The following is a 124,274-nucleotide window of genomic DNA, read 5'->3' on the forward strand; positions in this document are numbered from 1 at the left end:
ACCGGGTATAATGATTATGCACTGAAAGCGTCAGAAACTGGTCGAAAATCATCACCCGGCATGGTGATTTTTACCCTTTATAATACCACCCGACCGGGTGATTTTTACCCTTTATAATACCACCCTGCCGGGTATTCTTTTGCGTTGGCGTATTCTTTTGCCAAAAATACGATTTTTTATGGGGGTTCAAGGGAAAAACACCCAGGGTTCACATATTCTACACCTACCGCGCCAACACTCACACACCCCCAAGAACACCTTTGAGAGAGAGAATTGAAGATTGAAGATTTCCATTCAGAAGATTAAAGTTGCCTCCATAGATTCATTCTCACAGGAGTATCTTAATCTTTTCTCCATGTATTTCATAGAATCTTTTGTTTCGAACATGGTTTTTATGAAGAACATGAGTAGCTAAACACTTTTTGTAGAATTCTTGGTGATGATGCACTAATTTAATAGTTTTTATCCAATTAATTTTGTACTTACCTCACTCTTGCAGTTATTTGATTATTCTTGGTTTTATTCCTTTCAATTGCTTGATCAGCACTTGATTGTGTAGGATTAATTGGATTAATCGGGAGATGAAATAATTAATTTGGAAATAAGAATAAATACCTTAATACTCCCTCCGTCCACGAATAGGAGTCTCGTTTTTCCATTTTGGTCCGTCCGCGAATAGGAGTCCCGGTTCATAATTACTATAAATAGTAAAAAGGTCTCACATTCCACCAACTCATTTCACTCACATATCATTTAAAACTAATATAAATAAGTGGGACCCATATTCCACTAACTTTCTTCCACCCACTTTTCTTAACATTTCTTAAAACCCGTGCCGGAAAGAAGTGGGACTTCTATTAGCGGACGGAGGGAGTACAATAGAACTCGGGAGAGTAGAGGTTTTGAGTGAGGTCTCTGATCTTATCGAGCTTTTGGGAGTTAAGGGTTTAGGATTAAAAGGGGACTTCAATCCTAGCACCTAATCTACAGGTTTCTCACCTCGGGAGGGGGTTTAATCTATAATTTTGGTCGACTTAATAACTCTAGAGAAATCAAAAGGTAAGACAATTTGATTGGATAAGAGCTCGGAATTATGCATCGGATCCTTGAGTTCTACAATTTTCTCCATGTTATCTTTTCCCTTCGTGTTTACTTGTTTTCATTTGTTTATTTGCTTTTTATATGTTTTCAGTAATGTTAGAACAAACCAAACTTTTCCCGATTATTTAGATAGTAGTTAACATTTGTTCGTGGTAGTTAAGTTGGTACAAATTTGTCTTTGTGGGATATAATACTCTTGCTTGCTAATTGCTACACTAGCCATGTACACTTGCGGGTATCACTTGTGTTAAAATAAGTCGAGTCAATAAGGATACATTCATTGTTGATTTAGCCATTGTTTTCTAGCTGTTCTCGACAAAGAGAAGGTTTAGCAAACTGAGTTGGTTTGGGAGAAGATGAAATTGAGTAATTGATTTTGTGTAGTTGCAGTGATCGTTGCTTTTATTGATTGGTAGGTAAAAAGGAGTGAATTCTTTATATTATTGCCATCGAAATCATTAATGTTGAGCCCAAATTGTATTGATTTATTCAATTTTAATACTATCCTTCAAGTCATTTATTATATTGATCAAATGGTATTAATAAAGGATTTCATCAAAATGCTATTGTTTGTACATTATTGTGTATCAGATTTTTTTGTTTTGTTATATGTTACTTCGTAATTTTAAAGTTCTTATCATGTTATCGATCATCTTTTAATTATTAATAAATACTATAATTTCTATATTTGAATATATATTATTTTTTTACATATATGATCAATTTAATATTATGTATTCTATATATCATATGAATGTCATTTGAACATAATTTTATTGTTTTGATTAGTACGGTTCATGACGTGGTTGGTAGCACTGCAGAGGATTTGAGTTCGAAAATACAATAAAATATTTATTAATTTTATTCACATATTCAACTTTCAATGTAATACTCTAGCTTACATTCCCATTAATAAACCCAATATAAGTTTATACTCCCTCCGTCCCGCTTTAGCAGTCCCATTGACTTTTCTGCACTCGTTTTGTAAAAATGATAATAAATAGTTAAAGTGGAGAAATAATAAAGTAAAAAAGAGAATACTGTAGAGAAATAATACTTTGCACATTAGTTATTCTTATAATTTTATATTTTTTCTTTATTTATCTTATTTTTCCTCTTTCGTTGATTATTACTCCCTCCGTCCCTGAAAATTTGTCACTTATTTCCTTTTCCGTCCGTCCCTAAAAATTTGTCACCTTTCACTTTTACCATTTTTGGTAGTGGACCTCATATTCCACTAACTCATTCTCACTCACATTTTATTATAAAACTAATATATAAAAGTATGACCCACATGCCACCAACTTTTTCAACTCACTTTCTATTGCATTTCTTAAAACTCGTGCCGGGTCAAATGGTGACAAATTATGGGGGACGGAGGGAGTATATTTTATCCATTTACTCAGTAAATATCTATTCTTAAACATTGTACTCCCTGTGTCCCAACTATGTTGGTACAAAATTTTTGGACATGGAGTACATGTGATAATCTTCTTTACTCACGTCTTGCACGAAGTATAGGATTACGTAGACATTTGTTAACTACGAATGTCGTCAGTTGTACTAGTGAAACTAATAACGCAGCATTCGGTATCGTAGAAATATCCCATGTTTTGATATTATGAAATTTAATTTTGCATTGAATTTTTTTCCTTCAATTTTTGTTAGCCGATAATGCCCCTTGTTCAGGATTCTTCTCCCTCTCTGAAACATAACATAGCAACTAAAAATCAAAAAAAATATTCCAACAAGAATAGTCCAATGGCGGAGTGTTCTAGAGCAGATATAACCTATTAAGCTTAAAATTTTTAGTATTTTTTGTTAATTTGAGAGTTGTGCAACTAGTTTTGGTGCTGGAGGCAGCGCCGCTGGTCGTGGTAGCGGTGGGACCGGAGCAAAAAATACGGCGGCGGTAACTGTGTGTGGGCAACAAGTGGAGCCGAGGTGGCGTTTGTTTCTTTGAATTTGGTAAGGAGGAGTTAGAGAGAAGAGCGGAGAGAGTGGCGGTGGCTGGTGGCTCCTGCTGCTCGCCGGAAGCTTGAGATTTTTCAGATTTGAGATTCATGTGTCCCCTAACCCAAGGGCGGAACAAAATCTGCACTCATAGACTTTTCCTCCTCAGCGCCAAAATGCATGGGTAAACAAGGAATTCCACACTCAATTCTTGACTCAAAGACAGTTAGCATAGCACCCATTTTGCAAGAATTGAAAAATGGCTATTTCTTCTAGGAACAGTGAACACACCATCCTTGGTTAGAAATAAGCCTAAAATAAATCAGGTGGACAAGGAGAGATTGCAAACCCCCAACAACATCGTTTTGACTAAGAACATTGCACAGGTCTTTTGTAAGAAAGCTCACCATGCATCGTAATTATTCGGCTTAGAAGCACAGTAACAGTAACAGGGTGCCTACCTGTTTATACATGGCTAATTATCCTCACTTTTCTCCATATAACATAAGTAATTAAACCTTAAGGTCCTATCTATTATTAGGCGATTATATAAGATAATTACACATTGTCAAGTGGATGCATCAAGCAAAACAATGATTTTTAAGGCATATGGAATTATGGATTGATATAAAACATCTTTTAGTGAGAAATTATTTCCAATCAAAGAATACCAACCTTACCTTATCATCAACCATTATAATGCAGATACCCCTCTCATATTTACCACGGCGTCCAGCTCTACCATCATAGATACATACGAGTATATATGTTAAAAGAGCGGTGTGATAAAATTTCCGTTCCCTTATCATCTGCGATCAACAACATAGATTTTAGAAAATAATAAAGAATACAAGAATCACAAAATAAGAAAAGCTGTAAACAGACAAAAAAAATCAGATACTGAGATTGAGTCCAAGCTAAACATAGCAACCTGTGAAGCCACTAAAATTCACATGAATTTTATATTTGTGGAATTTGCTCTCTTGCTCCCATCAACAGGATTTGGCTCGAGTTTGAAAAAGTTGCCTTGTTTAAACTGCTCATTCTCATCAATTACAAGATATAAACCAGAACCACCAACAGGAAACTACATGACAAGGCTTTTGTGTATATTACATATCCATTCAGCACATAGTAGCTGAAACAAAAAACATGTATCTCAACTCTCTGCTACTTTTGATTACTCAAAGCTCCTAGAGGAGAAGTATATATGAATCAATGTTTCTCTCCATTATAAAATTATCAGTTTGATAAAATGCCAAAACACAAACATAGATTAGTAAGAGACATAAACATGGAGAAACCAAGACAGAAAAAGATAGAAACCTATGAACAAGATCAATAGCAAAATATAAATGGGAATAGAAGGCAAAAAATCCCATAAGCAAAATAAAATGATCATCCAACTAAGAATGCTTCATCATAGCTGCCAAAACAAGCTTGATCTGAGCTACTTTTAACTCCAAATGCTTAAGGTAATTCTGCACTTCCTCAACTCTAAGCTTCTTCCACTCCTTTTCCCCCTTAAGGCCTTGCCCTGATTCAAACAAGTCTTCACCATTCATCAACATCTTCTCCTCCATGGTCATCGCCCCACGGTAATTTGAGTTCACCCTCATCCTCTTCTTCGGCACCACCTCTTCACTCTCCTTCTTGTTGGCCGATCTCCTCACCGCACCACTAATCACCACAATCGGCTTCTCTTTATTCCCCCAAATTGTTTTCGACAGATCATAAACAGTCTGCTCGTGGGGCTTGGAGAAGGTGATCTCTTTGCCATTCTTGATTTTCTTATCGAACTTGTTCCTCATCCTTCTGATTTTATCAATTAACTGTGTTCGGCTACAATCAGCCTGCAGATCTTCCTTGATAAAAGAATGAAACATGTTTATATCTTTAGTTGGATCTGTTTTAAACTTAGCTAAGTAGTTGATCATCCCGTTCAAGATGACAATCTCGTCGTCCTCGCTCCAGATTCTCTGGAATGGGTTAGACTTCCTATCCGATGTCTCAGGCTCGGCGGACTTCCTAGGAGTATTTTTAACCTCAGCAGCAACGACATCGGCAGCAGCATCAAGAGTATTTTTAACATCGACGACATCAGCAGCAGCGACATCAGCAGAATTGGTGGCCTTGTTGATTCTCACCAGCGTAAAACGAAGCTTACTATCATCCACCGGCTTCACTTGAGTCTCTACCACTGGCTTCGCTGCTAGTGGCCTTTGCATCAAATCGGCATCAGAATCCAACTCAGTTTCAGATTCTTCTTCCTCTGATGAAGAAGATGGCAACAGTGGCCTCGCCATTGCAGATTGAGTCTGTTGGAGTTCCAATCCAGAGTCGGACTCTTCCTCGGGGGCTACTTCATCGTCTTCTTCGCTAGAATCCGACATAGTCTCACAATTTCTTGACATTTATTTTTCAAAGGAAGAGTTTATAGGGTTTGTGTGTTGAGATAACCATAGGCTGTATATAGACCTATTAGAGCGTCGTTTCTGCTTCTGCGGAAGATGATGCATCGACCTTCAAAATTTCGTTTGCCGCTTTCTTCTTCCCTTATTTAATTTGGATTCTATTTTCACATATGAAAATGATTATTTACCATAATTTGGATTGTAATTTCATATTATAACTTTTTATTTTTATTTAAGTATCCTTTTATAGGGAAGTGTTCTTGCTGAGCAACAAATATGAGCGCCTCATTTGCGCGACACACACGTGTCAGCAACATCAGCATTTTTTTATTTAATTTATTCTATTCATTTATGCTTCACTTCATCTTCTTCATAAATTTAAAAACCCATATACTGAAAAATTAAGTATACAGAGTTACAAATTCTTTCAATTCTCTTCGAAGTACTCCTATGTAACTTCCCTAGTTTTCATTGTCTCAAAAATCTTTTAATTTGTCTTCATTTTTTTCTAGTTTTGAAAATCTTGTTTCTATTGGTTCGTCTCTCATTTGCAAGTCTGCAACTTCAGTTTTAAGCATAACATATGCAGTAAAAAGAAACAATTCAATAAGTTCAAAAGATAATCGATTTTAAATTTAACCCGTGAATTCCAAAAGGCCAAAAGAATTAAAACAAATGCATTGCAACTCTAATGATCTAAAAAATTGTAAATGTCAAGCTTTCGCCGCTATTCTTTTGAAACACCACAAAAAATTGCTTCATTAAAGTGATTTCTCTCACTATAAATTGCTCACAAAAATATATGAAAAGAAGGTGTGTTACACTGATCCACCTATTTGATCTGTCCAATTTAGGATCGAATTTGGGTAGTGCGCCCACAACTCAAATTCTTCCTTATTTCTTCTTCTAATTTATGATAATTTATTTCCACCATAAATCTTTCCCAGAAAAACTCAGAACAATACAGCCCTAATTGATACTCACCCAAAATGAGCGAATCGGACAAATTGTTTTATAGATCCTAACAAGCAAAAATATTTACAGAGTTGGGTTTCTCTTTCCAACTGAAAAGAATGAAAGATACATGTAGAGAGGGAAATAGCTTTGGCAAGAAGAAGAGGATAATAATAAAAATATAAAAAATTGGTGACGTCATTGACACGTGTGTGTCGCGCAAATAAGGCGCTCATACTCCCTCTGTCCCATTAAAAATGAAACGTTTTCCTTTTTTGGCTGTCCCATTAAAAATGAAACGTTTCCTAAAATGGAAACAATTCTATCTCTACTTTTTCATCTCTCTTACTTTACTCTCTCTTCTTTCACTCACAAAACAACACTACATAAAATCCCGTGCCGATTTCCAAATGTTGCATTTTAAGTGGGACGGAGGGAGTATTTGTTACTCAGCATAACACTTCTCTCCTTGAGATTATATCTCACTATTTGAAGTTAAAGATTGCAGGAAGATTTTATTTTTAATTTGGAAAACCAAAACCAATCTAATTCGTAATTACTTCAATAACTCATATTGTAATTATGGAAATTATTTAATTAGGAGTATTATGGTATTACACTATTACTTAAGATTTAAACAGTTATGCTATTTTTTTTTTAACACTGAATGGTTATTTGTTAATTAAGATTGAAAGAGTTACTACTACTTTCTGGCCAATACTTTTTTTCATTTAATAAATTAGTCAAATAAATTCAAACACTTATTACAAAACTAATATTCCATGTTCCATTAAAGTGGAAACATTTATTTATTTTCAGGACGTTCTTAAATTAGAAACAACACTCTCTCTGCTTTTTCCAGTCTTTTACTTAATTCTCTATCATTAACTCACAATACAATATTAAATAAAATCTTATACCGAAAAACATATATTTCATATTAATAAGACTCATGGAGTAGTATAAGTCACTCACTTTATTTATTAGGAGAAAACACCTTCATGACGTGAATAATAGTACTCCCTCCGTCCTGTATAATTTGTCACCATTTGACCCGACACGGATTTTAAGAAATGTAATAGAAATTGAGTTGAAAAAGTTAGTGGCATGTGGGTCCTACTTTTATATATTAGTTTTATAATAAAATGTGGGTGAGAATGAGTTAGTGGAATATGGGGTCCACTACCAAAAATGGTAAAAGTGAAAGGTGACAAATTTTTAGAGACGGGCGTAAAAGAAAATAGGTGACAAATTTTCAGGGACGGAGATAGTAGAAAATATTCCATTCATAAAATATGATATTTTCCATGTTTGTGTGGATATATCTAAGTAGGGGCGGAGCTACACTGGGGCATTTGGGCTCTTGGGCCCCCAACCATTGGAGATTTTACTATAATATATATATTCAGAGAGAGAAATAATGTAACTCAAACTTAGTAAATCATTTCTTGTCAAATAAATAGCAATATATATTTATCCAGTAACTTTTACTACAATTCATTTTTTAGAGATGTGTTTAATTTATTTTAAAGGATATAGTTTAAAAGGATATCATTTGTTCAATAACTTGTAAATATTGTATTATAGATTTTTAAACTACTTTTTTTTATTAATATTTTAATATAATTAATAGTTTTACCAAAAACTTTTAATATGTACATTTAAACAATTACTTTTACTTATGAAAAATTTAATTTTATTAGTAGATAAAATTCTTTTAAGATCATCACAAAGTTCTTATATCAATTATTCTTGATTAGATTACATTTAAGATCTTCTGATTTTAAATGATGGAAAAAGGCAAAACATAAAAGGGTCTTCCTACTACTAATTTCGATGACAATATCATCGAGAGATACTTACATTTATTAACAGTGAGTGCTAAAATTCTTGGACCCCCACTGCAAAATTCCTGGCTCCGCCACTGTATCTAAGTACTCCATCCATTCCGCAATAGGAGTCTTATTGGGTAATGATACGCATTTTAAGAAATGTAAAGAAAAGTGATTTGGAAAAATGAGTGGAATATGAGTCTAACTTGTATATATATTAGTTTTATAATAAAAAGTGAGTGAAATAAATTGATCGAATATGAGGCCTACTTACCATTTATGGTAAAAGTGAAATAAGATTCTTATTGTGGGACGGACCGAAATGGTAAGATACGTCTCTTATTGTTGGACAGAGAAAGTAATTTTGTTTACAGAATTATTCTCAAAAGACTACAATAAGATATTGTTCAGAATTATGTGCAATTCTGCACCACGAATAATAACGACTAGTCGACTACACTTAAAAAATGAATCACTTGCTAAAAAAAAGCTACATAGTGTAATATTTTACACATACATTACTCCCACTAGAAAGAAATTACTCCCTTCGTCCCATATTAGGAGTCACACTTCCGTTTTTGCACTCGTTTTATAAAAATGATAATAAATAGTTAAAGTGGAGAAATGGTAAAGTAACAGAGAGAATAATGTACAGAAGTTTCTCCATTTGTCATCTATCATGTTATCTTCCTCTATTAGTAATAAAGTGAATATCATGTAGAAGGTTTCCAACTTTTAAGTAAACAATATTCATATAATCACTTCATATTACATTTGGCGATGAACTGAGTGTAGGAACTATTTGAATAACTGAATTAGAAGATTCCTCAAAACATTCTATCTCTTGTGGATATTCCAATAGAATCTGGACATCGTCCTTATTGGATATTCCTCTGTCATCAATATAAACCAAGACTAGCCTTACTACTTTCAAGAAAGTAGTTTGACCTTCTCCGTCAAAGAACTTGTCGAGTACATGCATAAAATGCATTCTCAAACTTTCTTTGTAGAATTTTATCAAGGAAATAGAGGACATGAATTGGTGAATACAAACTTTAAGTTTTCAGCAATGAGAATCTTATCCATTTAACATTTCCAGTCTACATAATTTTGGCATTCGAGTTTGATTTATTTAAGTGTTGCAGACATTATTAAGAATTTGGCTGAGAAGAAATAAACTATTTATCACATTCTATGCTTGACACATGATAAGGCTAATTTCATGCATCGGTAATGTGCGAAAAATGTTATAATTTGCTGGGTCTAACACGTTTCCTAAGCCAGGTGTGTGAAGAAAATCGCTAGATCAAGGAAGTACTGAAGGAGATGGTCTAGCGAAGGAAAGGAACGAAGTGAGCAGGATTTACAAGGAAAATTGGCGTGACAGAGGAGTCTACAGCTGAGGGCAACAAAGTCTTATCTATACCTCGCTGGGCCCACTCAAACGCCTATATATATAGAAGAGCATGCAACGCAAAAGGGGGATAGTTTTTTTTCACTCTTCTTAGCTCACACACTTTACACACACTTGGGAATGGATCTGGGGTGGTCGTGATCGGAAGGGTACTTTCTAGAAAATCTCGTGTTTGGCAACACCGTCCGAGTGAGGGCGAAGATACAATTACCTTTAATTTCAGTTGTTTTGCTTGTTTTCACCGTCGAACTTCACTTTTGGGAGTCGACCTTGATGTTGATGATGCTTAATTGTTTTACCGTTCGAGGATCTGCGTTTAGCGGTTAAATTTCAAGTCATTTTGCATAGATCTCTCTGTTGTTAGCTTATTTCTTCAATTGTTATGTCGATCTCTGTTTATTTTGATGTTGAGGTGTTTGATGTGGAATTTGGTGACAGATCTGTGGTTGTTTGAGTATTCGGAGTTCTTTTTTTTTTTTAAAATCTGACGTGATGGAGAGTTTCTGCTGTTTGGAGTTCATGTCGGACGCTTGGATCCGGAGTGGATTTAGCGTCTGAGGTTGGATTCGACGTGTGGAAAGATAGTAGTTCGATAGATCTTGTTTTTTTTTCTTCTTGGTTTCTATTTTACTTCGTCTAGGGTATGCAGATCTGTTAAGTTCTTCGTTTATTATGCATAAATTTGATTTCAAGTCAGTAGCTCTGTTTTTATTTTGCTCATGCTGCTTTTCTTAAGAAGTTTTACGCAATTTTGGTTGTAGAAGACGATGTCACTATCAGTCGGTACGAGAGTTAGTTATTCTGCCAACTTTTCAGCCGTACCTTGTTTTTTTTCAGACATGGTCCTCACAGTAGGTTTATTTCCTAGGTCTAGCTGTTAGTTTAAGAATTTTTAAAAGTTCCCAAGTCAAGTTAATTTTGATTTTCCTCAACCCAAGAAAATGCGTGGCAGCAGCCAACACCAAAAAAAAAAACATTCCCAAATCCTTGAACATGAGTATTACGCATCCTTCTCTGTGGGATCGATCCCTACTTCTCTATACTAGGTTTAGTAAAGTGGTTGAGGGTTTTTTGAAAGAAAAAGTGCTCTGTGTGTCCGACGACCAGGATTCCTCGCGACCCACGAGTTCCTAGACCGAGTGATCTGGTGGACTTGCTGGATCTAGGGAACCTGCTATTTCCTATTTGAACACGCGTAGACCAGAGAACCTTTCAAGTGGCGCCGTTGCCGGGGATGGATGGCGTTTGTTGTTATTTCAAGTGAACCCGCTCACGCTATAGTCTCGAACCCACGCCGGAGGTCAATCGATATCAAAACAAATGTGCTCGGAGTTCTACCCACGTTCTCTGGACGGAGGAACGAATGCCCTTATGAGTTTTTAAATGAATTCAGCAAATTGTGTAGCATTCAGAAGCGACCTAATGAGGCGACGAAGGAGGACTACCGTCTGCGTGCAATACCGTTTGCCCTCAAAGGGGAGGCGAACACTTGGCTACTAAGGCTTCCGCCGGACTCAATCAATACGTGGAAGGATTTCAAACTAGAATTTTTGGACTATTTTTTCCCATCCAATAAGACGAACGCTCTGAAAAAAGAGATCCAGGAGTGCAAGCAGGAGTATGATGAGTCCCTTAGTTCTTACCGGTCTCGGTTCAAGGGATTGCTGGATGCTTGTCCTAATCATCGGATGATCGAGGCGGAAACTTATTATCTGTTTTATGAAGGTGCAAACCCCGAATCAAAGGACCTGATGAATTCTTCAAGCGGGGGGAATTTTACTAAGAACAAAGCAAGTGAAGCCAGGGAAACGCTGGGGAGATTAATTGAGGCAAAGAAGGCTTATGATAACCCGAGGAGCATCTTGAGAAGGGGATCGGTCAACGCAGCAACGGAGCAAACTGATAAGAAGGTGGAAGATAGGATAGACCAATTGGAGAAAGCACTGTTGAATGCGATTGAAAAATACAACCCCCACGTTCCATCAAGGAGTGAGAAATCTCCGGGTCCGGAGGAAAGACAGATTCAGCCTTATTATGGTCAACCTAGCGAAGAGGAGTGCCATGCCCAGGCGAATTCGATGGGAAGTTGGAATCCAGATGGAAGTTGGAACCAAGGAAGACAGAAGGACGCACCGTGGAGGACTCATCCCAATTTTCGATGGAGTGAAAATGACCAGAATCAATCGCCCTCGCAGCAAATCACGAATTACACACCCCCCCCCCCCCCCCCCCCAGAGAGACAACATAACTGGTCAGGAAGGAATCAAGAAGGCCAGCTGCAAGCGGGATATAAGAATCAAGACAACACAAATTGGGGAAATAGGAATCAGAATAACCAAAACAATTCGGGAAACTCCTATGTGCCACCTCACCAAATGAATAACCAAGGCAACTTTCAGAATTCCCAACAGAACCACCAAGGAAATCAAGGGTCTGGTGGCCAGTACAATAATCAAGGGTCGAATAACCAATACAACAATCATCAAGGCAATTATCGACAGAACCAAGGTCAAGGACAAAATTTTGGTCAATTCAACTTCAGACCACAACGGAGTTTGGATGACATGGTCCATGATCTAGTAAATTCACAGCAGTTCATGCAAGGTAACCTACATTCCAACAATGACATGGTGCACAAGTTGCAAGATGCTCAGTCTGAACAAAAAGCCGCCATGGACATGATGGCTAAACAACTTTCCCAGATCGCAGTTTCCTTGAATGAGGTGCGAGGGAATGAAGGCAAACTTCCTACTACCGTCAAACAGCCAGACCGAGCAAACATTAGTCAAATCACCTTGAGATCTGAGCGGGGTTATGAAGGGCCGACGTTGGAAAATGAAGAGGAAGGCACTAGACCAAGGGAGATCCTTATTCAGGACGACCTCCAGAAGGGAGACTTAGGGGGATCCCTACCTCGATCAAGGGACCCGTTCTTCCTAGACCCCGAACCTGAGGAAGGAAACAAAGCAGTTGATGAAACCCAGGCTGGGACTTCCACAAATGTAGTAAAACGAGAAAAACCATTTCCATATCGAGGGGAGGCGAAGAAGAAAAAAGATGATACAGAGGATCTCATGGAGATTTTCAGCAAGTTGGAAATCAACTTGTCATTCTTGCAAGCCTTGAAAATGCCCGCTTTCAATAAGTTCATCAAGGAGTTTATTGCAGGGAAAACCAAGCTGGATGGGAAGATTGTGATTGGAGAAACTGTGTCTGCTGTGATACAGAAAAGAAGGATGCCCTTGAAATGCACCGACCCAGGTATGTTCACATTACCCATCTCTTTAGGGGATATCAAAGTTGAGCATGCCATGTGTGATCTAGGGGCATCAATAAATGTTTTGCCACTTTCGATCTATAAGAAGTTAACTGGGGTAAGAATGGTTGCTACCAAGGTAGTGATCCAGCTAGCAGATAGAACTTGCATTTGCCCTGAAGGACTGTTGGAAAATATTATAGTCAAAGTGCATGAATTTCTATATCCTGCTGATTTTTACGTGATCAAGATGAATGATAATGAGTCTGCTGAGTCTAGTGGGGTACTTTTAGGGAGGCCATTTTTGCGTACGGCTAAGACCATTATCGATGTGTTTGATGGAACAATTTGTTTGGACTATAATGGGGAAAAATATACCTTTAGCATAGATGAGGGGATGAAAAGACCTTTAGATGTTGAGAATCTCTACGCTATTGATGTTATTAACCCTTTAGTCCAAGAATATCTTGAGACAGAATTGATACAGGAACAAATCGACAACTCGGAGTTGAGCCATTCGATTGACAAAGAAGTTGTGGGATGGTGTGCAGCAGTGAACACAGAAGAATTGACAGATGAAGAGCTCACAGAGGCCATTATGGAATTCTGCAGAAGCCCGGAATCAGCTAGGTCCAAAGGATCAGCTTATGTGGCCAGCTTGGAAAAATCTCCTGGGTCGGGGAAAGAGACTTTACCGGAAATTTCAGACAAAAATCCCTTGCCCCAGGAGACGAATGGAACGAAAAAAGAGCTGAAAACACTTCCACCAGGCCTTAAGTACGCTTACTTGGAGGAGGACGAGACATTTCCAGTAATAGTCAACAGCAACTTGACTAAGGAACAAGAGAAGGAGTTGTTGGAGGTCATCAAAAGGAACAAAAAGGCAATAGGATGGACTCTCTCAGATTTGGTGGGAATAAGTCCGGATCTTTGCATGCACCACATCCGTTTAGAAGAAAGTGCAAAGGCTCATCCAGATGCGCAACGGAAGCTGAACCCGAACATGCGAGAAGAGGTCCTAAAGGAGGTATTGAAGTTGCTTGCTTTAGGAATCATTTACTCCATTCCTGACAGTGAGTGGGTCAGCCCTGTCCATATGGTGCCAAAGAAGTCTGGGATACAAGTTGTCAAAAATGAGAAGAATGAATTGGTACCCACAAGATTAGTGACGGGATGGAGGATGTGCATCGACTACAGGAAGTTGAACGAAGCCACAAAGAAGGATCATTTTCCTTTACCTTTCATTGATCAGATGCTGGAGAGATTGGCAGGCAAACAGTATTTTTGTTTCCTTGATGGATACAGCGGCTATTTCCAAATCTACGTTAATCCAGAGGATCAAGAGAAGACCACATTCACGTGCCCTTTTGGTACATATGCATACCGAAGAATGCCATTTGGATTGTGTAATGCACCGGGGACTTTTCAACGATATATGAGGAGCTTTTTTTCGGATTTGTTGGAAGTATGCATTGAGATATTCATTGACGATTTCACCGTTTAAGGGAACTCATTTGATACTTGTGTAGCCAGCCTTGATCTAGTGTTGCAGAGATGCCAGGAAAAACATTTAGTGTTGAACTTCGAGAAGTGCCACTTCATGGTGACTGAAGGCATTGTCGTGGGTCACGTGGTTTCTGAGAGGGGTATCCAGGTAGACAAGGCAAAGGTGGATGTGATATCAAAATTACCATACCCCACGAACCAAAAAGAGGTAAGAGGATTCCTAGGCCATGCAGGGTTCTATAGGAGGTTCATAAAGGATTTTGCAAAAATCGCTCAACCACTCACTCGGTTGTTACAAAATGATGTGGAATTCGTCTTTGACGAAGGATGCGAGAGGGCGTTCCAGCTGCTTAAGGATAGGTTAGTATCAGCACCAATAATTAGGGTACCAGACTGGAACCATCCTTTCGAGATAATGTGTGATGCAAGCGATTTCGCTGTGGGAGCCGTCTTAGGACAAAAAATTGATGGAAAAAGCTATGTGATTTTCTATGCTTCCAAAACACTAAATCAAGCTCAGAATAATTATGACACCACGGAGAAGGAAATGTTAGTCATCGTGTATTCCTTTGAAAAATTCCGACCCTACCTTCTTGGGTCAAGGGTTATAGTCTTCACAGATCACGCAGCGATAAAGTACTTACTGGCTAAGAAGGAGTCGAAGCCAAGGTTAATCCGTTGGGTGTTACTTTTACAGGAGTTTGATTGGGAAGTACGAGATAAAAGAGGAACGGAGAATAGGGTAGCAGATCAATTGAGCAGAATCTTCCAAGGAGAAACAGAAGAGGCCATACTCGATGCCTTTCCCGAGGAACATTTGTACCTTTTGGAGAAATTTCCTAGACCACCTGACTGGGAAGCAGTTTTGGCCTTGACCGGTCTAGGGGAATCGGATAAGGGGAAGCGCACGCTGAATGCAGAACCGTGGTTTGCTGATCTAGCCAACTACTTGGTCACGGGAGAGATGCCAATTTCAGAAGAAGTTTCCCGGGCCCAGAGGATGAAGATTAGAAGCGAATCCAAATTTTATTTTTGGGATGATCCTTACCTGTGGAAAATGTGCTCAGATCAAGTGATTAGGCGCTGCATTCCCGAATGGGAACAAAGAGATGTGTTAAATCATTGCCACACGTTAGCATGTGGAGGCCACTTTGGGCCAAGGAAAACAGCGAGGAAGGTTCTCGACAGCGGATTTTATTGTCCAACATTGAATAAGGATGCTTTTGAGTTCTGCCAGTGTTGTGAGAGATGCCAACAGACGGGGGGGATTTCAAGGAGAGATGAGATGCTTCAGATCCCAGTGATCGTGTGCGAAATTTTCGATGTGTGGGGAATGGACTTTATGGGACCGTTTCCGTCATCCTGTGGGAATACTTACATATTGGTTGCAGTGGATTATGTATCTAAGTGGATAGAAGCTAAGGCCACCACAACTTGCGAATCGAAGGAGGTGGCGAAATTTCTCAAGGATAATATTTTCAATAGATACGGAGTTCCTAGAGCCATCATCTCAAACCAAGGAACACATTTCTGTAATCGCACCATCGAGGCTTTGATGAAGAAATATGATGTATACCATCGAGTGTCAACTCCTTACCATCCTCAGTCTAATGGCCAGGTAGAGATTTCTAATCGCGAGATCAAGGCGATATTGGATAAAACAGTTAATCCGTCAAGGAAGGACTGGAGCAAAAGACTCAGGGACGCATTGTGGGCCTACAGAACTGCTTTTAAAACGCCTATTGGAATGTCACCTTACAGACTTGTGTTTTGTAAGATGTGTCACTTACCTGTGGGTATTGAACACAAGGCGTACTGGGCAGTGAAAGAAATGAACATGAAGCCGATAGCTTGCGAAGAAGAGAGGAAGTTACAATTGCAAGAGTTGGAGGAACTTCGGCTGGAGTCGTTTGAGTATGCCATGTGGTACAAAGAAAGAACGAAGTTATGGCATGATAAAAACCTCCGGGTCAAGGAACTTCATGTGGGACAGAAGGTGCTCCTTTTTCAGTCTCGGCTTAAGCTAATGCCAGGGAAACTGAAGTCTAAATGGATCGGCCCATACACCATCGTTGGCATCCGAGCAAATGGAGCAGTGGAGATCCAGGGAAGTACTCCAAACTCTGTTCCATTCCTTGTAAACGGTCATAGAGTAAAAGTCTATAGGGATAATTCTGAGTTGTGTGTTGTGGACGAGATTCCACTACACACACTCCCTATTATTGCCTAAAAGGACGGGGGTAATTTCCGATGAATTCCTGGGTCAGGGAGTAAGTTAATAATTTTCAAAATTCAAAACTGAACCAGGGAATCTCGGAAATACAACACGGATGTAAATAGTTTAATTGTTTTCTTTTAAAAAATCAAAAAAAAAAAAAAATTCGAAGCACCAGACTCCAAGGGGAACCGATATTTTATGCCCTAACCTCGACCTAGGGGTCTGGAACCTTCATTTTCTTTATTTTGTAGGGCATGGTCGAGGGAATTAGCCTGGAGGAGAATCTGAAGGAAGGAGTCAAGGAGGGAAAAGATATTTCGAATTTCAAATTCTGGCCGATAACTATGGGAGACGTACGGTTGCTTACATCACGCCTGCAACCGCACCATCTTTTCACCAGAAAAGCAACTGTCGTCCTTCTCTCTCCAGTCATTCCTAATTAGACGAAATTTTTGTTTGCTCTTCATTCTCTCTTAATTCATTTTCTCTCTCTAAAAACGGACGAAACCCTAACCAAAAATTGCCCAGTTCTTTTCATTTTTTTTCTCAGATCTACACCGATGGACTCTACCAAGGGCACTGAGTATGACCCAACCTTGTTGGCCGAGTTGACGCAGAAGGTGTGAAGTTTAGAGAAAGCAAAGGAGGTGTATGCCCTATTCGCCGCCAGTCTAATGCCGTCTGCGCCAACTGCACCGTCACTGACAATTCCGGCAGATTCGGCTGCGAAATCGGCGAATCTCTCTGAAGAAGGATCGCGAGTCGCTACACCACCGCATGCAGAAACCGCTTCGCAAGAGGCGGAGGAAGAGGAGGCATTACACAAACAGTCGGAGGATGGTGAACCGACTCATGACGAGACCTTGGTGGAGACAGAAGGGAAAGAAACTGAGAGCCCTAATCTTGAGGGTAGGGAAATGTGTGAGGGGGAAACCCTTATTTCTGTTGAAATTCGTGAGGGAGAAATCCCTGTGTTAGATGAAGTTGCGGAGGGGGTAACCCCTATGGTGGAGAGAGTGGCTGAGGGGGAAACCCCTGTGTTTGAAATGACTACTGAGGGGGAAACCCCTACTTTAGAAGATGTCAGGGGGGAGAACCCCATTTATATCGAGGGGGCAAACCCTATGTTGGCTAGGGAGGGGAAAACCCCAGAGAAGCTTTCTGCAGAGTCAGATCTACATTCATCGAAAGTACCGGAGCCCGAGGAAGGGCTGAAACTGATTGTGGACCTGGTTGAAGACCAGGAAGAAAGTGAGCCCAAGGTTGATGAGAGGGCAGAACGGAGGCGCACCAGGAGGAGCCTCCTTGATGAGGTCGATGACTTAGTGCCTGACGCAACAAAGGCAGAGGAGCGCCGCTTGGCCAAGGAAAGGGCTAGGAAGGGAAAGGCGGCGGCGACTTCATCCACCCGGTCCAGGAAAGCTCCCTCCGTCCAGGAGGTCGAGGAGACCCTTTCCCCTGTACCCGAGGAACCCTCTGTCGAGGAACATGACGAGCCCACCCCTGACCCCGATAGTGAGTCTGAGGAAATGGAAGAAGAGCCTGTTCCCGGACGTCCGGTAGTTTGGCTAACTAAAGACTTGTTGGAGGAGATGAGGCAGTTTGACGACCAGAAGAGGATCGCAGTGTATAAGGAACGATGTAGCGCCGGGAAGATGGCCAAGTCAGGAAAACAGTACAGCAAGAGGGAGCTCAAGACGATTGCATGTGGTAAAGAACTCCGCGCCTATATCCGAGCAATAGGATTTGAGTGGCTGTTGCAGCACAGCCAAGAGAGGGTACCAGTGGATTTAGCAAGGGAGTTTTTCTACACTTTTCGTTTGAAGAATACCACTGACCTGGACGCGGATTCTATCACATTCAGGCTTTTCAATCAGGAGTACGAATTGAGCATTAGGGAGTGGTCCCTACGGATGGGGTTGTTTACCCAGGAAGAAGATGAAGAGGGGGCATGGAACGACAGGATGGTCGGGATGCCAAAGAACACACCCGGATTCAAGGTCCAAACAGCATGGGAACTGGTTACGCACCCTAAGTCAGGGGCGTTTAAATCCAGCTACACCAAAGCTTCCCACATCGACAACCGGGTCCTCCGTTTTGCTCAAACATTTGTCAGCTATAATTTGATGGGCAGTGCAAACTCAGCTCTCACCACTACCGACCTCTACTTCACATGGTGCATGGCGAAGGGTGTTAAGGTACACCGCGGATACTGGTTGGCGCAGGCGTGCCACCAAATGACGAGCAACCCGGGGCGTCATATGTACACCTGCCACCTCATCGGCGCTTACCTCCAGAGAAATATAGACATGAGAATTGCCAAGGCCGCTCCGCTAGTAGTCATGTGCGAACCCCCAGAGGTGTTTAGTGTTGATTATTTCTTCAACAAGGGGTTGCTGCAGACTCAAGGCACCAGGACTCTCTTCTATTCGTTGGGAGACAAGGTGAAGGCAGAGCCGGAGGAAGCCGAGGAAGCCATGCCGAGTGAAGAGGTTGAAGAGCTGCGCAAGGAAGTCCAGGACGGGAAAAAGGAGATGCAGATGATGAGGAGAGAAATGATAAAGGAGCTCGGTGGGATAAGGAAGGAATTGATGGGAAATCGGGAGGAAGTACAGACCCTGAGGGGAAATATTGCTGATTTGGCGGTGAAGTGTGCCAAACAGAATGATAGGATGACGGAAGCGGTGGAGCTTTCAATGAAAATGTTGAAGTGGATGCAGCAGACGCAGCCCACTCAGAGCAGTCCCTCCGTCAAGCGACCACAGCAGTCGCTCCAGTTGATCTCCCCGACCATTCCCGTGCAAGTTCCAGCCCCACCAAAATCAAAGTCTATCGTGAGAAAGCCAGTACCTAAACAAACAACACAGGAGGAAGAAGAGCTGGAGCAGCCAGCCAAGAAGAAAGTGAAAGTGACCCGACCCGGAATCCCACCCCAGTCTGGCTCTCGAGGGAGCCAGCCCCAGAAGTGACCAATTATCTCTTGACCAAGTAACTTTTATTTGCCGTTCTTTTCGTTTTTTTTTTCATTTACCTGTTATATATGTGTTTAATATTTGTTATATCTTCTCCCACTTAGCCCACTGCGTGGTCTAAGTCTGAGAAGTTTTTGTTTTCTGTTGTTATGTTTGTTTTCCTTTGTTATCTGTGTTTCTTCTCCCACTTAGCCCATTGCTTGGTCTAAGTGTGAGAAGTTTTATTATTTTGTTTTATTATTTTGCATTGATCTCTCTGTTCCCCCCTTCACGACGATGGCTTAGGGACAAGCTTGAGTGAAGTGGAAGGAGGAGAGGAGTCAATGCATTACCCGTGTTGCATATTAAGAGTCTGTTAGTCTTAAGTGTTGTCACATGAGCCAGTGGATATAATACGGCATGATCCCCTTAGTGAAAGTAATTGAAGATAGGAGGCATTTCAACTTAAAAGCTTTTTCCTTAAATAAGCCTAGTTAATTTGAGTGAAGCAAGAACGACGGAGAATGCCTCTACTTACTTAGTTGTGAAGCCCTACTATATAGTGAGTTATAAACCTCAGATAACTTTGAGCTAACACATGTTTAAGGGCCACCACTGAATGCTTAGGGAGAAGAGCTATGAAGGAGAAAAATTGGGAATTGGGTTATGAAGGTATAAGCTGGACGAATTCCAGGGAAAGACGTTATAAGCTGGACGAAGTCCAGAAGAAAGGAGAAATGGAGGAATAAGCTGGACAAAGTCCAGAGGAAAATTTATAAAAAAAAAAAAAAAAAAAAGAGAGAGAAGAAGGTGAAAAGAAAAAAATAATAATAATAGAAAAGATGAGGAATAAGCTGGACGAAGTCCAGGGGGGGGGGGAAATGGTCTAAAAACAGGAATGATAATAGCCTGACCCAGGAAGGAGAAACTCTCATAACCCAACGCTTCAGTGGTGTAGCATTAACTTAAGAGAGAATCGATCCTAACATCCCTGGTGAGGAATGAGTGATCGAGTGAACCCAACAATTGGGTAAGTAGAAAGCTATCTTGACAAGCAGACAGATTGGCTAGGTAAAGGAAGGGAAAGGGCCTATTTGGAGGAGTGCAAACTATTGGATTGACCTTAATCTTGTGGGGACAGATGCCTAAAATTGAAACTAGCTCATGTATATGTGTTTTACGTGTTTGTATGATTTTCATATATTTTCTTAGTTTTTTTTTGTGTCTAGGTCTAGGAGTCGGTCAAGAGATAACCTTGCTTGAAATTTGCCTTATTCTTTTTCTTTTCTTGTCTTTATACTTGAGGACAAGTATGGTTTAAGTGTGAGCAGTTTGATAAGGCTAATTTCATGCATCGGTAATGTGCGAAAAATGTTATAATTTGCTGGGTCTAACACGTTTCCTAAGCCAGGTGTGTGAAGAAAATCGCTAGATCAAAGAAGTACTGAAGGAGATGGTCTAGCGAAGGAAAGGAACGAAGTGAGCAGGATTTACAAGGAAAATTGGCGTGACAGAGGAGTCCTACAGCTGAGGGCAACAAAGTCTTATCTATACCTCGCTGGGCCCACTCAAACGCCTATATATATAGAAGAGCATGCAACGCAAAAGGGGGATAGTTTTTTTTCACTCTTCTTAGCTCACACACTTTATACACACTTGGGAATGGATCTGGGGTGGTCGTGATCGGAAGGGTACTTTCTAGAAAATCTCGTGTTTGGCAACACCGTCCGAGTGAGGGCGAAGATACAATTACCTTTAATTTCAGTTGTTTTGCTTGTTTTCACCGTCGAACTTCACTTTTGGGAGTCGACCTTGATGTTGATGATGCTTAATTGTTTTACCGTTCGAGGATCTGCGTTTAGCGGTTAAATTTCAAGTCATTTTGCATAGATCTCTCTGCTGTTAGCTTATTTCTTCAATTGTTATGTCGATCTCTGTTTATTTTGATGTTGAGGTGTTTGATGTGGAATTTGGTGACAGATCTGTGGTTGTTTGAGTATTCGGAGTTCTTTTTTTTTTTTTAAATCTGACGCGATGGAGAGTTTCTGCTGTTTGGAGTTCATGTCGGACGCTTGGATCCGGAGTGGATTTAGCGTCTGAGGTTGGATTCGACGTGTGGAAAGATAGTAGTTCGATAGATCTTGTTTTTTTTTCTTCTTGGTTTCTATTTTACTTCGTCTAGGGTATGCAGATCTGTTAAGTTCTTCGTTTATTATGCATAAATTTGATTTCAAGTCAGTAGCTCTGTTTTTATTTTGCTCATGCTGCTTTTCTTAAGAAGTTTTACGCAATTTTGGTTGTAGAAGACGATGTCACTATCAGTCGGTACGAGAGTTAGTTATTCTGCCAACTTTTCAGCCGTACTTTGTTTTTTTTCAGACATGGTCCCCACAGTAGGTTTATTTCCTAGGTCTAGCTATTAGTTTAAGAATTTTTAAAAGTTCCCAAGTCAAGTTAATTTTGATTTTCCTCAACCCAAGAAAATGCGTGGCAGCAGCCAACACCAAAAAAAAACACTCCCAAATCCTTGAACATGAGTATTACGCATCCTTCTCTGTGGATCGATCCCTACTTCCCTATACTAGGTTTAGTAAAGTGGTTGAGGGTTTTTTGAAAGAAAAAGTGCTTTGTGTGTCCGACGACCGGGATTCCTCGCGACCCACGAGTTCCTAGACCAAGTGATCTGGTGGACTTGCTGGATCTAGGGAACCTGTTATTTCCTATTTGAACACGCGTAGACCAGAGAACCTTTCAACACATAATCGCAAACAACCACAAAACAATTTATGTATCTCGCAACTGCCAAAACCAAAATAAGTACGCCTCTAGGGAGGTCATACAAATTCGGATTCCAACATTTTCCCGGTCACAATACCGACGAATAGTCCAGAGACCATTAAGGTGGCATGGTCGCCAAATATTGCCTAAGCTTTTACCATAAATATTTACATCTAGGAATTTAATTTTTGTTTTGATTCTAGGAAAGGAGTTACGCCACTAACAAAATTCCACTAAGAAAGCCCGAATATAAAAGTTCAAAATGTGGGCTACCTCACAACCCATACTTAGCCTGACTAACGACACCAAATTATGTTACCTAAACCTCGTATCAGCTTTTGAATCCAACGATATAGTACATAAATATAACCCTAAATCGTCCAAGTCCCATGCCACTAATTTTGGATTTTTTGTCAACAACTGGTGGGCTTTTCTCTATAGAAATTACTCCCTCCGTCCGCGAACAGGAGTCCCGTTTTTCCATTTTAGTCCGTCCGCGAATAGGAGTTTCGGTTCACTTTTACCATAAATGGTAATAGGGTTCCACCTTCACCTACTCATTCCACTCACATTTCATTTAAAACTAATATATACAAGTGAGACCCCTATTCCACTAACTTTTTTCCACCCACTTTTCTTAACATTTCTTAAAACTCGTGCCATCAAGAAATGAGACTCCTAATTACGGACAGATGGAGTATATATTTGTACTGTTAGCTGAACTAAATTTCATGAACTTTTACTAAATTAATTATAAAAAAAATCTTTAAATGACAGAAGCGACAACTCCAAAATAATACTCCCTCCGTCCCGCTTAAGATGATACGTTTTCCTTTTTAGTTTGTCCCAACTAAGATGACACATTTCTTTTTTTGGTAACTTTCTCTCTCCAATTAATACACTCAACCACTTTTTTCCACTCCTATTAAATATTCATCTTTCTTTATCTTTCTACTTTAATACTTACACCCACCTTCTCTCTCTCCAATTAAACACTTTAACCAATAACTCCTAAAACCCCGTGCCGGCTAAGTAATGTGTCATCTTAGCCGGGACGGAGGGAGTACTATTCATTTCCTCTTTTCAGAAATGCCACATGTATATAGTAATACCTTTTTGCGTTCTCCGTGATTTCAATATTTTAATAGTAATATTTTGGCTTCCTTTCAAATTGGTACTATTAAATTTTCAATTCTTGAACACACAGATATGAAAAACACATTCGATTTATAAGGATTAAGTTATGAAAAAATTGATAAACGTTAGTTCAGAAAGTGATACTCAATTAATTTTGAAGTGAATGTTGACGGAGATAAACCTTCATTTGACAATAAGTCTATGCAACCAAATTTTGTACAATTAAAAATTAATTTATTTGAGAAAAAAAGTAATTTATTAAGTACAAAATAATTAAAAAGTATATACATATATATTAATAGGGAACGTGCATAATGCCTTCAGTTAATATAAATAAATCTGTAAAAGAATTTCAAACCAACTCAAATACCTTCAATCTAATTGTTTACTAATTCAAAGGTGACACTGATTACTACCCTTATTACAAATAAGATGTGTTGATATGACCCCATAAAACAAATGATTAAGAAATGACAAAAATGTTCAACAAACCACCCAGAAAAGATGGATTAAAGCAATATATTTGAAAGGGATTTACAATTGGAACAGAGACGCAAGAAACCTCTGCAAATCCTACTCTTTTAATTTGCAACTGAACAAAGGTGCAATAATTAGACTTGTATCATTAGTTTTGCTGCTCCTCTCTCTCCTCTTCTCTATAGAACTAGGAACCTAGCTAGCTAGTCCTCCAAAAAAAAATATATAAATAAATTCTTCTCAAGTGGCCCCCACTCCAAGAAAATCAATGAATCTCATTTGCAATTCCCCACAAGCAGAGAGAGAGAGATTGTTGGCTACTGATTCAGATGCAGAATCTTGAGAATTTGAAGAGGTTTGATTGAGGTCTGCAAAGGAAAGATGAAATCTTAGAAGATGGAGTAATTTAGTAGTAGTAGTTTATTAGTAGTGGAAAAAGTAATGCAGAAAGAAACATACGATTTGGAATGTGTTGAAGGGGTTTAAGAGAGGAGAGATGTGAATTAGGGATTTGTAGATTGATTTGGTCCACCCTGTGTTTGTGTTTCCTGGCCATGATGACATGCCAATGGTTCTTCACTGCGTTGTCTGTTCTGCCTGGAAATAACCTGGCAATCATGGCCCATTTGTTGCCATAAACTGTGTGTGCTTCCATCAACCTCTCTTCTTCCTCCTTGCTGAATGCCCCTCGGTTTATTCGAGGATCCAACTGGTTGAACCATCTCAATCTGCAGCTTTTTCCTATCCATTTACGGAGTATAATTTAATTTAATTTAATTTAATTTAATAATCTGAAATTGATTTTTTACCTGATCTAGCCTCCAGTTTGTGAGCGATGAGATTCCAGTTTTGGGGGCCGAATTGGGCGACCAACTCTTTGAGCCTTGCATCTTCGTGTGGCCTCCAATGCCCTCTCTTTCTACTACCGCCGCAACTGTTTATTGGATTCATTTTAGAGAAACACACACAGGGAGAGAGTCAGAGAGGTTATATAGAAGATGAAAGGCCAGTATCATCTATACCTAAAAATTAAAAACACAACCCCTTCTCTCACTCTCTCTATATATATATATACATGCAAATCGAGAACCGCTCGTGTGGGTGGTGACTGGTAAATGGTAATAGTGGGAAACCCCATTCAACACACACTGTTGGACTCGGGGTTTGTAACTGCTCTTTTTTCCAAGTTTTTTTTATTAATTTCTATCTCGATCTCGGTTTTGGAGAAGAAAAAACCGAATCTGTTTGTCGCTTTTTATAAAAGATTTCTTCTTTCCAAATTCCAAATTTGTTTTAGCTTTTTAAGCACATCATGTAAAAAATCGCCTTCGGTTTCAAAATACATGGAGTACTATAAATTCATAAGAATGTAAGCCATCAGCGCACTTGAAGAAATATTATTATAGTTTTAAGGTAACATTAGAATTTACTAGAAATCGCATTTAGTAGAATTAACTTATCAGTAATATCTTGTATTCTTTCCATTCTATAAAAATATAAATATTTAGAATGTCAGGAGAATTAATGCATAATTATAGAGAAGTAGAGAAATAATTATAGGGAAGTAGAAAGAAAAAAATAATTATTTTATTATTCGTTGAAAGTGAAATCCTTATAAAAAAATATTTATAGAATATCACAAAATTTACTTATTTTTATAGGACGAATGTGACTAATCTCACTTTCTTTAAGCAAACTTTTTAGCGAAATGTGTGCACAATCTCATACTTTACTCCAACCAAAGGTTTAAATTTTTAAGTTACTGTCCTGCACACTATTTAAAAGTTATTTTCTCCGTATTATTAGAAGTGTTAATTTTTTAGTACTAATATTTTAGAAAATGATACTTGCTAAATTAATTTAAAAATTAATAAATAGTAGTACAAAAAAATAAAGAAGAAATGTGAATTTTTTAAGTATGACGCCAAAAAAAAAGAATATAAGTCCGTTTTGATGGAAATGATGGAAAATATTTAAAAAGATAAATCATTTTGATTCACGTTTTAAAATACAAATGATTAATTATGAAATTAAATTCTTATTAGCTTATTTAAACAAACTTGGGAACGTTAAAGTTGAATTGACAAAAATAAAACATGGAGGCAATCATCAAGCTAGTAGCGATGCGTTCTATTTTAATTGAGTCATTTTTTTATTTTGGGAATGTTCAATATAATTGAATCATTACTCTTTTTGCAAAAGTATCCCCTCTCTTATTTTAATCTCTTTTTTTATTTTATTTTCTTTTAAATTATTCGTCATTCACTTAACATATTATTCTTAATCTTCGTACCGAAAAAAAGTGTCTCAATTAACAAGGAAAAATAGAAGTATATAAGTTAGAGAGATATAACGAATAGAGATGGAGTGAAAAGAGGAATTTATTTCATTTTAGAGCATCCGCAATGGTCGGCTAGCGACCGGCTAGCCGATTCTTCGCGCTGGCCGGTCGGCTAGCCGAACCATTGTAGGCGGCGAGCGGTATACCGGCCAGCCGATCGGCCAGCGCCGATTTTTGTATTTTTTTTTTTTTTACAAACCTATATAAACACGATTTTCGTTTCATTTTCATTTGCACCACTTGTTTTAACGAGTTTTCTCTCTCTCTAACTTTCTGTACAAGAGCATCATCGCGCGATGAGTAACGCGGGTGGTAGTGGTGGGGATGTTGAGGAGTACGAACGGAGGATGAACGAGGCTATGAATGCCTACATGAACCGCGAGATGGAGCGGTACATGCGTAGGGTGGAACAGCAGGCGATACCTCGCCCTCCACGAGTTGTCCACCGCCGAGCAGTGATTGATCGGGATCACGTAGCTGCACATCAGCGGCTGTACGACGACTACTTTTCAGAGAACCCGCGGTTTCCCGCCAACATGTTCCGGCGGCGTTTTAGAATGCGCAGGGAGTTGTTTATGCGCATCGTTGGGGCATTAGAGCGTCAATATCTGTGTTTCCACATCGGTGAGTCGACAGCCCTGAAATGTCTGAAGGAGTTCTGTGGGGGCGTGATAAGCGTTTTCGGTGAGCAGTACCTTCGAAGCCCTACTCCCGAAGATTGTCAGAATTTGATGCAGATGCACGGGGAGAAGCATGGGTTCCCCGGGATGTTAGGCAGCATAGATTGTATGCATTGGGAGTGGAAGAACTGTCCGACTGCCTGGAAGGGGGCCTACACGACCGGCTACAAGTCAAAGAATCCCACGATAATCCTCAAGGCCGTAGCTGATTACCGGCTGTGGATCTGGCATGCGTATTTTGGGGTAGCCGGGTCGAACAATGACCTCAACGTCCTGAACTCGTCTCCCCTCTTTAACGAGAAGTGCTAGGGCGTCGGTCCAGCCGTCTCATTTGTGGCCAACGGCAACTAGCATGATATGGGCTACTACTTGGCGGATGGGATATACCCTCGGTGGCCGGTCTTTGTGAAGACGATCAGACAAACAAGTGATGAAAAGAATGCCTACTTTGCGGAACGACAGGAGTCGGCGCGCAAGGACGTGGAGCGCGCATTTGGTGTGCTCTAGTCTCGATGGGCGGCAATTAAAGGTCCAACGCGTTTGTGGGATGTCGGATGCGTTTCCCAGATAATGTACGCCTGCATTATCCTGCACAACATGATCGTCGAAGACGAAGGCGTACAACTGACTAGTTGGGTCAATGACGATGAAGCCGGTCCAAGCCACGGAACGGCCACCCCTAGTGTACGACGTGGGGTACCTCTCGATGAAGCCGGCCGCCTCAAGGAATTTGCCAACATGCGCCAAGTGGATGCTCATATGCAACTCCAAAAGGATATAATTGAAGAGTTGTGGGCACGGAGGATTGCACGGCAATAGTTTTTTTTCTTTATTATGTACCTTCTTAAATGTAATTTTTTTTATCTATGTACCTTTTTTAAATGCAATTAATGAATTTTCCCGTATATGTCTCGTAAACTTAATTCCGTAATTTAATCGTAATTTTAATTCCGTAAATGTAGTATATTTTGAATTATTTTTATTGCGGCTGGCCTATGGCTGGCCTAAATCTGATGTGGCAGGTGGATTTTTTAGTGTTGCTGACGTGGCAGGGGAGAGAATGGCTGGCCTATTGCTGCTCTATTGCTGGCCTAAGCACTATTGCGGATGCTCTTAACTTTTACTCTTTTAATATTTTAAGTTTTAAAATAATGTTAGTTATTTTTTTATGTCGTCACATTGTATATGTTTTGTGCCACTTTTTATCCGCGTTATCAAAATTTTATACTTGTGCATCACCTCCGAGTCATACTTGCTTGTAGGCCTGTCAAAATGGATATCGGGTATCCAATACCCGATATCCAAACCCGAAAAAGTCGGATAATTGGATACCCGAAATCCGATTTTTCGAGTATCGGATCGGGATCGAGTAGTGAGAAATTTGGATTATCGGATATCGGGTTATCCGATATCCGATCGGGTATACCCGAATTATCCGATTTATTTTCTAAAATTAATAAATTATATTTTCATAATAACTAAATGTAATTTTACTTCTTAACTATAATTTAATTAATACTTAATAGTTAGCATATAAGATATGTAATTTAATTTTTGAATTAAATTTTAATTTCAATGACTTGTGATATTTATAATTTTGAATTTTTTGATGATATTATTGTTAGATCTTGATTCTTATGAATTATTGAATTGTGATATTTATAAAGGATGAATGTTTGAACTTATGAATTTTGATGGTTATTCACTTATTGTGGATGGATAAAAAAATTTAATATGTATAACTTATGAATTTTGTATCTTTCAAAGTTTGTAGTTATTTTCTCTTAAATTCGAACTACTACAAGAATTTTGTATTCCTAAAAGTTTGTAGTTATTTTCTCTTAAATTCGAGCTACTATAAGAATTTTGTATTTCTAAAAGTTTGTAGTTACTTTTACTTGAATATTAGTACTTCAACTTCGTATTAAATTTGAATTAAATAATATTAAATAAATTCTTAAAGTTTGTAGTTAATTTTAAAAAAAATCAAAATCACAATTGGGACTGGATACCCGATTTTTCGGGACTGGATACCCGAAATCAAATTCAGGTCGGGTATCGGGTATTGAGTTTTGGGAATTTCGGGATCGGGTACCCGAAAATTTCGGATCGAGTATCCGCGGGTATCCAATTTGACAGGCCTACTTGCTTGTAAAAAATAGCCATGAGAAATTTTCGAATTTTCAAAATATTGTGAATAACATATTGATATAACTTCTCAATAGTTTTTATGTGACTTGTCAAGTTAGGCATGCAGTTCTAAGCTTAAGCTACTAAAGCAATAAAAGTACATGTCGTTAATCGTTACAAATATTGATTCATTTCACAAAAAATGAATCTATTAATTATACTCATGAATTGAACTTGTTTTCAATTTGATGCTTAAAATAATAAATTTACTTGTCCCGTTTATTAAGTTTTGGAGAATATATAAACTTAATTGTTTAATTAACATACGTCTATATTTTACTTTAAATTAAAAAAGTAATATTTCAATTGAAACTTTGATTTTATTTTTATCAAATTTGAGTTTTATGTATCTGTTTACATCATCTAATATTATACATAAAATTTGAACTATAAAAATTAAATATTTTGGAGACTATAGGAAATAATTTCCAAAAATGTTTAAAGACTATTTTCACCGTAAAACACATGCTAAGAAACAGAAATGAGAATAAAATAAAGGTGATTAAATTGGCAGATTCAAAGGGGTGAAATGAGAAATAATTAAATAGTCCCAAAAAGTGAAAAAAAAAATTAAATAGTTAGTTTAGAAACCTTTATTGCAATTTATTTTCATAAATATGCATGCTATAATAACAAGGTAAGAGTACCAAATTTGCTGCCACTCATCGAATTAAAATGAAGACATAATTACACACACGTAAATGGGTTTGTTGAGAGGAAATAAATGTAGTAGGATAATAAGGAAAAGTATGACGCAGTAAATAAAAACTGTTATGGAAGATGATATCAAAACTAAAATAGATGGTCACGAGGAAGACATTTGCGTATCTCTTTGCGTGACTGAATCAACAACTCATTACTTCTTTGACTCTTTTCTAAATTATCGTCATTTCCAATTCCCAGTTATGTAATAATACCAACAATCCTCTTACTTAAATCTTTTAAATTTTCTTGCTTGGAATAAAAATTAATTGTAGACTTAAACGCATACACACACTTTCAAGAGGATATAGTCACATTTGAAGCAACTAAGTATCTATTTAATGTTGAATTTTGCAACGGGAAAGAGATGTGATGATTTGTGCGTGTACAGTTTTGTTTTTTGGGGATAAAAGTTGGTGCCTTCTCTTTTAAACAAAAAATAAAAAGAGTTAGAAGATTTTTGTTTTGGTTAGGTGAGAGTGGTGCAGCAAATACTGGAAAGTGTTCATTGGCTTTGGCACTTTCTTTTGTTTTCGTCAATCTTTGCGAACTGTTTTACACTCACCAAAACATAATGCACGCATCACACACGTGGATGCCTTTTGCGTCGGAATATACACGTTTTATGACATTGAGAAATAAGTATATATACTACTCCATTTCATCTTTCCCAAAGAAAATTACTCTTTCCTTGATCTGCACGGGATTTATGTAATCTAGTTTTCTGTGTTGAGTGGAATGAATAAAGTAATAGAGAATAAATAGAGATAAATATGTTTTTATATTTAGAAATGAGTCATCTTGATTAAGAAAAATTAAAAAGGAAAATAAATCATCTTTGATGGGACAGAAAGAATAGTTTAATGGAGTATTAGTAATTTAGTATACCTTTTAATATTCAAATTATTGAGCTTTATACAATCCTCTTTATTTTTTAGGAGATAAAAATAAATAAATATCCAGAATTTCATCTTTTAACTATTCTTGAAGTTCGTTTTTTGGTGACGAAATTCCCGTGGGCACGCGTTAAAAGCTGAGTTGCATTTGCAATCACTTGGCATTTCGTTTTGCTTCTTTAACAAAAAAATAATAAGTAATATTTTTGATTAAAAAGTGCAAAATTATGAGATAAATTTTTAAAAAGGTCAAATTCTATATATTCATTCATATTTTTAAAAAAATGAAATTGTCAACTACTTCAAATTAGGTCTTTAGATAACTGGGTTCTATCACCATATTGAATTTTAATATTATGGGCAGTCCATGAATATCAAAGGTAATCTCATTGCACTACTTTTGTACATTTTTTTCATCATAGCATTTTTGAACTTAGGATCAAATTAAACATTGATTATATCCACTAATATGTGCAATTGAAATGATATTCCTCTAGTCCCTTAAAAATAAATCACATTTGACATTTTAGGATGTACTCTAAATATACCATTTTGAAGAGTCGTAATAGAGGTGCAGTGCAGTGTATGGTAAATCTCTCAATCTAACAGGTCCAGAGGATTCGACTAGGTCACAAAGGTCTAGAAGATCATGAAACTATTAGACAGAGGTCGTTGGATGCACTCTATTTCATCAAAAACCTCAACCCACTATACTACAACTAGCACAGAAAAGTAACGAATCGATCCCATGAGGACGGACGTGTTACAAAACTGCATTTGGGATGTTTTGGAAAAGGGAGTTGGTTACTGCCACGCAATTTTTGGGGTCGAGAACTTAAAACTACTGGGTCTGGGAGATTTAAAATTACTTTACTCTACCTACTGGGTCTAGGAAATGAGAACGTACGGAACGAAATATTTGAAAGTTTTAAGACAACTAGAGTTAACAGACTAGACAGACTTTCCTAATTTAGACAAACAAAAGTAAAGCAAATAGTGGGGACCAATTTCCTTAAACGACCAGGGTCTGGAAAAACATGCAGAAAAGCAAAAAGATATGCAGAAAGTACTGACAGGGTCTGGGAAAACATGCATAAAAGCAAAAGGACATGCAGAAAGTACTGACAAAAGCAGATCTGATTCTAACTACCAACAAACTTCATCTTCTTCGTGAAGCAAACGAGAATAGCAGATAAAACAGAGCATTGAACACCATGAAAACAGAGCAAACTTCAGATCTAAACTTAAAACGAGAAATTAAAGCCGAAACTTAACAGATCTACGCTACCGGACCTAGCAGATAAAGAAACAGAAAGTAAATAGCCATAATCATGCAGAATGTAAACATCAAACACCAAATCTACGAAACTCCAACTCAAATACACCATGATTCAATATATCTAAATATCTCCATACGTAAATCCACAACCTCCAACAACAAATCAACAGATCTCAGCTCCAAACATCCAACAATCAACACTAACGAAAGCGAAAAGCAAGAAATAAACACCAACTCAGCGAGATCCCACAAAAACCAACATAAACTTCCATAATAACGAGAAATAGGTTCGAATCCAGTAGATCAAAGTCAGAAACTAGAGTTACGAAACTAAAAAACTGCAAGTACTTGAAACGAAAAGCAAACTAAACAAAGCAAGGTAAATATTGTTTCTTCGCCTTCACAAGGCGGTGTTACACGACAGCTAAATGATGAGAACCACGACGGCGGCCAGAATTCACCCCATCTCCAAGTACGCAGCAAGTGAAACGAGAATTTTGAAGTGTGAAAAACAGGAACCGAACAAGGAGCCTCCAAAGTGAGCTAAGAGAGTGGGTCGAAAATCTTCTTCCTCCTTAAGGTTGAGCACTTTATATAGGTGAGGCTCTGATCCCTAGGGCATCCTTTTGGTGATTTGATGCTTGTGCCCTTGAATAAGATGCTCTAAATATCTGCTCTTTGCTCCTTTATGCTCCTGTCGCCAACTTCTGATCCTCCAGGTCTGGGCGACGACATCTGAATTTCACCTCAAACTCATCTCTTTTGCATCTGCCAGCTCAGGTAACAACAACTTCTAGGTCCGGCAGATTTATTACGCACCTGAACTCAGAAATAGAGATTAGCGCCCCAAATGCACAGAATTTTCACCCAAAACCAATGCATCAAACGAGCCTTATCACATTTCTATTTGAGGAAACTTTCTCTCTCTAATGAGGTGGGTATATTCTCCACTAATAATACTCTAATCACTTTTTCTTTTTATCTCTCTCATACTTATCCAATTGTGCATTAAAACTTGTGTCGTTTCAAATGTTGTCTATTTTAAAGGGAAGAGGGAGTATTAAGAGCATCCACAACCCCGTCCCGCATCCAGGCCCCAAGTCCCCTCCACGTAATCATTCCACTAATTTTCTGCGCCAGGCCACAACTCCTACAACCCAGCATGCCCCAACTATTGAATTGCACTAATCACAACTACAAGCTATTTAACTTGTAAAATAGAAAACGTTGAACAATTAAAATACGAAAAATTCATTATTCAGTTGAAAATTAAAAATTATAAACCCTAGAAATTAAAAATTACAAATACAAGAAATAAAAAATTACAAGTCCTAAAAAATATTACGATTCGTAAAAAAGAAATTAAAGAAAAAAACTATTTTTTCTTCTTCATTTGTGCGCGAATGAAGACGATTATCTTTGTGCAACTCGATTTCAAACTCCGACATTATCAATGTATCCCTCGTTACCAAGTCCTTTAGATGGCCCATCTGCAATGTAATACTCATATCCGACATAGAGTCGGACATCTTATCTCGTAGTGGCTCTCTTCGCTTTCCACTTCGCCGTTTTATTCCCCATTGGACGGCTCTGACTCCTGGGGGATGATCCGAAGACGTCGATGTCTGCCACGTTGAGGTCGATTGTCGGACCTTCATCGCTTGTAGAGTAGCTCCTAGAGGATCTTCGCCACGAAGTCCATCTCGATGTGACCGCTCGGCCACATTTGAACCACGTTAGCCCATTTGTCATTCCACTTCAAAATATCCTTCTGAACCCGGCCCCAGTGCTTCTGAAGGTTCACGTAGCCTGGCTCGAACGTCCCTCTTGGTCGACCAGCGTTAAACTTCTCGGTGACCCGCTACCAGAACACTTTTTACTCTGTTGGTTGCCGAAGATAGGATCCTCGAAGACATCGATGAAGTTCTTGGCCAGAAACAAGGTCTCCTCCGAGCTGAACTTCTTTGGCCTGCTCTCATCATCAGCTGCCGCAGCCTTGCCTGCACGTTGGGCGACAAACTCCATATCACTGATGTCATACTCATTAGCGCTAGCAGGCGACGGTAAGTCCATCGCGGCGATGGCGGATCTCATTCCCGGACTAGGAACAACATTATACTAGTGCGATGCCGGTAGGTACCAATTGTTGGACGCGATGAATTTTTCCATCTGTCGTTGGTCATAATTAAACCACTTCATACGAGATGAAATAATATGAATAATAGAGAGGATAGAGAGTGAAATCGTTATAAACATGTTGAAGAAATGATATATAAATAGGGAAAATTTTTAATTTAAAAAAAAATTGAATTGTGGTTAGGGTCCGGCCCAAAGATCGCAACCTGAGCCGCATCTCCCTCCCCGGTCTTGCACCAGACGTCGGCCATGCTATAACTCAAAGCTACGTTAGAATTCTCTTCATTTTTTTGCGCTAGAACACAACTACCCACAGTGGGGCACCTTTCTCCGCATCCCTCTTCATGCCTTTCACAATTCACATTAAATTACAATATTAATTATTAGTTGTAAAATTGAAAAATGATAAACATATATACATAACCCGTCGTCGTGGATAGTAGTTGATGAAATCCATTTAAATTCAAAAGAAGAAGAATATGTGAAGTACTCCCTCCGTCCCCGATTAAAAGTCACACTTTTTCATTTCGATTTGTCCCCAATTAAGAGTCACACTTCATTTTTACCATAAATACTATTGTAGTAAGTAGGTCTCACATTCCACTAACTCAATTCACTCGCATTTTATTATAAAACCAATATAAAAAAAATGAGTTCCACATTCCACTAACTTTTTCAACTAACTTTTCTTTATATTTCTTAAAACTCGTGCCCGGTCAAAGTGTGACTCGTGGACGGAGGAGGTAGTTGTGAAGACTATGTAGTATTTATATATGTTTAGGAATTTAAAAAAAAAATTGAAAATTGCTTATGTGCCGCACCGGCGACGCTCGCCGCCTATCCATCCCCCCTTTCCCTCGCCCGCTTGCGCCTCCCACCAACTACGCACGTTGTCTCGTGCCGTGACCCCGGTAGTGCGGTGGGCCGTGGATGCTCTAATAATTAAATACAACGATCAAGAAACCGAAAAATTAGAAGTCAGACCGAACCAGAACATATTCTGTTAGGTAATGTGCATAGTTCAGTGGTTAACTTTTGATATTTATGCTGCTAATTTTAATACTAATAATATATAACTTTTCAGATTTAGGAAAAGGTCATAATTGGTATATTTGTCGAAAAAGAACGAAGAGAAAGAGATGAAATAAACTTAAAAATTGTACTACTGATTTCAGAAACTTTTAACCTTTCATTACTATTTAAAACTTTTTGCGTGTCTATTTTACAACAAGAAATGAAGATCATTAATTATCTCAAGATGGGGAAAGGTAAAAAGAATACTCGAGTAGGTATTAGGCATGAGTGTTTAATTCTTGAATGCTTGTAAGAATTTAATTTGTTTCTTTGTTGTAAATCTCGGATTAAACAAAAACAAATATGTCAGTCTTTGTTCTTCTTGTTCTCATCAGATCCCTAATTGTATTTCCAATAACTGAAAATGACCAATAATTTAATCAAAGCTATAAGCTTTTAATTTTTATACCACATATGTCCAAAATTAGGTTTTGAAATCATAACAAAGGTGACATGCATTTTCCTAAATCCAAACACGAGGCTTAACTGTGATTATCCACGCAACTTGACATTAATTAGAAAATACTTAATTACATTTCTTACTAATTTTTGGTCGTTACGGAACTAATACCCTTGTCTTATGGTGTAACGACATTATAATAACCTCGAACATCAATAATGCTGCCTAATTATTCCATCGCCGTAACCTTATATACTAATATTTCATGATATAAACTAGTTTTTACTATGCCTAAACTGTTGTCATTATCATGTTAGTTATTCCAAGTTGGGAATAAATTATTATTGTTTAAATTCCCTAGATGTGGAAAATAAGTGCTTGTCACATACCGACTAGTTTTTTCGTGCATATATATGTACAAAAAGATAATGTGTATACCTAACATTATTTTAGTTGAAAGTGACTCATTGAGATTTTTGACAAAATTACATGTCACGATATAATTATTTGTCGACAGAATATCATTGTCGGTGAAAATCATGTACTATAAATGTTAATTTCTGCATATGGCAAAAGAAAACCCTCATTGCATGTGCTTTAAGAAAAAGTAAAATATTGTATTCTCTATCCAAGTTGGTCTTTTTCTTCATTTTTTGTTTGTAAATCCAAAAGCAAAATAAAAATTAAGGATGTAAACAAAAAAGCAAAATAAAAATGAAGGATGTAAAATACGTGTCATGAAAGAAGAATAGAAATTATCGAATAACTTGGGATACCTTTTCAAAGCTATTATAATGATATAAGTATATTGGGACATAGTATTATTTTAATTGTGTACGTGTGTGAACACACCAATATCAATGCTTTCGTTTTCTTTTAAGTTTCCATACAAGTTCCAATGACCTTTGACACGACTTGGAATTGGCTCGAGCGTCTTCTCCCATTTCAAATACGGAGTAACCGAGTAATAAATAATTAAATCTGATACTACCTGGAATTTAGGATCTTTAATTCAATATACTAGGATGTCATCACACTAAAATTAGTTATGAAGGAAATATTCTACTGAAATTTTGAATATTAGTATTACTGTTTTGTACTCTCTCCGTCCGTCGAATCACACGATCGTACGAGGTCACAATTCACCCAACACGATCATCCGGGGTGAACAAGAATTGGGGATCGGATGCGGTGAAATTCCCGTCAATGGCTGAGATTTTACTTTTTTTTCTTTAATTTTTTATAAATGGACTACACTTTTCACTAACTCGTTGCACTCACATTTTACTATTAAACTAATACATGAACGTGAGATCTAATTTCACTAACTTTTTCCACCCACTTTTCTTCACATTTCTTAAAACTCGTATCAAATAAAACATGTAGACAACATTTTGCGGATGAAGGGAGTACCTTATTACATATATGCCCGATTGCATAAAAATTTACCGGGGTAGAGAGGGACGCTTAGATTTTATTATCAAATATGATCTCCTTGACTAGCGTCTAAACCAAGTATCAATTTGTAAGAGAAATTGTATAAATTAAGTCAAATAAAATCATATATCTGTACACAAAATTGGCCGCAATTGTTTTATCACATGATCAATAACTTTAATAAGAATTGACATAAAACAGAAATGTGGTCCGTAATTTTGAATTTTGTGACAAATTTCGGTGGTGAAAGTTTAAGGATTGCGCAGCAATGTTTGAAATCTGAGAAAGATACCCAGCAAGCAATCTCCACTAATTATTATTACTCTGTTATTTTCTCCCTAAATTGGAGGTATATTGGAAACTATGATCATGCATTAACCAAAAGAAAAAGAATATATCTGTCCACGATTTTAGCCTAATCGGTGGAGTGACGATCACAAATATACCATCAATACAATACTTCAAATAATGACACCTTGATACTAAACACTTGAATCCAGTTGAAACACCTTGATACTTGTACATTTGAGATAGTAAAATTAGACTCCCTCCGTCCCATTAAATATGAAACTTTAAAAAGTGGTACGAGATTTTATATAGTGTTGTTTTATGAGTTAATGAAAAGAGAGTAAAGTAAGAGTAATGAAAAAATTATCATAGAGTTGTTTCCATTTTAGGAAACATTTCATTTTTAATGAGATATCGAAAAAGGAAAACTTTTCATTTCCAATGGGACAACGAGTACTATGATAAAACCTTCTCAACAATAGTCACATGAAAACTATATCACATTTTTATATGAATTATTTGTATGTAAATACATGAGCTTTCAATAATTTTTTGGTTTTTTTTTCTTGAATTTTTATTTTGGAATCTAAAAACATCAACTTTGACTTTTTCTAATTTTTTTCAAAATTAAATTTTCTTTAAATTGAAGCTGACACTTCGCCTGAAGTGTCAATGTGGCAAAAAGCGATGAGTATTAAAACGACGTCGTTTGGAATAAAAATAGGGTAATTTATCTTAAAATACATCAACTTATAAGATTTTCTAGAGAATCCCTCGAACTTTTAGAATTTCTTTTATTTTTTTTCCCTAACTATATATTTTCTCCAAATTATTTAATGTCCAACACCTTTTAAATTTAGACATGCATATTAATTTATATTTATTAAAATACATGAATAGTGAACTTTTAAAAATAATAATTTATTAAATTTTTTAAAATGTACTCCTTCCGTTCCACCAAAAATGACTCATTTCCCTTTTTTGTTTGTCCCAACCAAGACGACTCATTACTAAAATGAAAACACTTATATCTCTACTTTATTCAATCTCTCTTACTTTATTCTTTCCACTTAACATAAAAAATAATGTTGCATAAAATCTCATACCGCTTAAGGAAGGGGTCATCTTCCATGAATGGAGGGAGTATCATTTAAATAAAGAAAATTATATAATCAAAATAAAATTTATATGATTTGTACGGACTCATGTTAAATCACAAAAATTAAACATTGATATATAAAAATGAAAATAATCACCATTCTTACCAAATGCAATTTAATCACAAATATTTCAATTCACATCATCTTTTAAAATTTGTTAATTTTTCGAAACATTAGACATAGTTCAATATAATATAAAAAATATTTATTATCTAAAATAATAGAGTACAAGTTTAGAAAAAGGATAAAACCTGAGAAATTCACAAAATAATTTTACTATGATTAAAATTGTTTATTGGAAAAAAATAAAAATTCTCATAGTTTATGTATTTAAATTGGTGTAACAGCTAGACTTATGTTACTACTTTTTAGTTGAGCTCAAAACGAGAGCGTTTAATATTTTCCCAGCCAAATCTTTTTCCGTTTAATCTTTGTTTCTTTTCGAAACTAAAGAGTATTGGATGCCCATAGTCGACCAAGTGGAATTTGTTTTATATTTGGACTTATCAATTTTTTGGGCTTACAATTATTATATTTTCTCCAGTCCAATTCTTTACTTGAGAAGCCCAATTCACCAAATAAATTCTTTTTGAGCCCAATCCAACTCGATGATTAACAAACCTCCAACCTACCAATTCTTTCTCCAGCCCAATTCTATTGCTCCATAGAGAAAAGAGAAGGATCAGAGAGTTTACCAAATGCATCTCTCTGTCTTGTAAGCGATGGCAGAGGGAGACGGCACCGAGAAGACAGAGTGTTTCAATTTGGGACTTCTAATTGAGTATAGACAGACAGAAAGAGGGAGAAGGTGAAATAAGAAGAAGAGAGGGTGGATCGATTGGAGAGACATGGAAGAGATGAGGTGACGGATTGAGATATTGGGAAATTTTGGCCACGCGGCATGTTATTCAAAAAATAGACTAGTTTTATCATTTTGGATCGTCCCCTAAAATTAGACAAAATATATGGAGTACAGTGTTTGATTTAGTATATACTGTAAATCTAGTATAGTTTAAGATCAATAACGAGATATTAAACACGCGGAATAATTTTACAATGGCTACAACATACTCATCATATACTATTTGGAAAAATGTGATTTTAATTGGTTTTAACTAAAATTAAAGTAAAAAGCATGTAAACAATTAAAAGTAAGAGTGAATTACATTTTTAGGCTCTATACTTTCCGCGACGAATATTTGCGGTCCCTATACTTGCAAAATATCATTTGCGGTCCTCATACTATACCACTTGCTCGTTTCAGGTGCTTTTTCACTTTTTGACCATATCTTTAGACAAAATGCCCCCAAAAGCCTAAAGGACATTTTTGCACTTACTCTCCAAAAATAGGTATGTATTTTGATATTTATATTAGTTTGGGTACTTTAACTATAATATTTGTTTTCTTCGAATAATTTTTGTTTGAATTGGTTAGTGTGCACAGGGCGGAAACTAGTAAAAAGAAGGATGTGGCTTAAACCCCTACACAATTTTTTTTCTACTTTTTCTTTAATTTTTACATATTATGTTTATCCCTTACAAAAATTCTACTGCAAAAAAGTAAATAGTTACTGTTGAATGAATGAAAAAGTTTGAATCTGCAAGTGTATAAACTTACAAAGATTAAAAATAATTTTCGAAAGCTTCAAGAAGAAACAACTTACTTGACAATAAAATAGAATAATAACAATATAATATTATTTTTAATCGCTATCACTATACTTTTTAAATATTAAAATATTAAAGTAATTGTGCTTAAAAGCCACGACATTTTAAAAAATTTTAAAGACTTTTAAAATATGAAAACCCCTCCTTTTTTTTATAAATCACCATTTTATTTGAGTCATCTTACTTTCAGGAAATAGAATATGTGCTTTTTAGTAAATCGATTTTTATTAAGTTAAAACCCAAGATTAAAACTATGCATAATTTTTATACTATAACAAATCCATATAAAAATTATTCGAATAAAATATAAATTACAGTTAAATACCCTAAATGAACATAAATATCAAAATAAGTACCTACTTTTGAAGAGTGAGTGTACAAAAATGCCCTTTAGACTTTTAGGGGCATTTTTGTTCGAAGATGTGGTCAAAAAGTGAAAAAGCACCTGAAACGAGCAATTGGTGTAGAATGGGGACCGCGTATAATATTTTGCAAGTATAGGGACCGCAAATGTTCGTCCCTACAAGTATAGAGCCTAAATATGTAATTCACTCTAAAAGTAAACAAAAGCAATTATAGAGAGTTTGAGAAAACTGTGGAGACAATAAAATTCCAGAAACATGATTTCATACTTTAGTCTATTTAAACATACAGTTATGATTTCCGCACGACGACTTTGTGTTACGTAAATAATGTCGTTATCTAAACAACAGCAATTCCTAACATTAAAGTTGTTAAATTTATTAAATAATTCCCAATAGATTAATTAGATTCTTAAAATCAATACGACTCAGTTACATATTGATTGACTGAGGGAGTTTAAAGACCGATCTAAAAGGTTATTGCATCAGCTGCTTTTTGTGCTTGCTGGCTAGGCTAGGGATTGTGTGATATCCTAGTTTGTTTATTATTGTATATCTTTTAAAACTATTTATTTAATAATTAGTAAAATAGCTGAATTTTTTTTTGTCTCTTTAGAACACTTTTTTATTATTTTAAAGGAATTTTGGTCCTAAAATCATCAACTTTTCCAAAATTTTGCTATTTTCAATGAACTATAAATAGGAATAATGATTTACTAGAATCAGTAAGTATTTTAATTACAAATAGGTTATCTATTTTTATAGTTGAATTATATTGTAGTTTTAGTGTCTAAAAAAAATTAAAGATGTTCTTAAATGTTAAACAAAAAAGATTAATTGTAATTTATAGTTTGAACTTTAAGTTATTAAGCATAGCCTAAATTTTTAAAAATGATAAAAGTCAAAATGTTCGCAAAACCCATTCCACGTCTCCCTTAAATATAAAAATTTTCGAAGGAGCTCGGATTAGAATGCACAAATAATAAAGTAAGAGAGGGATAGAAAATAATGATTGAATTATTGTTATTAGCGGCGAATACTATCCATCTCATCAAAGAGAAATTTTAATGAGAATTATGTTTTCTAAATATATTTATAATTTTAAGGGTCTAGTTAAAATGAAAATAGTTTTTATTTTTTAAGTGACGAAAAGAGTATATGAATGTACTAAAATGCAATTAACTTTCATGAAACTTGTAAATATAGTCATAACTTTAGAGAAAAAAAATCTCTATGAGCTAATTGGACCCAAAGCAAGCTTGAGTGGTGGTTATTGATTCCACTAAAGTTAGAATGGTCATCACTCATCTGGAAATGCGAATCTTCGAATATATCATGTTTTGACAAAATTGCGCTTTATGTTGGTTGGGTTCCATGGAACACGATTTAATTTTATGCCCTCATATCATATATGTTTGGTACTGTTCACCATTTTCTTACATGTTTGGGATAATTTTTTTTTTTTTTTTTTAAATCGAACAATTTTAACCCAAGGCCATTTTGTATATTTTTGAAAGAGTGGGTCATTTTAGTGAATGGCTCGTCATAAACTACAATTATTAAAAGAATGAGCTCGTTTCTCAATGAGATGTAAATGTAGTTGGAAATTTAATTCATGGAAAAATGATAGAAAAAAGAATTTTAATACTTCCTTCATTCGCAATATGTCACAAGTGGACGAGACACAAATTTTAAGAAATATAAGACAAAATGGAAGGAAAAAATTAATAAAATATATGTGCGTCATATTTTTATATATTAATTTTATAATAACAAAGTGAGTGATCACATAAAGGTAGTGGAATGTAAAGTATATTACCAAATTAGGTGTGACAAGTGTTGGCGTAGAGACAAAACAGAAAACTAGTGACAGGTAATGGCAAACGGATAGAGTAAATTTTTATCTCCTATATGTTTGAAAATAGTATTATTGGTTACATCAATGCAACTTTCTAAGCGATGCAATCATGCAAGAGTTAAATGTAATTAACATACATATGTACTCCTATTAAACAGCAGTGATGGAATCACTGCTCTTATATCTAATACCATGTAGTAATAAACTCCAAAAAATAAAGCTTTCCCTGGTTCTTTGATTAAAATCATTATATATGCATAAAACTTCACAAAAAAATGTACTCCTATTAATGAAAGTGAATTAGACGCGTAGTATTGATAGAGTGTCACATAATGGAACAGGCATGGACGTTGTCGTCGCTAAAACGGTATGTAATATGATCATCAATGGTGGAGTAGGGAAGTTGAGGGAAGTAGCCATGCGTGGGCTCGTTGTAGCCATGCATGAAGTAGTTATAGGAAGAGGTGAAGTTGGATTCATCGAAATAGGTAGCGGCGTAGGGGTGATATTCAGAGTCATAAGGAAATGCCCAAAACTCAGCTTTTCTCCCAACTCTCCTCACCACTTTCAATACCTTCCTTTTCTCTACATATCCTCTCACTGTCACTTTCTGCTTCTCCATGTCTATATCCATGCTATCCACACCATGCAGCTTGGAGATTGCCTTTCTTATCCTTTTTTCGCATCCTTCGCAGTCCATGTGAACCCGAAGCTCAACCACCTATACATTCATTCATTCATATTTTCAAAAAAATATAAATATGGATGTATGAATTGATTATTGATACTCACGGACATAGCATCTGATACAGGCGCATGCAGCTTGAAACACCCACCTAACATTTTTCTCTCACAAAATTAAAATATATGAGGTTACGTTGTCTCATATATTTGTACACTTGATAAAGAGGGAATGCAAATCCAAAGAATCAGAATAGTTGTTCCATCGGATTTTGATTCCTTCGAAACGTGTTAAGTGGGAATTATACATCTCAATCAGCTGCTGCAAATATATAAAACAACTTGGCATGGAATCCAACAAGTATACCATTTGCTTATGTATGTATTCCTACCTATGTCCTTACTGTTAATTAGTACTCCCTTCGTCCCAAAAAAATATGGGCAATTGAAATGACATGAAAATTAATGCACAATTGGTCAAGTAAGAGAGACGAGGTGAATAGTAATTAAAGTAGTGCTAGTGGATAGTGGGACACACATTATTATTAGTGTTTAATGATTTCTAATGATGTGTCATCGTGGTATAAATTGTAAATAAATTCATGAATATTAGTAGTAATGAGTTAGAAACAACTTTGCATAAATGGAAATGCCCATAGTTATAGCAGACGAACGAAAATGAAAAGTACATAGTATATTTTTACGGGACAGAGGTAGTATTATATATTTATATGCATGTCCCTTCTATTGGATAAATGGCAGCGTATGTGTAGATTTGGTTGATGTAATGTAGAACTAATTTTAAATGCAGAATGCATAAACAAAAAACGAAAGGTTATTATTAATTTATTTTTAGTTTATTAACATTTTTCATGCAATATGTTTGACACTCACGGGAATATATACTTTCAATAAAGAATTGGAGGATAAGTTTTGAAGTATATATACTGGTGGTGTAACATCTAGTCATACTAGTAGTAGCATGGCATATTTATTTTGTTTAATGTCACCATGCTGAGATAGGGTAGACTACAATTGTCACAATCTTAGTCATAGATGTTTTAGGTAAATAGATGCGAAAAGATATTTCCACCGATTTTGTGTTGGAATTGAAATGTACTCTCTTAGTCCACCAATACGAGTCCCATTTTTTGACTGTCCAGATTTTAAAATATTAAGAAAAGTGACGGGAAAAAAGTTAGTGGAATATAAGTCTCACTTGTAATATTAGTTTTAAATGAAATGTGAGTGGCCTGAGTAGTAGAATATGAGACTCTATTACCATTTATAGTAAAAATAAACTAGAACTCCTTTTCGTAGATGAACCAAAATGGAAAAACGGAACTCCGGGGGTGTAACTTGAAATTGAAACATTCTTATGTGATTATTGGATGATGATCAAGTTGTGGCATATGCCAAAATAATTTGTGTCGTCCTTCCCTACTGATAACAACAATGATGATCCTACATACAATAACACCACAACAGAATTTATACTACGCACAAATATGAAAGCAACTGCAGCTTCATCTGAAGCCTTCCTCCTCATAAAGAAAAAGAAAAAGTCAAAAACAAACAGAAAAAAAAACTAACTTTGACTTTTATATCCTTGTAGTAGTTAAAAAGTTATAACAAACCGAAATAAAGAGTGAATTTCATGTGTATTTGTTTTATTTTGAGTTCCATAAAACTGGTTAGCAGAAAAAACCCGGTCTATTTGTAATTTTCGGTTCAGCTGTAATTACTTTGACTTTTATATCCTTGTAGTTGTTGGTCAATTGCACATAAGATTTTACTCATTCAATTACAATCCAAAGTTTAATTAAGCCTGAAATCAGTTGAATTGTTCACTTTAAATTATTTTAAATTCTCAAATATTTCGTTTAATTTTATAACAATCGAAGTTCTAAATTAATTCATAATTTCTCAATAAAATAAAATATCAATTCGAATAACCAACTTCTAACTCAAGACAAAGTTCATCAATTAAATCTTATGAGATTGATTACATTCCCCCCGATCCCCGTGAATCTAAAACAGATTCTTTATTTTAGTAGGTGTAAATTTATAGTAAAACTCATTTATCACATATGAGAAGTTGTGAATATTATTTTTATTTTCTATTGTTTTAGTTTATCATTTTCATTATGAACGATTTTTTTTATTCGGATTTGTTAATATATCATTGTACCATAATTAAGCTTTAAAATTATATATTTTGAGTTAGAATTAAATTTCTTAATTCTATAATTTAATTTCATTGTAGTACAAAAATTTAGGAAAAAATACTGTCAAAAAATGATATTGTGCATAGTCATGCTATTGTACACGAGAGTTACTTTCATGGAACATATTTCATTAAAAATAATATGATAGATTCAGACTATATAATAAAATAACATTACTCGATTCGATTGGGCATTTAAAAAGAAATCCATTAATTAGTGTCTGCTTTGATTCAAATTCCAATTAGAGGCTATTAAATAGGAATTAAGTAGTTATTAATGTAACTTTATTTCAAAATTTTAAATATACAAATTCCCTTTTCGTTCTGAAAAATTGAGATGAGAACTACTAACCAAAAATAAAGCAAAGGATAGAAATTTTTAAGTCATCCACTGACTATAACTAATACTTTATTTATTAATGATTTAGTCTTATGTTCAGTTAGCATTAACTATCTGAGTTATACTTTCAACTGAGTAGTTGATTTTTAAGCCGATATAATTATGTGTACTTGATTTTTAGATTCTTTCTAGCCAAAATTCTTATTAATTTTGCAGTGAACAAAGAAGGATATAATTTTAATGTGGAGCTTCAATTTTATAAGAATGGCGGAGAGAGATTATGAAGATGATTTCTCAGTTGAAAAAACAAATAAAGGATACATGCAAGAGAGTTGATAATATATAAATAAATAAAAAGAAGTGCTTACATCGAGGAAAAGCGTTGCACAAAATTAGTTATCTAGCATATCAAATCTCTACTCATATTGCAATTTGCATGTAATCAAACCAATCAAACATAAAAAAACAATAAATTGAACTTATGCGACTGAATGGAAAGAGAAATACTAAATCTGTCTCAAGTTTTGATTTTAAGGATAATTTGTGATTTTAGGAATCATTATCCTTTTATAAACTACTCCTAGTTTGGATAGTATTTGAATAAATAGATGGAAAGGGTGAATTGATTGAAATTTGAATTATAATAAAATACTCGTATATCTAAAACGAAAACAAACACAAAATTCAACAAAAAAAATTAGTACGGATAAGTTGATTCTTTTGGAATGATGAATAGTAAAGTGTGTTTAAATGATGCCGAATATCTGGAATCTATTGGAATATTGAATTTGTGTCGTGAGAGGGGCTTAAAAGAGAAATAAAGAAAGTAGCGGGTAGAAAAGGAAAAACTGGAAAAGTGGTTCAGTGGCAGTGTAGATATGCCACCTTGCCGAATCCCATGAGGATTCACGTTGTGAATCTTCAAGTCCTTTCACAATCAAAACCTAATATATATCATCATTCATCGCCGCCGTGCTATCAATACACAGATCGATTATATCAATTTGAATTTGAATTTTCACGTATGCATCTTTTTTTTTTTTTTTAATTTTTGGGGATTTTATGAGAGACTAATAATGCAAGCAAATGTAGATATAGGAATGGGGTCGTTCCTCTGCAGCACTCACCACTTGTTCTCCGTGACGCTGGGCTTCGTTAGTGTGGTCAGCTGGTGTGTGGCTGAGATACCTCAGATCATCACCAATTACAGGAACAAATCAGCTGAGGGCCTCTCCATTCTCTTTCTCATCACATGGATTGTGGGGTATTATACTACTCTCTAATACTTCTATTTCATTCTTTTTTTGTTTTTTTATATGAGATTGTGGGATTGGTTTATGCTGTTATGTAATTTTTGATGAACCGACTGATATTCCTACAATATTGTTGATTCCTGTTTCAAGTTTCAGTCTTTATATATTCATGATTGATTATCATATCTAGTATTTGCTTATCATTTACTTTATAATTGCTTTGGCAGAGATTCTTTCAACCTTTTTGGCTGCATACTAGAACCAGAGACTGTAAGTTTTTGCTTTGCTCTAGCTATATGTATCCTACTTTTAAATGGTTAATCTTCTAGCAATCTGTTACTTTGCCTCTATCTCAAATATGTTGTGGTAGAATGTTTAACTAATGCTTTTCATGTGCAGCTTCCAACTCAATATTATACAGCAGTGGTATGATTTTTTCTTCAGGCATCATTTTTTTAATGCACTCTGATCAGATTGGATAAACAGCATTCTTGTGATTGATTGCAGTTATATGCAGTAACTACTATTATTCTTACATTACAAGCGGTTTATTATGTCCACATTTATCCACGACTCAAGTCCAACAACAGGAGGCAGGAGGTTTGTCCTTGCAAGAACAGATATATAAATGCTCTTTCCTTTCCATTTCATTTCATGTAAAACTGCAGTTCCTAGGAAGCCATACCCCATACTGCAGATGATATGCTATATGAAACTTGTAACTCAACTGAGATCGATAGATTTAAGGAAAGTGACGGCATGCAATGAGAATTTACAAATATCCCACTTTTAAATTACTATATTCTCTCTTCTTCGACATTTTCACATACATAATGGATCAGTCATCCCAAACCCTACTTCTGGATCCGTTAATGGATACTTTATGTGTCAAAGTCTGATAGTTATATTCTGGCAATATGTATCACCAGGCTGTGCAAACTGAAGCTGCAGAGAGAAGAGAGCACAATAATGATTCTGATAATGAAAATGGCAGTTTCGTACAGAGATGGGGAGTTCCTCCAAGTTCAACTATTCATGCCGTATCCAGCTCACCCAGTAGCTATGATGAGCTATATTTCATGTCAGCAATCCCTCTTTTTGAAGAATTAACATTTAATAACATTTGGTTTCTTCTAGATCTCTGACTATGTCAATGGGATTTCAGGTCAGCAAGATCACTTTCAGTAAGTCGTACACCTCCTGCAGGGTCCTTCCTCGGTCCGAGAAGTCCTCTTTTGGACATCGAGCAACGTTGGTTCAGAGAACCATTGTTAGGTGAAGGCAGGTCACCAAAATCTGGTACTCCAAAAATCAAAACCATGCTGTGTGTGGTGAGCTTCTTACGGCATCCATGAAATGTTGGATTACCAATTTAATGCTTTCCTTTGACCTGGTTTTTCTCTTTGCTTTACTGCAGGTTTCCTTGATGACATTCTTAGTGGGCAGTCACAACCACCTACGATCAGAAAGACTTGTAAACAATTCAGTTATCAAAAATCCAACAGGGGGCATTGTGTTGCAAGTTGGAAGAAAACTTTTGGAGGTACTTTTTATGAACTTTCGTACATCTTATTCTTTAATGGTTTGTGATCCTTAAAGTTTCTTTGTAAAGACAAGTATTTGATGAGCAAGACAAGCCATTTATAGCCTAGGACTTTGCTTTATATTCTGTAGTAATTGAATTTGCAGGCTATGGGAAGTTCAGCACACAATAATTTGGCTGCAGGTTTCAGTGGGATAGGGTCCGTCCTTGGTTGGGGAATGGCAGCTATCTACATGGGTGGACGTCTACCTCAGATTTACCTAAATGTAATTTGTTGAATCTGCACTTTTATTATCAGTGTTTCTAGTCACATAAGCAGAGTCAGTGCAGATTGTTATCTCAAGGTATTCATTTTATTTTTTTTCTTTTGCAGATTAAAAGGGGGCATACAGAGGTAACATTTGTGCTCTTATTTTTGCTATCAAGCAAAAGACTATCATAAAAATTGTGACCTTAGACTCTGTATCTAATAATTGATCAGTTAATTCTGAAATATTTTACCAATGTGTTGTATCAGGGGCTTAACCCATTGATGTTTGTCTTTGCTGTTATTGGCAATACCACATATGTGGCAAGGTAAACAGTTTAGCTATATGTCCATACTATAATTACTAAGTATTATACCTTGGAACCTAACAGTACTTGTGCAAAACTGGTTCTCATATTAATCTCTATTATCTGTCTTCTTTTCAGCATCCTGGTTAACAGCTTAAACTGGTTAAAAGTAAAACCTAATCTTCCTTGGCTGGTGGACGCTGGAGGATGCGTGATTCTTGATGCTTTTGTATCCTTTACTTGGTTGGAAATGATTGATAGAAAACCTAGATTAATGTTGTTACGTGGTTATCCTTAATGGAGCTGTTCAGATACTCATTCAGTTTGCCTACTTCCGTTATCGACGGAGGAATGAAGTTGAGAAGTATGTCTCATGAATGACCTCTAAAGATCATGAATAAACAGCGCCTCAGGTAATCAATTTTAGTTATTGAAGAGTAAAATATAGTATAATTTGCTTCATAACTGTTCCTAAGCTTGGATCAATTTTGCAGGAACTGGAGACTCAACAATTGTGGAGACAAACGCTTCTCTGACTGCATTAGATCGATCTCCTTACCATTGTAACTCAGCAGCACTACCATATTCTTTTTCTTTGTTATGTTAAACGATTTGAACGCCTAGAACTAGTCTATCACTACAATTTATGCCCATTTGCCAACTGTGCTTCAAATTTTGTGACAAGTTATCTTGTAAATTTTGTGATTTATAGACAATGGGTTTTTTTTCCCTGATTTGGGGTTTCTTGATTAACAGTTTTATAGTTTGCACCAATTTCTTTAGCTTGTTCCATTTCTAATCTTGAGTTGGGAAAAAATTTCATGTGATTCAGCTAACTGTCACGATCTAATTGAGATATTTCTATTTTGATATTTAGTTAATTAAATTATTAATAATAAAAAAAAGAAGAGAGAATACAGTAAGAAAAGAAAAGAGAAAATAAAGTAAGATTGAGAATAAAATAAGAAAAAAAAGAGAGGATAAAGTTAGAGAGATAAGATGATAAAGTAGGAGAGAAGAGGGAATTAATTACTCCCTCCGTTCCCGATTAGTAGTCACATTTTGACCGGGCACGAGTTTTAAGAAATATAAAGAAAAGTTGGTGGAATGTGGACCCATTTTTTTATATTGGTTTTATAATAATGTGAGTGAATTGAGTTAGTGGAATGTGAGACCTACTTACTATTTATGGTAAAAATGAAGTGTGACTCTTAATTGGGGACGAATCGAAATGGAAAAGTGTGACTATTAATCGGGGACGGAGGGAGTATTAATTATGAGTCCCAGTCATTTTTGCACACTCGTTTTATAAAAAATAGTTAAAATGAAGAAATGGTAAAGTAAGAGAGAGAATAATGATGAGAAGAGTCTTCTTAACATTATTCTCTCTCTTACTTTACTAGTATTTTCTCCACTTTAACTATTTATTATCATTTTTATAAAATGAGTGCACAAAAGTGCCCGGGACTCCTAATGGCGGACGGAGAGAGTACCAAAAAATGAAACTGTCTCATTTTAGACGTACCAAAAAGGAAAACGTCTTACTTAAGCTGAGACGAAGGGAGTACCAATTATTTTGACAGTAGCCACTTGATCCTAAACATGTTGTATCTTCATAACTGATGACAATATTTTTCCATGCTGAAAATTATGATTCAATATAAACGCACTCTTTCTGTCCTCTGTTAAGTGATTCATATTCCTTTCTATAGGTCTGTCAAAACGGGTAACGGGTAATGGGTAATTTCTGATCCGACCCGATACCCACCGTGTATTAGATATCCGCTACTTGGGGTAGGAATACGGGTATCCGTGGATACCCGACCCGAAACCGGGTACCCAAACCCGAAAATAATCTAAATGTCTATCCAAAACCCGACCCGATATATTTTCAGGTATTCCAATACCCGCCTCGGGTATCCGTATCGGGTACCCAAATACCCGACTCTTTACATGCGTTAATAACTAATAAAAAAAATCAAATTTTATATATTAATATAAATACAAAAATATTTAAATTGACTAATATTTTTAATGTTGCATTTATAAAACTAAAAAAAATGGTCACTTTTATTTTAAAGTATACGATTATATTTATGAGAATTGGTTATGCAATATGTAAGTAAAAATAATAAAAGTTACACATTTAATTAAACTGTAGAAGCAACAAATAATATAATTCAAAAGTCAAAATAATTATTCCAAAGGATGAATGCGAGGTGAGAGTTTGGAGAAACCGTGACCTAGAGTAAGAGAGATTGACTTATTTATATAAATTTAGAGAAAGTTAACTCAGTAAGTTGGAATTAATAAATAAATTAGCCCAACTCTTGAAGCTCAAAATGGCTAAACCTAATTTTAAAAAAAATTTAAATAATAAATTGGATATTCGGGTAATACCCAATACCCATTCGGGTTACCCAATACCCGATTTATCTTAAATTTCAATATCCAATCCCATACCCAATCCCATAAAATTGGATATTGGGTATCCAATACCCGGCGGGTATCGGGTTGGGTACGGGTAAACCCAATACCCGATATCCGTATTCCCACCCCTATCCGCTACTCGCAAAAGTAGGTTCAGGTGTGGGTATTAAAACTAAAAGTAGCTAAAAATCAGGTGTACCCGTTATTCGATCGAGTATACCCGATTAAACAAATTACTCGACTAAGACTTGATTAGGAAAGAAATTTATCCTATATTAACATCACACAAGTCATACCATCTTCTAGTCCAATTGATTTATCCTATAATATGAGTAATGCTAGTCCAATTGACATCTCTAATTAACGGTAGATCAACAATTTGTACCACATTAACGAAAGCCCAATCATCATTTCCAGTTTTTGATTCTTTTCAGTTTTCAAATTGTTTTCTTTCCTTCTCATTTTGAATTCTTGAAACTAATCAGAACAAGAAAATTTTGTAACAAAAATTATTGACGTGATGCATATTATTATATTAGCAATAACAACTGACTATGAGTGCGTGTGTGCTTGTACATTGTGTGTTATGGATACATTGACGTGATGCATATTATATTAGCACTAATAACTGAGTACAAGTGTGTCTACGCGTATTGCATGTTGTTTATGAATATATATTGAAGATATCTAATTTTATAACCATTTGGAACTCCAGTTATCTACTCCTACTTAATATGAAATTCAAAATTGTGGAATCGAGAGAGTTTAATTCTAATTCTATTGGATATGGAATTAAAAGTTCTAATTCCAACAACACCCCAAATTTCATGCTTCCAAACGGAGTCCGGAGGAAAATCATCCGAAATTCTTAAAAAATGATAGACTAGTTGGAGCTTCTTTTCTCGACGACTGTCGCGCTGGAGAATCATTGAAGCATAGATTTTCAGAGAAATGAGGTGTCATTTCTAGGAGAGAATGCAACATTTAATTAATAAACGAGGATATTGAAAACATGTTATAGTCAACATTCGATTAAACCGTAGCCATGCCTTCTATTAATCTCCCTCAAGAATGAAAATTTTTCGAATCTCAAATTAACGAAAATGGTAGAATCATGAGAATAGGGGAAAAGGGAAGGAGCGTGATTTTGGAATGCAAGATGGGCACATTATATACACAAAAGTGTATAGTAGTGCATCTCTCTTTCTAACCTGGTTGAATTTTCTTGTGGGTAAATAAACCCGCTATTTTGTATGGTTATTTTAACAATGCAAAATACAAAAATGCAGATGAGCTTTACTAGGAGAGACACAAACCAAATTATAAAATTAACACAAGAATCAAATGGCAAAAAAATTAGGTTAAACAATTTTATGTTATTATTGAAGTTTATATTATTTGATCTGTATTTGTCTTTTTCATTTTATCCTAATTTAATGATGAATAATATAGGGTTCTTATTCTCACTTGGATATGTTTTACTTAAATTTTGATTATGATAAACTTCTAAATTACCATCTTGTAAAAAGAATTTGTTTATAAATGAAATGAACAAAACAAATGAAATCTTTCGCGCGCGTCCAATATTAATTCTTGTTGGGATTCATTAATTTAGTGATTCTAGTTGACTTTAAAGGAGAAATTCAGATACGAGAAATAATTAAAATTTAAGAAAATGGAGTATATATCAATTGATCATAAATCATAGTCTCTTTGTTCCATTGTAAGTGATCAATTTTTTATTTTGAATTGTCTCGTCTCAATGCGAATAATTGATTTTCTTTTTTTTAGCAAAATAACAACATATTTTCTTCTTTTTTTTTATTTTATTCTACATTTCTCACTTTAATTTCTCTTTATTGTTTTCTTAAATTATGTGACAATCACTTGTGGTAGAGTAGGGGAAATAGTGAGTGACATTTATGGCCTTCAATAAGTTTTTATTTTGTTGGGATTAAAGATAAAGGAAACCAATGAAATAAAGATATTGTTTGGTGTTCGTACGGTTTTTATAACTAATTATTATATAATAATACATCTAGGATTAGACCATCTTCATCATACATCAAAAATGAGTTTTAATATAGAAAACTTCCTAAATCATATACTCAACTCAAACTTACTTTTTCATTTTATATAGACCAATACTAAACATTGTGTTATTGCAAAAATTTATGAGATATATACTCAGAAGTTAGAAATTGTGTCATATTTGAATTTAATGTAAATAGTTGAAGTAAAACTATTTTTTGGTGTGACATATATTCAAAAATATATTTGAGTTTGATATGAATGATTGGTGATAGTGTTAAGATGTGAGATTATTCTAGTTAAACGTTATAATTATAACTAATTATTATATAATTATCCAGAAAAATAAATAAATTAAAATTCAATTCTATGAATATATGCATTATATATTCGATCACTGTTTATAATCTTCCATATTGAACAACAAATAGTAAGGGAGTGTTCAGTTGCCAAGATTAAATCTCATGATTAAAGATGTATCATGTTTGGTTCATAAGATTAAACTCTACAACTTAATTTCAGATGGATTGTCTCATGATAATTAGTTATAGCCTCCTCCCTTCAACTAAAATAATTCTACAACTTAATCGTAAATGGATAGTCTAATGATACTTAGTCATGAACGCAACTTGAGTGGATAAATGAGAAATAAAATAAAAACATAAACCTATAATTTCTTCCCCAAACTTTCACACGTCTCGGTCTCTCACCACCGCCTGCGTTGCCCCTCTCTGCCGCCGCCAACACCGCGCCGTTGTCTATCTGTTCACTCTCCCCTACCTTCTTCCTCAGCCTCCATATTTAGAGTTTCAATCTTGAAGATACAAGCTTTTCCAGTTTCGGTCCATGCAAACTTAGGTAACAATATCACCTTCTTATGGTTAATTCATTTCATAGATTTTATATCGGTTGCTAAATTCTAGGAACTACAAGTATAGTAAGTCCTCTTCTTGAAGGACTTGAAGAAATCTTTTTGTCTTTTCAACTTGGTTATGAAATTACCGGAATTAATCACGAACTGTAAAATAAAAATTCAATGTTGAAATGGAATTGGGATAAACCGAAAATTTTGGTATTAAGTTAGGGGTTTTGCTGCATGAGTGAAATAAATACGTTAGATTCTGTATCCGCACCGATTGTTTAGTGAGTACGTTTTAATTTGGGGATTTTGTTTCATGATTTCTAAAAATTAATTTGGGTAGTTAGTTTCATGAGCTCTAAAAATCATTCTCTCAGTCTCATTCCTTCCATGGATCAGGTAATTTGATGATTGAGCTGATGATGTTGTTCATGTAAACTGTTCTATCGTCTTAGAGTCTGCATCGATTACTTTCTAGTTTAAATTGTTTTTAATTTGTTTTATTCAGTTTGATGGGTTTCAAAAAGCAGCAGTGCAGATGGAAATTTATGAGCTTTTTTTCAGAATTTGAGAAGCAGTTGTGTGAATGTTTTTAGAATTCTGGAGAGAAAAACAGCTGCAAACTCATTCACCTATGTGATACATGCCATTACGTTATTGAGTGAAAATTTGGGTAGAAAAGTGGCAGTCTTGTATAGATAGATATAAATTAAGGATCTGGAAGTTGCTCCAATGGCGAAGAAACGAAAAACTCCATCGTCTCTGCATACGAATGAACATAAACAGGCAGTAGTTCGTGAAGAAGCAAAAGTCTTAGAAAAAGAAGAAGAAGAAGAAGAGTCCTCTAATGAGGAAGAAATCGGAGAGTCTTCCTCATCAGAAGAGGAGTTGGAATCAGAATCCGAGGATGGAGAAGAAGAAGAATCTTCTTCAGCTGAAGAAGAAGAAGAAGGAGAGGATGAGGCATCAAAGCAAGAAGCTCTCCGGGAATTATTGGAACCTTTTGGAAAATCCCAAATCATAGACCTTCTCAAAGAAGCGGCAGTGAAGGACCCTAAACTCCTCCCTAAAATTGTGCAGAAGGCAGATTCTGACCCCGCCCACCGCAAAATATTTGTTTTTGGGCTCGGTTGGGATGCCACCGCCGAACAGCTCGTCCAGGCATTCAAGTCCTTTGGTGAAATCGAAGAGAGCAAGTTAATCACCGATAAGAACACTGGGCGTGCTAAAGGATACGCCTTCGTGATGTTCAAGACGCGAGCCGCAGCAAAGAAGGCTCTCAAAGTTCCCCAGAAGAGGATCGGGAACAGGACCGTCACGTGCCAGCTGGCAGCGATTGGTGCCTCTTCTGGAACAGTGGTAGCCGAGGGAGGAAATAATAGGAAAATGTATGTGGCAAATGTAGCGCCCCATGTAAGCTTCGAGAAGCTCAAAGCGTTTTTTGGGAGGTTTGGAGAGATCGAGGAAGGACCATTAGGGGTGGATCCTGTTACAAATAAGTTCAAAGGATTCGCCATTATAACTTACAAGTCAACGGAAGGTTACAAGAAAGCGATGGAGGAGCCAATTAAGGTGGTTGAGAATTGTCAATTGCATTGCAAGAAATTTGTTGAGAATTTTGCCAACAATTCGTCTGGGCAGACTAGTAACAGTAGTGTGAACCCTGCGGCTACTGATGTTAACTACAGTAATTTGGGGATGAACACAGGTATGTTGGGAGCAAATTTGAATGCGGGCGGGTTTTTGATGGCGCAGAATCCAGGGATTGGATTGGCAGGGAATGCTTTATTAGCAGCAGGGTATGATCAAGCAGGTTTAGCTGCTTCAATATTTGGTGCATCATTGAGTGGTAACTATGGGATCAATAGCATAAGTCCTACAGTGATGGGCCGCTACGGGGCGCAAGAAGCTTACAATGGATTAGGAATGTACCAGAATTCGCAGACAGGGTTATCATCTATAGGCACAATGGGAACAACAACCACAGCTACCGCAGTAACAAAGGTTCCTACAAGTGGTGGATCAGCATCAACAACGTTTCCATAGTATTTCAACCGTTAGGTAAGATATGTGAAATATTACATGTCAATTCGTTTATAGCTTAAGTGTTGCTACTTGCTCTGTTTATGTGCTCGGTTTTTGCTTGATCTGCTTATTTAATGCTTATGGCACTCTTGTGTAGGTACTTGGTATAAATTGCCATATTAGTCATAAAATGTATGGGCTGTTGGTGTGGCATGCTCTGCATCAGTTTCAAGCTTTGAAAAGCCCCCTATTGTGATAGTTATTTATGTCACTTTTAGACGCCTTGCCAATTTCTGTGAACAAGCTGTGTATTGTTTCATAGCATCTTAGGCATTTAGCATGTTTTCTGGAACTGACTAAATGGCTTTCTATTTCTTCCGTTACAAAACATGGTTTGAGCAAGATTTTCCTAAAGAATATTATACCTTTAAATCCCAAAAGAATGGTGGCTTCAAAAACTTATACGGATTATTTGATTTTGTCATTAAAAGGACATTGGACTGAGTGAACTGGTACAAATTGGCGATTCATGTGGGGGTCTAAAATTACAATCCTAAAAATTTTACAGTACAATTCTCGCTTGGGAGTGATAGCAAACGAAGACTTGTGAATAGGGTAACATGCATGTAATAGTCTTCTTAGTTCTTAGCAGTGTATGTATGGTACTATGGTGCTGAAACGAAAACCTAAAACTAATATTCACCATTTCAGTCGCATCGTCAATTTTGTAGTACCAGGTTTTTTGTTTTTTGTTAGATTTATCCCTACATTCACTTTGCTATAGTTTTAGGTTCTCAAACAAATCACCGTGCGTATGTTCATGCTCATTTGGCCGTCTATGGTTACGAAGACACACTTTGAGTTATTCATGAAGTGAAATGAAAGATTATTACTTGTCTTGTCTGTTGGTGTTTGATTAACTTGAGGTGCTTATTATTCTCTTTATCAAGTGTTTGTATTATTGACTGTAATTCTTTCCCACAGGTTCATGTTGCTTCTCAACAAAGCTGCATTTCTGATTTATATAGCTTTTCCAAGTGTCAATTTTTCAATAAATCGCCCTTGCTATCACCGTTACAGACATTAACACACCTTCTGTTCTTTGTTTGCTCATGCTGGCTTGCTATTAACTTTCTTTTAGAAGATTGATTGATTTTATTTCTTTTCCTTATAATTTTCTTATAGGCAGGGATTTCTGTTAATACTTCTATTCTATTAATGAGTTTTTTCAATGAAAAGGATGACTACTTGTATTGTTGAAAGTTCAGTTTCAATATTTTGATGGAAAACCCGCAATATATGCCCAACTCCTCGTCTTATTGTTGATGTTACCATTTGTAATTTTGTATTATACTTTCTTTGTCCCATTAAAAGAAATGTATTTTGTTTGAGCACGAGATCTAAAAAAAATGTACTCTTAAGTTACGGGGAGAAAATAAAAGGGAAAACTGTCGTTTAAATTATAAGTAATTTTTAGTTGATTTGTAGTTAACGCAAGTAGGTAACTAAATCGCAATATTTATAAATTTTTAATTTATCCATTCTTCTAAAATTTTGATGAAATTTGTTGTTGCTTTCATACTTTTTGTCATTATATTTTAATTGGCCCAAATATATGAGTAAATTTTAAATTTCATCAAAATTTTAATTGTATGGACAATTGATACAAAAATTGTTATTTAATTAGTTACTTTTATAAGTTAAGAGATTGACTAAAGTCAATTAAAAGTCGTAGAGAGAGAAAATTTTTATTTTTGGAATGAAACTATTTTTTAAGGATATCCAAAATAATAAAATGAGATTATTTTTCATTGATGAATGAAGTATTTTTGTAATAAAAAAAAAAGGTACGCTGAGATAATAGAGAAAGGAATATGAGTCCATTTCAGTAGGGATAGGAGAAATCTTTTAAGAATTTAAAAAATGCATTAAATAAATTTAATTTACATGCAAAGTGGTAAAATGAATGTAAGTCATCTACTCAAATCTTTGAGTTCCAACTAAGTTGAATTAAAATTTTTAGATACGGATATTAAGAAATTGTGTTGAAAAATGAAAAAAATAAAGTAGTAAGAAATATAAAGAGAATAAAGTAAAGGAAAAGTGATTGGATATTTTGTTTTTTATAAAAAAATGAAATAACTAAATTTAGTTGAGATGGAGAGAGTATCTAAGTGGAAAATTATAAAACTAAAACAAAATTTCCAATATGTATTTAAGATTTGATGAAAGATGTTATTTGTCACGCTGGACCATAACAAAACGAGGTCCAATTAGAGATAACAGTGAGGATGGGCCAAAGGAGTAAACCCTAAGCCCATTAGATATAGGTTTTATATAGTGTGCTAGGGTTTGAGCACACCCAAATTCACATTTCTCCCTCAATCTACACCTAAAAATTCATGGCCGACAGAGGCGGAGACAGGGGCGGGTTCGGGCGCGGATTCGGCGGTCGCGGCCGCGGTGGAGATAGGGGAGGGCGTGGACGTGGACGGCGCCCTCGGCGCGAGGCAGAGGAGGAGAAGTGGGTGCCGTGCACGAAGCTCGGGCGATTGGTGAGGGACGGAAAGATCAAATCACTTGAGCAGATCTACCTGCATTCCCTCCCAATCAAGGAATACCAAATCATAGACCTCCTGGTGGGGCCATCCCTCAAGGACGAGGTCATGAAAATCATGCCTGTCCAGAAGCAGACGCGTGCTGGGCAGAGGACAAGGTTCAAGGCGTTCGTGGTCGTCGGAGATAGCAACGGCCACGTCGGACTGGGGGTAAAGTGCTCCAAGGAGGTGGCCACCGCAATCCGCGGCGCAATTATATTGGCGAAGCTGTCTGTGATTCCAGTGAGGAGAGGGTACTGGGGAAACAAGATCGGAAAGGTCCACACCGTGCCTTGCAAGGTCACCGGCAAGTGTGGCTCTGTCACTGTGCGGATGGTGCCTGCTCCCCGTGGATCCGGTATTGTCGCTGCTCGCGTGCCCAAGAAGGTCCTCCAATTTGCCGGAATTGATGATGTCTTTACTTCCTCCCGTGGATCTACAAAGACTCTTGGAAACTTTGTCAAGGTTTCTTCTCCTCTAATTCTCTCTAATTTCAATTTTATTTAAGTGTGTTCTCAATTAAACCAGTTTGTATAACATATCTTTTTTTATTATTATTATATATATGTATTTTGTTGTTTTTTCCCCTGTATTCTACCGTTATTTCTTTGGTTGATTGATGAAATTGAGCTAATTCTCAAGTTTAGACACTCTAATTGTTTGTCATTGTGTTTTGATTTTTATTGATGCGTTATTAAATCATATCTGTTGCTGTGGCTTATTTTATGCTTTGATCAAATCATGCTAGTATTGTATTTATGGTTTGTGATAATATTTATGTTACGCTGATCAAATGGTCAATGAAAACTATTTTGAATGCTTGTTCATGTATACTCCTTATATTACTGATAAAGATTGTTATTTGCAGGCAACTTTTGACTGTTTGTTGAAGACCTATGGGTTCTTAACTCCAGATTTCTGGAGGGAGACTAGATTCACAAAATCCCCATTCCAAGAGTATACCGACCTGTTGGCTAAGCCCACAGCCAAGATTGTCCATGTTGTTGACGATGTTGATGCTTGATCCTCTAGTCTTTTATATAGACTATTACTTCAAATTTTGTCTTTTTTGGTTTGTTTGTTAAATCAACTGTGTTGAACTCTGCTTAAAATGCTTGTTTCTCTTGTTAATCAAATGACTTTTCTACTCTAAATCGTTCCTCTTGTGAATGTCGAGTGTTTTGCATGATTGAATTATTGGTTGATTTAGCTATAAGATGAAAGGTTTAGAAGAGTATTTTTGAACACAGGTCTTCCTTCTTTATCTTTACTATATAGTCCTCGTACTTATTTGGCCATGGGCTTTTGTGATTGTACTTATTTGGTCCTGTCTAGTTATCTTACTTATCTTGCCCCACTGATATTGGTCATTTTTTTAGGGCATAGAAAAAGTCTTATAATTCATTTATGGCAATCATTTTCTCATTTTTTATTTTATCATTTATGAGCACATTATCCATAACATAGTTTCAACTATTTTTTCACTCTTATTTTAAAATAAAAACATGTCAGTTCCAAATGGCTTATTTTATGGAACACAGTTTGTTGTTATGTCATGTTTGGTAGACTATTAATCTTAATAGATTATTCATGATTTTGCTTGTTAGGATAATAAATTTAATATGTATTCCCAACAAATATAATTCACCTTTTAGTGGTTAGGCTATACTCCCTTTATCCGTAAATAGGAGTTTCATTTATTTCTAGCGAGTAAGAAATGTTAAGAAAAGTTGTGAAAAGTAATTAATGGTATATATGTCTCACTTGTACTTTTAAAATTTAAATAAAATGTGAGTGGAAAATGTAGGGCTTATTATAACCGGAACTACTATATGCGGACGGACTAAATTAGAAAAATATGACTCCTATTTGCGGATAGAGTAGGTATTAAAAAATATTTATATTCAAATTTACCTAATTGTCATTATTTTGAGAGAATTCAAATACAAGGAAGAATTTTTAAAAAGTACTAATACTCACTCCGTCTCATTCTAAGTGGAATATTTTTATTTTGTTATGAGATTTTATGAAGTGATGTTTTGTGAGTTAGGTGAAGAGAATAAAATAAGAGAGCGGGAAAAAGTAGAGATAGTGATGTATCTATTTTTAGAAATATGTCATTTAGAGTTAGAAATTTCAAAAATGAAAATGGTTCACTTGGAGTGGGACAAAGGGAGTATAAAATTTAGAATATATAATTTAAATGTTAAGATTAGAAGAGAAATAATACTGCATCCGTCTCATTAAATACAAAATATATTCTTTTCGGCACATGATTTTATATAGTGTTGTTTTGTGAGTTAATAAAGAGAGTAAAATAAAAGAGAGAACAAAGTAGAGATGAGTTATTTTCTTTTTAGGAAACGTTTCATGTTTAATAAGATAGTTCAAAAGAGAAAACCATTTACTATTAATAAGACGATGAGAGGATATGATTTGTAATTCTAGGTCTTATTTGGTTCTGGGTTGGTCCTAGTAGGCCCAGTTAGACTTTTTGATGATTATGAGCCCGAGTTTGAAAAATGAAACACTTTAACATATGACCTCCCCTAGGTCGGCCCATACTAGGCCTAGGTCATGCTGGACTGCGAAGTCAGACCCAGTTGTCATTCATGATTCGTGCCAATATCTTAATCTCTTCCCTGAAAAATTTGAAATATTTCCTTTTTAATTTGTTTCTAAAAAGTATGAACTTTCTAATTTTGGAAACTCATTTGTCTCTAATGAGGTGAGATTCATTCTTTATTGACAATACTTTAAAAACTTTTTCTTTCTATCTCTCTTACTTTTCTAATTATGCATTAAAATTCGTGTCGAACCAAATGTTCATACTCTTTCGGGTCGAAGAGAGTATTTATTATTTATTTTCTCATTCTCATATTTTAATAAAGTTAATACTACTAAGAGTTCGTTTGGTACATAAAATTGTACTCCCCATTTCATTGGAGATATCCCAATTTTCTTTTTAGTTTATTTTGTTCCCTCCCTAAGATGACATATCTCTACTTTATTTTCTTTTTTTATTTTATATTTTCTATTTAATACACAAAATAAAATTACATAAAATTGAATATTTTCTTTTTAGTTTATTTCTCGTGTCATTCAAAGGATGAGCCATCTTTTCTTGGAATAGATGGAGTAATTGAATTGGAATTAGAGATAGAATTATGTGCAATTGAACAATGGAGATTGAATTAGATTCCGTACTTAAAAATAAGTCAAAATCAATATTTTTGGTGAGAATAAGTTAGGTTGAATGATTGATGTCTTGATGATGGCCCTGCAAAGAGGAATCTTGAAATTGATTCAATACAAAAAAAATGAAAAATGAAAAATGAAAAATGAAAAGTACGGATAAAATAAAGTAATACGCGGAAGAGAGCTAAAATTGAATGAGCAAAGAAGAAATCCACAGCAGCAGCCGCCTGCATCGCCTCGCTTCTCATTTGCTTGCGCCCATGGCTTCGGAAAAAGAGGCTGCTCTTGCTGCTACACCCTCTGATTCTCCCACTATGTCTGCCTCTCTCTCTCTCTCTCTCTCACGTCCCTGTATTCGAACTTATTTTTCTTGATTGTTTACAAAAACGTGCAGATTCGACAAGATCATCAACAAGCAAATACCGGCCAACATCGTCTATGAGGATGAACAGGTTTCACTGTTTTACCTTTTCCTCTCTCTGGGACAATAAAGATCGATTCTTTTTTTTGGGAGTCTAAATTTGAAGTCTAATTGAAATTCCAATTTATCATTTCTTGATTGTTTAGGGGAATTTTATTATTTTGCTGTCACTTATCAAATTTTCTAACTAAATATTGGTCCTTATCAAATTTATCATGCCAAAATCTCAATGTATTAGTGAGCTTTCTGCTTCTGTGATGGTTAATTAGCTGCACACATTTTAAGATTCATAATGAATTGTGTTGCTTTTATCATAAACTGGTCTTTTGTAGTGTATCTCAGTTATATGAATGTTTATTTTGTTTTATGTTTTTCACCATCTAGTTCTAGTTGTTTGAACTCGAAAACTTGTGGCAAACTGTTCGAACTCTAGGTTTACCTTTGCAGGTTCTAGCTTTCAGGGACATAGCTCCCCAAGCACCTACTCACATCCTCATTATCCCTAAAGTTAGGGATGGACTGATTGGGATTTCGACGGTAGTTTCTTCTGCATTTACATACTCCACTCCTCATTTGCTCCCTTTCTCTCCTCTTGATTTTCCAGTTCATGATCTTAACAGTCTCTTAAATTTTTCCCAATCTAAATTCTGATATATTACGGGGCATTATCTGATTGCTGAATTGTTTGAAGCATGAAGTTTGTTGAATACGGAATTGATATGTTGCAAAGCTTTTATGCAAGTTTTTAAGGGAAAACGAAAATTCTTATAGTCTTAAACTGTGTGGTGTGGACATATTGCAACTCGTCACAAGCTATAATGATCATGTCTTGAGCTTATAGTAAATACAAGTCGACCAGCATATCTTGTCAGACTGCTTTTCCTAATCGTTATGACTTATGAGTATCGAATCTCTCCTCAACATCTGCCGTCAACGAAAGATGAGGGAGGTGGTGTAATCTAGGGCTTGCTGTTTAGGGCCTTTTGAAAACTATGCAATTCTTGAAACCATCATAGGAAACGTGCATACTTAAACATTGATGTATGGTTTGGTTTATTCATGTAGGCGGAGGAGAGGCACTGTGAGATTCTTGGCCGTCTGCTATACACAGCAAAGCTTGTGGCGAAACAGGAAGGCCTTAAGGATGGCTTCAGAATCGTGATTAACGATGGACCAAATGGATGTTAGTAGCATCCTCTTTCTACCTCTTGCATTTGAATCATCTTTCAATTCCTTTATAGTAATGTTTAGTTTGGGCGATAAAACTTAGATTCTTAAAAAACTAATATAGGCTAAACTTTGATGGGGGTGAATGATTTTGAGCTTGTTTGGTCATATATAATCCTTCGGTTAGTCTGTCATATAAGGTCAATCACCCAAATTAAATGCTCCATTAGTTGATCTTCGAATCGATACTAATGTACAGGTCAATCGGTCTACCACCTGCACATTCATCTTCTTGGCGGACGTCAAATGAATTGGCCGCCGGGCTAAAAACAGAGGCACGATCAACTACTCAACTTTGTTTGAACTTTGGGAATATGAATAAATGTATTAAGATAGCTGCTTTATACACTGAATGAAGTTGATTGAACCTTGTAGTTTTCCTAGAGATATTTGTTACAATCTGTTGCCAATTGTGCCTAATAATGCGTATGATATTTATAATGGTCATATATATAGAAGCCATTCCATTTACTTGCATAAAATGATAAAATGTTTTAAAGTAATATTTTCAAGCTAATTAATTTCAGTCAACAGTTTGGACAAAGATTTGTTACTACTAACTACATCACTCTTTCTATATATATACCATTTGATCCTATAGAAGCTTTGAGACTGATTTCCTTTCACTTTCCGGTTTTCTTTCTTCTTCCTCTTTTGTTTGCTTTTCATGTACTCCATGAAACTGGTTGCTATTGCTCAGCATTTAGGTAGGATTTGTGTCCGTCAAAATTGATTGCAATTGCAGTTGAGGTCAGGATTTGTGACTGTCAAAATTTTGGTAGGGAGGAATGTTGCAATATTGTGGGCTCGACAAACCATCAATATTGGAGTTTAGTTCCTAGGCTTCCATGAAAGAGTTATGCTTGAAAAGTGATGCATAAGAAATGAAATCTTTGTAATTTTATACTCCCTCGGTCCTATAGAAATAGGCCATTTATGGATGTGAGTATTAAATATTCACCATATATGAAAAACATGTATAATGGATTCTATAAATAAAAAAAGTTAAAGAGAAGGAACAAAATATTTACCATAAATAGATATGGACTATTTTTATAAGAAAGTCTTATGGAACAATGGTGGAAGAGAATGGGGATTGCACCAAAACTTGTATCAAGATGCGCAGAAGTGTAAAAACAAGATACTTGTATCCAAAAGTGTCATTTTTATTTCAATCCGAAAAAGTATTCCTGCATATAAATCACATACATTATCGATCATCCAAAAAAAGTAAATAATTCAAATAAATATAAAAGCTAAAGTCCATTTTTGGTAAACATATGATCATTTTACAATTTTGGTCCATAACATTAACTTTTAGATTTTTGAATTCCGAACAAATGAAAATGGCCCGAAAATGGTCATTTTCATGGCTCTGACTAAAACCGACGAGCGACATCAATTAATTCACGTTTGACTTTTTCATTTATTTATCCGTAATTACTTAGCAACTTTTAAAACAAAAACTAATTTTTTTCCTAAATATTTCAAAACAGAACTTAGATTAATTTCAATATCAATTCACAAAATAGCCCAATTTACGCATCAATTTGCAATTTACAGCCCTAATTCAGTCCAATTTCTTCTTCAATTTGACCGTTCCGTCATCCTAACATCAATTTACGACTGTTGCATATTCACGTCTTGCACCTGAAATTCCCAGATTGACCGCTCCGTTCCGTAGTATAGAAATGTGAGAGACGAGAGAGAAGAAGAGTTTTGTTTTGTTTTTTTGAATTCTCCATTTTATTTTATTTAGTAATCTAATTTCTGTTTTAAAATATGTATGGAAAAAATTAGCTATTGTTTAGGTTGCTAATTAATCAATGAATTAGTAAAGTAATCAAGTTTAAAGTGACTTAATTGGTATTCTTTTAGACGGAACCGTATCATTTCCAAACTATTTCCATTTGTTCTAAAATCATAAAAAGGACTATAGGTTGCGATGAATCAATGTCTAGACTTGACAACTTGCAAAGGCCAATTCATGAGAAGGAGAAGTGGCTATGTCTTCAATGTGGTGGGTGGGGGCAAATTGTATCGTTGGTTTGTATTTTTGTGTATTTTCTTGAAATTTTAGGTATTATTTGTTATATTTCTATATGTTTTGATATTTTTTTTAATATTGAACTATTTAAAATTATAAATAAATTTGAATTAAAATTACACATCGGTTCCGATTCTAAGATTTATGAGAATTTAAAACCGGTCAACCGGTCAACCAGTCCGGTTAGAATCGGAAGCGGCCGAATAAGCAGGCCTAAGTGTGATCATAGGTTTTGGCGTGCTTTCGTTCGATTATTAGGAATTTCCTGCACAGGTTTTTGGGCAATGGACTTCAAAGGAGATAAGATGTGATGTAGTACTTGATAAATCAAATTTTATTTGCTTAAGTCCAATAAGTGATGAACTACAATTGAGGATATTGTAACATCATGTTGAATTAGTCACTAATTTGTGCTGATTATAATCTTATCCATGTTTGTTTCCCATTATCTGTTAATTGGATTAGACTGTTAGTGAATGAATTCAATTTTGTAGTTTATTTGTTCAAAAATTGAAGGTACATCAATAGTTGGCGTATAAATGGATGGTCTTCTTTATATTCACATAAGAAATTGCTGCAAGTTGATCTAGCTTCTAGTTTTACTTTTAACCCTCGAGAAATTAGAGGTCTAATACCAATTACTGCTGAAAGAAATGTGGCAGGCATGTTTTCCAGAGTTAACTCTTCTCCATTATCACATCAGCTGGAGATGATAATGCTGGGAAGTAATGGGTCTATGTGCCTGTGCATCAGTCATCCAACATTTAGGCCTTTATAGTTTATATAATTATGATTCCTTCTATGCTAATGTAGAGAGTTCTGACTTGGACTGTTGAAAACAAAGCTGAGATACCAACTAACCGAGTGGCTATCATCACTCTTTAGGTTCCTGAGTATAGTAGTGTTTCCTATGAATCTTATGTGTAGTTTCATATAGCAGTGTTTCTTATAACTGTTTATGTTTAGTTTCATATAGTAGTGTTTCCTTCTTGATAGTTGCAAGATTATACTAAGTCCCCTTTGAATGAGATGGAAGATAAGTTTCAACTTACCCTGAGGCGGTTTTATGATCAATGAACAAGTATCACAATTTGTATGTATGAAAATGATCTCATGTTTGTTAGAGTATATTACAATGGGGGGACTCTGTCAATGAAAATTCTCTTATGTTTGTTACATCATCACAATGGGGGGACTCTATCAATCCATATACCACGGAACCATAACTAGCATTCAGAAGCATTCTTGAATGGTTCAGGTCGTTGAAGCCATAGCTGTAGAAACAAAGGCAATGAGATGCTTGTCTGTTTGTAAGCTTCATGTCCTTGATATGGTAGTTGTGCAATCATGTCCTTGAATTATACTCCATAAAAAATAGTCTTATTTATGGACGACATGAGTTTTAATACGCATTTGGCAATGTATGAGAGAGAAAGAGAAAACGTGGGTAAAGTAGGGGAAAAGTGATGATAAAGTTTCTATATATAGAAATGAGAAATGAGACTATTTTTCGTGAATGGAGAAATTATAACTTTGCTATATCAACCTCCTCAATTGGACCATCTTCATTGCAGAAAACTAATAATGTTTCAATGTGAAGCATCTCTAATCCCTCAGCATGAGACTTCCACGCAGCCCCGGTTAAACTTGCCGTCTTTCTGTGTTCAAATGTTATAAAAGTGCAGATACTCCTCCACGCATTTCAATGCCTGTTCTAGTTCCTAAGGCAAACTTCAAATAGTAATAGCCTCAGTATTGATTTTCTTTTGTTCCCTTCAATAGCTAAAGTTTTTATAGCAGGTAATATTGTAACTATTAATTTTGTAAGAAAAAGTTATTCAAGTATTGATGTAGAAAACGAAGCTCACTTCATCAAAGAGAGAAACTTTCTAAAATTAAAAGTGATATCAGTATTTATGGACAATCCAAAATCGAACATGACTATTGGTTGTGGACGGAGGGAATATATTAGATCAACAGTACATAAAAATTGCCCAGAAGTGGCAAAGTAGAAACACTGAAACTAGGAAAATTCGAAGAGGTCCATCTCTGCCTCAGGACTAGACACCGATCCACTCTATCCTCAAGGGGAGCAACCAGTGGCGGACACAAGATTTTAATATTGGGGGGTCCAAATTACTAGTACTTCTTTTTTCTATAAAAAAAATTCATCTTTCAATTTTCGTCCGTCCACGAGAATTAGTCTCACAATTTATCTCTCTCTCATAATTTACCTATTACGAATTAAAAATTGCGTCGTCCACAAATTATAATATTTTTCACAAATGGGCGAGAGTATTAACAATTGTGAAATATTTTTAGTGTCAACGACGTCATTATCAACCCAACAAGATCAGTTTGGATCTACGAGATAAAGATGGCTAATGAAAGATAAATAATTTAAGAATTAGCAATATAAATTAAAGTTACATTACTTTATATCTACAATAGCTAAATATACATAAATTAAAAAAAATAGTAGTGTGAGAAAAATAAAAATGTGTAAATAAATTAATTAGTAGCTAATAAACTAAGTATGGAAAATTGGGAATCATAAAAATAAATTGCTTAATAGACAAATGAATTAGTATAAGAAAACTTGAAAAAAATATAGCACAACTCACGATGGACAAATGAATAGTATAAGAAAACTTAAAAAAATAAAGCACAACTCACGAAAGCGCAGGCTAGAGGGAATTGATCCTGCATTCATGTAAATTAAAGACAGCATCACAAACCAACTAAGCTACTGAGTGAATAGATATAGTAATAGCTTAAATAGGTGGGGGTTCCAACTTCCAAGGACCCCCCACCCGCCAACGTAGGTCCGCCTCTGGGAGCACCCAAGGTCCTAGTAGAATTAAAATAGATGATCATCAAAGTCTGGGCTGATCAGGTATAAAGCGCACTGACTACTGAGGTGTGACAATGTAGGCTGTACCAAAATTTTGGGACCCCTTGTTGCTCTAATCTCGTGATGGCTTTGATCATTGGAGAGGCTGAGTCCTGATCACAAATAATCAGTCCAGAATCTTGACATCTTCTTTGCAATTCCATTGCAGAATCGTGTGTTGTGTTTCACGGGTGTCGCAGTGTCTGATCCAGGAATATCCTTCAGCATCAATAGGCATAAGTACGATTCGAGTCGTTTCTTTAGTAAATTATTTCAAATTTACAAGGATGATAAATGATGAAGGATATTTAAATGATAAAAGATTTTACATGAGAATTTGTGTTATGCTTATCATACTTATGGTTCCTGTTTCTCAGAGTTATTTAAATGAGAATGTGCCTCTCACAATGTCTAGCGTTCACCTTACTTTTCGAATTGCAGGTTGGAACAGTTTTAGATGGACGGGAGTCGAGATGCTAAAGAAGCAATGGATCTTGGAAATTTCGAGTCCTGCAATTGTGAAGGTGTCATTAAAATTTGGATCATTCATTAGTTGGGAAACAATATTAGAACATTAGGGATCGCAAATTTACAAAAAGAAAAACATACTAATAATCTGCCATAAAATTATTCAGATTAATTAAATTATAAGTGTTTTAAATGCTACAGTTTAGCTGGTTTTGTTTAGAACTCATGAATAGCAATGGATGAAAAAATATACAGAATCATTTCTGTGATCATGCAGATATTAATGTGCACGAACTGATGGTGCCAACATCATTAAGGTGAGCCCTTTTTTGGATGCTTTGTGTACTTCAGAGATGCATATGCTGAGTTTGATCTTGATTTTTCACCAAATTCTTCAAGCTCAACTATATTTGTTATAGTAATAAATTTGTTAATAAGGGAGAACATATTATTCTGAAATTTGAATAGCGATCACGTTTATATTTTGGTGTATCCTGTCTATGCATTCGGTGGAGTATAGTACTCCCTCCGTTCCACTCAAGATGTCCACATTCTTGAATTGCACGAGATTTTAGGAGGAGATAAAAAAGTAATACTCCGTATATTTTAATGAGGAGAGAGGAGAGAGGAGAGAAAGATTTATTTCCAAATATAGGAAGTGAACATCTTAAATGAGACAAACAAAAATGAAAAGGTGAACATCTTGTGTGTGACATAGAGAGTATTTGTTATGGTGCATTTGTGGAATTGTAAAGGCTTCAGTTCTTGAAATCCATCTCTGCTTGGAAGCAACATAGAAATCATATCCAAAAATTCTATTCCGTGTTACATGTACATAGAATGTGACATTTGGACATATTTTATGATAAAGGAGACATTATGTCCATATGAATACAATGATTTGATTATATAATGGAATTGTAAACACCACTAGCCGAAGGCATAAAACCATTTAGGTAAAATACAATATGTTAAGTATCTTCGTCGCATTGTTTATTGTGAAGGTGACAAAAACAAGAAAGCCTAAAAGTCTATATAAATCCCCAAGAACTATAGTAACTGAATATTCCATACTAAGTGAATTGGCAGATGATGTCTAGTAAGTCGAAGATTGCGCCAATGATGCTGGCCATGTTCATGGGGTTTGCACTATGGTGCTACTTCACCACCAACCCCGAATCCATTTCAGCGATGGATCATTCGACTCACCCTGCCATGCACACGGAGGCATCTGTCGGGTGGTGGTGGCCGGACGTTGATGGTATGGTAGCGAAGCGACATAGGAGGCTTCAGTCGTGCTCGGTAGGATGTCGATGCGGCTGCTGCGGTGGGATATGCGGTGCTTGCTGCGAGGCCCTCAACCAAAATGGGACCGTTTGATTGTGCTTTGTGTTTGATAATAAAAGTGTATCCATCTTAAATTATCTCAGCTCATTGAATGGATGATCACCATTCTAAATGTCTACATACCTACTTGTATGATCTGACTTTATGTCACGTTATTTATGTTCTATCTTTTTCCTTCAATTTCAAATCATCAAATTCGTGATGCGGGGCTACCTCTGTCTTAAAAAAAATCTTTTGAAACTGCGTGAATTTTATTACACGATTAAAGTGAGAGAAAAACTGAAAAAGTAAGGAAAGAAGACTGAGAAAAAATGAAAAAATGGTAAAGTAAGTAACATGAACGGAAAAATAGGAAAACTATTATTAGTGAATGGTGAAATTCACTTTTTAACATAAAAAGTTTAGAAAATTTATATTTTTAAGGGATTGTTTAAAATAAGAAAAGTTTACGAAAAAAGTTTTTAATTTTAAAGGATGTTGATAGTATAGGCAACGATGGGATGATCATATCCGAATGTAACAATTAAAATATACCCAACTGAACTTAAGGGGTGTGGCCGAATAGCTTGAGACTCGTTCATTCTTAAGGGTTGTCTCACTCATTAAGGTGCCTACAAATCAGCATGATCACTACAAAAAAAAGTCTATTTACTAGCGGAAAATTTTGTTGCTAATAGTCATAATTCCGCTGCTAAAACTGGTTAGCAGTGGATTAACAACAGATCTACACCGCTACTAAATTGTTTGCTGCTAAATTTTAGCAACGACTAAATTGTGCTACTATTATTTTAGTAACGAACTAGCAACATAATGACTTCGTTGATAATTGTTGGAATAAAAAACGGATCAAAAACTTTAGCAACAAACTCAGTTCATTACTAACTATTAGCGACGGATTAGCAACGTCCTAAATCTGCCGCTAAACTTTTGGCATCAAAAAGAGATCGTAAACTTTAATAGCGGACCTAGTCTGTTACTAATTGTTAGTAGCGGATTAGCAATGCACCAAATCCGCTTGTAAAATGTTGGCATCAAAAAGGGATCGAACACTTTAGCAACAAACTTAGTCCGTTATAAATTTTTACCAACGGATTAACAACACACTTAATCCGCCCTAAAATTGTCGGTACTAAAACCATGGAAAACTTTAGTAACATACTCAGTTCGTTACTAACTATTAGCAACAAATTAGCAGCAACCTCAATTTGCCCCTAATGTAAGTATTTTTTTAAAAAATCATCAATTGGTATTTCGCTACTAAGTTTAAGTTACACATTATTGATCCAATTATAACAAATTGCTTACAATAAACCAACAAATTATCAAATAAATAAACATCAATCTATAGACAAAAAGAAGGGTAACTGTTAAACTACAAATGTATTTTTCCAAAAAAATATGAAGTCTAAAACCGTTTTGAGTTTAAATTATAAATCTATAAATAAAAAAATTGATGTCAATCTCCAAATTCTGCAAAATCATCCCGACCAGATTGAGCAGTAGAGTTACTCAAGTGCTAGGACTGCTGGGGCATGTATTAGTCGATCCTCTCTTTTATAATCTTCACTTCATATGTTATGCCGTGAACGATTCATACACAGTCACTGATAGGAACACCTTTTCCGCCGCCGATATATCAAGTGCGGCATTCATATCTTGTTCAGTTTTTCTACAAATCACGCACAAGAGGATTCGGTAGTATGAGTGTGATCACCACGACAACTCTAAATATATAATACACATGCATATATTAGTGCAATACACAAATATAAGTTGAGCAAATATAGTAGAAAATGCTAATTCTCCTCAACTTTACATGACGGAAAAATATTTTTTTTAATACTTGATACAATCTCCAACTTATTAATGTTAATATTGATCCACAAAGTTAAAATCACAAACTAGGACTGAGGCTACTGATCCCCAAACAAAAATTAAAATTATAGTTTCATCATTTTATGTTTTTAAAATAATATGAGTAAACTAGCAATGACCAACTCAAAGTCAAACTATAAACTCTAACAATAACGTCTAAAACTCAAATTAATTGGAAAATTCACAAGTATGATATTCATATAAAGCAATCAAAATTAAAAAAAAAAAAAATGTATGTATAACGCTTTAGCAAAATTAGAAGAAAGATTAAAGAGAGGAAACCGTGAGAGGAGGAGCAGGTCGATGGAAACTGGTGAGGGGCGGCGGCAGCAACGGCAGCAGAGAGGAAGTGGTGGCGGCGGCGGGATTGAGTCGAATTCTGTATAGTGAAGAATTATGTGCTATTCGACTTGATCTATTGTGGGATATTGACCTAACTAAATAAGATTTTCGAATAGAGGAAGAAGAAATAACTGATTTATGGAGAAGGAAGAACTTGTTTGTTGAAGAACATGACCCAGAATTCAGAAACGCTATGTGAAGAAGTGCCACGGCCGCTTTTTTAAGGTTTTTATTTGTAGGTGTCAAATGGGCTTTGGGCTGATAATTTTAGTAAATAAAGTAAAGCCATATGAATTAATTTGATTGGAGATTCGCATATTTATTTTGGAGATTGGCGTAATTTAAACTTTTTTATACTACTATTTAACTAATAATATGGGCAGTGGGCGCATACTTTTTTTAAGTTTAGGCACATATTTCTAATATTTTAAATTCATTTTACAATAAGTCTTAAATAAATTATTAGTAGTATTAATTATTTTTTTAATAATATGTGATTAAATATAACATGATTTAATACTATAAGTAAATAAATTAAATAAATTATTGATAAATATTGTGGGATTATTGTGAATATGAAATATTCTTTTCGATTTTGTGAAAATGGTTGGAATAAAATTATTGTTTAATGTGATATATATTGAAAAATAGGTTTGAGTTTGGTGTAAATGTTTGGAGTAATATAAATAAAAAAATCTTTAGATTTACAATTTATACTATTGATCACTATGAATTATGATAATAGGGTCTCATATCCTACTAACTCATTTCACTCACATTTCATTTATGACTAATAGTATATACAAGCGGAACTAATATTCAACTAATTTTTTTCTACCCACTTTTCTTAACATTACTTAAAATTCGTACCGCCAATAAATGAGACTCTCAATAACGGAAGAAGAGAATAATTAGATTTCATAATATAAAATTCAATAGCGACAGTAGCAATGTCCCGGTACTAAATTTGCGTTTCACTCATATTGAATTGTTTATCAAACTTTTCATTTCATAATAGGTATAACAAATTGCTCGATATTAGTTTTTCTTGATGTGATTGATTATACATAATATGCTTTTGTTCCTATTTGTCATACTTCTTAGTTCTTTCGTTTTGTTATAAATAATTGATTTCTTTTGTAGATTAGATTTTAGAGTTATTATTAATTATTAATATTTTGCAATTTTTTGTTATGATTATTATCAACATCTGGCTCCAAATTTGAGTTTGGATTTGTACGTACCTTTTTATTTCTTCATGAAAGAGAAAATATCACAAACGAAATTTTTTCGTTGTTGATTTCCCACAGACCATTCTCTGCTAGTACTTTTGGCAACCAAGATCCACTACAATTCCGTTGGTAATTTATTGCCAGCGGTATTTGTCCGTTGATAATTACATGTGGACCATTTTCCGTTGCTAATTCGTTAGTAATTTATTACTAGCAACATCATTTATGTTGTTATTTAGTATCAAACCATACATCGTTGCTAATCTGTTGGTAATATATTACCAACGACATTTATTCATTGCTACTTACCAGTGAAAATTAGTTCACTGTAATTTCGTTGGTAATTTATTACCAGCGACATTTTTCCGTTGTTGATTAATCGCAAACCCTTTGTCGTTGCTAATCTGTTGCTAATTTATTGCCAACGACATTTGTCTGTTGCTACTTACCAGTAAACATTAGTCCGCTACAATTCTGATGGTAATTTATTGCCAACGACATTTGTTTGTTGCTACTTATAAGTGAATATCATTCCGCTACAATATTGTTGGTAATTTTTTACCAGCGACATTTGTTTGTTGCTACTTATAAGTGAATATCATTCCGCTACAATATTGTTGGTAATTTTTTACCAGCGACATTTGTTTGTTGCTATTTACCAGTGACCATCAATCCGTTGCTATATACACTGCTAATTATGACACGTGATCGAGGCATCAAAATCCATCATAAATTTGCTGCTAATTCCGCTTGTAAAATTACTAGTGGAGATTCCGTCGCCAATCCGCTACTAATAGCAACATACTAAATCTGCTACTAATTTTCGCTGGTAAATCAACAGTTTTTTGTAGTGTGATGACTAGTTAATAGGCTCGCCGGTGGATACCCTTGATATTTACCAAAAAAAAGAAGAAGAGGGATATCTTTTTTTTCCACGAACTTTGTCAAAGTATCATTTTTAGGTTTGTGAACTTTGAAAAATATCATTTGAGGCCGTCAACTATGAGTTAATATCAATCGAAGTATTCCCTCCGTCCCACTTAAGATGACCACATTCTTGAGTGGCACGGGATTTTAAGAAGTGTTGTTAGGTGGAATAAAGTAGAGAGGAAAAAGGTAGTTGAATATTTTAATGGGGAGAGAGGAGAGAGGAGGTTGTTTCCAAAATTGGAAAGTGGTCGTCTTGATTGGGGCAAACAAAAAAAGAAAGATGAACATCTTGAATGAGACAGAGGGAGTACTTTTTTATTATTTCCAAGTTTTTATGGATAAAAATACCCTCAATACATTGAAGGGTACATATTTATAATTAACTTATCACATACTCATATCTTTTTATAAATATCTTTACCATGTACTATTTCTGACGGAGTTTCTAAGTATAATTTGGCTAACCGAATGGATGAACACCATATCATCCTCGGCCATTTTGCCGAATCTGGCTCCTGCACGGCCGGAATTGTACTTCTTCACTCTCGAGATCCCCCGCCGAGAGCGTCATCACAGCCGCCGCCGCCGTTTTGTCACATCAGGGCAGCACTAGGGGGGAGATCTCCCCGATCAATCTCCCCTCCTCGTCCACCACCGCCACCGACGTCTGCTCCACTAATGACCGCGAAATCGCTCCGATTGCGGAGGCGGCGACGTGATTGTACTCGACGGAGAGGAAATTGGGGGTGATTACGCCTAGAGTTTTGATTGGGAGCGGCGCGATGGGGGAGAAGAGGCCGATTGAGCTTAGGAGGAACATTATCCATTCTGCCCTTTCATAATTAATAAATCTAAAAATATTTTTCATTTGGCAAATTCTGGACCACTTATTTATAAAAATGAGTGGCTGAATACTAACTAAGTTACAGTAATAACCAATAACTAATATCAATTTTGTATGTTAAAAACATCAACACAAAGACATAAATTTATCAATCTGCTTGTGTTGATAAACTTTTGTCTTTGTGTTGATATTTAAATTTTACATGTTGTATTGATATAATTATGTCTTTTAGTTGATAATTTTAATACACAAAATTGAAAGTTATTACTCCCTCCGTTCCATAGTAATGGAGACATTTCTTTTGGGCACAGAGATTAAGAAAAATTGTGTTAGGTGAGGTAAGTAAATGGAGAGTAAAGTAGAAAATGAAAAATGTAGAGAGATGAAGAGAGAAAAAAGTAAGAGATAGTAAAGTAGGTGTGAAAAAATGTATTGACTTTTACTAAAAAGGGAAATGACTCTATTACTATGTAACATACCAAAATGACAAAATGACTATATTACTATGGAACGGAGAGAGTAGTTATTACTGTAAATTAGTTAGCACACTAACACAATACATAAAATAAATCTATTAAAAGTATTAAGAATTAAGAATATAGGACATAAATGAGTTCTACCGGGCCTGGGCTTGGGTCGGGCTTTGAATGGGCCTGGGCCTGGCCCGGTCCGGTCCTGGGTTTGTAAAGAGGCCCAATTGGAGCCCAATTAACATATTTAGCCCAGTCCAAGCCCGCTCCATTTCATTAGTGGGCCGGCCCACACTGGGCCGGGCCTGGACTGGATGGGCCCGACCCATTTGACATCTCTACTACTCTATACTACCTAAAAAATTGTGCAAAAAAATGTGTCAATAATGGAGCGGAAGGATATATGGAAGGATATATTAAATGAGAGTGTGATATATTTATTGGAAAACTGAAATGAACATTTGTTGTGCGAGAGAGTTAGATATATGAAATTTGACTATTTGAAGTGAACTGAAAAAATCATGATACCCGAAAAATTCCAAATAATTGGACCATCCTAAAATACAAAATAAAATAATTATATTTGGTTACATATATTTAAATTAAATATTATTAAAAAATTTAATTAAAAATATAACTATATATATATATTGTTGTAGTTTGGATTTTCTGATTTATATTAAAAAACAATAAGAATGGAACTGAATTTTGATGAAAAATAAGTTACAATATGAAATCTAAACCAAAATTAGCACCCCCTTCGTCCCTCCATAAGCGAATCACTTTCCTTTTCGGATGTCTCATCATAAGTGAATCATTTCATTTTAAGCAAAAAATCATCTCTCTTACTTAATTTTCTCACCTAATTTATTCTTTTCCTCTTCTACTTTTCCCTCTCTCATACTAAATCTTGTGTCAAAAGAATAGACTCGCGTATGGTGGAACGGAGAGAGTACTATTTAGGTTTGGTGTGATTTAGAGTGTTCGGATACACATAGTTTGCTCACCCAAAAAAGAGAGGGGTTAAGTTAGTTGGAGACGAATTGATAATAATTTAGATTTGAAGTGAAGATCAAATTGCCATATTATTTTACCCAACTTGCAATTTGGGTGAGTTGAAAAGTTTACGTTTACGTGACAAACGAGAATTGAGCTAATGTTGATGTATTTAGAGGCAATCAATTCATGTTACGTTGTACACGTTATTTGCTAATATGGGAAATCTAGATTTTACACATTTTTCATATGAAAACCATGAAACTTTCAAGTTACAACTGAAAAAGCATACACAACAAACTCTGATTTTCAGAATCAAATTATTCCAAGTTCCATCTCTTTAGACGTGTTGAAGTCTTCAACACCTGTTCATGGAAAAGAAAACAAAATTATGATAATATCGATTATTGGAATAAAGAATTTGTTGGTATTATTAGTGACCTCTTTATCCCAATTTGTTTTCCAAACCAAGTAGATCATGGCACAAGTCTCAGTTAGAACTCCAAAGGCAAGCCCTAACCATATCCCCTCTACTTGAAGATGAAGCACGTATCCAAGCACAACTCCTACCGGCAGTCCAATTCCATAGAAACAAACCAAATTTATGACCGCCACCTTCGTTTGCAGACCCGATCCTATAGCCACACCTAGCAAGACAACACAAACACACACAAAATGGGATCTCAACATTTACAACAAAATCTGTATTTGGGAGTTAAAACTGACCAGAGAGGACCGGGTAAATGCTAGCAAACAAGGCTGAAAATGCTAGAAGAAGTGAGAGACGAGAGGCTGTGTGGATGACTGCCTCATCATCGGTGAAGAAATATGTGATGTTGGTGCTGAATAGGAAGCAGATGATCCAAAACAAGAGCCCTATTGAAGTAGAGGTGCCCATTAGCACTTTGATTGAGAATCTCACCGCTCCCGCGTCCCCTCTCCCTAGCTCATTTCCAACCCGAACACTGAGTGAAACACTTTTTCAGTCATATCACAAAGAGGAGATAATATATAGGAGATGAGAGGAAGGATTAAATCTTGTACCATGCAGCACCCATAATTCCCATGATTAACATCAACAGCCAAGTAACTATATTGAGGCTGCAATTAAATAAAATACTCAGTAAATGATAGTAAAAATAAAAAAAACATGAATTAGTAGAGTGTTTACATACCTAATGGAAAATGCATTTATAGCAACTTGTGCATTTTCCATGTATCCAGCCAGCAACACCAGAATTGCATAGTACCACAGCTCCAGACTGCAACAGAGGGAGGATGTCATATCAAACAATAAGGAATGGAATTAGAGAAATTTATGAGTTTTACCATATCATTACACCAGATGACAGTGAGAGCTTCACAACTGGCCATATATCCTTGAAGACAGCTGTACTAAAACCTCTCCATGTCTCCGGACACCAACCTCCGAAAATGTACACAAATTCCCCCAAAACAAGAAGCCAAGAAGAGACGCATAGCGCAGCCATAGCGCCATCCAATCCAAAATCCAAAACATACACAAGAAGATAAGAAAACGCAACGTGGATCACAAACTGGAAACCCGATAGCCAGGCAACGATCATGTTCTTCTGCTGCGCTTGCAAGTACATCTGTATGGTCAAATTAAAGATGAGTGCGTATACGTATGGAATGAAGCAGAGAGATATATAGCCAGCAGATTCCGCTATCTCTTTCTGTTGGCCAACGAGTTTGAAGATCTGCGCCCCAAAGACGAAAACAGGGAGCAAAAGAGTGAGAGTGATGAGATCAATGAGCCATGAGCGCTGCAGGTAGATTCCCATCATCTCATACTGCTTCGCCCCGAATGCCTGCCCACATAGAGTCTCGGTTGCACTCGACATCCCAATCTGTTTACATTTCATAAATCATAACCAATACTTGTACTACTTAAACATTTGAAATGAAAAAAGATATATACCAATATGCCGTTGACGAAACGGACGCTTAGAGTTTGGACGAGAGCATAGCCGGCAAGATCGACGGCGCTGATGTGGCCGATAAAAGATTGTGTAACGACGATGGTGCCGAAAGAGCTCACTCTTGCGATCACGCTTGGCGTCGCAATCCTCCATATTTTCTTTGATTCTTCACATATTCTTGCTTTCAAATCACCACCTTCTTTTCCATCCAAAAGCCTCTCTTCAATGCTGTTAATGTTATCATCGTCCATGCTTGCTGTGAGCTCGAACTCTATCCCCTCTGCTGCCCTTTTATTTTAATAATAATAATAATAGCAGTTGAATATTTATTGGAGAGGGCTCCATGTGATAGCTCAGTGTAGAATTATGTTTTAGTAGTAGAATTATGTTTCACTTTTTCGGTTTTGCAATTACAAAATAGCATTCTTGTTTTGCTTGTAATGGACAATCAATCATTTCATTCTTCAAACTTTTTTTTGAAGACTAAAATTTAAAATGCAACTTATTTTAGAAAAAAAGAGAGTAAAATTTAAAAGTAGGTCCCACCGAGACTTGAACTCGGGTTACTGGATTCAGAGTCCAATGTCCTAACCACTAGACCATGGGACCAGTTGATGCTATCATTTACCCGTATTTAATACTGTACAGAAACAACTAACTACTGGGAAATATTTAATGTCATTCCTTTCTTTAAATTGTACCAAACCGCAATCCTTGTATGGACCACCGACATACAAAAATAAGGTAGTGGGGTGTGTAACAACTAACAAATTACATTATTCAAATGCTTGAAATAAGTTAAAACAAAGATACATATATAGTTGCTGTATTATAACTTAGCAAGCAATGTGCTTATCATTATCCGATGTTGATTCCAAATACCATTTCTTGAGACGTGCTGATGTTTTGGATACCTGCCACAATCCAAATATTAGTATATTGTACTCCTCAAATAAAAACATGAAAGATTGATTTCACTCACCTCTTCATCCCAGTTTGTTCTCCATATCAAGGTGCTCAATGAACATGTCTGAGTCAAAACTCCTCCAGTCAGCCCAACCCATATGCCCTGTAGTGTCCACCATTCACCAATACAATTTACAAAGTGTTGATTTACCAAGGACTAAATGTTGATTTAAACTTACCTGAACACCAAGATTAAACCAGTATCCTAGAACAATTCCAACAGGTAACCCAATCCCATAGAAGCAGATCAGGTTGATCACAGCCACCTTACTTTGTAGCCCTGATCCCACAGCCACACCTGTCGTAATGGCAATGAGATTTGATTCTAAACAAGGAGGAGGAAGGTTTTCAAGACCAACGTACCCGAGAGCACCGGGAAGATGCTGCCAAGCAACACAGTGAATGCTAGCAGAACTGAGAGGCCTGAGATTGTCTCCGCCACTTCCGCCTCGCTGGTGAACAAGTATCCGATGCTCTTTCCAAAAGCCAAGCAGAGGATCCAGAACAAAATCCCCATTGTAAGTGAGGTGGCCATTATCACCTTGATTGAGAATCTCACCGCTTCCGCATTTCCACTGCCAAGCTCATTTGCAACACGAACGCTGTTTTGCGATGCAAAAACAGTCATTGATGGTGATGGGATTTTCAATTTCTTTTTGCAAGAAAACTTTCATACCATGCAGCTCCCATGATGCCGAGGATGATCATCACAATCCAAGCATTGATGTTGAGGCTGAAAACTCCCACTACTTTAATCACAACTACAAAGTTTGAATGTGTGTAGAGAAACATGAAAAGTGATTGGGTACCAAATGGAGAAGGCAGAGATGGAGACTTGAGCATCTGTTGTGTAGCCTGCCAGCAACACCAGAATGGCGTAGTACCAAAGTTCAAGGCTGCAAGTGCAAGACAATGTGCAACGCTTCAATAAGAAGACGAAGACATGAAATAACACAATAAATGGCGATGATCATATATACCATATCATGGCACCAGATGAGACAGAGAGCTTGACAACCGGCCACAAGTCCTTAGCTGCAGCAATGGAGAAGCCCTTCCAGGTGTCGGGGCACCACCCACCAAAGATGTAGACGAACTCCCCCACAACCAGAAACCAGGAAGATATGCAGAGGGCAGCCATGGCACCAGGAAGTCCGAGGTCAAGAACAAAGACAAAGAGCCAGGAACAGAGAAGGTGGATGGCAAACTGCAGAGCTGAGAGCCAGGCGATGATGAGGTTCTTCTGCTGAGCCTGCAGGTACATCTGCACGGTGAGGCTGAAGATGAGGCTGATGACGAATGGGATGAACCAGAGAGAGATGTATCCAGCAGATTTGGCGATGGCTTCATCCTGGCCGAGGAGGTTGAAGATTTGAGTGCCGAAGAGGAAGACAGGAAGCAGGATGAGGAGTGTGATGAGATCAATTATCCATGATCTTTGGAGATAGATTCCCATCATGTGATACTGCTTCGCCCCGTATGCCTGTCCGCACAGAGTCTCTGTTGCGCTCGACATCCCAATCTGCCAATATATGTACTCCATTAATTATTCATTCCAACAGCAACTCAACATGGAGTATAAGTATATGTTATAGTTTAGTTACCAGTATTCCATTCACAAAGCGGACGCTGAGGGTTTGAACGAGCGCGTAACCAGCAAGATCCACCGCGCTTATGTGCCCAACGAAAGACTGCGTCACCACTATAGTTCCAAATGAACTCACTCTTGAGATCACACCGGGAGTTGCAATCCTCCATATTTTCTTCGATTCCCTACAGATTCTGCCCTTCAAATTGCCACCTTCTTCTTCTTGCTCCGCCTTGAAACTCAGCAGCCTCTCTTGAATGTTGTTATCTTCATCCATGGCAATACAAAAGTAGTGGAAAATCACCTCAATATATATATGTATATATAAAGGCAAAGGACCTTCTATTGTAGATTTGTAGTCAATAGGAAAAGTGCTTGCTATCCAAGTAATGATTCTATTCTTACTTTATGCCATTTTCTACACTAGATGGGGCCTTGCTCAAGTAAGAACAATATTGAAAATGAGGGGTTTCAGCAAGAAAGGAAGGAAATCCCATCATGAACAAGGTAAATGTGATTGGTTTTGTATGATGATAATTTAAAGAAAGGAAAAGCAAAATTGAATGACTACTGCAATCAAATGAAGACGACTCCAACAACTCCTCATTGTCAATCGACGCAAACTATTTAATTCAAACATCAATGGTGCCACTTATTTCTTCCTATTTCCCACTTTAGATTTTGGGACAGTGACAAGAAAATTTAGTCATTCCAAACAAATTCCCCATATGTAATAACATAACCTTGATGATTTTTTAATGTGATGGTGCCTACACATGGCATAGCCTCCTAGATTTGTTGAACAATAAATACTAATATTGGAAAGGTAGCTCTGTGTTTGGTAATGGAGATTTTCTAGTTTATGTTGATTTTACTATTATTATGAAACCAAATGCCAATCAACTTTATATAAAATCATAGATATCAATTGAAATAAAAAATAGGATACGGGAACTTGTGTTTTTTTATATGTATTTTTGTTGTATTATACTACCATTCTGCATTATTGATTGAGAAATCCAATAAATAGTATTCTGCAATTTTATATTATTGGAAAGATGTAGTTTGACGACATTCACACAGAATTTGTCCACAAACAGCTTTTATGATTATCCTTCAAGGACAATATAATTTGATATTCTCCGAAAAGGCTGCTCCCTTTGTATTATATAAGATTTCGCTTTCAAATGATAGTAGACCGTAGACGTAAACAATTTGAATATCTACAAGTTGCATTTCTCGTGTCCACGCACCATGAAAGGATAAAGTTGCTATTAATTTACGACTACTTTAGTTGAATTTAGTTTCTAAACAAAATAAATGTTCCATATAAATATCAGAGACCGGCTGGTTGAGCATGTAGTATACTGTATACGTCGTTTTAAAACTTCCATCCCCAAATAAGCTATATTTTCTTTTTCGTTCGTCCTATAATAATAGTTCATATTCATTTATAGTAATCTTTTTTTCATTCTCTTTTACTTTATTATTTATGGGCCCACCATACACTACACAATTTTAACTACATTTTCTCATTCTCTATTACTTTACCAATTATATATTAAAACTCGTACCAACCCCAAATAACTTATTTCTATGGGTTCGGAGAGAGTATGTTTTTTTCCGTATAGTAACATGGCTAATTGATAAATCTGCTCATCTTCATTTTGTACTATACGTTGTCTGTTGAAGTATAAGAGCATTCACAATAATGAAATATATTTTGCTTTATAAATCAGCTCATCTCCATTTACTTCCAGTCATATCAGTATTTTATCATCCAGTCCAAACACTTGAATAATTCCCTATATAAATGCGTCCATCCCATTTTCCACCTCACCACTATTTTTAATTATTTTAATTTTTGTGTTTATCAATTAAAGTAAATATCAAAACACAAATAAATTGAAGGCAAGAACAAAACATACTTAATTTAAATAAAACGTCGACAACAAAAAAAAATCGAAAATAAAAATACGTAAACAACACTAACAATGAAGGCAGTGTTGTCTCTTTCAAGCATCAGGATCCATTCTCAACCTTCTCTTAGTCTGCCTGAGGAGTTGAGTGAGTTGGGATTTGGAGCTCTCGTCCTCTGCTAAAGTGAGCATGTTGATGGTGTCGAACAACGTTTTTGTGCAACGACGTCGTAGCAGCAATATTAAGGCCCCCGTCGTCGGGCCAAGCCGCCAAGGTGAATCGTCTTGTGACCTGGTCGGAGTACGAGGGAACGCCGGTGTACGGGCGACTTCAATCTGGATTCATTGTTTATTATAGAGAGAGAAATATGATATAAAGAGAATAGAGATGAGTGAATAAAATGTGGTAAAAATGGGGTATATATAGAGGTTGAAAAGTAAAAGTAAAAACAAAATGAAAATGGAAAAAGCGTTCCAGAACGAAACTGGTATTTCTCCTCCTGCGTTAGTGGCCAGTCTCTTTCTCGCATTAGAACTAGGGGTGGGTCGATACAATATACCGTATCGAAAACGTTGTATCGTGTTTCGTATCGAAAATATCGATATGAAAGAATTTCGTATCGTTATCGTATCGAAAGTTTCGATATATCGAACTTTCGATATGGATAATATCAATATCGTTATTGTATCGATATTTCGATATATCGTAAGATCGATACGATATATCGAAATATCGTTATCGTAGGTATACCTGTATATCGAAAAATATAATTTCAAAACTGAAAAATAACACAAAAATTAATTAAAACTTCAACACAATAAAATAAATAGTGTTCTTATTAGGGTTTCATATATATTTTTTCTAAATATATGAATGAATTAAATGGATTTGTATATATTTATAATTTTAAACTTCAATATGTATTGAATTTCAATATGTTTCGATATATATCGATATAAAACGATATATCGCGATATAAGGAAATTTATATCGTTATCGTATCGAAAACTTACGATACGATACAATATCGTATCGAAAATTACGATATACCGAAATTTCGATAATTTTTCGATATTTTTCAATACGATACGGACGATATATCATTTTTTCGGTATTTTTCCCCAGCCCTAATTAGAACCTATGGGTCAATCTCAAGTCAACACAACAAAAAAAAGAAATCTTGGAGAATTCATGTCACAATGGGCATGAGGCGCCTTTGATCGGGTTGTGCTGCAATGGGGTCGATCAAACAGCAATGAGATCGTCCCCCATTGTGAGCACTCTAATAGATATCAGAAAATTCTTTCAATCAGTACCATTCTCATGTGTTCTGTCTAGTTCATATCAAAATGACAAAATATATTTGAATACAATCATATCTGCATGCTGCTTACTATTATAATATATTTAGCCTAAGGTAAATAAAAATTAGTGGTACAATTACAAACTAGACAAAAGTAGAAAGTCAAAAATAGTAACAGAGGCGGAGCTTTATGTTGGTGGACCCAAATTAACGTTTTAACTTATGGAGTATTATCGATATCTTTATTGCTAGAAACAAAATACTCCCTCCGTCCACTAAAATTTGTCAAATTTTTCCATTTCCGTTCATCTCCTAAAATTTGTCCCATTTCACTTTTATTATTTTTAGTAGTGGACCATATATTCTACTAACTCATTCCTATTCACATTTTATTATAAAACTAATATATAAAAGTAGGATCCACAATCCACTAACTTTTTCAACCCACTTTCTATTACATTTCTTAAAATCCGTGCCCGGTCAAACCGGGACGAATTTTCGTGGACGGAGGGAGTATTATATAAGCAATGAGGGGTTCCGAGAGAGTTGAATAATGAAATAAATTATTATAATATTATCAATAGAAAGTAGACATACCTATAATGGCTATAATTGAAACAATTTCAATCTAAAAAAAACGATAATGTTAGGAAAGAGGCATTGATGTTGTCACAATTATTAATAACATTTTTAATTAACATCTAAGCATTGTACATAAATTATATATTTTGTCCTACTAAAAATTTTGATAAAAAATTGAATTATAAAATACTACTGTATATTTTTTTATTAAAAAACATTGACTTTATAGAATTTCTTAATAGTATATTATGTTACATTTATATGTAGCCGGAGAAATTAAATGAAATTAAATCTAAATAATAGATGAACAAATTAAAGAATATAATTTTTTAAAATAGAGGAAAGCTTTATTAAATATTATAAAATGTATCTAAACATTTATTGAGAATAAATGAAAATAAATTACAAGGGGTTGTAATGCGTCCATGGAAGGATTTGAATACTAGTAGTACATGTCATCTTCAGGAGGGTGCTATAGAAACCACCTGCGCTATTCATTCAATTTCACAATATGTATGTTATGTATAGTATAAAAGTAATAAAATTTGTGGGGGGTTCATGCCCTCCTAACCTAACGTTGCTTCGCCCGATAATTAACCATTTAACTTTATATATACGGACAACAAGAAAAATAATAGCTAAGGATATTTTTTATTATATTAGAGACGCTAATTTTTTATCCCAAAATATATCACCCTATTATTGGTAAGCCAAATAAAAATAAGGAAGCAAATAGTAAGAAACTTCATTGAATTAAGTTTAGTACAACAAATGAAATTTGGAGACACTAAAAAACACTATGTTTGATATGATGGAATGGAATGAGGGTGGAATGGAATAGAAGTTGGAATGGAATGAAGATAGGAATGAAATGTCAATTTCCTTGGATTTCCTTTGCATTTTCATCTATTCACTCATTCATTCCATCACACCAAGCAAATAAATAGAATGAAAGTAGGAATCACATTCTATTCTACCATTATATTCCATCGTACCAAGAAGCCCTAAGTGCAAATTAAAGATACTATTAAAAAATGTATCTAAATGCAATGTAGATACATTATTAGTAAGCATCTCTTAATGCAAATTAGAGACACGCTAAAAAGCGTATCAAATACGAATTAAAATTACCTAAAAATATCTCTAAATGCGACTTAGAGTTAGGGACACATTAAGGTGTATCCAACTATAGAATGATATCCATTACATCTATTAAATTCACATTAGAATTCAAACAAATACATACTCCCAATATGGAAGAATCATATCAACGGGAATTACAAAAAATTACCAATATTCACCTAAATAAAAGCAGAATACTATACATACACACTTTACTTAATTGAAATTATCAATATTCTCCTTTCTCATTATTAAAATATTCAACTACTCCCTCTGTTCCTTCATAGTTGAGTCATTTTTCTATTTTGGGAAGTTCCCTCATAGTTGAGTCATTTCCATTTATAGTAATTTTTTCCTCTCTCTTACTTTACTCTCTCTTACTTTATTCTCTCTACTTTATTCACTTTTTACTTTATTCTCTCTACCTTTTTCTCTTTCTTACTTTTTTATCTATTTATTTAACACACTCAACATTCATTTCTTAAACTCCGTGCTGAAAAGTTCCGCCTCAACTATGAGGGAACGAAGGGAGTATTTTTTTTTCTCTACTTACTCTACCTAACAACTCCTTCCAAAATCTTGTGTCACTCAAGAATATGGACATCTTGAGTTACAAAAAGGGAGTACAAAATAGTAGTGGTACATAAGTAATTTAATATGTAGAAATATAATTGCCTCACACAATCAAAATATTGAACATAATACTTATCGGTGGTGTTCGGTTTCATAGATAAATTAGTAGCAAAAATGTGATTTATACGTACCAAAAATAATATAAAATAAAGATCAGGTACTCCCTTCGTTCCATGTTAATAGAATCATTTTTTAATTTTGGAAAGTTCCAAGTTAATTGAGTAATTTCTATTTTTAGCAAAAAGTAATTCTTACCGTTACTTTATTCTCTCTTTATTTCTCTTACTTTTCCCACCATTCATTTAACACACTATTCTTAAACTCCGTGCGGAAAAGAAATGCTTCTATTAACAAGGAACGAAGGGAGGAAGTACCATTTATGTGCGAAAGTGAAAGATCATGTATCATTTATGTAGCTCACTCTTAATTAAAAGTGTTAATTATCCCACATTGGTGGAGAGAACCTTACTAAACATGTATTTAATAAGATGAATTATTATGTGTAATAATTAATGTGCACTGAGATGAGCGGTATAGCCCACACGTGCACGCTTCCTCGTCGCGAGCCGGGCTCCGTGTACCATGTCCTATGACCCGTGCTCAGTGCATCGTGTCCCGTGACCCGTGCCAGCACCCCATGTGCCATGTGCCATGTGCCAAAAGGTCCACGATGGACCCGACGCATAGCGGGTGCCAAAAGGTTCACGATGGACCCAGATACACAACGAGTGCTAAAAGGTCCACGACGGACCCCGACACTAGCGGGTCCCAAAAGATCCACGACGGACCCCGACGCATAGGAGGTGAAAAAAGGTCAAGATGCATCATATCACTCCATGCATTGCTCACCATATTGGAAACCAAGCATATCATTTGCATAACTTTCTCCCTCTCTCTAGTCGCCATCATCCAGTTCGCCGGAGTTTGTTCTATTTGCAGTGCTGCAACTAGGGATGTCAATTGGGCTAACCCGCTCGGGTTCGGGCCAATCCACTTGGGTTGTCGGGCTATTTGGGTGCGGGTTATTCGGACTGTGAATTTTTCGGGTTATTAATTTTCGGACATAACCCTAAATCTTCGGGTTTCGAGCAAACCCACGGGCTATTCGGGTCAATAGTAATCTTATATGTTACTTTCTATCCAATCCAATATTCTAAATTATTAAAAAGCAGATTGTCGCAAATAGTAAAGTATTATCAAAGTGATAAGAGAAAGAAAATAATAGCAATTAAAAATTGAAACAAAATAGATAAACATATCATTTAATTAATAGCACACATGAATCTGACTACAATTAAATGGAAATCATACATTTCATATAACTCTTAGGGCATGCTTGGTATGATGTAATGGAATGAGGGTGCAATGAAATGGAGATTGGAATTGAATGAAGATAGGAATGAAATGTCAATTTCCATGGATTTCCTTTGCATTTTCATCCATTCACTCATTCATTCCATCACACCAAGCAAATGAATAGAATGGAAGTAGGAATCACATTCCATTCCATCATACCAAGAAGCCCCTAACTTTCAATTTGAGAGAGAAGACATAATTATCATATATTCTTCATATCAATGTTATATTTAATATTGATATTACCAAATATACTTCGTATAAGTATATAATCCAAAATTTTAATTACTCCATCCGTCCCACTTTAGGAGTCCCGGCTGAGTTCTGCACGGGTTTTAAGAAATATAAAGGAAAGTTGGTGAAAAAAGATAGAAGAATGTGAGTCCTATTTTTTTATATTAGTTTTATAATAAAATGTGAGTGGAAAAAAGTCAGTGGAATGTGGGGCCTAATACCATTTATGGAATATTCCAACCGGGACGCCTAAAGTGGACACCCAAAAATGGTAAACCGGGACTCCTAAAGTGGGACGGAGAAAGTATATTTTTATATTAAATGCTCAACCCGTGGGCTAACCTGCAACCCACTCGGGCCAGCCCGCATAATCCGCCAACCCGAACGGGTTAGCCCGTGTAGCCCGCTTCTGAATATGGGTTGCGATTTTTCAGCCCTAACCCTATGATTTTACCGGATAATTCGGGTTTGACCCGTGGGTTTTGGGCTAGATTGACATCCCTAGCTGCAACGAATAAGACGAAGCCGTTTTATGTTTGAGAACGACACGCCAATCCAAGAGCACTATTGGGGCGTATCTCATCTTGCGGAAAGAAGACTTCTCGACCTGTCTACGGTTTATAGTCTCTTTTTTGTATTTTCGTTTCAGTTTATTTCCTTTTAATTTCTCCATTCTTCATTGGGGTGTAGTACGCCCGACAAGTGTTTATCGTATTACAGTAATTTCAACCAATAGAAAAGCGCACTTAAAGATGGTACTGAGGGAGTATAAATAAGAAGATGGGTTGAACCGCTCAGGGCGCGAACCACCATTGTCCATATATAGATGTCCAGGTTTGGCTTGGCTGTACACATTTAATTACTTGGAGAAACGGTAAAGTAGTTACAGTGTACAATTAGTATTTAGAAGAAATTTTAGTTTCAAATCAGTCAAATAGCGTGAAACTCGTAGCATTTAATTTATTTACGAAATTGAGACATAAACATGCATTTAAACTCTCTAATTAACACAATTAATCTCGGAATAATGTAAAAATAGTCTCCAAAGACCAAAACATGTTTTAGATTCGATTATGTGTAAATGGCTGTATTAAAGTAAGTACTACAAATAGATATCCCCTTTAAAATATTGCATAGTAATTTGTAAAAGGCCCGACGAGTGATCCAGAAATAAAATTACTACCAAAGCAAGATTACTCTAATTACGTCCGAAACGGTATAGAAAACGTAAATGACAGAAAACAAAAACATGATGATGATGATGATCTTTTGATCCCTAATGAAACACAAAAATGATAGACGTAACTTTCATGTCTAACAATCTTCAACAGCCACTGCATCTTTTGCAGAAAACTTCAAGCTAGCCCAGGTTCTGAATTATTACCTTCCTTTGGAGATTTGAGGTACCACTTTCTCAGGCGAGCCGAAGCTTTTAGTACCTCTTCGTCCCAGTTCGTCCTCCACATCATGAACGACAGCGCGATTGTCTCCGTGATGACACCGCACAGCATTCCAATCCACAGGCCCTGCGTCAACAGAAGTCGATTTATTTTCTCTCCCAAGAAAGCAATTTCTCCTTCACTTTTGAACAAACAAGTTTGATGGTGATTACCTTTACTTGGAGACTAGTGACATATCCAAGCACCAGCCCAACTGGTAATCCAATTATATAGAAGCACACCACATTGATGATTGCTACCGTCGACTGCATGCCTGCTCCAACTGCGACGCCTGATGCACATACATACATAACAACTGGTGTTCACTACGCAAGAAAAGACTAACTGCAATGGTATGGAAGACGAAATCAACAAAATTGGAAACACAAAAAGAACCTGAGAACACAGGATATATGCTGTTGAACAACACGGAGAAAGCAAGGAGAACCGCAAGATCCGATACAGCCTCAGCAACCGCAACTTCTTGGGTGAATAGGTACCCAAGTTGACTGCCAAAGACTAAGCACAGGATCCATACAACTACACCTATGACAACTGAGGTACCGAGAAGGACTTTGATTGCAAATCTTACGGCATTAGCATCTCCTCTTCCCAGCTCATTAGCAACCCTCACACTGCACATAAAATATAACCAGGGAACAAGTTTTCAGACAGGGGAGTGGCGTGATAAAAAGACTTCGCACTGAACCATAAGTTAACGCGTACCATGCAGCGCCAAGAATGCCCAAGCATATCATGAACTCCCATCCGTTGATGTTGAGGCTGCAAATCTCTGGTTTTAGTTTCCATCGTTGTAATATAGTCCAAAACAAGACATTTACTGAATCGAACACTCACCAAATAGAGAAGGCAGAAATGGCAACTTCAGCATTCTTCATGTACCCTGCTACCAAGACTAGAATGGCGTAGTACCATAGCTCAAGGCTGTAAAAATAACCGAAAAAGTGTCATTAAGTCGGTCACTGAACAATGACAACGATGTCCTCTCACTTCTATGAACCACTTTTCTTAGGGAAATGATGTTATATGCACACAACTTCAAGTCTTCCGACTCTCAACTAAATTAACTGTACTTCAAAAATAGAAAGAATTGAGCAGTAAACATAAAAGGAAGATGTGTTTGTATTCCCACTATAATTCATTAGTTCTAACTACGAGTAAATATTTTCATCTAAATTGCATGGAACGTGTCAAACTTCAGGAACTTGCATCTCCAAACAAACAATTGAACACAATTATTTTAGGGAGAAAGGACGTACCAAACCATCAGGCCAGAGGCTATTGAAAGTTTCACCACAGGGAATATGTCCTTAAATGCAGCCATCGAGAAACCTGTCCAAGACTCAGGGCACCATCCACCGAATATGTAGATGAACTCTCCAGTAATCGTGACCCACTGAGACATGTTTAGTGCAAGCATAGCACCCCCGACCCCCCATTCGAGAATGTAGACGAATAGATATGATAGAGGGAAGTGGACTATGAATTGTAGAACCGACAGGTAAGCTATGATCCTGTTCTTTTGCTGTGCTTGCAGATACATTTGAATTGTCAATGCAAACACAATGGCATAGTTGAAGGGGATAAACCATAGTGAAATATATCCGGCAGACACTGCAATATCATCCTCCTGACCAAGTAGCCTAAAGATAGGAGTTCCGAAGAGAAAGAGAGGCAATAATATAGTCATTGAGAGAAGATCCACGATCCACGACCGTTGCAAGAAAATTCCCATCATGTGGTACTGCTTCGCCCCGTATGCTTGCCCACAGAGAGTCTCAGTTGCACTTGACATTCCTATCTGCAGCACAACTAAAGAGTGAAAAACACAACCAATAACACCAGCAAAGATGTGATTATGAAGGAGCACACAGTTCTAGTATCAAATAAAGATTTTGGAATCACAGAACAGTCAATTTTACTAATGAGGATTGGCCTAAATAGATTAAGATTGATTGGAAATGTGGGATATCCTAAGCCCTTGATAATATTTACAAAAACACTGAATCATGCACATTATCAATCTTGAATAGTAGAATTAGTAACCACATACTATATGTTGATCATAAACAGAGATGCAAAGGGTGCATTACCAGAATCCCATTTACGAATCGCACGAGCAAGGTCTGAACAAGGGCGTATCCAGCAAGATCGACCGAGCTTATGTGGCCGATAAACGACTGCGTGACTACAATTGTACCAAAAGAAGAAACTCGAGAAATAACACTGGGGAATGCAACCCTCCATATTTTCTTGGACTCCACATAAACTTTCTCCTTCAAATCAACCTCCGGCTCATTTCCGGAGCTCAACAGGCGCTCTTGCAAACCGTCACCGTTCATGGCTCTGTCACACTAATCAAATCCACAAAATTTATTCAATTGCTGGAACAAGTTGAATCCTATCTAATAAGCTGAAACTACATATCAATATACAGATTCCGTTAGTTTAGTTCTCCAACCAAGAATCCACAAATCAAACATCTATATATCTATCAATATAAAGATAACATTTTTACAATATTCAAATGCTTGATAAATCTCTTTAATAGCATACACAAACAACATAGCAGCAGACATCATTTTTTAACAAGGGGTTTCTCTCAATCTCTATCTCAAGCATGAAAGTTGGGGATTTGCAATTAATAATAGGATAATACTTAGGTTTGGGGAAGATTGAAATACAAGAAGCAGAAATCAATTAAGAAACAAGCATAGAGAATAGCAGAAATTAAGAGAAGTATGCATCTTGAAGCGGTGAGCAAACCTGATAGAAGATGATTTGGTGGAATTCTTGAGCAAGAATGCGATACAAATGCACTCACCACAAAACGGTTAGGTACAGCTACTGGTCTTAGACTTTACAAGTCACAATAGTAATATTCTAAAATAAGATTGAAAACTTACTGTCATCTGCTCAGTTTTTACCTTAATAAATAAAGAAGAGAGTCGTGTGTTAATTTGACTAGGTGATGTACAGTTGTATACTATATTACTATTCATCAACTCTCAATTAATAACAATATTTTGTCTTGTAATATTAATTTGCAAGGTAGCTTTTTTAAATACGTGATGGATCAAAGATTCAAAACTAGTAGTATAAGATTCCTTCTCAATTTCCGCAGTTTATTTCCGACCTAAATCGATATAATTCCATTTAAGAAGGCTGTTTACGATTCACTAAATTTATAAAAGATTTAGATTCGAACCAAATAATAGTATATTTGAATGCAACTTTATACATTTTATTATAGCGATAAGATTAGTTAATAATAAATAGTCTATGATATGGACAGTTGCGAAGAAGATTGAAACACTCATGTTTTCTCACGTGACACAATTGAAGTTGATTTGGACTTTCAATAAATGTATCCATATAATCTAGGAGGTAAAAGTTTGGCTCACAATTTGAAAATTTGATTACTGTGGCGATTAAATTAATTCACAAATAGTAGGACGAGTAATAAATAATATGCGGATGTATTTTACTAGGAGTTTGAGTTTCCTTAATAATGTTTCATAAGCCACTTCAATAATAATTATATACTATTCCTTTATACTCATTTCATCCGTCATTCACGGTCTTATTTTATCTAGCCACGAATTTTAAGAAGTTTGACTTTATGAAAAAAAGGAGAAATAAGTTAGTAGAATGTGGACTCCACTTTTATATATTAACTAGTATCATACCCGTGCGATGCACGAACCAATTGGTTTTCTATATGTATTATTTTGAAACAGTGAGATCACATTATGAAATGAAAAACAATATAATTATATAACGTTCTAAATTAGAAAAGTATACAATAATAATTTATTTAAAACACTTTTTCACCTCTATTACTAAAAGGTCAACCACAAACATGTCGAATACACTTTATTGTTTAATAAAAGAAAACAAAAATTATTGATATATGCGATAGGGCATGATTAACATCTGCAAAACCAAGTTAAAATATCAATATTACATGTTTCAATTTATTTAATAAATTTATTATTAAAGAGAATTTTATGCTTTAGATACATAAATTTTATGTTTAATAATATAAATATTGTATGTATTCAGATTTTTTATATTTCACCACAATTTTGATTAAATTAGTGTATTCAATAATAATAATGGTGGGACATTTAAACTCAAAATACGATTTGGACATATGTTGAATTTTAGTATTTTCACATTAAAATAAAAACTTCTTTTTTTGTTTTTTTTTTTAAATTTTTATTCAAATTAAAGGAAGATTCTTTTCTTACATTTATACTCATTAATACATCTCTAAAATGTAAAATTGACGGTTGGGATTATTGAATTTAGTCTAATGTATGAAAATAATTACAACACTAATATGTCCCGTAATATTTTTGAGAATTTTGTATGCATGTTTATAACGATAGATTGAAATTATAGTATAGGAAAAACATTACAATTGAAAGAGATTTTGTTTATAAGACCAATTATTATTACTATTATCGGTCTAAACAACAAAAAATAATCAGTAAATACCTTCATGTTAGGCCCTTCCATGATTATGTGACGAAATTATGAATACATGTCATCAAAATAATCAATAAATATATATTAAAAGATATCTAAAAATCAACATTATCATCAACAACAAATATAATATGATAACATGCTAACCAAAACATAAAATTGCATAGAGTGATGGACGAATTACCGATAGCAAAAAATAATGAACTATCAAGCAAGTAAATGAACTAATCAAGAAATTAACCAATTATTATTCATATTGGTCTAAACACTGAAAAATAATTAATAGGAAATACCTTTATTTGGTCCTTCCATAACCATTAGCAACGATTATGTTATTAAACATAGAATATATATCATCAAAATAGTCTATATAATATTAAGAAAAGATACCAAAATTATAAAATCGTCAATAATAAATATATTATAATAACATAATAATCAAAAATAAAAATGCATAAAATGCTATGCGAATTAAGAATAGCAAAAAAAATACTACATATTGAATGGATAAATAGATAATTCCTTCAAAATGATTTTGAAGGTCTTGGCCAAAAATGCTACTACATTACAATACTCATTTTCTTTGTTTGGTGCCTTTTCTCAAACCTCCCGAGGCATACACACATATATATAATGTTTCAACTTTGAATCATGAAAAGAACATAAATGAAAATATAATGATAATAATGGAAATTAGAATGCACCATCCTCAACTTTTGTAACAGCTAAAAACTTTAAATTTTTATACTCATAATGATGAATTTGCCACCCACTTTCTCATGCATTAAAGATTGAAAATTTAATACTATAAAATTGTATTTGGGGTAAAATTGTAACAGTAGTAACTACTCGTAGTCTACTACTAAGAATTATTATTAGTTTTGATATAGTATTAAATAAAATTGTAACGTAGTAATTTATTATGTTTGAATTATATGCTTATTGTGCTTGAATTATATAGTGAGCTCAAAATTTATAAATATTCAAATTTATACCCAAAATTCATAGATATTCAAATCAAGGCCAAAACTCGCCTTTTATATAGTAGAATGATTATTAGTTTTGATATAGTATTAAATAAAATTGTAACGTAGTAATTTATTATGTTTGAATTATATGCTTATTGTGCTTGAATTATATAGTGAGCTCAAAATTTATAAATATTCAAATTTATACCCAAAATTCATAGATATTCAAATCAAGGCCAAAACTCGCCTTTTATATATGTATAGATGTTTCAATTAAATACTCCCTCCATCCCACAAGAATATACAATTTTGATTGAGCAAAGATTTTTAATACACAATTGGTAAAATAAGATAGAAATGGTAAAAAAAATAATTAAAGTATTATTAGTGGATATTTCCTGCAATGACAGCAAAAGAGAAGTTTGCACGCAGTGGCGGAGCCAGGAATTTTGTAGTGGGGGGTCCAAGAAGAAGAAAAATTTTAGCACCACTATTGATATATATAGGTATCTCTCGATGATTTTATCATCGAAATTAGTCGTAGAAAGACTCTTTTATATTTTGCCTTTTTCATCATTTAGAATTAGAAGATCTTAAAAATAAAGGAATGGTTTCATATACAGTATTTAGTACATAAGAAATAAATGAAAAAAAAATTACCTACTAATAAAATTAAGTTTTTCATAAGGAAAGCAATTGTTTAAGTGTACATATTAATTTTTTTTTATAAAACTATTAATTATATTAAAATAATAATAAAAGAAGTAATTTTATAAATGTATATTACAATATTTACAAGTTATAAAATAATATCCTTTCAAATTCACTTCTCTAAAAAATGAACTGAAATCGCTTACTAACACATTTGGCAAATATTCAAAAAAGGTAAGCCACGGGTGAGAATCAATCTCAGCACCTCTGCCACGACAATAATCTATAGCCTGCGCCAATTGCCAACCGAGCTACCAATCCATATGATTAATGTTTCTGAATATATATAATATAGTTAAAAGTCGAATGGTTGGGGGCCCAAGGCCCCCCCATGCCCCAGTGTAGCTCCGTCCCTGTTTGCACGGTTCTGAGTATTGCAAATAAGCAAATTGAAATGACTTTCCAATTTGACAAGGTATGACCTTACGTTTGCTTTGTTTTTTTTGTTTTTTTTTTTTTTATTTGCAAATAAGCAAATTGTGACAAGGTATGGCTCTACGTTTGTTTTGTTTTCTTTTTTTCTTTTATCTGAAACCTAATTTGCTCAATTTACTATTAGAAAGACTAGAGAGAATTGAAGACGTAAGAAAGACTAGAGAGAGTTGAAGACATATATATGAGAAATGCAACACGCAGTGATTCTTGAGAAGGGAAAAAGAAGAAGACCGTTGGTGCCGGCTGGATTAGTTAGTCAGTTGATAGAGGAGTTATCGTGTGTGATGCATAGCTAGCTTACATCACGTGTATAGTGTAGGTAGTATATATAAGTCTCAGCTCATACTTTGTATTCATTCGATCCATTTTGTGTTAATAAATAAAATCTCTCTTTCTATCTTGTTTCCATAGTTTAGTATGGAGTATATGTGTTGATGTTCAGTAGTTTCCACATTTTCCATAGCCGCAGTCAAAATTTGCTCTAGTTTCCCTAGTTGTCTGTGATGAATACTATGATACTTGTATTAAATAAGACATTATTTCAGGAATGGAGGGGGTACTACCTGTTATTCACATTATTAATTTTTTATCCGTCCTTTTATTCTTTCATTTCAAAAGTTAATTAGAAATCTATGTCCAAAAGGTTGCAATATAGTTGACAGCGCAGAGTTGTAGCACGGATTCAAATCCCACCACTCGTTGAGATATTTTTAATTTTTAATTCACAAATTCGATCGAGCTGATAGAATTCTGCTAAAAAAATAGGGTTGGTGCACGTGTAGTAAAAAAAATCTACCGCATCCGACTCCTTCATTTCAGTATAGATCGACTTAGGAATTAACGTGCCAAAAATTGTCCGTCCAAGGAGTGTATTTAATTCTGATTTATGCATGTAGCATAACTCCAAAAATCTTGTTGAATAGGAAGGGACACGCGCCTACGACATGCGTGCAAAAAACCTTTTCTTTCATAGGCATAGGTCCTTCATGTGAAGGGAGGGGAAAAACCTGTAGCCAATAACATTGCACACCCTGCAACACCGAGCCAATGAGTTCAGCTTTGCCCGTAAATGATAGATTTTTACCTCTCCACTTGTTGGTTGTCGAGGTAATCTTTTCAATCAACGGCGAGTAGCATAACATATTGAGTTTCTTGGACTCAAGGGGAACGCCCAAGTAAAAAAGTATTTTATTGGAAGGTTTTCATTTGGAAAACCAAAGACCCCTTTAATCCCGTCCAGGTCCCAACTTGTAATTTACCACACGTAAAAAGTTGGCATTTGTCATTATTGATCCAAGTTGGAATACCTTGAAAACTATAGCATTTTGTTGTCTTCAAGGATCCCCATGGACATAACATCGCCCCCACCAAAAAGCATATATAAGATCGTCAATAAACGCAGAATGAGTGATTTTCTCTTTAGTACAATTTGCATGGTAGTTGAAGTTGTTGTCGGCCATGCGGGTAGCAACAAGCAAGTGAGAGAGATACTCCATGCAAAAAATGAAGAGAGCTGGTGACATGGGGTCACCACCCTGACAGATACCCCACTTGCCGGGGGAAGAAACCATGTGGACTTCCGTTGATAACAATTGAGAACCGAGGTGTTGTAATGCATATCATCACCCAATAGATAAACTTTAGATGCAAGTTTAGCCCATTGAGAATTGCCCTAATGATGATGTCCAATCCATCGTGTCATAGGCCTTGCGAAGATAAATCTTGATAGTGCATCTCGGGGAGTTCTTATCTACATATACCCCACATCGATTCTTGAGCCTAATGGTTATTGTCCATGATGTTTCTCCCCAAAATATGAATGCCGATTGTGCTACATTAACTAGCTTGCTTAACAAAGGTAGCATCCTCATCGATAAAATCTGTAATGACCTTATAAATGACGTTGCAGCATGATATAGGCCTTAAGTCCCCAACTGTTGGGTTAATTTGTTGTCTTTGGTATCAAGCTCACCACTGTTGTATTAAGATTCTTGAGCAACTGTCCGGTGGTGAAAAATTCCTTGACTGAACCAATCATTTCATGACCTATTCTGCCTCATTGCTTCTTGAAGAAGGCTGATGAGTAACCATCAGGTCCAGGGGACTTCTCATTGCCTATATCAAAGAGGGTTTCCTTGATCTTTTCGTCGGTGACCACAAAAATCAAGTCTCCGCTGTCCTCTTCACTCACAATATTCCTTGTCTAATCACTTCCACGTCAATGGGCTCAGTTTCCTTCTTCGTTCCCATAGTGCTCCACAAAGTCTCAGATGATCTCTCCTTGGTCTCTCCTTGGTCCCTAACGATTGTGCCATCGTTCCCATAAAGGAAAGCTATATAATTCTATGAGTTATTTCTCTTGATAAGGGAATGGAAGAAAGAGGTATCCCAATCACTAAAAAGTGAGAACTTGAGTTTAGCTTTTTGTTCGAAATAGGCCCTTTCAGATTCAGCGAGGTATGTCACAGTTTTCCTTTGGCCTTTTATTTAATTCCTCAGTTCCACATTTGCGGTATCTATGCCCGTTTTCTTTTGTTGCTCTTCAAGCTTCTCTGCATTAAGTTATCTGCAATGTGGCGATCCCTTTTCCATATTACTGACAGACTCGTATTATGATCGTGTAAAGAATAAATATTTTTCAAATTATTAAAATCCCATCGCTTTTTTACAATGTATTGCACTCGACTCTATCGCACGTCTGAACCTCACACTAGTAATTATAATACAAAAGCTATATTTTTAATTCATTGGCTTCATCAGCAAACTATTATTTTGAGAATTTGTTGATGTGATTGGGCGGCAAATCGTGTCACGTTGTATGTGCATCCAAAGACATGATATCTAATATCTATATATGCTTTTCAATATTACATTTTACTTTATTTCCACATCAGCCTTTGATAATCATTACTAGTACATCGATATGTTATAAACTAGTAATGCATTTCAATTTTTACTGACTCAAACAAAGAAAAAAAATATAAAAATAAAAAGAGGTTCAGGTTCATACATTCTTATAAGGGATCCTTGAAATCAAGATCACATTAATTGAGAAACATGTATAAATCCATTAACCTTAACAAGGATTCTAATAACAATATTGAAACAAAAAAGAAGGATTCTAATAACAATATTAGAAAAAAAAAAAGAGAACGAATAATTTAATGAGATATTGGTTAGAACCATAAACTTTGACCAAAATTTAGTATTTGTCACAAAATTTAAAATTGCTTTAGAAAATCAGAAACTTCGCTAAGAAACATGTATAAATAAATTAATATCCTCAGTTAATTCTGTAAAGTAGTTGTGGTCCTATGTTGTGCTTCTAACCTCGACAGATATGGAAAGGAAGTCAGAGTAATGATCATCATCATTCCAAATCATCAATTAAACAACAATTAATTACCGTGGAATATCACTTACACTGAACCCTCAAACAACAGCTCTGTGATTATATTTGTGAATCAGATTTGACTGACTCTTTCATTGATTGATTTTAATACTAAAGGAAAAGGAGATTTGATTTGGTCTTTGAAGAGGTGAAGTTAGAATTCAACTTATTCATTTTCCGCCATTGTATCCCTTTTGAAAAACACACACAGAGAGGTAAGCCAATTGAATAAGTGAAAGGGAAAGCAGACAGAAACAGAAAGGTTACAACTTTCCCTTTTTCTCTCTTTTTTCTCAATGTGATTTGATGCCTTTGAGTACAGATAGACACTCTTGAATCACTAGTTGTTGCTGGAAAAAAAAATAGTACTACTAGAAAAGAGAGAGAGTGCAAAGCAAAGAAAAAAAAGATTCAAGATTTAGCTGGATTGATTAAACCACCACTTCATAATCGTCCTCGTTTCGGATTTTCAGGTACTGTCTGATTCTTCTCATTCTATAGTTTTTCAATTTGTGTAAGTTATTGATGCAATGCGACTGCTGTTTGTTATTTTTGGTGATTTGATCTGAATGTTATCGGGATTTTTGGCAGATACCTGTTTTTGAGTGAAGGTAGAAGAAAAATGGGTGTTGAATTGTTGGAGATTGGAGTTAATGTGAGAAAAGGTGCCATCTTTACAATCAGATCATGTTTTAGAACTGTTTGCAGACATCCATTTCTTGTGGGCATGCTGTGTTTCTTGATATTTCTGTACAGATCATCTCCTTTTACTTTTCACTTATTGCTATCTGCATCCCCAATCCTTGTATGCACTGCTGTTTTGCTTGGAACCCTTTTAAGTTTTGGGCAACCAAATATACCTGAAATCGAAGTCGACTCTGAGGCTCTGTCGATTAAGAGTGGTGCTTTGGGTGATGCTAGGAGCTATTTTGTTGATGAGTTTAATAGGTGGGGTGAAGCAAGAAAGTCGACTGTAGTTCATAGAGAGGAGGATTCGGATGACACTGCCCCGTTGATTGAGGAAAGATCACGGCAAAGTGAGGCAAGTGATGTTGAGGAGAGGGGAGGCAAGAGAGAGTTGGGTGAGTTGAGGTACAAGAAGAAAGATGAGTGGATTGAAGAGAGGCTTTACAATGGGGATGCAACGGTAAATGGTGAAGTTGTTGGATCAGATCACGAGAAATCAGAAGCGGATTCTTTTGATTCCGAGAAGGTGAATGTGGACTCTGTGGATTCGCCTCCCTCCTCACCTTGGGCACGAGTCAAGGAGCCGGAAGAGGAAGAAGAGGACAAGGAGCAAGATGAAGACGAGGAGGAGGGTTCAGATTCTGAGTCTGATTGTGCTGAGAGTTCCTCTCCGGATGCATCAATGGCTGACATAATGCCAATGCTTGATGAGCTCCATCCATTGCTGGACGAGGAGGGCGGCCCTCAAAATGCTCGTTTCTCCCGCAATAGCTCAGATATAGCATCGGATAAGTCACTAAAATCAAGTCATCAGTCCGATGATGAGTCTGAAAATCATGAGCGCTTGGATGCTGCTGATGATGAAAATGAAGACGGAGAAGATGAAGAAGAAGACGACCATGGAGACAAGGACGAGGAAACAAAATCCGCCATTACATGGACCGAGCAGGACCAGAAGAATCTCATGGACGTCGGATGCTCCGAGATTGAGAGAAACCAACGTTTGGAGAATCTGATTTTGAGGAGGAGAGCAAGGAAAAGCACAAGCTCGAGCTTCTTTGCAGAGAGGAACTTGATAGATTTGGAGAGTCCTGATCTCCCTTTCAACATTGCTCCCATTTCGACAAGACGACAAAATCCGTTCGATCTCCCTCAAGATTCTTGTGATGATACAGGGCTGCCTCCCATTCCTGGTTCAGCTCCTTCTGTTATGTTACAGAGGAGTAACCCTTTCGATATTCCTTATGACTCAAGCGAGGAGAAGCCTGACCTTAACGGAGATGTGTTTCAAGAGGAGTTCTCATCCCAACCCAGAGAGCCATTTTTCCGGAGACATGAGAGCTTCAGTGTCAGAACTTCATTGTTTGCACCTAAGAGGCAAGATGTCAAGATGAGGCCTTACTTTGTTCCAGAGAGAACAATCTCAGAAGAATCGAGCAGTTATCTGTTTCAGAGACAGTCAAGTGGACTTAGTGACTCGAAGGCGAGCTCCATTCCTGAAACTGAATCAATTACTTCAGTTGAGGATATGGAGGACAACAAGCTTCCTAAAACAGACCATCTGCCGGAAAGAGAGGTTGTTGAACAATCAAGAGACGTCATTGAGGAGGCTCCTTCTTGCAGTCCAAAGCTGATTACCCTACACGAGGTAGATTCCGAAGAAATGGTCTTCAAAATGGAGAGTGTTTCCGAGCATATTGGACATGGAAGTCAATCTTCGGCAGATGATTGTCTAGAGTTTGACCACGTCGAGAAGAGAGATGATCATGTCGGCGAATCTCATTTGGTAGATGTTACAGAATGCTTCGAGCTAGGAAGGGCATCCCAATACGCGGAAGGTCAGGGACATTCGAGCTCCTCATCACTTTCAGAAGTGAGTGAGAGGGTCTTCATTGATAAAGGAAGTGAAGGGCTATCAATGGTGGAGGGAAACAGAGATGTCGAAGAACCAAGCATGTCGAACCGAACTTCTGTATTAAGTAATGATCCGAATATCACAAGTTTATTGGCTATCGAGCTAACACAACGGGTGCCTGTATATGATTCTAGCCCCCAAGGACTCCGTGAGAGTTTGACATGCTCCTCTGTTTGTGATGTGCTTCCGGCAGGGGTTGAATCGGAAGGGAGTTATTTGGAAATCGAGACAAACACTGAGATGTTACCTGAATCTTCAGTGTCCCAATCAGCAGCAGCTGATTCCAGGGCAGTTAATTTCTTTGATATAAAAGATCATGACAATGTGAACACTGATTTAAGTCTAAATTCTGCATCTACTTCCTCTGCTTCTGATGCAATGGACAAACATATATTGGATGAAGTCTCTGTCTCCTTTGATGATAAAAATATTCATGGCATAGTTGAAGTCAGTGAGACACAGCTTGACGGTCTACCAACAACAGAAAGTTCAAATTCTGTCGATTCCGATGCTGATAATCAACATGAAACTAATGAAAAGTTAATCTCTATGCTCTCATCTGAAGGAAATACATCTCTCTTTTACGAGAGTGCAATACAGGAGCTAGATTACAACCATCTCAATGAAGTGCAAGTAAGTTATACTGTTTTTCTTTATTCTCTTGTTTCTTAATTGTACTCCCTTTGTCCCAAGGTAGATGTCACATGTGGGTAATGGTACAGAATTTTATGAAATGTTATTTTATGTGTTAAGAGGTGTGAGAAAATATATTTTTATATATTACTGTAAGAGGGAACTTTTTCTAAAAATAGAAAATGTGACATCCTTTATGGAACAAAGTGAAAAGGAAAGTGTGAGATACGGAAAGTGTGACATCCTAAACCCTAAACATCTACCTTGAGATGGAGTATAGTTTTCTGTTTGAGCTGAGATACGGAGAGTTATGAAATATATTGTCTAAAGAATGTCTTCCCTCTAAATTGGTTGGGCTTCATATTCTGTTTTTTCAGTTTTGCGATATCAACATAACTATGCTCAGATCTAGAAGTTAACGGACAATCTCTTGGATAACAAAATGCAGGCATCGAACACCCAAGTTGAGACATCTTCGGATTATCAAAGTACACATGATGATTTGAACATGCCCGAGGTCCAAGAGCTTGATCACTACATCAACTCTCCATCAAGTCCTAAATTTGTTTCTATTCTGCAAAGTGCTATGGGGACAAATAGTTATCGTTTTCATTTGCAGACAGTGGTGGAAGAAGTTGATGAGATTAAGGAAATTGATGAAGGGCTTTTGTGCGAGTTAGATAATGTTGGGGATTTTAGTATCGGACAGTTGGGATCTGGCACGAGTGAGTTTGAAAAGCGTGTAGAATCTGTTGCGGAAGAAAATTTGTCTTCAACGCAGCATGAGGTGAACATAACGGAACATGTTCCGCTTCCAGGGGAATTGAGGGAGCATATTGATGTGGATGAACAGGATGGAGAATTTACTTCAGAGATACAAGCAAGAAGAGCTGAAAATACCGAGGTCTCAAAGGTCAACGAAAATGACCCTGATTCTCCCCATCAGGAAACATCCAGCGATGATAAACAGTGCACAGAAAATGAATTCCTGCCCGCTAATTCGTCTGTGAATGACAATCACGAAGATGCTGTTTCTGGGATACAAGAAATGGAAGTGCAGTCTGTAAAAAATGTCTGTGTTGTTGCCACCAAGGCTGAATTGGCATCGGTAGGAACTCAAGTCATGGTGGAAGTTGCTGCGGTGCCATGTCAAGGTGAACTTGATACAGATGCCACTTCTGGGATGCCTGAAACAATCGAAAATATTGATCTAACCTTAAAACAAACCAGTTCTAAAGATCGTGTTGTTTTGGATCCACCCGAAGATGAGATTCAGAATCATGAAGATAGTGTTTCTGCAATACCTGAATCTGAAGCGCTATCTGTAGGTGATGTTGATGCTGCTCCTACGCGAGCTGAATCCATGTCTATGGAAACCAAGATCACGGTTGGAGCTGCTGAAGTATCCAGCTCTAGTACAGTCGAAGATATTGAACTGGCATTTAAGCAAATGAGTTCTGAAGAGCCTCGAGTCTTGGAGTCTGTTTATGCGGATACCCCTTCTCTGATTTCTGTACTTGAAGCCTCTAAAATTAAAGATGATGATATTGAGTCCATGAAAATCAGTTCTATGGAGATCGAGAAGCAAGTTCTGGAAGTTGAAATTCCCGACTATGAAGATAGACCTGAGCAGGAAGTCTTTTTGGCAGAAGACGTTCCCAAGCATACTGAATTGGCTTCTGTGGAAACTGAAGTCGTCGTGGCAAGTGTTGACACATTCAGTCAAGATCGGATCCCTATAGAGGAAGCTTGCGTATTCAGAGAAATTGAAGCTAGTACAGTTGAAGAGATGGATCTGGCATTTGAGCAGATCACGTCCAAGGCGATAACGGTTGATTTGAAGCCAGTATATTCGGATTCCACTTCTGGGATGCCTGAAATCAAAGCTAACTCAGTTGAAGCTATTCATCAGGCATTCCATCACACAGGTTCCAGCGAGATCAAGGATCATGATATTGGGGAAACAATAACTGAAAAAACAGTACCATATGGGGATGCAAGTGAGCCAGTATCCAGTAATCAGGCGTCACTTGATGAAGTTGGACCGTGTGATGATGCTGAAGTGAATCATAAGAAAACAGTTGATAGCAAAACACCTGTAGTTGATCGCGCTCTGCCACTTGTTGAATCTAAAGAAACGCAAGGAGCCTCTTCCGAACTGCATGTTGCTGAAGATGTTTCGGATGGTGAAACGAGTGTACAGCTGGAGCTAAAGTCAGATGATCAATCAGTTGAAGTCAAGGCTGATGATAAGATAGGGCCTTCTGACAAGAAATCTTCTAGCATTAGCAGTGCCATTGAGGGTGAAAAGCCAAACCATGGCGACAAAGCAGTTAAAGACTCGGATTCTCCATCTTCTGGTAAAGGAAAAGGTAAGCTCTCTAGAAGCTCCAGTTCCTGTTCCAGCTCTAGCTCCGACTCAAGCTCGAGTGCTTCCGATAAAGAATAAGAGGCTAGATGGGCAAAAGAAAGTACTTCAGCTGTGTGTGCAATTCTTCGTTGCTCGATACCATGAGGTTCTTGGTTCTGCTAGCAAGACAATTTCTTCAAGAATGAGTTATTATTTGATTTTTTGAAATTTTGAGGGTTGGTTAGATTTTCTCTTTGGCCTTTTTTTTCCCGAATTTTAGTGCTTCTTGTGGGGGCAGTTTTGAGTTGAAATGTTGTCTTTAACTATCCTAACTAAGGATGTTCTGTAAAATATGTGCACACCTTAATGATTTGATTATAACCTAAGGGCAGGGGTTCGTTTTGTTACAATATGTGTGCTGTGTTTCAAATCTATGATGAATTTGATCAATAGTTGCTGCTGTTTTTTATCAGGCTTTACACATTACTATATCTCCAAGTAAGTTAAGTAGGAGGAAAAAGAGATTCAAATACATGATACCACATTATAGTTCCAATTACAGATATTCATGAATTACCACGGTTTATTGCCGTCACCTACAATTGAAATATAAACAAAACTAGGCATCCTACAAACAGTCCAACTTGTACATAAGCAACATTAAGGACAATGGTATGTTATTGCAAGCTTCCGTATCTCGAATCAGTGGATTAAGAGCAGTTTTTGTCATAACTTGCAAGACCCTGCAGCTCCGGGCCTTCGAGTAGGGGGTTGTTCTCAAAGCTGCAAACACAAAGGACCGGTCACCAAACTTTCAGAAAGGGATGCGAACTAAAACAAAGAATGTTTAAACACCATTGATCTTCTATACCTTCATTTTACTGATAAATTTCAAATCGTAGAGCTTAATGTTAATAATTTATTCATTAGCAGAAGTTCTAAATACTGAAGCATTTATTCATAACTGACTCTCTTTAGATGCAATATAATGTTGGGTCTAACAGTTAGAAGCTGTGGTGCTAAAGTAAAACAAGAAGATTAGGTGTATCAATATCATGTAAGGCAGCATAGAGGGGGGTGACACCAGATCGGCAGATCCTGATATATTCAGAAAAGTTGTTAAAATGAACTAACATAATTAAATAACAGATAAAATGATAAAAAGAGTTGAAATTGATAATGAAACAATGTTCAAGACTTGTACAACTTACTTATTTAAAGGGATGTGCTCAAATGGACCACTGGAAGGTATTGTGCCACACAAATTGTTATTGGAGACATCCCTACAAAACCAAAAACCAATAAGTATATCAGTAATGCTCTGACACCATATAGTTAGAACATACTCCAAAGAATTGAATACTAATCAAATTAGTAGTACTTACACAACTTTCAAGGTAGATATACCAGCAAGAGTCCTTGGGATTGGCCCACTTAGCTTATTATCATTAAGACGTCTGGGAGAGAAATGAAAGGTTATATCATAATGAAGTGTGAACTCGTTCACAAATTTATAAGGACGTTGCATAACATTGGATAGAGAAGTACAATAATAGTTTAATAAAGGAAAAATGTCAGCTTGAATCAAAGAAAGTTAAATATTCTTCACAAATCCGCAGACCAGTAAATGAAGCAAGCATTAAATGAGCACCTGAAGTCTTTTGGTTAAGAAGGTAAGTAAAATGTAAAATCAACCATCACCATCAATCTAAAATGAAAAATGTATATATATAACTGATAAGATACTAAGATAGTGAAGTAAGACTTACAGAAAGACGAGGGATTTCAGATTTCCCAGGGATGGAGGAATTTTCCCTGAGATATTATTGTTGTATAGATCCAAACTTATTAAGCTCTTCAACTCACCCAGCTCTACAGGAATTTCCCCTTGGATGTTATTTTTGTACAGCTCACTATATGTAAAGATCAGTAGTAATTAGGCTACAATAACAGAGACAGTAGGCTTTAAAACAAATGTAAAGATATTTTCATAAACACGGTTATGATGAAAGAAGGAAATACATTATAACCATAGATTATGGGCATGCATCTGATGCGCATCAACAGTTACTTGGGGTGGAGAGTATGTGCAGAAGAGTGGAAGTGGAGAGTAAATGCAGTTGCAGGAGGTTACAAGCTAGTGGAAGAGTGGCTCCTTAACGTAGATTTATTTGATAAATATATTAAGTAAATGGTTTGCATTTCCTTTGCTAGGATAGTATATAATCCCCAGATGATTGATTTGTTTAGTTTCCTTGTTTTGTCAAGAAAAAGATCCTTATAAGTGCAAAACATAGTATAGAATGTACACAACCTGTTAACTAGTCCTACCAAGTCAAACAAACTAAACAAGCAGAATTGGCACTTTTGAGCATTTTGTGTATTGAACGTCATTTGTAGCCTGGGGCCTTCTCTTGAAAGAGATAGTGTTTATTTCAATCATATTTCCGTTACTCCACATTTAAAAAGTGTTCGTCAAACTCCTATTGCTTATTTTCTCTAATAGCATAGTTATGCAGATTTAAGGACTAAAAGAATGAGTGTTACAGATACTCACAGATATTGGAGATATTCAAGTTTCCCAAGCTCAGGCACAAGATGACCAGACAAATTTGAATTGCCAAGATCCCTATCCAAGCGATAACCAAGTGTAAGTTTTGGGTCACAATCATCAGAATGCATATGAAAGAGTTCAAATATAATAAAAGAGACGAAAGTGAAAACACAAGCAACAAGAGAACAATATGCCACTGTCAGTCAGTTTCTGTATAATGTAACAGAAATGAAGGATTTAGCTCAGTTCAGGCTCTAATTAATCTCAGTAACTCCAAAACACTTCTTTGAATAATTTGGCAGTCCTATGTGAAATTTTGTCAATCTTTATGATTTCTCCAAATATTGGAAATATTTGAGACTATTAACTGATGGATTAATATTTTTAGTAAGAACGGACCCAATGAATAATACTATCAGTTGGAAAGACAAAATAGCATCAATAATCATGATGACTGCCTAGCTTCCAGATGCAAGCTCTCTTCAACGCAACACTAACCCAACCACATATTTATTATCAACCAGAAGAGGTACCCAACATAGTCCCTATTCTAAGACACAATAAATAGCTCAAAAATGTAATTTACCTCGAGTCTTTTACACCAAAGGCTAGTAAACCATGAGAGTTTTGTTTGCCCCTTACTAGAAACATACAATCAAATAACATATATTGTATTCAATCAACAGAATTAGTATTCCCTAAGAAACATTTAGACAAGTTTAGAAAATCTTGTAACCATGAACACACAAATTTTTGATGCCCTAAAACAAGATAAACTTTATCAAGCAAAACAAATAGGGGAAATTCTAAGTAGGAAATGACCATATCGAAACCACCCCTAGCATAAATAAATACGTAAGTGGAGGAATTCACTTTTAAGCTAGCGTTCTTCAATAAAAACCCCCAAAATTCAAAGTTTAGTCACTAAAACGAAACTAAAGCATAAATTGCAGCAACAACCAGCAGATTTCTCCATGTATTCCACAACGATTTTACTAATTCAAGAGCCAGACAACACAGAAGACTAATCCACCAAATAGTAATAAAAAAAAAAAAAAAAAGAGAACAAATTGAAGACAGAGGCAGAGACAGAGACATGGAACAGATGCATACACGCGAGTGACGCGGTTGTCCTGATTGCAGGTGATGTGGAACCAGGTGCAGGGGTTCACAAGGTTGGGATCCCAGCTCTGGAGCACGTTGCCCGGGTCGGTCAAGCTCCGGCGAAGCGCGTGGAGCGCGTCTCCCTCCGAATTTCCACGAGCTTTAGGCATGAGAAGAAGCACCACGGCTAAGGCCCAAAACAGCAGTAAACCTCTCGCCGCCATAGCTCTCTTTCAACTATGGTCTGTTTGTTTGATAGTAGATTTCTAGCGGAATCGTCTCCAATTTCGGGGATTCTCTCTCTGCAAAGTGATTGACTGATTGATTGACGTAACAAGGAAATTGCTAGTGGAGAATCGGTTTTGGAAATGGTAGAAAACAACAAGAAAAATTGCATTTTTTTTTTTTTTTTTAATCTTTTTGCCTTTTTAATTGAACAATTATTTTAGAGTGTCCACGGCACATCCCAACCACGAAAAAAACTTGTCCGCCTAGTCTTCACATCCATGGCTCAATCATAAAACTTGTCCAGCCAGCCACGCCACGCAACAACAACAAATCATATAATTTTATCAATTGTTGGTACTCCCTCCGTCCCAGAGAAGTTGACACACTTTTCTTTTTAGTTTGTCCCATAAAAGATGTCACATTTTCCTTATTGAATGTCACATTTTCCTTTTTGAAAAAAGTTCTCTCTCACATGAATATAAAAATTATATTTTTTCTCTCCATTTAACACACAAAACAAAACCTCCTAAAATCTCGTGCCATTTTCAAAGTATGCCAACTTCTCTGGGACGGAGGGAGTATGTTTTAATTGGATTAGAATAAAATTAATTGGACAAAAATAATTAAAAAACATAATTCAATCCTAAATATTTAGTCAACGAGAATTACAAAAAAAAGTAATCACGATGTGTTCGCTCCCTACGTGTCCATATATCTCTTCAATCATATCGGCCTGGAGCTGGAGATGTTCTATTTCCTTGCGTATATCAAGGAAAACATAGAGCAAGTATTCAGCAGTACAACCCATTTGCAGAGGGGCGGTGGTGATGAGGCTCGTTTCATGCATGTGTTCCGTGGAAAAACTGCACTCAAATCCATGAACTAACGTCTGTTTTTGAGCTAGGTGTTTGTGAAAACCGCCATTTTCAAAAGAAAGAGCAAATCAGTTGGGCGGATGCACGAATCAAGAAAAGAAGGCAAAAACTATGGCATTAAGTTGATCAAGTTAAAAATCAAACAGAGCCAGCTCATTGGGAGATAGAGCTAAAGACCCCACCACCAAATGTGAAGGGTAGGAACGACATTTCGGAGAGGATGACGATCGTATGAAATTGAATCCATGTGACCAGGGAATTCGGATGTCGCTGATCAATCACGCTGGAGGAATGAATCATGGCTGATCAATTGCAATGGAGGAATAAATCGTGATTAATGAATCAGAAAATATCGCACTGGAGGAACAAATCGTGGATGATCAATCGCATTGGACGATTCACGATAAAGACGATAAGAAATCTGAAATAAAGTGAGATGAATAATTTAGGAATCATGCAATTTACAATGAAGAACAAATCTGGACGATTCATGATGAAGAACAAATTTTAAATTTCATATTTTTGGAAGAAATCGTAAGCTGAATTTGTTTCAGATCATACAAATTGCGCAGAAGACAATTCACGTTGATACATTTGAGATATCGAATTCCCAAAATGCCCTTGAACAAGTGTTTTTCATAAAAATATGAAAGTTTGTTTAAGCCATAGGATTAATTTAGAGTACCAAGATGTATGGCTGAGATTTATTCTCTAGTTATATACTTAAAATTAGTTACACTCTCTATGTATATATAAAATTTTCTTCTCTAAATCGCTACATCCTGTATTCTAAATCCCACTAATAACCCATCTATAAGTGTCATAAACTCATAATCATAGTGATTTGATGGTAATGGTGTGTGCGTGAGTAGTTAACAATAACATAGTGGATTAGATATAAATTATAATGTTTGATTAAAAAGACACCAAGGCATTCCCTTTTTCGAAGTCAAATCCTACCATCAATAATAGTGGGTGGTTATTAAAAATTGTATGATGTGGAAGGTTCCTCAGTCCAATGCACTCTACTTCATCACATCAACTCCTTTTTATGTACCGATTCTTTCAATCTTAACCAGCTATGCTCCACTGAGATTAGCAATCTTACTCAGTCATAAATGATGGCTTAGTAAGTGATCAATGAATATTAATATTCCAATGTGGTGGAATTAAATATTTATGATACTATAAATTATTTTGAGGGGTTGATTTGCAAATATAATCCAGGTCATGAAGTTTTATTGGATATTTACCCATTACTAACAAAAAAATAGCTTATTGGGCTCAAGGTAGCCAAGCCCATAAATATTTTGATGATGTTGCAACTTCTTTGGCTTTTTTTATCTTGGCTTTAGCTTTATCTCTTCTAATAGGACGTTGTAACGTTGAAGAACCACTCTCACGAGTGGAGTTGATTTGAGGTCACGAGTGGAGTTGATTTGAGGTCTTACATCCTCACTAGGTCACGACCTCTTTGAGTTTCCACGACTTTATTCAAGACTATCTTCATCTGGCTGGAAACGCGTTGAATTGGTGCTGTTCAATTTCAATTTTGTGTCTCATCACCTCCTCAAACACCCTATGGTGAGTAAACTTGCTCTTACCATACAATTGTTGAGCGATTTTCTCAATGCCCTCTTTAGACTGGTCACTCGTAGCTCATCGTGTGCATGTTTGTATGCACCAATCCACTGGGAGACATTTTTATTTAGTCGTTTGTAGCACTGTCTCAATAACTCCGAATGATAAGGATCCATGTATTTTATGATCCATTTCCCAAGAATTTACTCATTGATGATTCTTGATCTAACTATTTTTGTGAGGCTATTTTCAATTTCTCAACACAAAGCAAAAGATAATAAAAGATCCAACCAACAAAAATTGAATCTAAACAAGAATGGATGGAAGATTAAGAATGGAAAGCATGTGTCTAATGATGAGATAAAAGAGTTATGACCATAGGACCTTGACCAAAAGGATGGAAACAACCCTAGGCAAACTTTCAATAGCTCTATCACCCCTTGGCTCCACTACTCAATGGATACACTCCATTGATGCATACCTCTACTTGAATCAATCTATGAAATTGAGACGAGCAACCTTCAAGGAAGGAATTGGACACATTCCTCAAAGAGGAAAAACTCACTAGAGAGATAACTTTAACTCAATCACAATCTTATCTAGAATGAAAAATGACATCAAAAGATATTTATACTAAGGGTCCAAAATGTGGAAAAAGGCCCACAAAAACTAAGTCTCGGGTGATTCACCTGGTCAAGTGAATTGCGGGGTGCAAAACACCCGCCCGGGTGTTCCTTCTGGAGCTCCCCGCCTTTTCTGCGCGACTTCTGTAAAATTGCCATAACTCCCTCATTCGGACTCCGATTGAGATGTGCAAGATACCAACGCGAAGCTGTTTTCAAGACGAAGACAATGGTGGCAGTTTCATAGCTATCGGATATCATATCATTAGGACGGTTTCCGGTTGAATCCAGCTGTAGCTGAAATCCTTGACGCACGGCCTCCTTGATCGTATCACCGAACTTATTTTGTTCACCCATTCTTGGATTTTCTGTTCTTGTTTGCTCATATAGACCAAGAACATTTTGCTATAGAGAGTACTAGTTTGGTTAGTACCAACAATTGCATCTGTGCTCACGAAACACCAAGCACGTGAACACCAAGCAGACATTAGTGCGATGTCTTCTTGCTCACTCCAACCATGTGGAGTGTTTGAAGCACTCATGTTGGTTTGTGATTTGTCTTGGCTTGAATGTTGGTTTTGAAATGAACTTTGAAATTGAGTAGAATCTAGAAAATAATCTTGGGAAGGATTGAAATTTTGGGAAGAATTGAAGTTTTGGGAAAGATTGAAATTTTGGGAAACAGAGAATATATTATTCTCATAATTCTCCATGATATATAAATTAATATATATATATATATATTATATATATATATATATATATATGGATGTATTCATATCAAAACGCTAAGTATAAGTAAAACTTAAAACACTTGCAGAACGGTCAGATTAATGCCACGTGTCATCTTAAATGTAGATTTTTAGCCTAATAATGTACCTCGGATAATAATGTAGTATTTTTGACCAATAATGTACATTTCTAGTCTAATAATGTACCTCGGCTAATAATGTAGTTTTTTAGTATAATAATGTAGCTTATCACAACCATCCAATCTAAGGATCCAAGGGTTGTGATTTGTGTTGTGTTTTACACTGAGATGCTGTAAGGACCGTAACACACCGTGACATCACGTATCCGCAATATTAAAAACGCTACACATCAATAGTATAAATGCTAGATAACAATCTATAGATTGTTGTCTAGCGTATTGGATATTGCTGGCCGAGAAAAAATTGATGTCTAGTGAATTGGATATTGCTGGCCGAGAAAATTTACCTTTGAGCATTTTTTATGATTGTCACATGACAACTGATTATTCATCCACGTATACAAAAGATTGGCTAGGAATGGTGGTATGGTGTTACTTTAAGAGGTGGTGTTATTTTAACGCAACCCCCCTATATATATAAACCAATGAGCCTCATTGGCTGATGAAATTGAAAAGAGTTCAGACAGGCGGTTGGCGGTGGGTGTGGAGGAGACCACAGTTCCTTCCATTTTTTTTAAAATTGGAAATGAGGTGGCGGTCGACCACCCAGGACCGATAAACATGGTTTGAGAGCATGAGCAATGGTTCTCTTGTTCAAGAGATTTCTCTAACACTCAACGCTATTCTTGGACTTATCTCAACTAGTGTTAACCCGTGCATTATACGAGACTTAAAAAAAATAATTTCATTTTATTAATTTCGGCGTTCTAAATAAACTAAATGAAATAAGAAAGAACATCATCATATAAGATTAAAAAAATGTATACAAATATGATAAGTAATTATGAATATAATTTCAAGAAAGAACATCATCATATAAGATTAAAAAAATGTATACAAATATGATAAGTAATTATGAATATAAAATGAAATAAGTTTGAAATTATATGAACTAGAAATATTTGTTAATTACAGTGCTTACATAGGCTCTAGATTAAAGAAAAATATCATCCTCAACAATGTATATATTTCAATACTAAAATACAAAGTCGATATAAAATATTACTCTCTCCGTCCCATAAAAGATGTCACACTTGTGGGACGATACTGAATTTTAGAAGGTTTTGTTTTGTATATTAAATGAAGAGAGAAAATATACTTTTATATTTATGTGAGAGAAAACTTTTTCTAAAAAGGGAAATGTGACATCTTTAGTGGGACGGAGGGAGTACTAATTAGAAAACTATTAAGATGACAATGATATCGCCAATAAGATAAAACGATGAGCTACAAAACAAATAAAAACCTACATATTTAATTTTTTAAAACTTAACATTAGAACGATAATAATTCATAGGTTATTAAAAATTTATTTGCAAACAACTTAACAATACAATAATAAGATGAGCAAAATAGAGAAAAATAAATCGTAAACACAAACCCAACCAAACACACACCATCAGAGCGTCACAACTTCTCTCCCAATTTACCGTAGACTCTACCTTAGCCTTATTTTCCTTTTTAATATTCAAATTGATGATTTATGCATATGCGTGAAATATTGTGATATTTTATGTTCTTTGTCTTCATTGTCCTTTCGCCATTATATTCACTTTGGGTGTGCAAACCATTAGCTTCAAAGCTAATGAAGTGACGAAGTTGGTGACGATTGTGCAAAGTATTAGCTTCAAAATATAATAGATAGTTAGCTTACATAATTTATTTATTTGTAAAAAAAAAACTCTTATAGAGAAAAAAACTAAAAAAAATGAAACAATATGAATATGAACTCTTATTTTAGTTCAATGGTTGTTTATTAGTCGTGAATAAATAATAATTCTGCATGCATACTGATTGAAGAGTAATATAAGTACTTAAATTAGCTAGGGGCCAAATGATAAGATGATATATTAAAATATAAAAGTTAAAATTGGTCCTAAATATATAGCTAGAATATGAATTTGGTCCAAAATATTCACTTTTTGAAAATCGGGTCTAGAATATTCGAAATCATTATCGAAGTGGTCCTAAATATTTAAAATCGTTATCGAAGTGGTCATTTTCCGTAAAAAACTAACGGTCAACGCCTAATTAATGATTTTTTAACTTAATTAATATACTAATATATAATTAATTAAATAAAATTAAACATAAAATTTAAAAATAATATGCTAAGAAATTCCAAAACGACCACAAACATCTCTACATGTAAGACAGCACCACGGCAGAAATTTAAAGGGGAGAGAGATTGAATTGTTGAGCAGCGGCGGACAGTTAAGGTTCCACAAATTGATTAGAGAAAGATTTTGAGTAAGATTGATTAAGGAGGAAGAGAAGAGAGGGCATTGATGGTTAAGCTGGGAGACGGAGAGAGGATGACAATGGGTTGGACCGAGGCAAGAGCAACAAGGATGAGGTCATGGAGCAGCAATACTGCTCGACTGACAATGAGCAGACAGAGGCGACGGAAGTGAAACCATCTTCCCACAACAGCGACCGCGTCGGCAGAGATAACAACGCCAGACCACCGAGAAAGAAAATTGAGAGAGAGATGAGGAGGACCGAAAGGAATGGGGGTTGATGGCGACAGCAATGGTGGACGGCGACGGTTTCGATCTCGGATAGGAGCAATGCAAAGAAACACACGATGATGACGATTTGTGGAGGAGAGAGCAGAGAGAGAAAGATGCGACGACGTTGAGCGCCGAAGAGAAGAAGAGAGAGATTCCGATTTAGGAAGAACGAAGAAGAGATGGAAGAGAAGGAAGAAGAGCGAGAAATGGTCGATTTTGGAATTTCTTAGCATTTTATTAATTTTATATTTAATTTTGTTTAATTAATTATGCATTAGTATATTAATTAAGTTAAAAAATTATTAATTAGGCGTTGACCGTTAGTTTTTTACGGAAAATGACCACTTCGATAACGATTTCAAATGTTTAGGACTACTTCGATAACGATTTCAAATATTCTGAACCCGATTTTCAAAAAGTTAATATTTTGGAGCAAATTCATATTTTAACTATATGTTTAGGACCAATTTTGACCTTTACACTTAATTTTAATAATTAATTTGTGATTTTAATTGTCATGTTCGAGGTATAAACGAAGGCTTATTTTGGAAGTCAGAATTGGGCTGCTAGCACCATATGTTAATTCAAAGGTGTTTGTGCAAAACAAACAAAATTATTGTTTCAAATTGATTATGTTACTATGTAATGTAATGTGATTTTGTTCCCACTGTTCAAAAATTTAAGCGATGTCATTCTGATTGAGCTATACTAAAAGAAATTTAAATCAAGCAGATAATTTTAACATTGTTAACCTTTTAAAATTAGAAGCAGAAACAATGTTAGAGCATCTCCTACGATGGACGTCGCGGTAGAACGTCGCGGAAGTCCGACCGGACGTCCGCCGCTGTGAAGAAAAAGGTAGGACACACCCGTCCCGTGCGCCCGTCGGATGGGCTCGCCCGTCCGCCCCACGTCCGCCCGGACGTCCGCCGCTGTGGCGTAGGTCGGACGTCCGACTCGGATGTCCGGATTTTAAATCTTTTAAAAAAAAACTCTATAAATAGGGCTCGTTGAACTTCATTTCATTCACACCACTTGTGTTGACAAGTTTCTCTCTCTAAAATTTACAAATTTCATTTCTAAATGGAGCGGAGGAAACACACCCCAGTTTCCCACCGGAACGGAGGGAAACTTTAATGCGGAGATGAATCCCCAAATGGCAGGGATGAATCCCCAAATGGGGGGGATGGCGAGGATTACTCCCCAAATGTTCTTAAATATGTACAATTGGATGAGTCAGATGGGTGGGATGATGCCCGGGGCAGCGGGGATGGGCGGTACGTCGCCAAATATGGCGGGGGTGGGTGGGATGATGCCGGGTGCAGTGGGGATGGGGAGTACGCCGCCAAATATGGCGGGGGTGGGTGGGTCGATGCAGCACAGGAGTCCTCAGACACCTAGGGAATCTGTCTATCGCCCATATATAGATTTGTTGGCCAATGATTCCCCTAGTAGTGTTCCAGAGACTCAGTACGCCGACATCGAGACTTTCTCCTTTGAGCTGTTGGGGCAGGGGCAGGAGTTGGGGCTATCGCCGATCCGTGAGACTCTCGATGAGGCGGAGCCTGCTGCAAGGGCAGGGGCAAAGGCAAGGGCAAGGCCAGGGGCGGGGGTAAGGGCAAGGGCAACTGGAAAGCCCCGAGCTCTTCCTCGCAAACGGGGCAGAGGAGGAGGGTGAGAGGAGGACGATCTGGACCGTGTGGAAAAACGCCGCGCTTGCGAAGGCCTGGATCGGTGTAGTCGAGGACCCCTATATCGGGGCGAACTAGTATATTGACCGATTGTGGAAGCGCATTAGTGAGGCCTACCTAATACACAAACTGGCTGGGGCGAGGCCTCGCACTTCTGAGCAATGCCGGAAACAGTGGGATCATTTGAGGCCCAAGCTCAGTCGTTTTGCCGCCCTCTACCAAAATAACCTGCGCATGGCGACCAGCGACATGTCTGAGGAGGATGTGAAGAACCGGGCCTTGGCCCAGTATCTCGACAAAGAATGTAAGTTCAAAGTCTTTGACCAATGGGAGGCCTTTCTCGTGGTCAGAGATTCGCAAAAGTTTTGTGCGGGTGTCGACTCGGGCTGGAAGCGGACGAAGATCAACTCTTCCGGTGAGTACAGCAGCAGTGCTGGTTCGCACGAGCTACCCGAAGCCGAGGAAGTGGCCCCGCTACCACGATCAGACTCTCACCGTCGTCGTCGCTCGATGGGGCAAAAGGTTGCGCAGCGGATGGCGAGGGGAAGCGGCAGCCGCAGTGGGTCCTTCGAGGTCGAATCGGAGGACCCTGAAGCCCCAGATGAGTACACTTGTCTCGCCCGCGCACAGCTAGCGAAGACCCTGAGTCAGACCATGCATAGGTGGTTAGCACGCACGATCCTGTGTACAAAAGGATATGCAAGGATGTGGTCGACACATGTCAGCGCGAGTTAGGAATGCCACCTATTGAATAATTGTGAATTTATCTTATTGCGGGAAGTCCTAGTGGGAAGTTCTAGTGAAATGGGAAGTCCTAGTGATGACATGGCATGAATTTTGTGTGGGAAGTCCTAGTAGAAGTTCTAGTGGAAAGGGTACCATCGGAGATGCTCTTAATAAGCAAATTATATAATAATAATAGTAATAAATGATCAAAAAGTGTCTTCATATTAACATTTCCAATATGTTTTATTAGCTCAAATGTCTTAAACCACAACATAATCTTTGAGAATGTATGGTAGGTAACTTCAGATATTTATGTCTAGGAGAACATGGTAATTGTAAATTCATGATTTGTAATAGGAGTCTGGAGAACATGGTAATTGTAAATTCATGATTTGTAATAGGAGTCTGAGCTCTATTTATACAAAAAAAAAATGAAAATATAATAATTTAATCATTCCCCAGTTTGATCACGAAACTTATTTTGTACGGTATCGGAAAATGTTTCTTGAATCCTATTGCCTTGCATGGAAAAAGAACGACAAAATTAATGATTTGATAATAACTACTCCTTCTTCTAGCTGCAAAATATTGTCCAAATTGATTCGTCATGAGTTTTAAGAAATAGGAAGAAAAATGAATAGAAAAAGTTAGTGGAATGTAGGTTCCACATTTATATATTAGTTTTATAAATGGCTAGACGAGGGGAGTCCGAAGCTGAGGGCAAAGAAGACTATTCACGCAAAAGAGCCCCTGCTGGACCCACTTCCACGCCTATATAAGAAGGAGCATGCAACACACATGAAATAGACGACATAGTTCTCAGCTCATACACACACACACACTTGGGAAATGAGAATCTTGGGGTAGAATAGTGATTTCATCTTCGGGAAATTCTGTGCAACATCGTCCTCAAGGAGGGCAAAGATACAATCATTTACTTTTCAGCGTTTATGTTTTGATTTTCTGTCGAACTTCGCCGTTCGAAGTCGATTTGTTCGTTTTGCTACTTGCTGTTTATCTATGAATTTTATTTTATGTCATGATGGCGTTGATTCTGTGTTGATTTATGTTGATTCTATGTTTTGAGGAGTTTGTACCAGAGGTTAACTGTTGATCAAATTGTTGGATGTTTTGCGTACTTGATCTGGGAAATATGAGTTGATCTGTGGATGTTGTTGTTGATCTGTGGAGAATCGGCGAATCTGTAGTTACGGAGATGATTTTGATCGGAGTTTGTCTCGGATACTTGGATCCGGAGTGGATTTAGCATCCGAAGTGTGGATCTGAACAGGGGAACTGAATTGTGCATGGATTTGAATTTTTGCTTTCGTTTTTTTGCTTTACTTCATCTAGGAGATAGAGATCTGAGTTTTTGTTGGGTTTCTCGGTGTTTTTTCTGACGTCCGATTTGTTGGTCGCCGTTGAGTTGCTAGCGTTGTTCTGTTTTCGTCATGTTTCAGTTAAATTCTGATGATGCTTTGTGTTTTGTAGGTAGTTAGGCTTAGAGTTGGTTATTTCGCAGCTTTTTGGTAGTACACTTCTATTTTTGGAAAAAATGGTCCCCACTACATGCATCGAGTCTGTCTAGCTAGATTAGGTAGCGATATTACTAGATCTAGGAAGTTGATTTGAGATAGTGAAGATATAATGCCAATCTGTGTTACGTGGTTGTTTTCCTTTGTCTAGTATAAGTTCCTCAACCCAAATTTGAGTGGCAGCAGCCATACCACCCAAAAGCCCTTTAAATGCATGATTTCGGATCTGTCCTCGTGGGATCGATCCCTACTTCCCTATACTAATTCTAGTATACGCGGGTTGAGGATTTTGAAGTGATATACTGTGTGTCCAATGACCGAGATCTTTCAGCGTTCCGCGAGTTCCTAGACCTTGTGATCTAGTGGATTCTCTGGACCCAGGAAGCTTGATATTCCATATTGTGCACGCAGCAAAAAATATTTACAGTACTTCAAATGGCGCCGTTGCCGGGAATGGATGACGTTTGTTTCAATTGTGTTTAGATGGTTTTTGGTGTATATAGTTTAATTTCTTTCTGTTTCGTTGTTGTTGTTTCCAATTTATGAATGCGGGCTCCCATTTCGGAAGTTGGGCTAATTCATCTGGGTTAGGAAACGCCCATTACAAGTGGCAGGTCAAGGAATCTACGTCCACTGTCACCACCAGATCAGGGTTAAGGACAGTAGATCCATTCCCATTCGAATCAGAAAGTGAGAAGGAGTGGAACTCATCGGGAGGAGAGGACCCGAAGTCGTGTACAGAAACAGAGCATTCCGAGACCGAGGGAGAGGAAGACGTAGATATGGCACACTTAGAGGATCCCGATCCGGAGATAGGTTCACTCACCGCGCATCTGGACGGCGAGCCCGCCCATGCCATAGTCTCGAACCAGCGCCGGAGGTCTATTGATATCAAGACAAATGTGCTAGGAGTTTTACCCACATTCTCGGGACGAAGGAATGAATGTCCTTACGAATTCCTAAACGAGTTTAAAAGCTGTGCAGTATCCAAAAGCGACCCAACGAGGCGACCGAGGAGGACTACCGTTTGCGTGCAGTCCCGTTTGCCCTTAAGGGGGAGGCTAATACTTGGCTGCTGAGGCTCCCACCAGACTCGATCAACACATGGAAGGATTTGAAGCTGGAATTCCTGGATTATTTTTTCCCGTCCAACAAGACGAACGCGCTGAAGAAGGAGATCCAAGAGTGCAAGCAAGAGTATGATGAGTCTCTGAGCTCTTACTGCTCCCGGTTCAAGGGACTGTTGGATGCTTGTCCGAACCACAGGATGATCGAGGCAGAGACTTACTATCTTTTTTACGAAGGTGCAAACCCTGAATCAAAAGATTTGATGAATTCCTCGAGCGGGGAAAATTTTACCAAGAATAAAGCAAGTGAAGCCAAAGAAACTTTGGGGAGATTGATCGAGGCGAAGAAGGCCTGTGATAACCCGCAGAGCATTATGAGAAGAGGATCGTCCAATGCAGTGACAGAGCAAGATGATAAGAAAGTGGAGGCCAGGATAGATAAGTTGGAGAAAACACTTTTGAATGCAATTGAGAAATGCAACCCTCATACCCCACAAGAAAATGAGAAACCCCCGGGTCCAGAGGAAAGACAACTTCAACCTTATTACGGTCAACCCTGTGAAGGAGAGTACCAAGCCCAGGCGAATTCGATGGGGAGCTGGAATCCGGATGGACGTTGGAATCAGGGAAGGCAAAAGGACGCCCCATGGAGAACTCGCCCTAATTTTAGATGGACTGACAACGATTCAAGTCAACCGCCTCCACTGCAGATCACAAATTATTCACACCCTCCAGAGAGGCAGTCCAACTGGTCAGGAAGGAATCAGGAGGGGCAACAACAATTGGGATACAGGACTCAGGATCATACTAATTGGGGAAGCAGAAATCAGAACAATCCAGGGAGCTCCTATGTGCCACCACACCAGAGGAATAGCCAAGGAAATTATCAGAATTCTCAACCTAACTACCAAGGGAATCAAGGATCTAGTAACCAGTACAATAACCACCAAGGGAATTATCGGCAGAACCAAGGACAGAACCAGGGTCAAGGGTCGAATTCGAATCAATTCAACTCCAGACCACAAAAGGAGTTTGGATGACATGATCCACGACCTAGTGAATTCGCAGCAGTTCATGCAGAATAACCTGCATTCCAACAATGACGTGGTGCACAAACTGCAAGACGCCCAGTTGGAACACAAAGCTGTCATGGACATGATGGCAAAGCAGTTGTCTCAGATTGCGGTTTCTTTGAATGAGATGCGGGGAAATGAAGGAAAACTTTCTGCCACAATCAAGCCACTTGACCGAGCAAACATTAGTCAGATCACCTTGAGATCAGGGCGGGGTTATGAAGGACCGACGCGGAAGATTGATGAAGACACACCCGCACAGGCAAGTAAGGGGAAGGAGAGCCAAGTGTTTCACAAGGACAACTCTAGACCCAGAGAAGTTCATATTCAGGATGACCTCCAGAAGGGAGATTTAGAGAGATCTTTACCTCGAGCAGCTGATCCATTTTTCTTAGATCCAGAGCCTGAGTTAGAAAGTAAGGGAGTGAGTAGGGGAACTGGCAAAACCCCAGCTGGGAGTTCCACAAATGCAGTGAAGCGAGCGAAGCCGTTTCCATATCAAGGGGAAGCCAAGAAAAAGAAGGATGATACAGAGGACCTCATGGAAATTTTTAGCAAGCTGGAAATCAACCTGCCTTTCTTGCAAGCCCTGAAGATGCCTTCCTTTAGCAAGTTCATCAAGGAATTCATAGTTGGGAAGACAAAGCCGGACGGAAAGATTGTGATCGGGGAGAATGTATCTGCTGTGATACAATAGAGAGGATGCCTTCAAAATGCACAGACCCATAAATGAATTGCCCCCCATGACCAAGTAACTTTTATTTTCTGTATTAGTTTAATTTTTGTTTTTTTTTTATGTCTTTGTTATTGTCTGCGTTTCTGTTGATAATTGTTATATGTGTTTACCTTCTCTCACTTAGCCCGATGCTCGGTCTAAGTGTGAGAAGTTTGTATTTTCTCTTTTAATGCTGTCTTCTCCCACTTAGCCCGATGCTCGGTCTAAGTGTGAGAAGTTTGTATTTTCTCTTTTAATGTTGTCTTCTCCCACTTAGCCCAATGCTCGGTCTAAGTGTGAGAAGTTTATTTGGATATATTGTGTGTTGTATGTTGGATTGACTGCCCTATTTCCCCCCTTCACGACGATGGCTTGGGGAAAAACTTGAGTGAAGTGGGAGGGGGAGGGGAGTCAATGCTTATATGTGTTTAAAATGTTAAGAGTCGTTAAGTCTAGGTTTTGTTGTGTCGCATGAGCTGGTGAATATAATACGGCATGATCTCCTTAGTGAGAGCAATTGAAGACAAGATGTATTTCAACTTAGAAGCCTTTTCCTTTAATGAGGCCAGTCTGGATAAAGTAAGAACGATAGAAGATGCCTTAGCTGACTTAGTTGTGAAGCCCCACTATAAGAGCGAGTTATAAGCCTTAAAAATTTTTGAGCTAACACATGTGAAATGGGGCCGCCACTGAATGCTTAGGGAGAAGAGTCCTGAAGGAGAAAAAATAGGGGGAAATTGGGTTATGAACGTATAATTGTCTCAATTCGCGGGGGATTGCCCCAAAAATGCAAGTCCCTTTTGGATTTCCTTCTTGATCAATCATAACTGCAGCATTGTCATCATATCGTATTATCATACCACTGTCACGTTTAAGTTCTTTACAGGTACGAACAATTACAGCCCTAACTACTTCTGATTTTTCTAGCGGCATATTTGGTACGGCTTCTTTGATCACAGCAACAATAACGTCACCAATATGAGCATATCGGCGATTACTAGCTCCTATGATTCGAATACACATCAATTTGCGAGCCCCGCTGTTATCCGCTACATTTAAATAGGTTTGAGGTTG

General features: G+C 36.3%; 12 protein-coding genes and 1 non-coding gene across 16 annotated transcripts; 5 read left to right on the plus strand and 8 right to left on the minus strand.

Moving 5' to 3' along the window:
* Positions 1-4,460: 4,460 nt before the first annotated feature.
* LOC125189606 (uncharacterized) lies at positions 4,461-5,521 on the minus strand. Its single transcript, XM_048086868.2, has one exon. It carries the CDS (start codon positions 5,466-5,468, stop codon positions 4,461-4,463), a length of 1,008 nt encoding a protein of 335 aa, XP_047942825.2. The 5' UTR covers positions 5,469-5,521.
* An 18,475-nt stretch (positions 5,522-23,996) lies between these two features.
* Positions 23,997-25,141, minus strand: LOC125197234 (transcription factor MYB105-like). The gene is made up of 3 exons (XM_048095952.2): positions 24,801-25,141; positions 24,451-24,732; positions 23,997-24,359 (listed from the first exon to the last, which is right to left on the minus strand). The coding sequence occupies exons 1-3, from the start codon at positions 24,940-24,942 to the stop codon at positions 24,232-24,234; spliced, it is 552 nt and encodes a 183-aa protein (XP_047951909.1). The 5' UTR covers positions 24,943-25,141; the 3' UTR covers positions 23,997-24,231.
* Positions 25,142-42,492: 17,351 nt separating this feature from the next.
* LOC125186634 (heavy metal-associated isoprenylated plant protein 45-like) lies at positions 42,493-43,344 on the minus strand. Its single transcript, XM_048083040.2, has 2 exons — positions 43,255-43,344; positions 42,493-43,183 (listed from the first exon to the last, which is right to left on the minus strand). Exons 1-2 carry the CDS (start codon positions 43,303-43,305, stop codon positions 42,788-42,790), a joined length of 447 nt encoding a protein of 148 aa, XP_047938997.1. The 5' UTR covers positions 43,306-43,344; the 3' UTR covers positions 42,493-42,787.
* Positions 43,345-46,612: 3,268 nt separating this feature from the next.
* LOC125190943 (PQ-loop repeat family protein / transmembrane family protein) lies at positions 46,613-49,795 on the plus strand. Of its 2 annotated transcripts, XM_048088368.2 has the most exons (14): positions 46,613-46,732; positions 46,803-46,974; positions 47,191-47,233; positions 47,363-47,389; positions 47,471-47,563; positions 47,893-48,044; positions 48,129-48,294; positions 48,381-48,506; positions 48,653-48,772; positions 48,880-48,900; positions 49,024-49,082; positions 49,200-49,290; positions 49,373-49,474; positions 49,556-49,795. In XM_048088368.2, the coding sequence occupies exons 2-13, from the start codon at positions 46,811-46,813 to the stop codon at positions 49,436-49,438; spliced, it is 1,128 nt and encodes a 375-aa protein (XP_047944325.1). In that variant the 5' UTR covers positions 46,613-46,732; positions 46,803-46,810; the 3' UTR covers positions 49,439-49,474; positions 49,556-49,795. The 2 variants fall into 2 exon arrangements, with proteins under 2 accessions (XP_047944325.1, XP_047944324.1); XM_048088367.2 differs by lacking the exon at positions 46,613-46,732 and having other exon boundaries at positions 46,750-46,974.
* A 4,407-nt stretch (positions 49,796-54,202) lies between these two features.
* On the plus strand, positions 54,203-57,713 carry LOC125188679 (UBP1-associated protein 2B-like). 2 transcript variants are annotated; one of them, XM_048085676.2, is made up of 3 exons: positions 54,203-54,380; positions 54,890-56,442; positions 57,391-57,713. In XM_048085676.2, the coding sequence occupies exon 2, from the start codon at positions 55,114-55,116 to the stop codon at positions 56,425-56,427; it is 1,314 nt and encodes a 437-aa protein (XP_047941633.1). In that variant the 5' UTR covers positions 54,203-54,380; positions 54,890-55,113; the 3' UTR covers positions 56,428-56,442; positions 57,391-57,713. The 2 variants fall into 2 exon arrangements, with proteins under 2 accessions (XP_047941633.1, XP_047941635.1); XM_048085678.2 differs by lacking the exon at positions 57,391-57,713 and adding an exon at positions 56,564-57,129.
* A 1,051-nt stretch (positions 57,714-58,764) lies between these two features.
* On the plus strand, positions 58,765-60,157 carry LOC125190141 (small ribosomal subunit protein uS5x-like). The gene is made up of 2 exons (XM_048087345.1): positions 58,765-59,468; positions 59,872-60,157. Exons 1-2 carry the CDS (start codon positions 58,809-58,811, stop codon positions 60,025-60,027), a joined length of 816 nt encoding a protein of 271 aa, XP_047943302.1. The 5' UTR covers positions 58,765-58,808; the 3' UTR covers positions 60,028-60,157.
* A 2,171-nt stretch (positions 60,158-62,328) lies between these two features.
* Positions 62,329-64,296, plus strand: LOC125187106 (14 kDa zinc-binding protein-like). 2 transcript variants are annotated; one of them, XM_048083629.2, is made up of 5 exons: positions 62,339-62,517; positions 62,596-62,653; positions 63,070-63,159; positions 63,688-63,805; positions 64,049-64,296. In XM_048083629.2, exons 1-5 carry the CDS (start codon positions 62,396-62,398, stop codon positions 64,114-64,116), a joined length of 456 nt encoding a protein of 151 aa, XP_047939586.1. In that variant the 5' UTR covers positions 62,339-62,395; the 3' UTR covers positions 64,117-64,296. The 2 variants fall into 2 exon arrangements, with proteins under 2 accessions (XP_088914455.1, XP_047939586.1); XM_089058329.1 differs by lacking the exon at positions 63,070-63,159 and having other exon boundaries at positions 62,329-62,517.
* A 13,149-nt stretch (positions 64,297-77,445) lies between these two features.
* LOC125187503 (protein DETOXIFICATION 24-like) lies at positions 77,446-79,520 on the minus strand. The gene is made up of 7 exons (XM_048084102.2): positions 79,236-79,520; positions 78,623-79,164; positions 78,469-78,555; positions 78,338-78,394; positions 78,020-78,258; positions 77,735-77,940; positions 77,446-77,658 (listed from the first exon to the last, which is right to left on the minus strand). Exons 1-7 carry the CDS (start codon positions 79,485-79,487, stop codon positions 77,614-77,616), a joined length of 1,428 nt encoding a protein of 475 aa, XP_047940059.2. The 5' UTR covers positions 79,488-79,520; the 3' UTR covers positions 77,446-77,613.
* A 253-nt stretch (positions 79,521-79,773) lies between these two features.
* TRNAQ-CUG (transfer RNA glutamine (anticodon CUG)) lies at positions 79,774-79,845 on the minus strand. Its single transcript has one exon. It is a non-coding gene; the product is annotated as a tRNA-Gln (tRNA).
* Positions 79,846-79,895: 50 nt separating this feature from the next.
* On the minus strand, positions 79,896-82,588 carry LOC125186638 (protein DETOXIFICATION 24-like). The gene is made up of 9 exons (XM_048083044.1): positions 82,534-82,588; positions 81,807-82,057; positions 81,183-81,724; positions 81,012-81,098; positions 80,879-80,935; positions 80,566-80,804; positions 80,382-80,500; positions 80,219-80,305; positions 79,896-80,150 (listed from the first exon to the last, which is right to left on the minus strand). The coding sequence occupies exons 1-9, from the start codon at positions 82,571-82,573 to the stop codon at positions 80,073-80,075; spliced, it is 1,500 nt and encodes a 499-aa protein (XP_047939001.1). The 5' UTR covers positions 82,574-82,588; the 3' UTR covers positions 79,896-80,072.
* A 7,512-nt stretch (positions 82,589-90,100) lies between these two features.
* LOC125188817 (protein DETOXIFICATION 24-like) lies at positions 90,101-93,309 on the minus strand. Its single transcript, XM_048085877.2, has 8 exons — positions 93,167-93,309; positions 92,494-92,754; positions 91,660-92,201; positions 91,238-91,324; positions 91,106-91,162; positions 90,776-91,014; positions 90,553-90,671; positions 90,101-90,466 (listed from the first exon to the last, which is right to left on the minus strand). Exons 2-8 carry the CDS (start codon positions 92,740-92,742, stop codon positions 90,296-90,298), a joined length of 1,464 nt encoding a protein of 487 aa, XP_047941834.1. The 5' UTR covers positions 92,743-92,754; positions 93,167-93,309; the 3' UTR covers positions 90,101-90,295.
* A 7,104-nt stretch (positions 93,310-100,413) lies between these two features.
* On the plus strand, positions 100,414-106,394 carry LOC125187899 (uncharacterized). Its single transcript, XM_048084548.2, has 3 exons — positions 100,414-100,872; positions 100,991-103,634; positions 104,083-106,394. Exons 2-3 carry the CDS (start codon positions 101,022-101,024, stop codon positions 106,081-106,083), a joined length of 4,614 nt encoding a protein of 1,537 aa, XP_047940505.2. The 5' UTR covers positions 100,414-100,872; positions 100,991-101,021; the 3' UTR covers positions 106,084-106,394.
* Positions 106,395-106,492: 98 nt separating this feature from the next.
* LOC125187900 (leucine-rich repeat protein 1-like) lies at positions 106,493-110,008 on the minus strand. The gene is made up of 6 exons (XM_048084549.2): positions 109,652-110,008; positions 108,542-108,613; positions 107,754-107,897; positions 107,370-107,441; positions 107,196-107,267; positions 106,493-106,767 (listed from the first exon to the last, which is right to left on the minus strand). The coding sequence occupies exons 1-6, from the start codon at positions 109,864-109,866 to the stop codon at positions 106,695-106,697; spliced, it is 648 nt and encodes a 215-aa protein (XP_047940506.1). The 5' UTR covers positions 109,867-110,008; the 3' UTR covers positions 106,493-106,694.
* Positions 110,009-124,274: the final 14,266 nt, after the last annotated feature.

Source organism: Salvia hispanica, chromosome 5, assembly GCF_029641045.1.
Source record: "Salvia hispanica isolate PSC_SH4W2 chromosome 5, Shi_PSC_v1, whole genome shotgun sequence".
In the NCBI taxonomy this organism is placed as follows: domain Eukaryota; kingdom Viridiplantae; phylum Streptophyta; class Magnoliopsida; order Lamiales; family Lamiaceae; genus Salvia; species Salvia hispanica.

What these genes read in the sequence shown, in the direction of transcription:
- LOC125189606 (XM_048086868.2), bottom strand. Translation starts at nt 5,468, where the DNA reads ATGTCAAGAAATTGTGAGACTATGTCGGATTCTAGCGAAGAAGACGAT.
- LOC125197234 (XM_048095952.2), bottom strand. Translation starts at nt 24,942, where the DNA reads ATGAATCCAATAAACAGTTGCGGCGGTAGTAGAAAGAGAGGGCATTGG. An exon ending in CAAACTGGAGGCTAGATCAG is followed by an intron (nt 24,733 to 24,800) that starts GTAAAAAATCAA and finishes GTAAATGGATAG; the next exon opens with GAAAAAGCTGCAGATTGAGA. An exon ending in CCTTCAACACATTCCAAATC is followed by an intron (nt 24,360 to 24,450) that starts GTATGTTTCTTT and finishes TTTCCTTTGCAG; the next exon opens with ACCTCAATCAAACCTCTTCA.
- LOC125186634 (XM_048083040.2), bottom strand. Translation starts at nt 43,305, where the DNA reads ATGTTAGGTGGGTGTTTCAAGCTGCATGCGCCTGTATCAGATGCTATG. An exon ending in CTGTATCAGATGCTATGTCC is followed by an intron (nt 43,184 to 43,254) that starts GTGAGTATCAAT and finishes ATGAATGTATAG; the next exon opens with GTGGTTGAGCTTCGGGTTCA.
- LOC125190943 (XM_048088367.2), top strand. Translation starts at nt 46,787, where the DNA reads ATGCAAGCAAATGTAGATATAGGAATGGGGTCGTTCCTCTGCAGCACT. An exon ending in TATGATGAGCTATATTTCAT is followed by an intron (nt 48,045 to 48,128) that starts GTCAGCAATCCC and finishes ATGGGATTTCAG; the next exon opens with GTCAGCAAGATCACTTTCAG. An exon ending in AATACCACATATGTGGCAAG is followed by an intron (nt 49,083 to 49,199) that starts GTAAACAGTTTA and finishes TCTTCTTTTCAG; the next exon opens with CATCCTGGTTAACAGCTTAA.
- LOC125188679 (XM_048085676.2), top strand. Translation starts at nt 55,114, where the DNA reads ATGGCGAAGAAACGAAAAACTCCATCGTCTCTGCATACGAATGAACAT.
- LOC125190141 (XM_048087345.1), top strand. Translation starts at nt 58,809, where the DNA reads ATGGCCGACAGAGGCGGAGACAGGGGCGGGTTCGGGCGCGGATTCGGC. An exon ending in CTCTTGGAAACTTTGTCAAG is followed by an intron (nt 59,469 to 59,871) that starts GTTTCTTCTCCT and finishes TGTTATTTGCAG; the next exon opens with GCAACTTTTGACTGTTTGTT.
- LOC125187106 (XM_048083629.2), top strand. Translation starts at nt 62,396, where the DNA reads ATGAGCAAAGAAGAAATCCACAGCAGCAGCCGCCTGCATCGCCTCGCT. An exon ending in CCCTCTGATTCTCCCACTAT is followed by an intron (nt 62,518 to 62,595) that starts GTCTGCCTCTCT and finishes AAAAACGTGCAG; the next exon opens with ATTCGACAAGATCATCAACA. An exon ending in TCGTCTATGAGGATGAACAG is followed by an intron (nt 62,654 to 63,069) that starts GTTTCACTGTTT and finishes TTACCTTTGCAG; the next exon opens with GTTCTAGCTTTCAGGGACAT.
- LOC125187503 (XM_048084102.2), bottom strand. Translation starts at nt 79,487, where the DNA reads ATGGACGATGATAACATTAACAGCATTGAAGAGAGGCTTTTGGATGGA. An exon ending in GGAATTATGGGTGCTGCATG is followed by an intron (nt 78,259 to 78,337) that starts GTACAAGATTTA and finishes TGTTTCACTCAG; the next exon opens with TGTTCGGGTTGGAAATGAGC. An exon ending in CATTTACCCGGTCCTCTCTG is followed by an intron (nt 77,941 to 78,019) that starts GTCAGTTTTAAC and finishes TTGTCTTGCTAG; the next exon opens with GTGTGGCTATAGGATCGGGT.
- LOC125186638 (XM_048083044.1), bottom strand. Translation starts at nt 82,573, where the DNA reads ATGCCATGTGTAGGCACCATCACATTAAAAAATCATCAAG. An exon ending in TCATCTGGTGCCATGATATG is followed by an intron (nt 81,099 to 81,182) that starts GTATATATGATC and finishes TTGCACTTGCAG; the next exon opens with CCTTGAACTTTGGTACTACG. An exon ending in CATCTTCCCGGTGCTCTCGG is followed by an intron (nt 80,501 to 80,565) that starts GTACGTTGGTCT and finishes CCATTACGACAG; the next exon opens with GTGTGGCTGTGGGATCAGGG.
- LOC125188817 (XM_048085877.2), bottom strand. Translation starts at nt 92,742, where the DNA reads ATGAACGGTGACGGTTTGCAAGAGCGCCTGTTGAGCTCCGGAAATGAG. An exon ending in GCCTCTGGCCTGATGGTTTG is followed by an intron (nt 91,325 to 91,659) that starts GTACGTCCTTTC and finishes TTATTTTTACAG; the next exon opens with CCTTGAGCTATGGTACTACG. An exon ending in CATATATCCTGTGTTCTCAG is followed by an intron (nt 90,672 to 90,775) that starts GTTCTTTTTGTG and finishes TATGTGCATCAG; the next exon opens with GCGTCGCAGTTGGAGCAGGC.
- LOC125187899 (XM_048084548.2), top strand. Translation starts at nt 101,022, where the DNA reads ATGGGTGTTGAATTGTTGGAGATTGGAGTTAATGTGAGAAAAGGTGCC. An exon ending in ACCATCTCAATGAAGTGCAA is followed by an intron (nt 103,635 to 104,082) that starts GTAAGTTATACT and finishes AACAAAATGCAG; the next exon opens with GCATCGAACACCCAAGTTGA.
- LOC125187900 (XM_048084549.2), bottom strand. Translation starts at nt 109,866, where the DNA reads ATGGCGGCGAGAGGTTTACTGCTGTTTTGGGCCTTAGCCGTGGTGCTT. An exon ending in GACAACCGCGTCACTCGCGT is followed by an intron (nt 108,614 to 109,651) that starts GTATGCATCTGT and finishes TCGCTTGGATAG; the next exon opens with GGATCTTGGCAATTCAAATT. An exon ending in CTGAAATCCCTCGTCTTTCT is followed by an intron (nt 107,442 to 107,753) that starts GTAAGTCTTACT and finishes TTTCTCTCCCAG; the next exon opens with ACGTCTTAATGATAATAAGC.